Source organism: Pleuronectes platessa, chromosome 1, assembly GCF_947347685.1.
Source record: "Pleuronectes platessa chromosome 1, fPlePla1.1, whole genome shotgun sequence".
In the NCBI taxonomy this organism is placed as follows: Eukaryota; Metazoa; Chordata; class Actinopteri; order Pleuronectiformes; family Pleuronectidae; genus Pleuronectes; species Pleuronectes platessa.
In genome coordinates this window covers 21,228,285-21,360,699 of record NC_070626.1, presented here as the reverse complement: position 1 = coordinate 21,360,699, position 132,415 = coordinate 21,228,285, and the positions used below count along the sequence as shown (strand labels likewise).

Genomic DNA, 132,415 nt, shown 5'->3' with positions numbered 1-132,415 from the left:
CTGGTTTTGTCTAATTTGGACTCCATCGACTTTTTTCTGACAATGAATTAGGCTCTAGGGACGACGGCCAATACTTCTCCTGTTGTACACGTCCAATATCCGAGACAAGATTCAGTCGTCCATTCGCTGAACAGTGTTAAGTGTCCAACTAGTTTCTTTTATCACACGAGTCAAACGTTTCTCCACACAAAACCCACGCAACTACACATATAGAGTATAGGTCCAGACGACACTAACTTCTATTTACAGCTGTGTGCAAATGAAAGCAAATAAATTAAAAAGCCAATAGTTGTTCAATATGCTCCGCCTCTTTTGCCCTCCGGAATGTTAACCTGCGGGAAACCAAGGCTTGATATAACGGAAAATAAAACGTAAAAAACGTAAGGCCCCAAAATCATTTCCCGACAGATTTTATCATCCCGACAGAGAATCTGTTGATGGAGATTCACATATCGGTTCATCTTAGTTGAAAGTTAAACTAACCTATGTTGGCTCTCCTACAATGCAATATGCTAAAACCAATCGAAAGAGAAACTGAATGTTGTTTCCAAAAGCTGAAAAGTGAAATACTGTTGGCAGCCTGTAGAGAAGAATGTGAGTAACTTCAGTGGAGGCAAAACATGAAATGTAAAGCTGCATAAATAACAGTAACAGAGTTTGATGATGGGAAGGTAAACACACAGAGATACACACAGCCAATGATAGTCAAGCACAACTCCCCCACATTGTGATCTGAATGCAGATGGCATGGGGTTACTGAATAAGTGATGAGAGTGGCGAAATCAGACGACATTTCTTTTTTAACTACATCACTTCACAGAAATAGACCCGAGGAAAGAAAAAAGACCAAAGAAACAAATCAAGGAACTAAAGAGGTTTGAAATGAATGACAAAAAAACAAGGTGCGTGTGAGCGTGTTTCAGAGCAGCCGCGCTCAGCCTGGTTCTGCAGCCTGATGCTGTGGATCCACCTGCTCTGTGTTGTCCGCCTCGCCCCCGCTGCTGCATGTGCGACCCACCGTCACCAGCGGATCATAACAAACACAGTCCACCAGGCGAAAACACAGATAAACACGGTACGCACGCACATGCCCACGCACGGTGCGCGGCTGTGAAGAGAGCCACTGAGCTGTGCGCGCCCATTGGACGCCCGCCCGCCGAAGTGCGTGTGTGAGTGCGTGTGTGGACAGTTGTCTACGGCGCCGAGAGATGGAGGCAGCAGCCGACTTCCGCCAACAGCTGCTCGGCCACAACTTCACACGAGACCCGGGTGAATGAGGCAAAGAGGGGGGGGAAGCCTCACATGGCAGCGGAGCTCAGAGGCTAATGTCTCTGAAGCACTTCTCTCCACGCGAGGGGACCCGCCACCTTTGCCACTCCGCCCCGCGCACGCACCAAACACACGCTCTCTGCTCCCCCGCGCACAACGCGCGCACCTCCTCTTCCTCCATGTACTCACCACAGCTGTCTCTTGGTTGGGAGGCAGTCTTTGTTGGAGGCTGTCACTCCCATGGCCATCTGCATCACCGTGATGTATTTCTGGTACTTCATGTTGTTGGCCGCCGCCGCTGAAGGCGACTACACTTTGCTGCTTTCTACTTCTGGTAAACTGGCGCGCCACCGAAGCGGCACAGGTGTGCGTAAAGGTCCGTCACGGTCCCCCGGCATCCGCGGCATCCTCACCGTCAAAAGCGCCATTTCCACGTCCGGAGCACCGCTGACAGGGGAGACGCTCCCCGGAGATCTCAACGAGAGGTACCGCGCCGCCGCGACCCATGTCTGAGCTGACTCTCTAATCTCATTAGAGCTCAGAATAGATTGGCTAATCCATTCAATTTTAGTCAGGACCGGGTCATTGTTGTGGTTCGAGGACTCTCATCCCCCCCCCACGCCCGCCCCTCTCTCTCTCTCTCTCTCTCTCTGTTTTTTTTTTTTTTCTTTCTTTTATTTTTGTTCACTCCGCCTTTTCAGTGTATGGAGTACAAGAGTCAAAAAGAATAACAGGAGTCAGAGCTGGGATGGAGCGGCGGCGGCACCCAAACGTCCGCGAGGTAGGAAGGAAGAGTGCGCGTGTGTTCAAAGAGAGGAGAGAGAGAGATAGAGAGAGAGAGAGAGAGAGAGAGAGAGAGAGAGAGGAGTAGGGGAGTGATATGAGTGGTGGGGGAGGGTGGGAGGAAGAGGAGGAGAGAGGGAGCGATGTAATGGCTTAAGAGGGGGGAACCTCACCAATGCTGTGTGTATTCTCTGTGTTGTGAAATCTTAGGCAGAAGCGTCATTTTAGGTGAAAACGTTGGTTCATGAGGTGCAAGGTTTGTTATAATGAGGCAATTAATGAAATGAACCTGGAGTTGGGTGAAGAGGAGAAGGATGGAGGTGGATGGAGGAGGGCTGTGAGGAACAGAAGAACGAAACATGGTGAGAAAATGAAAGCCAACCGCCAAATAAAATAATGGATTCCAATGCTAGTCAACAGCGATGCTCGACAAACCTGAAGAAAGCCACAAAGTGTCAAAAGCAACTATATTATATTCTCATGAGAATATATATTTCCATACCAACTGATTGTCTGATTACTTGGAGTTTATGTACATGTTTAATTCGATGTATTCTGTGTTTCTATGCATTTAATTTGAATTATTTGCCAAACAAATTCAGCTCATCTCATCATTTCTGACACTGTTACTTGTATCTCATCATCTCATCAGTGGCTATCTTTATTTTACCAGGTTTATTTTTATGTGAAAGAGAAACGTGTACATTCTTAATTTTGTTGTTGTTCTGTTAGTAATATTATAACTAAATTAAAAATATTTTACAAGATGTTTGAGGTCATTTGGAAACTATGTCACACCTTGTCTTTCACCTAGTTTTTCCAAATATTAATTATCACGCTCACTAGATGTATTGTTCATGATTCAAAATGAATTACATTTGACAAATATTAAAGGATTTTCTTTATGGATATTGGCCTCAATTTCCTTGAGGATTAGTAAAAGGTATATTACATATTAGGTATATTCGATCATCTTATACATATTAGAAAGACTGTTGACTCCTTGAACCACTACTGACCTTGTCGCCTAAATGTCAATCTCCTTAAGAAGCCGCACACAAAGTCCTGATCTGCGGGTTTGACCAAGAGTCAACATGAGCTCATCAGCGGCTCAGTGAAACTGAGCTAGGTTAAGCTAATTAAAAACACGACTGAAAGGACAAAAGTAACAGTAGAGCCAATCATTAATTTATCTTGTTTATTGTATGTGTCATCTATATCTGTGTTTAATTATTTATCAATTGTATATGGTATAAATACATAAAAATGCTTACTAGCTTCCAGCAATTGACCAATGGTATGTGTACATAATTTAAGTTGATTGTCAGATTCTTAAACTTGCTCTCTGTCTGTTATTCTATTGTTTTCAGGTCTCTATGAAAACATGTTCATGTGCAATGTCTCTTCCTGACGATCCACAGAGTAATGTGAGGTTCAGGTTACCTTTACTCTACCTATGGAGGCTGATGGTTCACTGACACCCTGCAGATGCTAATCCATTCCCTGATTGATTCTGTATCAAATTTAAATTCCTAGTGAACACGAGTCTTTAGTGCGTCCTCAAGGACGAGGGGGAAATCAGGGAAGGGGAGTCCATGTGCAGAAGATCGAAGTGAAAGTGACTCCCTGTGTACTGGTATGTCTTCTTTAAGGCTGTACAGACCATAAAGACTGATCACAGATTCCATCCAGACCCAGTGGGCAGTACCATTAACCTTCGAAGAAGTTAGCAGTGAATCTGGATCGTGTCGCAGGTTTTGCACGATGACACTGCACAGAGAGGAAAGACAGCACACAACTGTCACTGTATTTACATATTTGTTCAGACTCATAAACAGAATGAAGGAAGGAAGAACTGCCGCGTATAAACCATTGTCCTCTTGAGATGGCCCATGCGCCGGAAAAAGTAAATCTAGATATAAACTCTAACAGGAATGAATAACACCACGACAAAAATTGCTGTGGAGAAAAGTCCGACAGCCAGTGGAAACGCAGGTAACTCCTGTTGGATGGTGCAAGGTGGGAAGCAGCTGGTGGGGAAGGTCAGTGGGAAACTGCTGTTATCAGCACTGCTTGATGTTGGCAGCAATGAAAACAACGCAAGTTTCACCAAAAAAGAAAAACCTCAACACAGCCCACCTCGCTCATTTCCTCCAACTCATCTGATGTGACTTTACAGTTCTTGGAGTTGGAAAGAGGATTAAGTAAACACACACAAAAAAAAAAAAAAAAAACACACACACATACACACACACACGCACACAAGCACACAAGCACACCAGTGGCCTGAAGGAGACAGAGGAGGGTGAGGTCACCACAGCAGTGACATGGTTTTAAGCCAGAAGGACAGTAGAGACTGTGAGTGACGCACAGTCCACAGCAGGCTGTCAAAAATCAACTGACCGGTTGTTCTGCAAGTCAGATTCGGGTTATTCTGACTGAAGCAAATGGCTTCAATATAAACTCAAATATTCAAAATAAATTCACGTTTAAAGTGCTCATGATTCTCTCATTGAGATACATGCTTGATGGCCACGAGCCAATATCTTCAGAATGCATTTTTTACACTGTACACATTTGTTTACTTAAACTGCAGCCAGAGTCTATTACATCATCTTTTAAATGGCTAACTCGCCCAAAAACCCAGCGGTGATATTACAGTGGGTTAGGAGGAGATGGAGAAGAACACTGGATTGGTTAAAGAGTGAGATTTCCCTCCGGAGCAGCAACCATCCAAATGTGTTGACACTCCCCCCCCCACACACACACACCATAAATTACACTATCCCCTGGCCCCTGGCCACGATTAATCACATGACCACAGCAGCCAGATTAAATCTGTAGCCTTGGACTGTTCTCCTGTCTCACTCTCGCTCTGCCTCTCTTTCATGTGCGAGGCACACAAAAACACAAACAAGCATATGCACAGCTCTAGCAGACACATGGACAACGTCACCAGAGCATGTAGTAGCATACACACAGATACACTCTGTCAGCATAGAAATTAGTCACAGAGTGGCTGGTTTGTGTCACCGTCCACCTGTTATCTGTCACTACTTGTACTATTGCCACCAGCCGTCCTCAACACCGACTGCAGGCTACAGCTTTCAGTCAGTGCAGCGGGGATGGATGTGGTTCACATCCTGTAACTCTACACTCCTCTGCAGAGCTTTCATTGCTCTCTGCCAGACGCACATCTCCACAGTAACACTGGCTCCGGGCTTGGCTAACGTGGCCCTGGCAGAACAGACTGTATGGCTTCAAATGCAAAAGCAAAATGAAGAAGAAGAAGCTTTTGACTCAGTTAAAAAATTATTCATTGACAAAAGAAGAAGCAACCTAACACGTTAATTGTTTAGGTAGATTTTTATAAAAATTTAACAAAGCTATTAACGTTTCAAGCTTCTGTAATGAATTTAAACCAATTGGTATGATTTGCGTCTCACCACTTTGATTTCTGTTCTGCAAAATTCTAAAATTAAATCTCAATGAAATGAAAAAACAGAGATTGCGTGCACACACATCTGTCATGCTGGATGTAGCTTACCTTTCACTTTGAATAAAGGCACAGAACCATTTCATTTACATGGCCGTGTTACTAAAATGTGACACTGAATTAAATAATATAAGCAGCACCGACGAGTCACTAAGGGGATCATCTTTTTTTAATTTGGATTGTAAATGGTGAGCTAAAATTAGATCTAAGATAGCACTGGGTCCATTTCCGAGCTGATTTAAAATGCAAGATTATCTAATAATGGCACAACACTGCTGGGGTACAATGTCGGGCTGTAAAAGGAAGTTATTAAAGCAGTTATTTAGATTCATATCACTGGTTTATACGACAGAGATGATGCAGCCAAAAACAGTTATATGAGGAAATGCAACAGGATGTATGTAGGTGGTCTGACTGGAGCTCATTTGCAGCACCTGTCCCTTGTACGGAGGGTCACATACAATATAGAGACAAGCACTGTAATGTAAAGTGGAAAAAGCAATAATTAACAGTAGCATCTGCACGATAAAAAGCCGCCTGTGACGTACGTGAGACTTGCCAGGGAGCAGTGATGTGATGGGAGAGCACATGCAGGCTGCTGCTGCTGCGGAGGATGCATGAAGCACATGAATCCAACCAAGGGTAATGCAATATGTAAATGAAACAGTTGCTGAAATGAGCTTGCCTGCTGTTGTTTCTACAGAGATGCATGTGAAATGCACAGCTCACGTGGGAGCACATACACACGCGACACAGTCGGTCTACTTCAGAATGCCTGCTTCTGTCACGGCTCCAAACCACAGGGAGGGACGAGGGCTAGAAACAGTTTTCTGTGGCAGCCGTAAAGCTCCAAAGCCCCGCCGATGTTAAGTAACAGGTGGATACTCTTCACTTTAGTAAAAAAAACTCTCTGCATCACACAGTTATGAGGTGGCGCCCGTAGGAGGTGAGGTGTTGGAGGTGGAAGGTAAACAGAGGGGGACGAATGCCACGAGCCCTGGATACTAAATGTGATTTATGACCCAGCTTCATGGGTGTAGGGATACGAGGAAAACAAGGATGGTTCCTCAGGAGGAGGGATGCATGTACACACATATACTGCCTTGACACTTGTAAAGGAAACGGAATCATCGTGATACCTGTGTGTGAGACCATATCATAGTATGTGTTGATAGACCATATAACGTGACAGTCAAGTGAAGCCTTGTGCCCCCTGTCTCCAGTCAGCAGAGTTTGACACCTGCTGCCTTCTCTCCTCCCGCCCTCCCACTGTCACCCTTTATTAACAGTCTGCCAGGTGGAGAATTTTTTTCTCTCCCAAGTGTAGACTCAGATTTGCTGAGGTAGGTGATGAACGGGGCACAGAGAGGTGTGGGAGGGAGCAGCTCTCCCTCCTGGTAAACAAGAAACACTTCACACGTGACACACAGCAGCAATATACACTGTTCACCACACTATAATACAAAAGACTTAAGTGCCAGGTGGGCTGATCTGTTGCTGACATCTGGAACGTGGATAATCCATCTTGGGTTAAGGGTACTATCTAATGGTTTGACAATTTGTTAATGTCATGTTGATGAGGGAGCAGAGGTGCTGGTGGCCAGATGTATTTAGCATTTCACAGTCGGGTGGCTTCCTCCCCTATTTCAAGTCCTAAATTCACTCTTTAAATCAACTTTCAGACATGTACTGAATTCCAGACATTTTCCTCAATGACAAAGAAGAGGTTAACTTAGAAGGACAAAAGGATTGGAGAGCTTTTGAAAGGTTAGTTGCTGGCTGATAGTTACAGTTTGACGCAGGGCCAGGCCAACAACAGATTAAAGACTTTACCTTGATGAATGTAGCATCGTGTTAAGGTCAATTTATAGCCGTTTTTTACGCAGGCACGCAAGACACGCAAGACACGCAACGTGCCTCTTGCGGCTTGCGTGCGTCCGCCAATTTTTCTAACTATACGACAAAGCTACGCGAGCCTCACGCAGCCCGCAAGGCTGTGATTGGTCTGCTGACTGCATCCTTTCCGGAGTCGCATTTCCAGTTTCATGCCCCATAATATCGGCAGACACCACGGAAGATTTAGAAGAAAGAATATGGACCAAATAGAACAAAGTTTGGCAGAAGAGATCCAAATGTATGACCACTTGTATAACCTGTAACTGACTGGCGGATTGTCCGCCAGAAAAAGGCTATGAGGAGCCGCAGTGGTGATGTAAATAAACAGTCGACAAAGAAGAAAGAAGGCATCTCTAAGGACGTCTTCGACGAAACACGTTACTCCGCCTAGTGTTCTGGCGGGGAATTGCTTTGCAACACGCGCAACCCTTGGGGAACCATAAACCAAAAAGAGTCGGTCGATGCAACTGCATAACCAGCCGCAGTCGCAGTACTGTAATTCGGCCTTTAGGCTTTGGTCCGCAGATGTTATCTCATATAGCACAACACAACAACCCAATAAAAGAAAAAGGCGGACGAACTACCACACCCCAGCACCACAAATGATGCGGTTGTCCAGCAAGGATCTCTCTCTCTCCCAGTCGTGTCCCCCAAGTTGGCAGCCAGGTTAATGGGCCCTTGGCTAACTTCAAAAGTAATTAACTCAGTGGCTGTGAGACTCTGTCTTCCGAGGCCACAACAGAGCACTCCACCTCTCATGGTTCCAAGGTCACACCTGTATTGTCAAACGCCCTGATCACTCCATCCAGACTCCCTCCTCCCCTGCAGTAAATGTAGAGACAGTCGAAATGCTGCTGGCAGTAAACTGGGGGCGCAGGCTGCAATATCTGGTTGACTGGAGAGAGTATGGACCTGAAGATAGTTCTTGGGTGACATTCTGGGATATTCTGAATCCATGATTCGGGATTTTCAACAATGCTATCCTGATCAGCCTGGGCTTCTGGGAGAAATCACTTCCCATGCACTTTATATCTCAAGTATACCTGCCCATTGCCTGTTGTAGCTGCAAAATCCAGGACCATCAGGGACTTTATTAGGGTGGGCGATAGGGCATCTGGGACAGCAAGAGCAGATTATGGCAAGTGGATTACCAGGAGAAGGGAAGGAGCAGTCCCCCTTTCTGTTGCTGGTAGAAGGAATGAAAGGAAAGTCTACCAGCTGCAGCATGATGCCACTTGACTCTTGGAAAATACAGAAGAACAAGACAGTTAGACAGAGATCAGTAATGGGTAAGCTGCCTTGGTCAGAACACCTTAGGTCAAGCTGGAAATACCCTCCAGTGATTTTAAACATCTGTGGAATGAGAAAACAGATGTTACAATCCATGGATTTTTGTTGGCATAGACCTATTCGATGGCCAGCTTTACATTTCCAGAGTTGTGCACACACACTTTGGAGCTGCTCAGTACAACCTCTATCTTCAGATAGTTATTGACATTGTTGTTAACTTGGTATAGTATTTACTGCGGTTAGAAATTAACACACACAGAGGCACAAGTATATTTTATTATTGTCTAAACTAATCATGCATGTCTCTGGCACTGTTTGCATATGGTACAGAGCTGTAGGTGCTGCCATGCAGCATTACATGTGCTTTGTTAGCTGTCGCTGTGTATCTTATCAAAGCGATAGCAGCGAGGAGTGAAAATAGTCTCACCATCAGTGTATACCTACAAATATGTGTAATGCGTAAGGCATATCTGCTGCTATATGACTGTGTAAAGATTACTGCTCAACAAATACCTTGTTGAAGACAAGTATTAGTGGTTCGACCTAGAGATGTTAGAGACCTAGAGATTTAAGCATCGTCAGAGTACTTCTTCAATCATATAAAACCTTGAGGTAAAGATGCTTTAGGATTTTTAAATAAAGAAAATGGAAAGCATTTTACATCTAATAACCATTTGCGTTTCAATGTCAAAATATCTGTATGAGTAAAAGCATAAATAATATTTAGTAGTAGTGCCCTGCAAGAGTCAAAAGTAAATGTTTCTCAAATGGAACTACACTTATATACAATATCCCCTTAAATAACCATCTCTCTGATTAACATGACCTAGATATTGTAGATTTTACAGTAGAAGAATAAATGTTCCAGGTGCTTTGTTTGAAATGGAGTCAAGACATAAAAGCAATGAGACATTTTGATCTGCGTAGGCTTCTATTAATAGAGTTCTGTCTCTGCTGCTAAAAGTGTAGGTGAAGGAAACTATTATTTTTATAGCTTGGATGGGAGAAACCAAACTGACTGGAGAGATGAGACAGTCCTGTGATAATACATTGGAAAGGAGTGTGCCAGTAAGTGCATGACAGAGTCCTCTGCCGTTTGCTACTGCTGCACTGTGTTGAATTTCTTACATAACAACGCATAAAATGCTAAACTTACGCACACCAACGTACAGGGACGACTGCGGTTCAGGAGGTTGAGGGTTTTGTCCACTATCCAGAATGTTCAGTGGTCTGAGCGCCGAGCTGTCCTTGGGCAAGACACTGAATCCCAAATTGCCCTTGCTGTTATGGCAGTGTGAGAGTGAAGTACGACAGAAAAAGCACGGCATATAGCAGCTTTGTATGAATGTGTGCGTACGAATGGGTGGATGTAAATTTAAGTGCTAAGTGCTTTAAGCGGTCATTAAGACTATAAAGCCTTATTTAAATGCATTCCATTTACCATTTACACCAAGTGGCCGGATATACCTACGGGCTTAGATATTGAAACTAAATTATAAGATGCATATTGGAGTGGGTGAGAAGGTGACTATATGCATAGGTGTGTAGGAGAGAGGGGGAGAGATTGTGCTGCACTGAGTCGATCTGCAGGCCCAAGGTCAAGGTCACAGCAGGCTTACTTCCCCGCCACAGGCAGAGGTAACCCGAACCAACAACTGCAGCACATGAGAGCACGCACAACCTCTAGCCAGGGTGTGAAATGAAATAGACTCGCCCTTGTGCTGGTGTTAAAAGAGATATGACAAGACATACGCACAGTTAAAGACACAAGCAAAAGAAATATTATGTCTTATGTCCCACAAGTAGATTTATTGTGGTAAGTATACAAATGTACTAAATGTGTTTAGGCGTTTGTTAAGTTAAGACTAACAAGTCAATAAGTTCATACTTTAAATTATCATTATACATTTGGTATACTATATTTGACATTGACATATACACACACATATACATATATTGTGTTGTTAAAGGGAAAATACCCAGAAAAAAGGGCTTAATGGCGACAAGAGATTGAAGAAAATATGTGAAAAAACTGAGATAAACCATATATAGCAATGTTGAAATCAACTCACTGACATGTGACATGTCTGTCTAGCGAGGAGGCTTTGGGATTTTGTCTTTCATACTATGCATCCTTTCTTGATATGATGGGCTGGCTGGTAAATTATTTTAAAGAATTTAACAAGCAGATTAATTCAGATCAACAGAGGGTATATTAACAAATAATTATTATTATTATGACAACTATCCATGGTTTTCTGCTGGAATAAGGTGTTTGTGGTGAGTTGCTGCCCCATGTAAAGGGGTTTAGGTATCTCGGGCCTTGTTCTCCAGAAAGATGAGGCGGGACATTGACTGGCAGAGTGAAGCGGCGTCAGCAGTTATGTGGACGACCGTTGTAATAAGGAAGGAGATGAGCTGAAAGGCAGAGCTTTACCAGTCAATCGACATGTATGTTCCGACATGAGGACCGGGTAATGGCGAAAGACTGAGTTTGCAGATTAAAGAAAAGAGTTTTCTCCAGAGAGTGTCTTATAGCTGAGCCCTAGAGAGATAAGGCGAGGAGCTTGGACATCCGGAGGGAGCTCAGAGTACAGTCGCTGCTCCTTTGTGTTGAAAGGAGCCAGTGGAAGTGGATCAGACAAGGACACCTTCTTTGGATGTTTTCAAGTCTAACTGGGAGGAGACCAACAATACAATAAATTGCTTGTATTTTTTCTCCAAGACATCCTCCTTCCTTAAGTGCACAAAATGTAAATTTGTTTAAAGTGCATTCATGTTATATGATGGATGGTAGCTATGGGGATGCTTCCAATTTGTATGACCTAAAAGAGTTCTTGTCACTGGACAACTCAACAGCTATGTGAAATGAAAGTGGATTATGTGAGGGTTAAAAATACTATGCTTTGATCACACAACACCATACCCATTTTATTTGCAATTAATAACCTTGAACACGGGCGCTCTGTGTGGGTTTTCTGCTCAAGCTTCCTCCCACTGTTTAGGTTTGTTTGGACCCCCACTTGACTGTAGGTGTGAATATGAGTGTGATTTGTTGTTTGTCTCTACATGTTGGCCCTGTGTTCGGCTGGAGACCTTTCCAGGGTTTAACCTGCCGCTCACCCAAAGTCATCTGGGGTTGGCTCCAGCCCCCTCGACCGTTAAAGGATAAGTGGTTTAGGTGGATGGATGGAACAAGGGTGGTGAAGTAGTTAGTGAGGCCGCCTCACAACCGAACCTGCTTGAACCCTGTTTTCTGTGTGGAGTTTGCAAATTCATGTGCCAGCGTGGCTTTCAGCTGGGAGGAATTACAATCTGTATGTCAGAGATATCTTCTAGAAAATGTAAATTTGTAATGTAGAAAAAGTGTTCCACTTATAATTTTGACTTTGACGTTGACAATCTACAAGCTGGAAGCCTGTAACTTTATTTTAACATGAACTTTGCATGAACCCAATAGTTAAAAGAGAGTGGCGGATACTCTCAATGTATAAAACTGAGAGATATTGAAGATTATGGGACAGTAAAGCCAAACATCGTCCTCCATGAAGAGCAGAGTTGCCAATGTTATGTCACTTATCTCCAGATGGCTCCAGAGCTTCCTAACCAGGTGTGTTATCTGCCACAACAGATATGTAAAGACTCAAGTATTCTACACTATCTCCCACAAGCTGTCACAGAAATCAGCTTTGTACGTTTTGAAATCCTTAAAACACATGTAGACCAGATTAGAAAATTCCGGAAAATATCACTGATCCACCACAACAAGCCAAGAGGCCAAAGTAGCTTCAACACCCGATTGATTCATCAATCGACCAAAAGTGACAATTATCAATGTCTGGAAACAGAAAGAAGTGGCTACACTAAGTGTCTGAGGTAGACTCATGGAGAAGGCACCCACCTGGCATGGACTCAAGAACGGAGCGAATATATCCCCAGAATTTAAACTACTCCTTCGCTGAGAAAAAGAGTTGAATCCATCATTTTAATAACCATTGCAGCCCTAACATTAATTAATGGTAAAAGGGTGAGAGTGCCAACAAAGCATTATCTTTACTGGAGGGAAGCCACGTCTTTATCATCACTGAGGTCACCAGCGCAAAGTTACAAGTTTTGAAGTGACAGATTAAAGATGAAATCATAAATGTCCCCAGGTAAATTAGTGGGTAATTTCAGTCGGGGATCTTGACGTTGGGGTGACTCACGTTCTGCGTTCCTGCCCCACAGTGACAAGCGGAGCAACAGTCAGAAACACAAACCAAATGGCGCTCCACTGTGCAAAAAACTCAACTCAGCCTGCTCCTATTGCCTCTTGGGGGAGATCTTCAACAGTAACACAAACTGGCACATTAGTCTCAACAGTTTAGAATTTGCCACAATATTGATAGCCACAGCCATTCTGCTGCATGGCGCTGGCAAGCAACAGAAAACCCATAAAATAAGCAACCTCATACAAACCAGAGCAAATCGTTAAACTGTTTGTTACAACATTCCTTAATTTAGGCTTTGGGCATTACTTCTACATGACATTATTAATGGTTGTCTATTCCTATTAGGTACAGTATTGATTTTAATGTCTCCTTAATGTGTGTAGCAATTCCACAATCCAAGACAGACAACTTCATTAAATGGCATGGCAGAAGACTATTACTGTAGAGGCAGTTTAGATGTGTTCTTTTTTTATTTCCTATACAGGAGGTTAGCCAAAAACGATTTAAATTTGAAAGACAGTGCCAAAATACAGATTGTGTGTGTGTGTCTGTGTATGTGTGAGTTTGTGTGTATTAATGTGTGTTATTACAGGATACTTGGGGCCTGTGTTTAGACAGGAGCATCCTGTGAAGGTAAAATAAGACGGAACAGTACTCCAGATCACAGCATGTCAGAGAACTAGAAAGAAGCCAGATGTCCCATAAGATTCTTTAGGTCGTTCCTGTCGGCTTTCTGTTTACGTTGTTTCATGATAAATTAAAGAAGCTGACGATGAAGTTTTGATTCTGTTTCAGTGATGATTTATGTAAACTTTGTTTACATGAAAACTTTTACACATTTAAGGGTCTATGGGTCAATATTAATAGTTACCATTCTCATGATACAGATACAGTTACTATGTAAACATCAATCACAGAGAACAGAGGGAGTTTTTAAAACTGGATATTCCAGGATAATTTCACAAATCTTCACATTTTCTGTGTCCAATAGAGACACAAAATACTTTTTTAAGTTAAGTATTTCTACTTCTCTTAAATATTTCTATTTAATGCAGTTTAGTGCTCTACATGAAAAGGACAATATATCAACTATATGGAGAAATCAAACTCAAATATAATTTATTTGATGTGTACATTTTAGTTTGGTCCATATCCCATACATTAACACGGAGGAGTCAGGATTTCTAACCTTTGCTGCAGCCTAACATTATTGGTACACTGTTCCACTAATCAACAGGAGGCAGTAAGTCAACAAAATGTGTTTCAAAGCACCAAAAAAGGCAGAGAAAAAGACAGTTTCAAGCTAGGAAACATAGATATAAACTAAGAACTATGCAAACTATCCATAAAAGTCAGCTTCACCAATGATTTAATTTATAGGATATGTGTCCATCACATTCTCAAGGATGCACACTGTGTTTTGATAAAAAAAATCATTGTTTTGTTAGAAGAAAACTCCATTGGGACCAGTGAAGTATACACACTGTTGTCTGCTGGGAAAAACTAACCGAGAAAGTTCGTTGAAATGTAGCTTCATTAAACAAGAGGCCGGACTGAAACAAGACGAAGATGATGACGGGAGAAAAGTAAAGACAGAAAAGAAGGTCAGGTCATTTGTCTACAAGGCTGGTGCTCAGTGGGGGGGGACAAGCCCAGGGAGCAGGCATTTCTCAATGATGCCATCCTCCCAACTCTGAAAGATGACTCACAGGGGACTGAAGTAACTAAGAGGGCAAATAACATTCACACATGGCGTGGCAGAGCAGCATGACGGCTCCTTGGTGAGACACTAACTTGGCTACAGTCACTCAAAACTTTGATTCTGTTGGCAGTTTCTGTCTCCCAGGTGTCCTCTGTTCAAGTAGATCTCTCACTGCGTTGCCCAACTGATACCTCTGTGCAGCCTTGCGTGAGCATAAACACGTGCATACATGTGCACGTGAATCACGCGAGTCTACAGTATGTGTTTGCCAAAGAGTGAGCCTGCTCCCCTTGAGGTAGGCCTGTGGAGCCTGTGACAATTTTTCCTCTCAACCTACCGTCAGATGCTGCTCAGCTGTTGCCTGCATGGTTTCTTAACGGTCTGGGGAGCAATGTACCCTCCTGTCCCTCCTCAGCACACCAACAGACCCCGGTGACCCAGGCAGGGTTAAAGGCCAGCTAGGAGCCTACAGCTAGGGCCACACCAGAACGGTCACTGTGGAAAAGTTTTCTCTTCACCTCTGATTCACTTTCACTCAGCTATGTAAGAGTTTAGAGCTGTTATTAGACATTTACACATTGAAATTCGGTTTAACTCTTTATGGGATTATTTAGATTAAGTATAGAAGGTGAGGAGTGTGTACAGTAGATCCCAATATTAAGGGGATCCTCTACAACAATAGTATTCATCCTCTTGGCCCCATGAATTTGAAAGCCGTCCATTCACCAGCTATTAAGATCACATCAAGACTTTAAATGTCCAGTGATTTAGGTGAAAGGAATCTATTAAAAATAATCCTAGTGATGTTTCACTGGTGTGTTGCATTGTTGTTTTCTTTACCTTAGAATGGGCCCCTTATATTTAAATCCTTACATATATAGGTATTTTTATTTACATCGGGAGCGGGTCCTCTTTGCGGGGGTCGCCATGGTTTTTACAGTAGCCCAGCTTGGACAAACTAAACATCTATTGAGATTTGCTGAAGACCACCACAGGTCTTGTTTCACGTTTGAGAGGGGAGGGTGAGGTGAAGGGTTTTCAGCTGCAACATGCAACTTCACCACTAGATGTCACTGAATTCTACACACTGAACCTTTAAGTAATTGACCAATCACTTCGTGGCTAAAAATCAGTCATATAAATACCTCTCCAATGACTTGATTCTCAGAGACATAAACAATGGAATGAAATCTCAGACTAAAGACACATTTATAATATGATCTGACAGGATATATCTCTGTGTTGCCTACAGTCCCAACCTCTTACATTCAGATGCTGCCGTCATTTGTATAACTACAGACATTGGTCGCACACATTTCCCTGGGTGCAGCCTCTTTGAATTCAACCCGCTGAACGTTGCTGTGTGAGAATGAAAACACTCCACATTTTCAGTTTAGCAGGGGACACTGCAGGCGAACTGTCTGTTTCACAGTTTAGAGACACAGGTGAGTGAAAGAGACATTACATCAAAGATGAGGCTGAGAATAAAACCCCATCCTGCGGTGGCCTTAATCCTTCAACACCTGCGATTTGAAGCACACTGCTTTGATGTTGTTGGCTCAGCGGGAGAGAGAGAGACTTGATTGGGAAAGAGAAAGAGAGGCAGAGGAACGGGGACATAACAGACTGCTCAGTTAACTCACAACAAAACTGAATGCAAGAGACAAATTGGATTGCAAATCAAGTCTTCTGTAACTCTTGAAAGATATAACCCCTGGAAGGTTTACTGCTCCATCTCGCTGACAAAGTACTATATGAGAATGCTGACTGGCTATCTTCTGGTGTCTGGAAGCAGTAAATATATGAATTCAAAGCCGACAACTCTTCATTTAGACACTGGCTGTTATTGACCCTGTCTGGAAACTCATCTGGACACTATTTAAAAGATGTAACTCCTTGTTCCAGAACTCCCTGTACAGGAAAATCATCCCACGCTGCTCATTATTGAAGCTTTTCGGTGAACATGTTTCATTAAAGATACCATACAGGAGTCAGTGAATCCTCTTGAATTTCACAGTGAATGTGGCTATCGCTAGAATATGAAGGAATACCTAATCTTACAGCTGTCCCAAGCTGTAAGATTAGGTATTCCTTTAGCTGTGTGAATACTAATGCATCCTGGGCCACATTGTGGGACTGCCTTCTTCTACAGTCTTCTCCAGTTTCAAAATATACTGAAAATAGTTCTACACTTCTCAGTGATTCCATTTATTTTTGGTGGCCAGCTACAATATCAACATTGACCGCTTCACAGGGGTATTGATATTTTCTTTTCCGGATTCAAATGGCTAAAATCTTATTTTCGTCCAGAGCTGTGTGCAGTGCATTGATTCAATCAGATCCTCTTTGCCCCACTCTGGCTGTCTCTCTCTTCTCTGTCTCTCGCACACACACAACAAACACACAATAGAGCCATCTGTCAAAGTAAGACTGGTTAAAAACAAAAACTGGTTTGCTCTTTGCAAAGTGAGATCCAACCTCGAGATACATATTGAGAATCCCAATTTTGACCTGATCACCCAAGACTCCCGTCGACGTCAGGTGAGAACAGAACAGAAAACAAACTGAACCTTCAGGAATTCCCAAACTATATCTCTGTATCAGGATTACAAAAAATCACACCACAGACTAAGGTGTGCATTAACATAATTAATATTTAACTATAACAGCTACACACCAGAGCTGAAACCATTACCTCATTGGCAAAAAAGACGAAAAGTACTAGTATCAGCCTCGCCAATGAAAATATTTGCTCTATGATACCAAATTTAGTAACTTTGGGTTGAAGATTATCGTTTGAACAACACCAGTCACATAAAGATGCCACTTTGGACCCTGGGTAATGTGTTGGGTATTTCTTGACTTTTTGTGACGTCTTATAAAGCAAACAATGTTAATTTAGTCCAGAAAATAATTGTGGAATGAGTTGAGAAAAAATACAAAAAAAAATACAATAGGCTACCACTCAATGGAACAGCATAACAAGGGACAGAGGGGAGATGGATGAGGCCAGGGCAGCCAGATCTGCCACCGCAGGACATTTTCTCTGTCGAGTAGGAGAGAAGCTGAAGGGACAAAAACAGCACAACAGCAAACACAGAGGGGAGAGATGAGGACAGATCCTGTCGTTTTTACATGACTAAGACACTGTGGATAGTTCCTGGATGTCAGAGGACACCAGAGACCTGAGTCAAATATAAGAGCAAGAGACCAGAAAAACAATTTGACTAAAAAGATGTCCTCTCAAAACACAGGGACCAAAGGAAATCATTTTATCACTAGTCCATCATTTTCTATCTTTTCAATTAATCAACTATTTCAGGACTCAATTTTAATCATGAACACAACAAATGTTTTTTGACGAATGAATTGATTCGTATATTATTTTTCAAGGTCCAATGTTGCATCTTCATTTTGCGCTCTTTTTGCGCTACAAGTAATTAAAAATGATATAATAAGAGACAATAAAGCAATAAGCCAATGTATAGGATTATATATTAAAGTAATCATTTAATATATATACTGTATTTGATGAAGAAATACATACATACATCCCAATACATTTTTCTATTGTTTTGGTGATAATTAGCACAATAATTATCAACAAGAAAGTGAAAGCTTTTCATTAATAGTTAAATGAATGTGCCAGGGGTGGGGGGGAAAACCAACACAAAATAAGATTCTTCATATTGTTATGAAAAGCAAGGAGGGATTTTTTCTACAGCGAAGGTCAGTCAACAGGAGATAGATGATTAATGTCTCCTGTCCCCCTGCTCGTATTAAGCCTCAGCACATGTATCACCAACCAGCTCCTCTTCCCAGCGCTTTGTTCTGAACCCAGCGTGTTCGTGGGGGGTTGGGTATAAGAAACAGGGTGTGGCTTCGCTGTTGTCATGGCAACAGAGTTATCACTGCTTTTGAACCCCCTCTACGAGTCGAGTGTGTGGTGTGTGTGGTGTGTGTGGTGTGTGTGTGGTGTGTGTGGTGTGAAGGAACTCGGTCACCAAACGCGAGGATGTGTAGGCGAGCGGCCCAATATATTACAAATCATCGTTAACCTACATGGAGTTCTCAGCCTGTGTGCGTGCTATGTCGATAGAATGCAAAGCAGAGCAGCTACACTCGAACTGGCAGCGTGGGTTTGCTCACTGGGTTTCCAAGCAGTTCTATATGTGCACACCCATAGCTGCCTGGTGTAAAGCCAGAGTGATGGGCTCCCTCTCAGAGTTCAAACAACCATAGCCCATCAGTTGAACCTGCAGCATCATTCCAATAGTGCTTCGCAGCAATATCTACTTTAATAGGCTGCCGCTGGTATAAAACACAAGGTTACAAAACATTACCGGGTCTCGTAAATAGGAGTCAGAGGGTTCTCTGCGTGTGACTGCGTGGTAGCAAAGAGCGCCTGACCTGCCGACAACCCCAGTGAGGAGGTTAGAGAACACAGAGCAAAGTGCTGATGCCAACGTACTGAAGAAGAGAGCTGTCAGAAATATGAGTGATTCTACAAGTCAGTGCACACCCGATCATCTTACTGTGTGTGAACTAATGAGCACAAGTGAAGCCTGATGATGTGAAACACATTTTATCAGCTTCTAATCAATAAGAAGATGAGTTAACAATTCAAATCCATTTCTGGTCCTTGGACATGAGTACATTTACATAATAATATGATAATTTTAGTTATTTTTACCGAATGTGGCTAATTAAATGCTGGGTAAACCTTTTATCCTATGAACTGAAAGCTTCATATGAAGATCTTTGAATAACACAGTAACAAGTTTACCTACAGAAAAAAACCTCGGGTCAAAACTTCTACAGGAAACAGAATACAGGATTCGACTTTACTTTTACTGTCTAAAACTGACCTAGTATAAGCCATACAATTGACTGTCTTTGTTTTCAACTGTATATGTAGTAAAATACTCCCACCTGGTGGTGACATGTTGAACATACTACAGAGACAAGCCAAGGTAACGTACACAAATGAGAAAGAAAGACAACAAATGCAAATGCTTGAAAATGATGTGAATCACATGCCAGGGTCCAGATCTCTACCTACCTAAACCTTCAGATTTTAGAAACTGGAATCCACAGTAGGACACATGCACAGAAGGGAAACCAGGTGCATCATTCCTACGACCTGGTGAGTAGAACAAGGCCCACAATATATTTCAGAACATTATCAATGTGTACATGAAAGGATTTTTTTTCAGTTTTTCAGTCTCTCCTCTGATTGGCTGTCGGCTTTCTGTGAGACACAAAGCCCAGCCAACCACAGAAAGGGAATTGTAATCTACTAAATTGGTGTGAAAAAGGTCACTGATAAATCCAAACGGAGATGGTCAGTCAGCCGATATGAGCTAAACAGACGGTTAAATCTAAAAAGCTCCAGCTGGATTTGGTGTGAAGCTCCACACCCGGGCCTCAGGCCTGGATCCACTGCAAACCCCTGGATCATCTGGAAGTCACAGCTGTACTGCAGCATCGAGGTGGAGCCCTGCTACCACTGCCTCCAGCTCACTCACCTCAGCTGCAAGAATCTCTGAGCGGACCCGGGGCAGTGCCAGTATGATTTGGGCTACGGGAGCATGCATGGCCACTGATCATCTGGGACATCAGGGAAGTGGGAGACTGGGAAACCAGGACAGCAAGAGTAGAAAATGGCAAATGGATGACCAGTAGAAGCAGCGGTCCACCCCTCCATTGTCAAGAAACCCTGTGGATGTTTGAATGGTTTGATTTGGGCTGCAGGGAAGAAACGATGAAATGCAAAGGAAAATCTACCAGCGGCAATGTGACAGTATTCAGCAAATGGAAAAAAGTAAGGTGGGACTATGTTTAGCCAGATTCGCTGATCAGGAGACAAAGCCATCAAGCAGCCCTATAACTGTGAGGGTGCAAGTTTGCAGCCACAATAACAGCGGACAAGTGTAAAGCAGCTAACCAAAAACAGCAAGATAAAAGTAATCCAATGATTAGCAGAAGGATGTAGCTTTAAAAAGATTAAACGGATTGTAGAGGAGGCCGGAAAGAAACAATGATAAGACTCCTAAATAGAGATCTAATGAAAATACCCTGTGCTGACGACATGGTTGAGGATGGTGACAGTTTCTTCACAACATCACAAAAGCTGTCCTGACAGCTAATTTGAAGGCAGTTTCAGAATATTAGCTTTGTGTATTTCTCGGCGAATTGAGCATTTTGATTAATATACCACATTGACCTGTTTTATATCTTACTTTCTACATTAAAGGACCTTGAATACATCCATGAATTCCACTTTTAAACAACCCTTCAATAAATTACACCTTTAGTGAAACTGAAAATCTTCTTGCATCTGTTAAACACGATTTCTTTATTTTACTTTTGAGAAGACAACATACCTTAACAAGAGCCTGGGCCTGGAGATAAACCGGTGTAGTTCAGGAGCAGTGATGTCAGTCAGCCGGATCAGCTCTACTTCACATTTGAGGAAGTCATACCAGAGAAACATATTGAAGAAAAACTAAATTTGTGTCACCCATAAAGTGAGATGTAGTAATACAGTAAATAAGACACACCTAAAAAAGATCCTTATCAGCATTATCTTGGTCAATGACACTTTCTAAAAATCAAAGAGCAAATAAAGAACCAAGAGGATCACAAACCTGGAGGAATCAGTGCCAACAAAACTAAACGTTACTTCTGTAAGTGCAGTTATGACTCAAACTGTGACAATTGGCTTTAAAACACCTGTCACGTGACGCAGCATCTAAACCTCTGTCCCCCCCCTTTGTAAATCTCAGGTGTGGTCCATCTTATGGGTCCCTCGTATGTTTGCACGGATTTGAACTTTACCGACAGTTTCAGGTTGTCTGTGAATGCATCACAGTGGTTTTAGCGCCACCACCAGTGACGGAAGCGGAACTTCATCCAGCAGAGTTCAGACTAAAGACAGAAACAAGATGATCTGGAGGAGTTGTTGTCTGAATGATCTGAGACACTGCGGCCATGTTTCTCAATAAGTCCGCCTGGTTCTCATGCAGTGTGCCGGACACACGTCACCACTACTGGAGTGAGTACCATCAACATGGAGAAGCTGGTTTGACCTAACCTGCTAATCACCTGACGATAATGTGACACATTCATCCATGTAGCTGGTTTGCAGCTAACAGCTACTTTATGGGCTGAAAACAATGAAAACTAAAGAAGAGCTAAATATATTTTACAGTGCTATTCCCAAGATGGGTTTATAACATACATTTTTTTTAAATATGCATCTGTGTGTCTGCAAAAAAGTGAATTCAACCAACAGTACAAACATACACTGATTATTGTAGTTCACTACACTGAAGTGCACTGTATTACAATTTGATTGATCAAAAACAACAAATCAATATTCATAAAATGCATGGGCACTTTTTATATAGCTATTATATAAACACAACACGTGAACTAAATATATTTTGTAGGATATATAAAAAACGCTTTCAAAATCACTTGAGAGAAGTAAATTGCCGTAATGGCTGACCTTAACAAAGATGGACGACACGTTACCACCTCCAGTCAGAGTCTGAGCAGTAGCTGTGGTTTTATGGTCCCGTCGACACTCCACCAATCATGAGTCAGGATGGATTTCAGAGGGAATAATTATACCACCACAAATCTAGTTTAGGATCTGTGACCCTACAAGGACGTTTGTTGACACACTTTGATTTGGTCGTCTCAGCTTCCTTTTATGGCCACAACATTTCTCTTGCAGCACTCGAGGGGGGAACCGTGGCCGGTTGGAGGACGGCAGATTATCTCTTCAGCGAGGATGCTACATGTCCAGATACTCTGAGGTGAATAGACAAAAACAAACAAAAATAAGCATATTCTAAAATCCCATTAAAGATATAACTTGAGTTTTGTTTTTTTAGGATATATGAAAGCAGAGATTACCTGTGGAACAAGGTGACCATTTTTCACAGCTTGTTTCTGTCGGCCTGTGAGAAGCGTCAGAGCGTTAAGTCCGTGTGCATCGGTCACTATGTGCTGCCTCCAGCCTCCGTGCAGGACGGTGAGGACCACCGTGTTTATTCATTTGGTGTAAACAAAGCTGGATTACCAACCGTCCACCCGTGGCCCCAGAGCTTCAGGGGTCTCAAAAGCTACAGCTCAGGCAGTTGAAGTTTTACTCAACTCTAATTCTGTCTAAGTAATAGGATTGCAAATGGAGAATATCAGCTTCAACAGGTCGTCCATCCTCAATCTTGTGACACTTGTGGATTTGTCGAGGTTCCCCTTCTAAAAAACCTTAATGTTTCTTTTTATTATTCAAACATTTTTCCTCAACAGCAATTTTTCTTAATTATCGATTGATTTTTCAGTTTATAAAATGTCATAAAAGAGTGAAAAATATCCATTGTTATTCCCCGAAGCAAAAGTTAACATATCAGATTAAATTGCTTACTGTCACGTAAAACAAGGAAACGAACAGGACGTCATGTTTTTGCTAAAGAGATATTGATTGGTTTTTGGTTGCCACGTGCAGTGAAGAGCAGGAGACCAACAACAAAATCTAGCTCTGTTACAAAGTTAATCTTTACTTTATAGTTCATTATACTTAATGGGTAGTTCCCATCTCTGAGGGCAGGTCCCACAATGAGATTCCAAGATATTTATGAGGTTGTATAAAACATCTACACAAACACAATTAATTTTTCTTCATTATAGTTTTTGTTTAATCTTTGATTTGAATTCATAGTTTAAAAAACTTGCTAGTTTTATGTAAGTAATCTAAAAACTATTCTGAGATATCACTCATAGACAGAATCAACTTGTGGAGGATGGGAAATAGTTGTTGCTTCACTTTAATGGATTAAGCCAAAAACAAAGGGAAACTAGTGAGTGATTCTATGAACTATAAATTCATACAATGTTTCTGTGGTTGTGATTTCAGAAGTGAGGAGCGTAGTGGGGAGGTTGATTTGGGAGTGTGAGGACGAGCAGCCAGGAACACAGGTAAATACACAGAGTAACTTTACACAGAGACAAATAAACAAGTTAACTCCTCAACTGGTTTCTGTTTTACAGGATTTTACACACGATGAGTCCAGTGAAGGAGAAGTCAGCAGAACCAAGTGTGTTTTCAACATAAATATTCAGAATAAGATCTCAATGAATAGTAAACTGTGCAGTGAACTAATGAATTCTCTAAAGGTCTTAAATCTTTGTACAGCTGTGACCCATCTGACACAGAGTCCTCAGAGAGTGAAGAGGCCCCCTGTGGTTATTTGCAGGATTATCCTGGTGTAAACACGCTTACAGGTGAAGCCTTTTAATATGTTACACGAGAAAAATATTTTTTTACAATTTTAAATTTTGCGTTGGAAGAGGTTATCTGGGTTTGTTAACATTTCACCCATTTTTTCTCTTCAATTATTCCCTGAAGGTTATGTAGGCATGGACGATCTGCAGAGATACTCAGGTGATCTGTGTGATTTCCATGCCGAGTGTTACAGTTGCTCCAAATGTTAAATAAAACATTCACTGAGAGGAAAGTGTGTTGAAGAGGATCAAGTACCTGTTGTGTTACTCTCAGCTGCAAGATGTAGAAAATGCTGTTGTGAATTATCTTCCTGCATAATACGCCTTGTTTAAACTGACTTGAATGTGACTTGTTAGATCTCATTTTGTAACTCAATCTATATCTTTTCATCATATCCGTCAATACAGTCCTTGATTTGTCATGTTCTGAAAAGGTAAATGTTACAAATGTTCTCCGTATTTGTTTTGAATGCAAAAATCTTTGAATTGTAGAAGTATTTCAATAAAAAAGTATAGAGGGCCAGAAATGGCAAGAAACTCAAAAACTGATTTGAGTAAACTGGATTTCAATTTTTTTTTATTTTACCAACAACAATCATAAATTTAAAATATTGGTTTGTATAGAGGGACCACATATGAAAGTATATCAGAGAGTAATTAATACAAATCCATAGTAACTGCTGTATAAGCTCTAATCATATATAAATGTATTTATCGCTGTTAAATATATCTATAATAAAGTATATGTTTTCAAAATATTTTTTTTAACTTTAAATTTAAACATGATATAATATGACATTTATTGTTTTGTATTGTTTAAAAGACAGCACAATTATAACATATATATACAAAATACATATAGACATAATATTTATTGCGTTATAGAGTATAACATTTAGTGTACATGCAATAGGTGTAAAAATAAAATAGCATAAAAGGAAATGATAAAATGAGCGTGTACCATGTCCAGCCTCTGGTGGTGGGTGTTTGTTTTACAAATCTCGCATTTTGTCAAAAGACACAGACTCAATGATAACTCATAATCATTAACAACAAAATGTAAACATGTTTATGAAAAAAGAACAGCAGCCGTGGAAGTAACACCACACGTCATGAGCGTAATTCCATTTCTTTCGATGGTACCTTCCATCCCCGCAGAGTGGACCGGTCCGCCGCGGTTTGACCAATCAGGAGCTTTGTTTTTGAGGCGGCCTCTCTTTCTGACAGGAAGTAGAGCAGAGATCTGTACTTTGAGACAGGAGCACGAGTCAGTCTTTGATTCAGGTTTGATTCCTCTGGTTCCTGTGGTTCCTCTGGTTTCTGTGGTTGATCCCAGTTGTTGAAATGGCTCAGGAGAATCTGTCGGTGGTGCTGCACGCGCAGGGAGACCTCAGACTGGTAACACACAGCCACAGACCTGGATCATTCATTCACATGTCAGTCACAACCTGTTGGAAGTTAATCTGATCTTTTTTTCCCTCTTATGCATTTTGTCAATTTCTCACAGGAAAAGCTTCCAATTCCAGAGCCAGGGCCTGATGGTACTTTTCTTTTTTTCAGGAGACAAAATGCACCTTGTTGATAGTTAAAGTTGTAATTTAAATTAAATAATGCATTTTTTTTATTTGTGCAAATGAACTTGCAATGCACAGGTGTCAATACTGTCATTTTTTCCATTTGGTCAGTTGTCCGCAGACTCAAAAAAAGTTAGATAGACATGCACTAAAAACTATCAATAATATTATATTCCTTGTATTTACCTGTTTTTATTCTATTTTAGACTTTCACTTGCTAGTTTGTTTACCTAATTTTTACTCTCTGCTGCTGTAACAAGTGAGGTCATTGAAAACTTATCTCATCCTAAAAAACAAAAGAATATCAATCTGTTTGAGTAGCTGAACAAATCAAGAATTCAAAGATATAGAAAATGATTGGTGGGGTCTGGGATCAGGCTCATCTGAAGTGACCCTGTGTGGACATGAGTCCTTATCACCGTGTCCCTGTCCCGCCTGTCCCCAGATGTCCTGCTCAAGATGCACTCTGTGGGAATCTGCGGGTCAGACGTTCACTACTGGCAGCACGGACGAATCGCGGACTACGTGGTCACCAAGCCGATGGTGCTGGGCCACGAGGCGTCAGGGCAGGTGGTGAAGGTCGGGTCGGCAGTCAAGCATCTTAAAGTGGGTAAGTTGTGTCTGTGTGTGTGTGTGTGTGTGTGTGTGTGTGTGTGTGTGTGTGTGTGTTGTGTGTGTGTGTGTGTGTGTGTGTGTGTCACAGCTGCCAGATAATAACGGCTGTCTGTTGTGTAATGTGCACTGCAGTAATCGTGTAGACAATTGTATAGAATTTTAAAAAGGTTGTATTCCTTTATTGACATAAAGTACACAGTGATGTGTGGAGCATGTGTCCTTATCGTGACTATAGTAAATAAAAGAATCCGTGGCACTGTGCAGATCTTGTTATGTTAGTGAAAACAAGTTCACTGTGAGCCACCCCGAGCTGAGGACACACATCCCCCTGCTCTGACCCTGACTTGTGTTTGTCCAGGGGACAGAGTGGCCATTGAGCCCGGCGTCCCCCGTGAGATGGACGAGTTCTGCAAAAACGGACGATACAACTTGTCTCCCACCATCTTCTTCTGTGCCACGCCCCCTGACCATGGGAACCTGTGCAGATTCTACAAGCACAGCGCCAACTTCTGCTACAAGTACTTTTTTTTTTTCAGGATTTCATGGTGTTGCACCAGATGTTACTTAACAACTGCCTGATCTCTGACGGCCAACTGACTCTCCTTTCCTCCTCTGCTGCCGTCTGTGTCTTTTCCTCTAGGCTGCCTGATAATGTGACCTATGAGGAGGGAGCTCTCATTGAACCTCTGTCTGTGGGGATCCACGCCTGCCGCAGGGCCGGCGTCACCCTCGGCAGCACCGTGCTCATCTGTGGTGCAGGTAAAATAATCCCACACGGTAAAACCAGTTAGCAACCGTCGTAGGAATATTCCTCTAACGTAATATTACACAGTGCATGTCAGGGCATGGAGCAGAATCCTATAAAAGAGCTGAGTGCTCTTTGTTTAAGTGACAAGTCGCTGCTTGAGAGAAATCTGATGTAACAGTCATTTTTGCTAAAACTGAGAATCATACTGACTTAACAAAAGTCAAGGGAAAAATCATGTGAACCTGGTGAACCTGAACACGGCTGGTCGGGGGGTTAATATTTAACAAGCCACCAGGGTGAAAACAAGCTAATGAACATTTTGTCACACGTGTAAAGGAATTAAATACAGACTTATAATGCACACAACTCACACAATATAATACAAAACATGATTGTACATCATCCCAAAACAACAAAAACAACAACAACAACAACAACAACAACAACAAAGCAATTGAATGATAAATAAACCTGAACAAACAGGTTTACAAAAACAATAATTCAAAAATAATTAAATTTACAATATCAGTTCATCTAGAAACAGAACTAAACACATGACAGGTAAAGCCCATTCAGTACCCATGAACTCCCCCCCACTTCATGTTATGTTGTTCTACACTGTTTTGGTTGGTCGTAATTATTTTCTCCAAACATCTAGTTCTGGATTTTAGCTAAAAATAAAGGATTATTTCCACTAAATTGTACAATGTAGGTTCAATTTGGCAGAATGACTCTTTTAACTCTTTTAACTGTATTGTGTTTTTTGTTTTTCTTCAGGGCCCATTGGGTTGGTCTGTTTACTTGTGGCCAAGGCGATGGGGGCCTCACAGGTCATCATCACTGGTAACACACACACACAGTTTATAAACACTTATCTTTAATGAAGTGACACAACATTCGGATTACGACTTCCTCTCTCTACAACTCTTCATTTCCCACGTTCAGATCTGTCCCCAGAACGTCTGACGATGGCCAAAGAGCTGGGGGCGGACTTCCAGGTGACAGTGAAGAGAGAGGACGAACCCAAGCAGCTCGCCAAGCGTGTGGAGGACATGCTCGGAGCTCCGCCTCACATCACTGTTGAGTGCAGTGGTGTGGAGAGCAGCATCCAGACGGCCATCTATGTGTGTGACGCTCACCTTTAGTGTTTACAGTTTGTTGTGTTCTTACTGTTAATTAAGTAACGATCGGAATTCTTTCTCCGCTGTCGATTTCAGTATCTGTAGATTCCTAAAATAATGAATTTTATTCTTTATAATATTTGTTTTTTTATTAGGCAACACGCTTGGGAGGCGTGGTGGTGCTGGTGGGTCTCGGCTCTGAGCTGGTCACTATTCCTCTGATCAATGCTGCTTTGAGAGAAGTGGACATCAGAGGAGTTTTCCGCTACTGCAACACGTGAGAAAAAAGTTGTAGTTGGTTTCACATCTTGTTCAAAGGAGGCAGGTCCAGTCACGTCTTTGACTGAAGCTCAACCATAGAGCTCAACCCATAAACTAATTAACTAGAAGTCTGCCAAGGCCCAACTGTCGCTTTTTATTCTGCCCAGTTCTGAAACTATTGAACATTGAAGCCTTATATGTTACCTGAAGAAAGCCTAACCATAATGAAATATTTCTTAAATCCACCAGATCTGGAGTTTTATTTTAATCTGCAACAAATTGTGGAAACTTTTTATCGAATACTAAATATCATTCCCATGATCTTTTTTCCTCAAGATCCAATCATTTCTCTCACCGGTAAACTGTATCGCTGTAATCTTCAAAAAAGGTCCGATCTCGCAATGTTAAGGAAATTGATAACAAATTCTGGATCTGCACAAAATTTTTAGTGGGATCTTTCTTGGCCCATGACACATCCTTCCATCAAACTAACCAACACACAGTCAGGGGTGAAACACAACGTCCTTGATAGAGATGAGGTCACAGGTAATGAACTGTTCCAGTAAAACGCTTGTCTCCCTGTGTCGCAGCTGGCCGATGGCGATCAACATGCTGGCGTCAGGTAAAGTGAACGTGAAGCCCCTGGTGACCCACCGCTTTCCCCTGGAGCAGGCAGCCCAGGCCTTTGAGACCACGCGTCAGGGGGTTGGGATAAAGGTCATGTTAAAGTGTGACCAGAACGACCAGAACCCCTGATCTGACCCCAGTGCAGCGGAAACACACGAGAGCGACTCAGCGTGACGAGCAGACAACTAGAAACTGGACATTGACCCCAAGAGAGATAATAGAGGTAGTTTAAAGAAACGCAAATAACAGAACTGACTGTTGTTTCACCTGCAGTTCGGACATAGAGTTAAATGGTACGAATAATAAACAACATTTTAATTTCTTTACATTGCTGCTAATTTTAGTTTGTTTACACAAAGTAATTAAACTTTTTAAAATAATGAATCTTAAATTTCAAAATGTGTTGTGGTTCTTTATAGATAGATAATTATACTTATATCAAGATGAGCGAGACTGCAGGACCTGCACTTCCTAGTTCTCAGCACTAGGGGGAACCAGAGTTTTAAAGTGAATAGCCAATTGTATCAATTCCTTGAACAGTATGTGATTATAATAATTGTCATGATTAACAGTTCTACCATTGGTATACAATGAATTCATGAGCTTAACTGTGCAGGAATCAGGACATGAGAAAATCCTGCTCAGATTCATGTTGGTCCAGCTGCAGCTTTGAAATACCACTTTAAATTTATTGACATTTTATTCATTTAATTAATAGATTTAATTAACATTTAATCACTGCACTCATGACCCGCTTCAGTTCAACATGATGTATTGGCAACATGCACTTTGCATAACCTGTTCATTACGCTGGTAAAATGGTTTCCAGTTGCTGTGAGCAGCTTTTATTTCCACATGTTCAAACTCTACTTGGAATTAGTCTGTGGTGTGAAACTGTGAAACACGTAGGAGCTCCAATAATTAAACATCCTGACAATTAAACCCAACTCAGAATCTAACTGAAAATAAATCTCACTAAAATGAAAGATAGAATATTTGTCAAATTTATGAGATTTCTGTTTCATACCAAATTAAAATCATGAGGTTAATTATTGGAGCAATTTTCTCTAAAGTTTGGCTGTACCTATTTAATTTTGATTCATCAGAACTATTCTATGCATGTATAACTTATGTTTTTTAATGGTGCCAGTGTTTAGATTCACTGCAGGATGGTTTGAATCCCAGTTTGCTGGGACATTGCATGTTCTGCTTGTTAGGTTAATTGGAGCCAGTAGGTGAGTGTGAGTGTGACTGGTTGTTTGTATGTTGGTCCTCTGAGCCAGTGCCAGCCTGACTTGTCTCCAGCTCTCACAGGACCAACAGTATATGGATCATGGCTGGATGTTGGCTGTTCACCTCTGTATTAACCAGACTAATTGTAAAGTAGGTTCACAGGACGACATCGTTTCTGTTAGAATCCAGTGGAATAAAAACCAGGCAGGTTCAGCTCAGTTTTTATTTTCTTGCCACAGTGACGTGATACAACTTTTTACGAGGCATGCACACAGAAAATGTTCAAATGGATCCACTTCACTACGATGCGTTGTGAAGCCGTGACTCTGCGGTGACGGCTTCTGTTTCCTTTCACAGTGTGTGATTCCCTCTCGCTCCCTCTCAAGACGGAAAGCCAACGTACAGGTGTGAGGACGTTTGCAGTGACTAAACCTGCTGTGTCGTTTTCTCTTTTTTTAACATGAGCACAACACCAGACACGTTTTCTCTTTATGTACAGACATTCTAATACTGCTTATGGCAATGGGACAGCTCGCACGACACAGTTACATTCACGATCCACTCACGGTCTCCATGAGCGTCAGTCAGGAACACGACAGATGAGCACACAGTAGAGAAAAAAAAAAGAAACGTCCTATTTTTCATTCGTGTGATGTGTTGATATATCCAAAGCATAACTAACGCGTGTTAATAGTTGTGTTGGGTTGCGTGTTATTTAAACGGTGTGTGAGTGTGTTTTGTACATGAGCTTTAGAAAAGACTTGAACTGTCACTCGGAGGTCGAACTTGTGTATTGCCGTAAAATGAAGGGAAATCAAATGGATATGGCGTTTCTCCCATTAACCCCTGCTGCAAGCATTGGTTTGATTCACGTGGACATTATATCAACTTACCAACATATTAAACACCAAAATAATCCCCCCCCCCCACTCCCTTTTCATGGCAACTGTAATGATATCCGGCGTTTTTATTTAATTGTGTCTTTGCCTTCATCAAGTACCGTGTCCTCTTTCAACAGCGAGATTCCATATTTACAAAGCAGCTGTGCCCCTCCCCAACCCTCTAGTCACAATATTAGCAAAATATGTATTTACATGAGAAATAAATAAATGGAGAAGAAAATGAAAGTATACAAGGTGTATAGTTTCAGTATCGTATTGCATTACGTGAATACAAAAAAAAAGAACTTGCTCGATAAGTCCATCCGTCCACACAGACACACACAAGAAAGCACAGAGAGGACAAATAAATTATATAAACAGTGTATATATGTATATACACACAAACACACACGCTGTTCTCTCCAGCTGGAAATATGGAAAAAAGGGTTTCATGTCAGTAAGATGGCTGCTGCATGTTAAGCACAGACAACGGAATGATGAAGAGTTGAAGTCATTAGCTCAACGAAAGAGAGAAATCAAAATAGGGAGAGAGGAATGGACGGGGAGTCGCCGTCCTGTCACTGGTCGGGATGGGAACCAATCACAGCCGACGTCCTGTGGGACGGTCCCTGGCTGGCGTTCATATGTACATGGGCGTCTCCTGGCCTGTCAGAAGTCTGAACATGGCCGCCGGCATCGTCTTCATGTGGATCTGAGAGTGACAGAAACAAAAGCACATCCGTAAACATTTAATCGACTTAATACTGCGTCTTTAAAGTGACTCTTAAACCCTAAAAGATCCTTTATGTTGTGTCTTAAAAAATTCAATATCACATATAATCCTGTGATTAAAAGTGTGCTTTATTTTGTGGTGTTGTTTCAGAGTCTAGTTTTTAATATCCTTATTTAGCACAGCTTAAATGTGAAATGTGTCAAATGAATGGACCATAAACAAAATATTAAATATAAAAATGTGTCTGTGACAATATTTGTATTCTAACCACACCGAGCTCCAGAGCGACAGAGTCAATCACAACTTTATCCACTCATGCACTAAATCTACCCGACATATTCTTTCATGTAGAGTTGGTGACAGGTTGAATTCTTCCACAACAGCAGCCACTTGCCTCCACACTGTTTTTCTGTCTTTGGCAGGGGGACATGTGACAGAGTGATGGACTATCTGCTCTTCCACTGAGTTGTGGGAACTTGTCACAGAGACAGAATACCTCCCCCCCAATCAAAAATGTCAAAATAAAATGCAGGCAGCTCAGACTGAGACATATTTGAACTTTTAGTGTCCAAACAAGTTGGATCCTTCAGCTCCTGTGAAGCTACTGAGCTGCAGATTTTATTAGACTTGACCTGCTGGTTAAAGCTCAACACTTCAGTTTGTAGGAATTCTGTTAGGAATGTGTCGTCTACGAAGCCAAAGTTTAAACAACTCATCAAAGCTATTGCAGTACAGTGGGTTTCTAACTCTTTAGCCATGATCATAGACTCACTGTGTATAGAGATGGACGATATGACAGCTCCCAATGTGAAGCCAAAGCTTTTTCAAAGATGGTGTCTGTCTTTTTAGTTAGTTCTTATCACACTGACATTTGTCTGTTTGGTTTTATTTAGTTATTTTATGCTTTAAAATACAAGGTGAAACTTCATGATTGACAGCTGAGACTGAGTCGTGATTGGTTGACCAATTCCAAGTCTAAAATATGTAATTTTATTTTGAATATTTTCAACAGATTTTTCTTTGCAACCCCCAGAAATGATCACATGACCCATGTAGGGGTCAGGACCCCAGGTTGACAATCCCTGTTTAAGTAAACTGGACTTCATGTGTACCATCTGTTGAATGCCCCTTTATATAAATACACAACCTGTGCACGCTCTTTTATTCAAAAAAGTCATTCCCTAACATAACAAAACAGCAATAAAAGTAACACACAGTTATTTGCTGTGCAATAGCATCACCAGGACAGAGCTGCCATCCGTGGAGGACCTCTACACCGAGCGATGTAGGAGGAAGGCCAACAGGATTATCAAAGACCCCCATCACCCGACCATGAACTGTTCTGCCTGCTGCCATCTGGCCCACAGGACCTCAGCATCCGGGCCTGCACCCCAAGGCCCATGGTACCTCAGCATCCGGGCCTGCACCACCAGGCCCATGGTACCTCAGCATCCGGGCCTGCACCACCAGGCCCATGGTACCTCAGCATCCGGGCCTGCACCACCAGGCCCGTGGTAACTCAGCATCCAGGCCTGAACCACCAGGCCCATGGTACCTCAGCATCCGGGCCTGCACCACCAGGCCCGTGGTAACTCAGCATCCGGGCCTGCACCACCAGGCCCATGGTACCTCAGCATCCAGGCCTGCACCACCAGGCTCAGAGACAGCTTCAACCCCCAGACCACAATACTTATTAACTCCTCCAATCTGCCATAAGACTGTCACTCCTCTAAACTCTGCACCTTGCAATATTTGCAGTATCAGTATTACTTATTTCATATCAGTATTCCTTTAATTCATTAATTCACTCTACTCAGTAGTAATATACTATATTTTAGTTAAAAAATGTATATTTAAGGTATATATTTTATAAGATTTTCGAGTCTTTATATTACAACCCTAACCCTATGTCTTATAAGTCATAAATCTTGAATGTTCTGTGTGAATCTGTGAGTGTGTGTGAGCATGTGTGTATTTGTATACATCAGTTCGAACCTCGCCGACGGAGTTGGAGAGGGCCTGGACAATCTTCTCATGTGCTGTGGCCACCACACTCTGCCCATTGATCTCAATGATCCTGTGACCCACACGGACGCCACCTCGCTCAGCGATTCCTCCTCGCATCAGACTGCATATCTGACGAGTGAAGCACACAAGTCCTCATGTTAGAAACATTTCTGCAAGAGTCATCAGATGCTAAATGAAAGCCTCTATGAGAGTCACATATCCACAGCAGTACGAGTATGACCCTCACAACAGAAGTTTTTATTTCAAAGTTTATATGGGATTAGAGAAGAACAATGGTCAATTTGATCCTTGCTGAAGATAAAGCAATCTTTTTTTTTTTTTTACAATGTATTAGGTGAGTAAATATTTTCTGGGTCAAAACAGTCATTTATCACTGACAATGTTTCTCCAACACACAGGAACTGAAATAATGAGCAGATTAATCTTTACTGAGACAGTTAACGTACACGTGTGCTGCACAGTTCCAATATAACATTTTATCCATTGGAACAAGATACAACCAAGCAGCCTATATTTATACCTTTATTAATTTCAGCATATCTTTTGTTAATTGTACTCACATCTAAGTGACCCACCTATTGGTGGTGGTGGTGAAAAAGATGTCGGATTCAAACTTACGATGCCGTTCTGGACGCTGAAGCCGAGCTGATATTTGAGATCTGGTCTCTTGATGAGGACGGTGGTGACAGGAGGGCAGCTCACAATGTTCATCTTCACCTGAACCTGGTTCTTTAAGCCCTTTAACACACAGAGCAGACATAACAAAACGTGTTAATTCTCATGTCGTTAATTGTCTGAGCAAAATCTGAAGATGTATTTCCCAGCTCCAGCTGCCTGGTGCAGCCTGAACAGTGTCTGTGTACCTTGATGATTCCCTGACAGGTGGCGAGTGGCAGCCCCACGAGGCTGGTGTTGTTGATGGACATGATCTGGTCTCCGATGCTGAGTTTGCCAGAGCGAGCCGCCGGCCCACCATTCATCATGTTGGCTAAGATAACTGTGGGCAGGATGGATCCCCAGCCGGACTCTACGATCACCACACCCAGGATCTCCCCTTTACTCTTCTCCAGCTGCAGCTGTGGAGCGGGAGCAAGTGGGGGGGGGGGGGGGGGGGGACAAACTCAGTCTTTATGAATCAGTCTATTTTTCATCAGGTATTTGCAGAGGACACATACAGAACTTCCATGGATCAGAGCAGAAATCTGATCATGATCAGGATATTTTATTAATATAGTAACACAACAGTAAACACCTTGTCCCCCTTTATCATTTATCAGAGTATAAGCTTTTTATGACTAAATATATGGTATTCTTTAATAGTTCATTAATATACAGTATTTCTCAACAGTTATTTCTCCCATAAAAACATATTTAATATTAATAAAACTGTGTTGTACTGTATTATCCCTCACACACAATGCTCAACTTATGGGTGTAGTTCTCTTGGGTGTAGTTGTAGTTGTTAACATAGATTAGAGTTCAATTTATCAATAAAAATGTGTGTTAGTCACTTAACAGTAGAGACTAATTATAATGTACATTTCCTCAGCAGCTGAATGAACAGTTTTGATCTCTCGTCTTAGTAAAACTATTTTCTGTCCAGGTTGAACGTGTGTTTATTTTAAGCATAAAGACTCAAAGATTGGTGGCGATTTGTGTCTAGCACTTTATTCCATCAGTATTGTATTTCACAGTCTTTTACACATCCAACCATTGGGCTAATGTAGAATAGATTTCCCTGCTTTTTGCTCCTCACACATGGAGCCTTGAATAATGAATTTATTCTCATCACAGTTGATTAGGAAGCGTTATTGCTCCAGGAAAGCCCAGTTTCCTCATCACTACAAATTGCTTGTGTGCCTGAAACGCAGCAGCAGCTGTTTGGTGGAGCTTCTCTGCTCGTACAGCAGAAACGGTGTCACGGTTCCTGACTCTCCTCAGACCTGCAGTGATGCTTCCAGTGCACAGTGTTAGGTAAAGAAGAAGCTAAATGGCAAACAGTAGATGTTACTGTACCATCCGCCTCTTAATCTGTCTCATTAGTTACTTTATACTTGTGTGTTTCCCTGAAGTGCCTGTAGCATGATTAGACGTTTTCCTGCACTGACACAAACATAAAAAACATCTGTAGACAAAACACACAGTCTTGATGAAAACGTGTTAGGGCCAATTAAAGAGGAAAATCTGAGATTGTGAGAATAACATTTAAATATAGCAACAATGCAGTTGTACTTTTACAAAAATAAAGTCATAATTTTGACAGAATTAAGTTTTTATGTTACGAGAAAAACATTAATTTTATAAGACTAAAGTTATATATTAAGAAAATAAAGTTAAATAGATCTTAATTTTCTAAATATAATTTTTTTGTGAATTTTAGGCTACACGTAATGTCAGAGGGTTTAAATTTAGGAATGAGATGCGTCTTGGTGTTTTTAATAACTTACTTTAAACCTAACAATAACTCAGGTTTCACAGATTACAAAATGTGTGATCTTTTGGCAGCACAATATCATAAGAATCCAGAAGGAGTGGAACTCTTATGAGCACAGTTCTATTACAGATCTTTCTTCAACATGGTCCCTAATACTCTGTCGTAACAAAGTGCTAATGTGTGTACTTTACTCTTCATATCGACCCACCTCTTTGCAGTTTTCGGAGTTGGAGAAGTGAATAAGGTCGTCGTTGTACATCTCCTGCGTGTTGATGATGTCACTGTACTCCTTCTGGCTCAGGTCCTCGGGGTTGATGCCATTGGCTCTCAGAAACTCTTGGTAAGCGACACTGAACGCCTGGCCGATGGACTGAGCGATGAGCTGGGCCTGGAGGAAAAGCAGGAATCATAAACGAGTTGGTGATCTTGTTTTGTTGGAGCCAAAGAAGGGAATACAACAACACAGGGGTGTAAAAAAGCATCTGATCGGACAACAGTCGCAGTGAGAGTGCACCAAGAATACGTTAAAACATATTATACATTGATTTTCCCTGTCAGTAGCTATTAGCTGGTAGAGAGGAGAGCAGCAGGAAAAACACAGAAAAGAGAAATCTACACAAAGTAAATTCTCTGAAGCACCTGCTGCACAAAGAGCTGTTCAACTGTTGAGTCAAAGTTCAGTGAATATATCACGTGTCCAACATTCACCACTGAACTACCATGGGCCACTAACAGTACAATACACATAACAAGTGAGAAGTCGATAAGATGAACACTTATCAGGATATGAAAGCCACATACAGACAAACACAGTTACTAGAATGATGAAAGATGACTGTTGTTAAGAAACACCCAGTTTATAAATGTTGACTGAACAGCACTGCTATGAAACATCCGAAGTAATTTAGCTTTTAAAAAAAAAGTTTGGAAAAAGTGGATTTCGTAAAACATGGACGTGTACAAAATTGTAACTGTGGGCTTATCCTGGCCGTGAGATAAATATAGATCAAGAGTTTAAAAATCTTGGTTTAACCTTATTTCCTGTTCAACTTAGTTCTATACTTGTTTAAAATCTCAGACAGAATTTGCAGACATTAATGCCCAAACTCTGGAAATCAATACCGACTGAATTTGGCAGAGCAGTTACAAAGTCAAACTTAGGCAAACTGTGCATGGAGCCAGAGGAGCTTCATTAACTGACACAGTCTATAAGTTGATAAATGAGCGGCTAACTGTTTCTATTATAATTGTAAGAAGTCTTTAAAACCTGGCAGTAAACTCTGATGAAGAGAGGATTGATTGGAGTCGGGTCTTTTTTTACTGACTGGCACAGACACTGAGTTGCTGGATCCTCTGGGCGACATTGTTAATGTTGCCAAGTCTTTGCAGGATCTGCTTCAACGAGCAGCAGCTCTGTGGTCAGAAAATAAATGAAAAATTGTCCAGCCAATTTAAAGCGTTTCCCATCAGTAGGTTGCTCTAACTGGTGATTTACGGTCGGATGTAGCAATTTTAGATTAAAAGAAGTAGCATTTGTAATAAAAAAAGCAGAAAAATAAAGATTTTTTAGGGGGGAATCAAATAAAACAATCGAATCACAGTTAAAACAAACTAGAATTATATATATAACCCTAACCCTGAAGACTCTACAGTCTGTGGATTGTGAGGTCACAGCAACTTTGACCTTTGACCACCAAAATCTATCCAAAAGTCCAGGTGAATGTTTGTGCCACGTATAATGAAATTCCCTTTGGGCATTCCAAATATAACAAGTTTAAAACATTGTACGGTCACCGGACCTTAACCTTTTGACCGTCAGTGAAAGTGTCATCTCTTTAGAGATTTCATCTAACAAATGCGACCTCTTATATAATGATACACAAATAACATTTTATAACAACATTTAGTCACATCACTGTACACTCGTCTGTGTCACCTCTCACCTGCTCCTAGTCCTGGAGATTTAAACATCTCCACGTCCCAACTTTCCCAACTTTCATAAACACGTTCACAGCTTTGTTACAACACTTGACTCACTTACATCCTCAGACTCGAAGACATGGCAAATCATCTTGTACTGTTTCTTTGCCTCAGGGGCCCCGGGCGTCGTTTCAATGCAGTCCTGTGAGGCCGTGCGCGGCATCCGGCGTCTCGCCATCAGGACCACGATGTTCCCAATATCAGCGATGTAGGATATAGTGCGGAGAGCGTTGTCCATCATGGTCTCCTGTGGACACAACAATCACAGAGTTACACACATCTGAGACAAAATCGACTGTCAAACATCAACATTATGGTTTTCATAACACTCTGAAGTTATTACAGTTTCAATTTGTGATATGAAAGTGAAATAATCATCTATGTACAATTAATTTTGACCTAATTGTTGGCCAAAAAAACTGAAACTGTGCTGGTGACTCACAATTTGTACATCTGAGATAACAAAATGGCGTATTAATGCATATTTCTACTATAAGGTTGTAAGTCTTATGTGGTACATTATGGGAACAAAACTATGGGGAATATCTTCTTTATTTCATATTAACAAAGTACTTGTTGCTGGTGTTTATTCTGGCAAACAGCAAACATCCTGTTTTGGTTAATATTTGAGAATAAAACACCAGTGTATATTTGCTGCCTCTTTTTGTAAGTCTTTTGAAAGTGTTGCTGGTAGAAAAACATAAAGACCTCAATTTGAACCTGTTGTATCATGTGATTACAGCTCAATAATACTCAGTAGACTGTTTATGCAGAAATAATGAGGATATCTCAGAATGGGTTTGGATATATGGAGTTTTTGTGTTGATGTTTTTGTTCACTCTGCCTAATAACTGTCTTGTGTCATAATGTAAATCTGACGAGGTATCGTAAACATGAAGCAGCAACTTCGAGAAGATACAGACTTTGAAGGAGAATCTGTTGGTTTGCTGAGAGGAAGCTGTATTTCTTCACCGCTGAAGATAGTATGCTGATTTTAATTTGAGTTGAGTTCACTTCATTAACTGTTTCTGCTGTTTTTATCGCATGAGCCTAATTAGTGTTGTTGTTCCAGCCCACAGTCGCAGTTGTTCTTATTATAAATCAATGTCAGAAAGCCCATGCAAGCTGCTTCGAGCTGTTTAATTGTGCAACAAAGGTGTTTCACTCAGAATCTCTCTTTGCCACGAGCGCCAGCACCAGTGGCAACCAGATGGAGGGGGGGGGGGGAGGAAGTCACTGCATTGCAGCACGTTGGTTTCTGCCAAACGGCTGCCCACACACACACGCACAGACACACACACGCACACACACAATCTGACACAGCAGCCAAGAAAGAAATAGTGCAATCATAATCTCACACATATACATTAAACAGTTAGTCTGACCACAAAGCTCGATTTGGGATCTCATGAACTACAAAGCTCTCACAGACATCTCTACTTCAATCAAAGACTCCACCTCCAATGAAGACTTGTTCTGCTGCTTTAAACACAAACAGCACTTTTTGGCATGAAAACTTTGACAATGATTCTTCTACAGCAGTTGAAGGAAGCTTTGTTCACAAAAAACTACAAACAAAGAACTAGCATGGCACTCTGTTGAGCAAACAACTCCACAAAAGTTGAATAATCATGATCTGCATCAATGCTTCAAAGAAAAGAAAAATCATGGATCCACACAAAAATTGTATCAGTTCTCCTGAAGCACAGCTCCCGTCCGTCGGCCAAGTTTGGTAGAAATTTAAGCAGTTTTAGCGTAAATCTGATAACAAACAAACCAACAAACAAACCAATGGGTTCTGTCTCGGGTCATGACCTATCCCTCAACACAATTTCATAGAAATGAGTTCAGTAGATTTAGCATAATCCTGCTGATCAACAAACAGACAAACCCTGACAATGGAAATTACAAAAATAATCTGACATTCATGAGGACCTTCACAGCCAAACTTCAATATGAAAAGTTTTTACTTGGTATGGCTTTAACACAACTGAAGAAGGTCAGATGTAATCCATTCTGGAATTGAGTAGAGGAGTGGCCATAATTTGGGTCTTTATACCAATTTTCATGTCTCAAAAAAACAAAGCATGGAGGAGCAGCTTGTGCTGCAGTCCAACAGCTTGCTCAGTGCCCGCTCTCTGAGTCGACCTGCATGCACAGATGTTTCTGCAACATTTTTTGGCTTTGCAGAATCTATTATTATCCTCGCTTAAAGGGAATTCTGAGAGTGATGTCATGAGATTAAAACTCATATAAATAAATAAGTAGAGTGGCTCTCAGTATGGTGCATACCTCTGCCAAGGCCCAACAGACTGCTTTGACTCTGCACCAAATCCATCGAGTTCTTTTGGACAAAGTTGTCAAACTAGTGGAGATACATATGAAATGTTTCTGCACCTAATCCACATCTCAACAACACACAGTTACAAGTTTGTAGCCATATTTGTTGAGGTCAGGCATCTGAACCAGCCCTCCCAAGAGACCATTTTTAAATCCAGACTTTTTTCTTGATTCTGCATCAAACTGCTCACACTCATCAATATCAGTCCCCAAATAATTCATCATCAACATACATGATTTATTCTCTGAGAATCCAATCTCGCAATGTTAAAAAAAGAGATACAATTCTAGATCCGGCCCTTAATCCACGGCTACAACCAAAATGTTATGACTTCATTCTTGGCCAATTTCCAATCCTTCTATTTAGTTTTGTTGAAATTGTTGAAATCTGTGAAGTCATCTTTGCGTAATACTGCTGACAAACAAACAAACAAACAAACAGGGGTGGAAACATAACCCTCCTAGATCTCCTCCTGCAGCTTGTGGAAAAAGACACAGAAACATGAAGGCCGTGTTTCCTCTGACACTCACCTGCGAGTCTGCGTTGAGGACTTTGATTCTCTGGGTGGAGATGAACAGATCGACCTCAGTGAGGGTTTGAGCGTCTCCATCTGTGTTCTGAACAAACAAACAAACAGACGACAGGTCAATTCCTCTGACTCCAAACATCTTTGTACCAAACTTGCTTTTTCATGTTAAACAGGGATTTGTAACTGCCTGAATGGTGCCGGGGTTAAATGTAGGAAGGACCTGGATTGAATAACCACAATGCATGCATGTGTAGTTTCAAGTGCTGCTGTGGGCGATGCTTGTTAGATGGACAGGTTAAGTCTAAAGGTGAGGTGGGGAAAAAAGGGCAGGAAACGAAAAAGTGTCTGGCAGTGGTCTTAGTTTACATTAACTGTCCTGGCACGAGGACGGGGGGGGGGGGGGGGAGCTGGCATACAAACAGGGAGCAGCTTTACACTCAGCCCTCACCAGCTGGCTGTGACACCAGCGAGAGCAACGCCACTTCAGCACAGAGCGAGGCTGTGCACATATTCCTCTCATCACTGCAGACTCTAATAAAATTATATTTTATTTCATTGAATAAAAACCGCCTGATGCATTTTAATGAGACGACGGTGCTTAACTGTTAATAAAACAAGTATAACTCAGATTAAGTATTTCATCTCATAAACTGGGTGCTATTGATTTGAGTCTGCACAGAAACCCGGGAATGAGCTGAGGTAACATGTGGTTTTATATCAGTGATTAGCAAATGGGCACAGGATTTGTGAGAAGTATCCATTAGTATTTATGATTGCAGCAGTGCTCCATATTCAGAATCCAACTCGTCTTATGGATTCGGTGTAAAACAGTGAACAGATTTTTTCTATCCAACGTGAGAAGAGAATCAGTCGTCTGTTTAACTGAAGCACCCAGAAGTCTTGAGGGAAGAAATTCAGTGATTCAGAGAGTGGATACTAAAATATGACGCTTATCACGGACATACTTGATTAAAGCCAAACTGATATAAAAGATATCCCATTTAAATAGAAGATAAAAAAGAAAAACTAAGTGAGACTACAGAATGTGACCAGAAGTACCATGCTCCACCATTTTTTCTTTTAAGCTCTCCTTAGTTTTTAATAACAGTAAGTCTTCGATAGTTTCAGTGAGAGTAGCAGAGGTCGTTCACATGTCATTCCTCTCTCCACTGCAGGATCACCAGTGGGATGAGAGGCAGGATATGACTGAGAATAACAATGAAACTTACTTTCTGCTGTAGCTGCTTTAAACTATGTTAATAACACAGAATCTCACATACATAATTCAACTTACTGCAGGGTGATGGCAATGTTTAAAGAAGTACTTGAAAATAGTGTTTATAGTGTTTTTGCAAACACATTCTAGTTGCAGCAGATGATGACATAAGCGTTGTATTGTGATAAGTGCTTTTCTCTTGTCTTAAATCAAGTTGTTTTTCTTTGGCCCTAAGGTGAAATGCATTTCTTTTTATATTCAGTATGTTTTGCTCTAAACCCAAACATGTTTCTGTTATCTTTTCTAGTGATCTCGGTAAATTCATAGTGTGAAATACAGGAATTGATTTCACATCAGATACAACTAATATATCAGAGCTTGGTTAGGTGGTTATTATTGAACAATACCTCATGTTTTGAACAGAAAATGTGTAGTTTTTACCGGTGACATAAATTTTTGCTCTCATGGAACCATTACACAGTGTTGCTGACTCCATACAAGTTATTCCCACAGATTATAGATCAGGTTAATTCACCATAATAACTAATAAACAAAACCAGAGAAATAACACAGACTGAAGAAGAGTTTTCAGCTGACCTTGTGTTCACATGAAAACAAACTTGAAATAAACGAGACAAAGATTTGTTGAACTCACTGCATGAACTCAGGAATGTGCAGGACACAGATGAGAAACACGCAACACAAACGCACACAGGCCGGATGCAATGAAATAGAAAAAGGTGAGAGTGGAGGGAAAGTGGCTTAAGGGTCTTCTTTTTGCTCTGTTTATTACACACCGCCTTTTTCTTGATTTTGGCAGCCTTCTGTACCCTCTGGCAGGCAGTAGGCAGCAGGCGGTGGGACGGGACAAGGTCAGCAGATACAGGAGCACAAAACACAGAAGGAGGAGGAGGAGGAGGAAGAGGAGGAGGAGGAGGAGGAGGAAATAAAGAAGGTAAATAAAAGAAGGTAAGACAGTAAAGCCTCAAACCAAACGGCAGGTGCTATCGCTGCTCTCTGGGAAAGAGAGAGGGACAGAAAGACATAGGAAAAGAGAGAGAGAGGTGGTTGGTGTGTGTGTGTGTGTGTGTACCTGTATATGCATGTGTGTGTGTTTTTGGAGGTAGCGTTTTGCACAGCCGTGTTGGTTATCAGATACAAATCAAAACAACAATTACAGAGGGTAGTAATTGCTTTTTCTCACTTTTAAATACAGCAAATGAAAAGCGTGCAGACATGGACTGACACAGTTCCTGTGTTCTTGATGTCTATAAAAAGCTCAAATATGAGATTCAAGAGGGTTTTTTAATGTTTTTTCTTTCTTTCTTTAATCGGTTTGACGTGTCAAGTGTCAATCTTTGTTGTCAGAACATTTACCCCAAAAAGAAGGACAGGGGGTTATACTCTTATTTCTAAAAGCTTCACTATGGGATAAGGCTTTGAAAGGTAGAATATATTTTGTTGTTATTTAAATTTTTCCTTCTTCAAAACTGCTTCACTATTTTTGCAATGTTTCTTCAACACATTTTGATCTTGGAAGAAACATCTGAAAGTTCAGAAATGTTGCAAGTTGAGTTTCAAGAGAAACTTTAGAGACTTTTATCTGCACTTGTATTGAGGTCTATTATTTCAGCGTCGAGTGTATGACACCCACATATCTAAGATTGCCCTGATATTTGTGAGCATTGCTCTGATCTGAAATTCCAAAATTGATGGTCGGAAAATAATTCCTGGAGGCAGGGGCATTTGTGCCTTATCTATTGTTGGCTCTTTGATGAAATACATTCCAATCACAAGGTTATTTGGGATTGACATTGTGGTTCTGTGGTTTGATCATCAGCCATAATGTTTTTACCATCCAAGTAGACTTACCAGAACATTGCAGGATATTTATTTATATATATTTAACCCCAGACATCCCAGCTCACGAGTCAATAATAAAGGTCAATAATTCAGGTTGTGTGTGTGGATCTATAGACACCATTACCCGGATAGAGAACAAATAAATAACCTTCACAGAGGCAGGGGACGGGGTAAAGCCCTGAGCGAGGATTCAAATTGGGTTCTTTTTTTTTTTTTGTCTAGACTGCATCAAAAGAAATTCAAGGCTGAGTCACTAATGGAGCTTGGATCAAAATGGAGCCAGTTTTACACAGTTAATTTTTTTTGATTAGTTCGTCAGGAAATCTTCTATTGGACTCGGCCCTGCAGCTGCTGGAACTAGATAAGCAATCTTTTTCGGGTTCTCTGAGCACTTGGACCAAAATCGGCAAATCTTTTATGTCAGGCTCAAGCTGAACTGTGGCGCCCTCTCTTCATCAGCCGTCAACTAAATTATCTTATTTGTGAACATGAGGCTGGATATCTGCCTGAGTCACTGTGCAAGAGCTGTTAGTCGAATTGGGGGGGAAATACAGCAGAGTAAACAGCCCAAAGGGGGGAAGTCTGTTTTTCGGGGTTTCACTTTGTAAAGTTTCCTCCTCCGTGACCGGCTCTAATGCAAAGACGGGCATCTGAGGCTTTCAGCTGCATCTACTGCTCTGCTGAGCAGCGGAGCAGGCGGGGGGAGGGTTAGACAGCAGGAACGAGTGAGTGTGTATGTGTGTGCGGAGTGAGCTGCATAAATATTACATCAAACAGAGAGCATCATGCCAAAAAGATCTGCATAAATAACCAATACTGGCTTGCTACAATTTATGTGGCAAACTTGTTCTTGCTCAGTTCAGCACTGCAGAGTCTGAGTGTCTCCCTGTACTTGTACACACGACTTATCGGGTTCCTGGTTGCTCTGCAAAAATAGACATGACTGCTGCACACTGCACACAGGGTTCATTGGATCTGTGAGCAGTCGACCGTTTCAATGTCAAAGACTAAACGTGCACTTATTTGATTTGTCCACCAGGAACAAATTGAGTAGACTGCGGTCGACTTCCTTTTCGGTGGACGCGTTCCAAGCAGAGGGAAACAGGAAAAGGGTGAAAGCAATCGTTTGTCATGGTTTTAATCCTGACAAGACTTTTCCAGGTAAGGCATGACAGAGAGGGAGGGAGGAAGAGTAAAACCAAACACAGATTGGACAGATGTGGACATGATGGACACCCTCACTAAGTGAAAAAGTTCTGAAATCAGCAAACACGCAGGAACATTATGATTCTGGTCTGTAACTTTCCCTGCTGTCCTTTTTTTGTTTTGTTTCAAAGAGATGTTTGATTTTATGTTACGAATGTTCAGAATGAATTTAGAAATGAATCGTTAACAAGACAGTCTTTCCCCTTTGTCAGTATCGGATAAAAAAAAACTACATAATGTGAATTTAAAGTCTTTCATGCCACATTCATGGTTACTATGCTGACCATGTGTACTTACTATTCCCAGCTCAATATTAAAACAAAACAAGTGCTGTTTAGTAGGACTGTAGGGAGGATGTTAGCATCAGACCCTGTTGTACTTTATTCTTTCAACCCATTCAACAATTTAAAGTCGAAAAAATATTAATATAATCGTATTGTTTTCAATCAGGAAATGTGCTTGACAACATTTAAAACTTTCACATTATTTCATGTTGTACATACCTCAGAGAAAGGAGTCAAAATAAGTATCTGATTTTGTATCTGTACTACATTTCTGCTGTTGTATCGGTCTACACACAAATGTATCTCCATCCCATTCCAGGAGATTTGCATCATTATATAAACTCTAGCAGGCATCAACCGCCCTCAGCCACACTTTGATATACTCATAGACTCATTTATGAGCCTGCATGACAACTAATGACGCTCAATCCTATAAGTAGAGTGGGACAAATTACAGTGAAGCCTGTCAAATTGAAAGATAGGACCGAGTGGTAGGACCAGGGAAGTATGAGGATGAGCCATAATCATCTGAGTCTGATTCTTAATTAAACATGCCTCAATGTTTATTTACTTAACACTACACAAACCTAAATGTGTCTGAATTAGAGCCAACCAAAGACAGATCTCTTCACCAAAGAGACAAACAACAGTTCATTGAAACTGGCCTCCATTTACTTTTCACTCCATACTTCTGAACTAATAGTTCAGACATCATGTGTCCGTCTTTATTTCTATACCCTTTTAAATCCCGACCTATCCCACGAGACAGCTGTTGGCTTCTTTACAAGTTTCTGCAGGATGTGAACTTTTCTAAAACTAGTCCACGACACAGGAGGTCATTCAATATTTAACAATACCAGCCAGGCTTGTGTTCACATGATCAAGAGATACAAGAGTAAATGTTTGGATAGAAACTGTGCAACCAAACAGGCTTATGCAAAGTCCGGTAAGCGTCTGGACCCAATCTATATCCTGGACTTTGTGTCTGAAATGCAAAAACGTGTTAAAACTCTCTCCAGAAACAAGGAGTTATTGAGTTTCCCCGAGGCTGGACACAAGCAGGGACAGTGATAAACAAAACAATCAAGCTCAACAAAAATATTATGAGTCAAGCTCCTCTAAGCTGCACTGCACCCATCCGCAGTATCTCTCTGAGACTGCACGGAGGACATCATCATCACAACATTATTAGAGAACAGCAGGGATCAACAAGGGAAATATGAGGTTCACATGTCAGCGGCCCCATTATCCTCCCGGCTGTGTCAGACACATGCCCCGTGGCCTAATCTGGATAAGTTCTTCAGCTGCACTAAGAGGCCACGCATGCCTTGTATATGAACAGGATTTCAAACAGCCCGATGTCCATTTCAATTTTATTCGAAGCAATCAGGACCCGGTTTAAAAATAGCTATTGATCCTGCTTTTCACAGTATGTTTGAGCATGAGAGATGTATTCATTCGCTGTGTGACAAATAGGGTCACACATGCAGTAATAGCCATGTAAAGCTGCTTGACAGGTTTTCTGTGTGGATTTCAATTATAAATTGGTGAATAAAATAAATCGGGTCAGTTGCCGGAAAAAAAAACTACGTCACAGATCTTTGACTATAGCACATATCATTGACTGTTGATTGAAAACGTTTTGTGATTCTTCTTTTACTCTCACTGTTCACCATCACTAAAGTTTGATACAAGAGGTATTTTGTCATTTTTGCCACCAGGAACAAGCTAAATGTAGCAGTGAGTGCTAACTAATAAAAGCCTTTGTAATAGTATGTGGTGGCACATTGCCGCAATCTTATCAATGTTTCCGCTGGTATCATCTCCACATACAGGTTCAGGTCAAAGAATTAATAAAAAAAAATTAATCCAGACAACCAGCGCTTTGGCAACTTGACCCTTTATATGGTATAAGTCACATTTGCCTGTTTAGTGCAGTTTCGTTGTTGTTTAGTTTTTGAAGGACGCAATGGCAACAGGTGGACTGTCACTGGAAAATAACCAGCCTTTATATATTTATTAATTTATCCATATTATTATTAAGTTTTTGTTTACGTCTATGGACAGAGAGAAAACATGAGTAAGGGATGGAAGATAGAGCTCAGAGAGGAACAGGGGGGGAGGCGGCAAGGAGAGAAGGAGAGGAGAGCGCAGAGGAAAGACAGAAAGATGGGAAAACAATTGTGATGGGACCCGAGTGGCCTGATAAAACAAGATTCAAGCCGTACTTGCAACATACTACAAATGTTAAGTTTGCAAAATTTCTGTTCTATTAGCCATTAGCCAATAGATCAAAACTGAACTGTAATCTCTGGACCTAAATTCAAGGGGTAGGCTGCATCACTGTGTTACTGACTGGTCAAACAAAACTGGGGTAAACCATTCACTTGTGCATTAAGAGCATTAGTTATCAGTACCATGAGTGTTCAGAGGTAACAGAGTCTGGTTGACTTCCAAACTTGAAAAATCTGTTCAAACACAAGTCAAATGTATAACACAAACCACAACAGGTCGACTCTGTTGTTGTTGCCGTCTTCATTTTTGATTTTCTATTACCTGAATAATTGTCCAAATGTTCACAGCTGTTCGGACTGAATCAGTGTTGCACAAGGGGACTTGCAAGTAGTTCCAGCAATTAATGGACCAGAGTAGAAACAGTGGGAAACTGAAAGTCAATTTTGCATGATCCTGTTTGCTTTTCTACCTGGTTCTGAAGAACAGCGTCAGATCAGGAAAATACAACCAGTCCAATCAGAGAAAACCACAAAACAGTTTGAAGCACATTGATCCTGTTGTGCTTTGATGTGTTAGTTTGATGTAATAAATTAATAACAAGGAGGGTAAAAAACTGCACACTGTTTCCACATAGACAATCTACTGGCTGTATCAGGGTTATTTTTTTCTCCTGTAGAACAAAGTTTTGTTTATCTAGTTCATGCTCTTTGTTCTCTCCTCACTGCTCCCTCTCCCACCTTCATTTCCAAACTCTCGACCCTGCCTTTTCTCTTTTGTTCAATATCTCACTCTTTTTTTGAAACTATTCAAACGCCAAGAACATAACTTTGTTTCTGATGTTAATTAAGTACAAGAAATGTACACCTTTCATCCCAACATTTGTACTAGTGAGACCCATTACCTCCTTGTGTTATGAATGAAGCAGCTGCAGTGTCTGAGTCAGCAACATTGGGCCCAGCAGACTCCATCCCTACCTTAACTAATTTAAAGTCTCCTTCCTGAACAAGAAACTGTTGTGCAGCAGCTAAATATAGTTTCTGGTTTCTCTTGAGCAAATGAAAGTAAAGGTCCTGGGTTCCTTGGAAGGTTTTCGTACCCTGGGAAAGACTGTGGAGTGGAAACAGCTACTAAATCCCCCTGAAGGTTATATTGCCTCCTAGATTAGATCTGTATCCCTCATCCAGGGGAGAACAGCAGCAGAACTGAAAAAGACACGGCCTGCTGATCATGGAATGGTTTTCTTCTCTGCATGTTTGAGTCGGCGTGCCGTGATGTGAGTGGGTTTGTTTTTCAGTACCTTGACCCTGCTGACAGCCTCCTGCGCTTGCATCATGCGTATGTTCTTGGACGGGTTCCTCTCAGACAGCAGCTGAGTGGAGCCCAGGTAGTTAGCAGCAAAGATAATTCCATCAATCAGGTCTTCTGGCTCACACGGTCCTGGGACTAGGCCAGAGGCAGAGGAGATGGTGGTTAGCGATGGAGACAAGGGGGAAGAGAGAGAGTGTGGTGAGACTGAAAGGGTCGGCTGTGCGAAGGGGTGAGGAGTATTATTTATAATCACTCCAGTCGACGTGCAGTGTGGAGAAATAGAGCCAAACACTGTTTCTCTGGAGATGGAGAGATGATGATGACAGGCTGGGTTGGACTGAGCGACAAGATGGCCACAGGCTGTGAGCTAATGGAGGTGCAGAGCTGTGGGGAGGCCGGGCTGAGATTAATCTGCCTCTGTGATATGAAGATATGGACTCTCAGACGCCCACTCAGGGGGCAGACAGGCAACTCAGCCCCTCACACATTATTAGAGCCAGAATCCGCCCAGAGGCAGCGAGAGAAAGCTGGAAGAGTTGTATCAGGCCTGCGATGTGCCAGACTGAGGCCTGAGCAATACTTGGAATAGTTCCACTCAATTCTAATATTTAGATTGTATCGTCGAGCAGATATGAAGAGAGATGAACTTACCGTCGACAAAGCTGGGGAACGATGCAGCCTTCTTCGTTGGCTGAAAGACAGAAACAGGATATGACAGATGCGAGTAGGTTATCAGTGAATTAAACATGACCGTGGAAGTATATCAGTAAAATAAACTCAAACCCTTCTATACAAATGAAATGTCTGGCTGGCATGCCTGTCCATCACTTGTTTAACAGAAGTCACCCTGCTACTACAAAAATAGTTGTTTTCAGACATTGGATCTGGACTTTCTCCACAGTTTGCCTTTCACACATGATCAACACAGCAGGAGGCTCTCTGCTCTGACGTGTTCACAACAGCAAACTCTCAGTGGTGGTGCAGTAGGCAGTGGTAGGTTGTAATTCAAATGTATTCTTATGCGGATATCATGTGATATTGTTTACAACACAACAACACCTGTGTCGGCTCATATCACCACAAACTCTCTTGATATGTTCATCAGAGCTTTTACTTGTATAACCCCATTTTTCATCCTAATTTCTCCTTTAGTATTTTTCACTTTTGCATCTGTCGCGTGTTAAAAGCGTCATCAACCCTCCAGTTGGTCGCTGTGAATCCAGTGAGGGATCTCCTGCTGTGTTCTCACATCAGCTCCTCACGACTTTCTTTGGACTTTGGGCTAGGCGGAGAAAGTCAGCACAAACTCTGCAGGGTCCCACTCAAACATCCGCGTCCTCCAGAGAAACTGTGGAGGATCTCTGGAATTCTGTGTATGTCTGAAAGCAGCTTAACTGTGTTGTTTAAATGACCTTGTCTCTCCATCATTGGCATCAATGTCATTTCAGCAGCAGGTTTGATTTGATTCTACTTGACTTGCAGAGATGCAAATCATCCCACCCTCACCTGGTTTCAAAGATTGATGACGCAAAGGGTATTTAGAAAATTCAGTCACGTACAGTGCGGCCAGGAAACCGGCTAAACTCTTGATCCCTGTAGAGAAACTCCCTTTGGGGCTTCTGCTTAGAATAGGCATCATAAATATTCAGAGTTTTCTATTTTCTTCTGCAGTGTCCTGCCCTGAATTCACACAGCTACATGCATTCCCACCTCAGTACTTCTTATGCTGCAGGAGATGGGTACATGGGTTACATTTCTCAAGGGGACTGCAAAAGTGGGTGTGGACAGGGTGCAAATCATTATTCATCCACTTCAATAACACTGGGATAAACTGTGGAGGGTGGAGGATTTAAAGGAGGCTACAGAGGCCACAGAGCGAGCTGTGAATAGTGAAACCAAGGGATTCAAACACCGGATCTGTAGGATGCTGCTCGCTATACATTCACAAAGTTTACACCACCACAAGGACAAACTAGTGTGGGTGGAGCCTCTGCAGGAGACGGCCACCGCAGACAGCCCTGTGAAAAATGGCTCTCATAAAACCTAGCCCGACACGCTACTAAATTACCAGGACGTTATCACACCATAAGCAGAGGACATGAGCTGATGTTGTAATTACACAATTACGCAGACATTCACACACACATGTACACAAACAGGCTCGCACACATACACAAAGCCGCTGTCTCTCGCTAATGTGTAAAAACACAACAGATCTAAAGGATGATGAAGGATTCGCTGCAGACAGAATACACAACGACATCTTACCTCTGGTACATTGTTGTTCTCCAGGGGGACGTTGAGGTCGGAGCGCTGCTGCTTTCTGGGTTGCTCTGCACCATTGCTCACCTGGCGGGTCAACACACAAGAGCAGGTGTGAGTGGATTTAAAAAAAAACACAAAAAAGGCATGCTCAACATTTCCTTCGTGTTTCTGCAGCTTGTAGCTTGGTTGGAGGAAAGGTCAAGAGACTCACACTTGGATGGCTTTGAATGTTTGTATGCTCAGACTTGTAGGTGCCTCTGGGCATGAAAACCAATATCTGTCTGCTTAGGCTCTGAAGTGGAGAACCAAGGGGGTTATGTTTTCACCTCACGCCATTTTCCCAGGGGATAATTAATGGATCTTGATGGGAAAAAGATCTGGCACATTTAGGGAAGTGATATTTATATTGTGTGAAATTTGGTGCAGCTTGGTTGAATTTAAGGGGACTGTTGGGCCTTGGCAGAGGGATGTGCTCTACTGAGTGCCAGGCTAATTTATTTTAATGATGGACAAATGATCATTACTGCTTTTGTTTTCGAGCCAACTAATGGTTTGTATATATTTAGCGTTTCTCTAGTCTTGAAGTCCACTTAAAGCACTTTACAGTACAGTTTGCCATTCAACCCTTTTCTATCATATGTCAGCATACACACACACACTGTCGGTTCAGCTGTCAGGAGCAATTTGGGGTTCCATATCTTGCCCAAGGACACGTTGGCACACGGAACGTTGCCACAGTCACTCCTCATTGTTTTTCTGAAGTTCCTTGAAATCTCTCAACCCTCTTCATTTATAATATACAGCAGTATGGGTTCTCTTGAACGTGAAATATGAGCACATTATAAATTCAAACCTCAATGCACTGGCTACCTGTGGATTTCAGAATTGATTTGAAAGGCTTTGTGTTTTTGTTATGATGACGAGAATTGATTTGTATGTTCAAAAGCTGGTTGAGCCCATGTTTGTTATTTTACTGACAGTGCCAATGGCATACTGTGTGTTCCTCAAATCTGAGCAAATAACAGAATACAATTATTTATTTTCACTATATTTTGTTCACCTCAAAAAAGTTATTCAATTTTGGAAACGTGATCCAAGTCTTACACAAACATAATCTCAGCTTTCCTGTTTACTCTCCTGGTAAGAAATAATATAAATATGTCATATTTTCGTTCTGCTCCAGCTTGTGGGCGGACATTTCTCTTCCAGCCTTTGCAGATAAACTAAAGATGTTTAATGATTCCTGTGCAGAAAAGCTGAAGGAGGTTTGTTTACCCAGCGATAAAAGTAAAATTACTTTTTCACAGAATACACAGAAAGTCCTCATTAATTGTTTTTCGCCAGCATTAGTGGCAGATTGAATAGCTCTGACAAGCGGACCGATTGTAGGAAAAAGGGATGTTAATGTTTTCATTTTTACAGTGTAGCCTGTTCTTGCTACATTTTAATCATATATGATAACCTTGCTCCAAAAAAAAACATACAAAACAACCGACACACGTACAGGTGTAAAAACATCACCTCCTTGGTGGAGGTAAGAAACTAAAAATAATCCATTAGCAGCTAAAGCCTTCTTTTAAAGATAAGCTGTTGTCGGGCACATGGACACGTTTTGTCTTTCACTCGTCCTTCAGCCGGCTCTTTCTCTTGTCTCTTCTCTCATCATATATGTATTAATATGTACAGTATGTCCGTCATATAATCCCACAGAGGGAGGATTACATTTATTCCCCTGGATATCCATTCTGCCGTCCACAACTCCTCATTAACATCCTCCTGCCAGTGAAAACCTCCTCCTCCTGGCAGAGACAAAGTGAAATTCAGAGGAACACGCTGTGCTGCTGTGCATGTGGATATGAAATTAATTATGACAAACATGACATCAGCCGCCTCCTTAGTAAAAAGAAATCGAAACATACAGTCCCCATCAGTTTTCATTGTGTTTGTTGATGAATTGTGCAAACAACCATTAAAGATGAGATTTGTGTTTTCTGTTGTTCGATGGGATGGAATGCTAAATGCTCTACAAAACTATTGTCATATGCAGAATCCCTAGTGATCCGTGAAGCCTTTAACACGCCTTCATCTGTAATAACAAATGTTCAACATGTAGAACTTCACCATCAATCAGTCAGCACTGCATGTATTTGAACTCATTAACATAATAGATGCATGGGAGCATCACTGAAAAGAACTGGCAGCTTCAATCAACATGTGTGTTCACAACAGGACAAAGTTAATGGGACACTTGATAAATTATGTAACATATGCTACTCCTCTGGTTAGCATCTTCAGCTAAAGGTAACACTGAGGCCACTGAGTTCACTCGCTGAACACCGTGATAAAATTTGATGGATTCAAAATAGAATTACATATTTCCGATGGGCTTAACACTGACACACGGGTGCAGCACAGTTTAAAATGAGATTAAAATCCGGTGTTATACTTTACTTTGCCCAAATATGTCCCAACAACACACTGTGCACCTTGATGACTTGCCTCTGTTTTGTTACTCTAATCCTTTGGCTTCACGGTTTGCAGCAGAGCTGATTCTAAATTCATCGTTGTCCCAGTTCGTTTGAGGTTCAAGTTGAAGTGGTGCGGAGAGAACATTTCATTGATAGTGAAGGACAAAACCCGAGAATCATTTGAGTGAGACTGGGAATCGTCTGAATCTGCAGTGTTCTTTCTTTCAGTTTAATCTAGTTACACGGAGTGACCCAGTTCTGTGTTAGGAATGAGGCACACACAGCGGATGTACATGCACATGTGCACATTGGGGAGCAGGTGTGTATCACCAGGATGCCCACAGGAGACCATCACTGTTCTCCTTTTACCATCTGACTTTTAGAAGATGGGGGAGCTCAGCATGTGTTTGAGTCTATCGTGGTGTTTGTAGAGTGAGTGTGTGTGTGAGCGTTCGTGTACGTGTGTGTGTGCAAATACACTCAACACACTGCATTCATGCAGTGAGAGGGAGAGAGACGAGGAGCAGGACATCTCAAGGTAACCTGGGGGAGGGGTGAGGCTCCAGCTATTCTCTGGATGGTAATGGCGAGCACGTCACCTGTAACTCATCTCCAGCTCCTCACCACGAAGAACCTTTAAACATCCCCGGGGCTACAGAGCAGTAAAATAACCTGATTATACAGAACATGCTCTAAATGGGCTCTGACCAGATTAACCTTGTTGTGTTACTATTATGATGTCATGTTCATTACATCTTCCCTCTGTTCATCTCAGAGCCTTTGTTTCCACTTTACCTACAGAGGAAAATTGAGTCAGACGAGTAATGATAGTAAGGACAAATACATTTTTGAATGAGAATTAATGCAGTAACTTAAATGTAACCCTTTTTGAAGGTAATGGTGAACATTTTTCTTTGTTATTGTTTGAATTAACTGCATGAGCTACATAATGGGTATTCCTTTGTATATTTAGAAATTTCCAGTGTGTTAGTTTCTTAGTTGATGCAGATACATTAACACAGTTTTTATACCTAACAGGAGAGCAATGGAGTCCATGCACACCTTGGCTAATAAGCGTCTTCATATATATTTTTTTATGTTGTACTGTAGGTTTTATATTTTTTATGTTATGATGGTTATAAATAACAGCAGTTTCAGTGATCTCCCTTTTCATTACACTAGAAAAAACGTTGCAATCTACTAAAGCAATTTCATTTGCAAACTCTCTGGCAAACATCACCTCTCATCTCACACTGGATTGAAAATGTAAACATGATTACAAAGTTGTTTTCGGTTATGAACTAAACAATGCAATCCAACCATAGTAAGTACAGTGCAGCGGCTGTGGCTGAGGGGTAGAGAATCCTCAGTCTTCCCCATCTGCATGCCGATGTGTCCTTGGGCAAGATACTGAATCCCTAAATGGCCCCCCAAAGATGTATAATGCACTAATTGTAAGTCGCTTTGGATGAAAGCATTTGCCAAATGACGTGTAATGTAATGCATACCTTCACCCAACACTCCCCTTATGAAACCGTGTTTAAATTAACTTAGTCCCGATTTTTTAATCTACTCTTCACTGCACACACTCGTAAATATCAGTCCCCAAAACATGCCAGAAGAATCATGAATCATTGTTTGAGAAATCAGCCAAAATGTTGAAAAGCCCCATCTCTCAATGTTAAAGAAAGTGAACAAAATGTATTCTGGATCTGCCCCCTGATCAAGATCTGAACAGAAACGTGATGAGTTCTTCCCTGACAGATACTGCATCTCATCTTAAGTTTTGTTGTAATCTGTGCTGTTGTTTTGCTAACTGCTTGATAACAAATCGTGGTGCTGCTGCCCTTATGTGATCTCAGATGCTTGTATGAAGATTAAAGCAACTATAATTGTATTTAAGTGAATGTGGACATTGTAAAATATCATCCATGTTTCACACACAGCTCACCTGCTCCTGAGCCCATCTCTGTCTGTCTTCAGGGGACCGTGGATGCGCCTTGATCGGCCTCTGGAGGTCAGGGTTGTTGTGGTGCATGGAGGGGAGATTCAGAGACTTGGGCCTGCTGTCGTGCCGGTGGTGAGCAGGTGGGTAGGGGGCCGGGTCAGGCTTGGCGAGAGAGTAGTCACTCGGCGCGGGGTCCTGCAGCAGCTCCTCTGGGCTTTGGTCGGTACCGCTGCTTAGACTTCCCATGCTCATACTCATCTTGATCTCAGCGACAATTTGGTCAATGTCCTCCTCTGCCTCCTCGCCCGTCTCCCGCTCTACCACCACCACTTTACGACCACGGTACGGAGAGACTCGCACTGAGTTCCCATTGTCCTCGGGGGCATAGTAGTCTCCGGTGTAGGCCCGTCCGTGTCTCTCCTCCTCGTCACCTTCCTCATCTTCCTCCTCATTAGGGAAGTACTCCTCGCTCTCTGCCTCCTCCTCCTCACCTTGGTTGTGCAGGGGGTCTTGCAGGGAGGGTTTGTGGTGGTGATGGTCCAGGATGGGTTCCGGCCTTCCGTTGTAGATCTGCTCATCCGGGTCTTGCTCCACCACTTCGCAGCGAACCTTCCCCTCTTCCTCAACCCACTCCTCCACCCTGTGCCTGTCTCGCCCAGCCCACTGCTCCTGCCTGACCTCGCCCTCCCCTCTCCACTCCTCCCTTGCATTTTCATCACCCTCTCTCCACTCTTCCCTAGCCTCCTCCTCCTCTTCTTGTCTCCACTCTTCCCTAGCCTCCTCCTCCTCTTCTTGTCTCCACTCTTCCCTAGCCTCCTCCTCCTCCTCTTCTTTCCACTCTTCCCTAACCTCTTCCTCCTCCTCTCTCCACTCTTCCCTCACTGTTCCCTCTGCCTCCTCATCTTCCACCCATTCTTCCTCTCTTACCTCTACCCCTCCCTCACCCTCTCCCTCCGCAGCCGAACCTTCCACAGCCTCCTGGCATTCGTCTGTGTGGGGTTCAATGGGCTGCGTGGTGCTGGCGCCGTCCCCCTGGCTGTGGCTCTCGCTTTGGTTGCAGTCACCCTGGTTGCTACAGTCCATCACACCCTCCAGGTAGCTGTCGTCCTCTGGGCAGTAGCGAATGTAGTAAGTCACACCCTCGTCTTCCTCTGCCAGTCCTGGAGTGTTTATGGTCACAAACAGACATGTTTCTTACTATCTCTGGGTCATCTCTGAATCATATTTGATTCTCCATTAATCTCAAACCACTTACTAACACTGGGAAGCATGGTTTTAAAGTTTGAAAACCATGCCTCATTAAAGACATGAAAGAAAGTGTATACGAAACATAGAAAAGCTCTTTTTGTTTTCCCAACATACTTATTGGGAGGCTTAATCGGAATCTAAATAATTAGTAGAATTGATGATGCAAAATAATAACTAGGAAAGATTTGTGCAATGCTTACAATAATGAAGCTGGTTGACGTCACACTCACCGTCATCATAGTCCTCCTCGTCATCTGAGGTGTTGTTGATATAGTCAGAGCTGGAGTCGTCATCCAGGCTGTCAGCTCCACCGTGGACGTCTGCCGGGTGATGGTCGTCTTTTTCATGTTCCTGCTCATGTTCTGGCGTAGAGTGTGTCACTGGCAGCGGATCCTCCCGTTCTGCGTCTGCTTGGGGGCTGTACCGCTTCACCTCCACCTCTGTGTCCACATTCACATCCACATTCACATTCACCTCCACCTCTGTGTCCACAGCCACATCCACCTCCACATCTGTGTCCACAGCCACATCCACCTCCACCTCTGAATGAATGCGACCCACGTCTTGAGTCTCGGCAGAGGAATAGTGTGCCTTGAAGGAGCGGGGGAGAGGTTTCGGATCACGCCGCACTTTGGGGTAGCGGACTGGGCGTTGTCGAGGGGGGAGGGGTTTCAGGTCACATGGCTCTGTAGGACGAGGGGCAGGACAGGACACAGGACCCGGAGCAGCCATACCGCTTCCTCCAATCGTCCCAGGCCTCTTCCTGTGAGCCATGATTGGCGCCTTACAGGCCATGCATTTTTATTGGTTTGATCCTGAGAAAGAGAAGGAGACAGGGGGGCACAGCTTTAGAGCAACATCAAATACAACTGTTAATCCACCCATGTAAACGCATTCAGAAGAGGCAGTGAAATAGAAGTGAGTAAAAAAAGGGCTAAAGCCAGAGAGCGTTCACGCTTTTAGGGGGAAAAGTACAACAGTGTGTTTCAACAGGAAAGTGATACCACCCCTCATCAAAATGGCAAATTCTGCATAAAGAAGATGTCCTTTATAGAACACAGAGTACATCCTTAAAAACACATTTACATTCTGCAAACCACTGCAACAAATTTTTGATTCTTAATGAACCAAGCTATTCCTGTAACTGAGCATGACAGGCTCTGGTTCACTTTATCCACAGTCAGAGAAATTCTCCTGTACCAACTTAGCACAACTTTGGCACAACGGTGTGCTGATATATTGCACCGGGATTAACATTTGAACGATGCACACAAAGAGAAGAGTCTTTCTAAGCATGCAAGCTTCACATAAACCTAAAGGGACACTGCAACCCAAAATAATCAATAGTTAAATCAAGGTCATCTTCACATGTGCACTGATACCAATGGGTTTGCAAATGATCAGCTCCATCAAGACTATTATTGATTCTCCAGTAGCTTGGCTAGTGAGAATGGTCACCATGGGAGACAATGATGGCCTCTCCAGTACGAGAGCGAGTTAAATAGGTGAGAAGACAGAAAACGTGTCTGTGGTTAGTGCAAAGACGAATGTATCTGATGAAATAAGTGAGTGAGGACATAAGTCGCTACATCTTCAGCTCTGAAATGTCATGACTAAATAGTTAAAAATGAAGGCCGGTCTTTTCCAGGACTTTTATGTTTAATAACAACTGTCTCTTAATAGTTGAGGGACAGCAGTCTTCTTATGGGGCGTAGATATACGATGTCTATATAAAGTAGTAGCTTCCTCTGAAGGCAGTCATTGGTTAAATTCAACATGGTTTCGGAATATTCACACACCAAAAAATCCATGTGAACCCAACATCTCAAGAAGGAATAAAAAAAGGCAGCAGGTAGCCAGGTTGGTGGCGTCATCACTTGTAAACGTAGTAGTAGCTTTTAATATGAGTCATTGCAAACAAGTATTAAACTTACTTTCCCCCATACAAAAATGAAAAAAACATGAAAAATTATACCAACAAGAGCACATTTCTCTTTGTATTGTAAGTTCAGAGGTTGTTTACTGTATATTACTTTCTGCTAGGTGTGCCCTTGGTGCCCAGTCATCCATTTTGTCCCTGTCCCAGCTCTGTTGTGCCACCTAGTTGCCATGAACAACTGTCCTCAGAGGGATCCTGTTGCTGCTTTCCCCCATTTTACTTCCCCATAATTAGATTTTCCATCACCAGTGATTACACTGCTTAATTAGCTCTGCACAACCTAGTACCGCACACATGCACACACGCACACACGCATACACTAACACACACAGACATACTCACCAACAAACATACACACACACAAACACACACACACACACACACACACACACACACACACACACACACACACACACACACACACACACACACACACACACACACACACACACACACACACACACACACACACACACACACACACACACACACACACACAGTAGCCAAGTCAGAGCACCAGTAGATGCACTGAGACAATAATTTAATTATAAACACTAATAAAAACACAGAGACACATGGGCACCTATGATCAATGCACCGGACAAAATATAGAAAAAGACACATCAGGACTGTCTGTCTTACCTCAGGTCCTGAGCTGGGATGTAGGATACAAAAGCACTGGGATCCACTGTAACAACGGCCCTACCTCCCTCCCCGTCATTGCTCCTCCCTTCCCCCACCAGCTGCTACCCAGCATGTGCTCCCTGACTCCACCCTCCTCCTTCCTCCAAATCATATTCCAGCATCCTCCTGCAGAGACCAAGCCCTGCCTCGTCCAATTCCCCCCCGAGCTGATGGTAAGGATGGGTAACTATGGGTAACCGCATCCCCTGGGAACTGATACCCTTTGACCCCCCCTTTGTTGGCTTCCATACATTCACAAGGCCATGTCTAGCCAGACAACAGGTGGCTCCAGTCATCTGAAGACAGCGGCTGCCGATGTTGAACTGTCAGAGAGTGAAGTAAGTGAGGGAAACTTTCCCTAGCAGAATCTGTTATATCTCCTTCTGCAGCACATTTCTCTGTATTTTCAGCTCAGTACGAGTGTTTTCTACTCGTCTTCGACAGGCAAAGCACCAGGGTGACACCAATTTGATCTGAGAGTTATTACAGTGACACTGAAACTTTTTGGTTTTGTCCACCTCTGCATTGGAATTTGCAGAGGTGGATAAAATGATGGCATTTAAACCCTCCAGCTCTGTTTACCTTTCCTCTCCTGCCCACTTTCTTCTTCCCTCTTCCTTCTTGGGTGTTGTTGTCCACATTTGGTCTGTTTGTGTCTGTGTGTGGTTTCCTCACCAGAGGCCAGTACTACAAAGAGAATTCAACATACCCTGATCTTAACCTAATTAGGCCAAGCGGTCACATGAAGCTGGTTATCCACTTGGTAAGACAACACAGGTTTGCCTCAGTAAGATCTGAGCTCCTGCACATGAATGGGGGGGTGTTTACGGCATGTGACCAATCGACGAGATGGACAAGTTTGATTGGCTGCGGAGCCGCATTTTTCCCATAAGAGGAGCAAACTGTTGTATCAGAGAGTACAAGGAGAACAAAAACATTATCCAGACTAAAAGAAGCACAGTTACAGCAGCTAGCTGCAGGAAGAACAGCTGGTAAAAAGTCTCTGATTGTGTGAATGTGTAAGGTACCCAGCCCCCTGGTGACATTAGGAAAAAAATTAAGTAAGTGGCCACGAAATAATAACGAATGGGAAAGATATGAATCGGTTCTTTACTAACATGGCCTGTCGAACTGTAGTGAAGAAGCATCTTGGATGAGAGATGAAAATGTTTTACCCAATCACATGATGTAGCCTCTATAATGAGCTTTAGTTTGACACACACTGTCTGCACTGACTCTGGGGACACTCTGTGGTGGCATTGTTTGCAATTACTAATCAATAAAAACACATGGACCTGTTCGAACGTGACTGTGCACATTTGGTATTTTGGTGAGAGGATGCACCTGGAAACAGGGAGAGATTGAGATGTACTGGACGTGTTAACCAGCCAGACATCGTTTGGTATTTCTCTCAACCTTCCTTTTAATGAGAATGTGCACGGCGCAGTGTCATTTTGGTGAAGACTGACTCAGCGAGTCTCAAAGACAGAACAATCATTATTTCTTTGCTCAATGTGATCCTCTAAGAATGGTGCTGACAAGTTGATGACAAGTCATTGATTGGTCAGTGAGTGGAGATTTTATGGGTTTATCTCTCATCTCCAACTTAACCTGTTAAATTTAACCTGGTTACCCTGGTGATTTACCCAGATGTAAGGTAAACAAGCTTCGTAGGACCGGAAACCCTGAACTAAAGCTATAGTTACCCAGATAACCGCAAATCCAGCCACCAGGGCCCTGGTTCCCCTTGTATCTCTTAGATTGGAAGCCTGCCTGCCTGACTAACTGTTTACATTCTTAGTCTTGTTACAAATGTTCTATTTAACATTTCAAAACACCTTGTGTCTCTGCTTTCTGGTGTCTGCACTTTGAGTCCAGCCTTTTTCTGAAACCTAACACAAAATCAGACGGTATTCTCTCCTACAGCATGCTCCTCCAAGATCTCTAATTGCACTTGGCCGCAGATGGTATTTTAAAAGACTGTGTCTGAGTGAGTCTCCCCCAGGCAGGTTGTTTCTCTCCCTACTGCTTAATGTACAGAGATACGCTCCAGGCTCATACGAACCTGAATAGAAATGGGGAGGCTAAAGAAAATGAGTGGCACAAAAAGAAATCAGAATCCAGCCGGACCAATCACTGTGTACCTCTTTCTATGTGCGCACACACACACACACACACACACACACACACACACACACACACACACACACACACACACACACACACACACACACACACACACACACACACACACACACACACACACACACACACACACACACACACACACACACACACACACACACAATATCTTTCTCCTGCACAATGCACGGAAATGTTGGAACTGATTCAGGCCATTACCTTCATCACTAAGAAAGGCTTCTCTCTCACACAAACACACACAGAGGCAGTACTAACAGCAGCACACCAACCGGTCTGCAGTATCTAAATTGTTTTAAGCTATAGCTGGGGACCACTTGTGCAGGTCTGTCGTCTCATGTATTCAGTGTGTGTGTGTGTGTGTGTGTGTGTGTGTGTGTGTTTGTGTCTGTGTGTGTTAAAGAACGGCTAAGGAGAGTGAAGGCAAGACGAGTCCAGAAACAGCAGATGGTTCGGTCAGAGTACTGGTCTTGGGAATACTAATGTTTCTGTGGAAGGTAGAGGAGGAGTGACGACAGCATGAAAGAACCGTGAAGAAAGAGGATCATCGGTCATACTCCTCTAACATAGTGGTTCTGCTTCAGTCTTCTTTACATGCAGTGAGACAGAAATGAGTGTCGCCATTGATTCCTTTGGCACAAGAACAAATAAATCCTATAAGGGTGTCAAAATCACTGAGGTCACCAACACTCCGATACGTGGAGGAGGGAAACAATGACATAGCAATGACCTATGACATATCTGATTTTTAATTAATTCAAATGATTCATCAAATTAATTTTTGTACTCATTTTTTTGACACCTTTGCTTGAGGCTCAGCTGTTTGCAATGAGGAGCGTCCATATGAGAGCTCTGTGGAGTAACAGTGTGAAGAGTGGGAGTGGAGTCAGAGGCTCACTGGAAAGGTTAAACATCGTGTTCTCTCTTGTTCCAGTTCATTTCAATGATGATACATCCTGTAGGCAAGAAGGCAGCTGCAGTCGCCACACTGTTAACTGCAGCGTTAAGTGGACCACTGGCTTTTCATTGTTACTGACCCGAGAGTGTCTCCCTCCATTTGGATCTATTTTCAGATTTGTTTCACCTGCAGTTGATTCTTCTGATGGTTCTACATTAATGAGAAATTCAAAGGATTCTGTCTGAATCACGGCTTGTGTTCCAGCCATGTCCATCCCATGTCGTCTCTTTCATTCCTTCTACTATGAAACGGAGACTTTCTTCTTTTATAATTGCCTTTTTAATACTTTTCCTAAAGTCGAGCCAGGTCATGGAGGGAGTTTGACATACAGTGCCTCATATATTTAAAATACAACTGCAGTCTACATAGTCCGAGGATAATGATAAAATAATAAATAAAAGTCAAAAAGATGAGACCGATCTGCTAAAGTTAAAAGCAGACAAACAGGGATGGAATATGGAGAGATCACTGTGAGAGAACGTGAGAATGAAGAGAAATAATCATTTCTACTTCATGTCTTTAGAAAATGAAGAACTGACTACCTGCTGCTACTGAGGAAATTGCTGTTTCATTTGAGGTGTGCTCTCACTCCCTCTCTCCCTATTTCTCTCTCTATAATTACAGTATATCTATTCCATATACTTCTGTTCTTCAGGGATGGACAAGGATGGAATGGAGAGTAATCACATCTAAACTCAGTTAGACCGCCCTCTTAGAACAAATTCAGATTCTCTAGGGTTGATATTATATACAGTATTGGGTTATAGGGTTATGGTCTAAGGCCTTGTCCACACTAGGCAGATATTTTTGAACCACTTGGTCTTAAAAAAAATTTCGTCCACATGACCTTAGCTGTACAAAATATCTCAGATCAGATGGAAACACAAAAAGTGGGCAGCAATAAAGTCTATGATTTGATTCAGCAAATACCAGAACATTGTGAGCATCGTTGTTGTTTGGTTTCTTGGAATCGCTCACAACACAAAGCAACAGCGGGCATTTGTGTAGTGAGCTTTCAAGTCATTGTTTCCCAAACGTCTTATTTTATATGTCCACGTTTACCCCAATAACCCCATCTGCCTCTATTACATGGCTCATTATGCTATAAATTCAGTTTTGTTTTATTTGTTGTGGGTAGTAGAAGGGGGCACTGTGTCAGCCAGAGTGTGGAAAATGTAAATGCAGGCATTAACTGTTTTGGTCAAGCTCTGCTGTATATATAACTGGGAAAGAAGAAATCCTTGGTCACTAATAACAACCCAGCCATCCTGTGTCCTGAGGTGGCTGCCACATTTCCTGATGTACCATACTAGTATTCTATTTTTCAGAGAACTGACAGAAAGGAACTGAGAGGCATATCCAAGCATGATAAGGAAAAAAGCAATTTCTGAGACATTGAGCATGTCTAAAAAATTCCATGATCCATGAAGTAATCGCTAGTTCACTCGCTCCTGTAAAGATTACATCTGTATAACTAATTAAACTACCCTCACCACGCTTCCACGCCATTAAACATACAGCGTATTGATAAATTGTGTAATAACCTGACCCATGCCGAGTTTATGTGGCTGGTAAATAAAAGAATAAAAGCCCCATCAGAGAGAGACCGAGCGAGAAAATGAGTTTCCTCTCAGCTGTCTCATTGAGATGCAGCGTTTGTTCTCACCACAGCCTCCCACTCGCTCCAGGACGACAACAAGGGTGCGACGCTGGAGACAGGAAGAGAGGCAGAGCAGGGACATGGTGAATTGCACGAGTGGCACAGGACCACAGAACGCTCCCCCCGCCATTCCTCCTGCCAGTGTCCATCTCGCCACTTCAAGCACAGCGCCACGGACACACCCTCCTCCTTCACCCTTGACTGTAACCATGGCAACCCTTTGTTTCCCAGCGCAGTCTCCCAGGGGAGGAACGTCTCAGCCAATCATCAAATCACCCCCAGTACAAAGCAAACGCACGCACGCTCGCACACATTATCTATTTATCTAGCCGTTTTGGAAACATAAGAAACAGCATCACTTTGGGTGTAAAGAGTAAATTTGCTCCTGCACAACAAATGAAGGCAGAATGGATCCAGCAGACGGACATTTTCTTCAATCCTTTGCTCAGAGCTTTACAAACACAAGCAACATACGAGCCTCCACACAGATTCACTGTGGTGTAAAACAGGATCCAAGACAAAGCTAAAGGGGAGACCTTCCCCAGATGGATAAAACACTCATTAAGGAAGAAATCAAAGAAATGTTTACTTTTGTATTCCTGCAAAAGTATTGACGTTCATGACAGCTGTACTCAGCTGTGTTTACTGCTAATTAGCAAATGTTGACATGCTAACACACCAGACCCAGATGGTGAACACGCTACCCGCTTCTCGTCATCGGATAAACCTCTGCACATTTGCATTAGGGTTACGAGCATGTTTGCATGTTTAACTTAGCATTTAGCTCAGAACAATGTTGTGTCTCTGTAAAGCCCGACAGCGCTGCTAGCATTGGCTTCAGACTCATACGACTCCCTAATGTCTATTTTGTTGTTGGTTCAGAGCACAGTATTTTACAAACGGTTGATTTACCATGTAGCCCTAAAAGAAGAGAAGTTTAATTTACACATACTTTAAAAATTCTACCTTTATTACACATTTGGCCGGAAAGTTGTATTGAACTGGTTATCGCATTGATCATTGTGATGAGGAATAAGTAAGAAGATACTTAGAAGGGCAATATGACAAGTCAATTCTTCTTGAAGGCCCCCTGGTGGCTGGCTGCAGGATAGGTCATAAACCCTGGCTCTTCAACGTTAGCAAATGGGACATGGACCAATTTATAAGCCAAAGTACACGTACAAATACATTTATTCTAAAAGATGGTTTCGTTCAAATTGAGAATTACAATTTTTAAAGTGTTCAAAGTGTCAGGTATTGAAAAACATTGAGGTGAATCAGTGCAACCACTGTAAAAAAGTTAATCTGGAGCCCTGATATCAGCTGAATAAAGGGCAGCAGGACTGTTAAGTTTGCCTTTTTAAAGCATGCTGCATGTGACCACTAGATAAAAAGAAAAGGAGAAAAGATCAACCAGGTTAACTCACGGTGCCAACACATTTCAGTTTGTGGGCTGTGAGCCTGCCAAGGTGGTCCAAGGGGTTAGGTTGGGCTACATTTGAAGAGGCAACATGAAACACTCTGTAAAGTTTACCTGGCGAAAAGCCCAGCGTGCAGAGAGCTAAACACAGCTAAATGTCCCCAGAGGGAGACCCATACTGGGACGATTTCATAGGCTTTAATTGAGGCAGACTACTGGGCTTGGTTACTGATGAGAATGAGTGAGACAGATAAAAAAACATTGCGTTTTTAGAATCTGTAAAAACCTTGAACTTGAGGTAAAACGGTATAAGCGGCTTAGATGTCACACTAACACCCGTTCATTGTTTGCACTGCTCCCAAAACATCAACATATGAGCAGCAGCAGGAAAGAAAATGTTTTGGGATTCAACAACAAATCCTCTCACACAGCTCTGGCTTAACCAGACTAGAGAGTGACAACACAATCAATAGATATTAATCCAATAGTCAAATAAAAAGGGGAGATAATACAGATTATGGAGATGGTGCTGATTAAAAGCCATATGGTGTGTCAATGTGTGTGTCAATGACCAGATACTTGGGGATGATGGTTCAGGTAAGTCTCCAGGAAATGAATACTAGTTTATAGATACTTGTTGATGACCTTTCTAACATGGTGATGACCTTTCTGATGCATAAACACAAATATTTCAGGACAAAGAGGTGACATTCACGTAGAAGATGAAGATGAATATGTTAATTTGGAAAGACCACCTCATTTGGGACCTGCTGGTGATAAGGGCCCATGCCAGTGTTCCTGAAAATCTCCAGATCCATTTTTTTTTCATGTCTGAGAAACAGCTTATGTAACAGAGCGATGGCAGCACGTACCATATCATCGAATCCAGTCAGTGGTGACCCTCAGAACCAATTAGACCAACCATAAGACTCATATAACACCCCAGAGCAGACTTTATACTACTGTCATGATTTTGGCACATCTGCAACACATCCAGGCTTATGTCTTGAGCATTAATAGGATTTTGTGGCCATTAGTTCCACTGAGTAAAACCACACAAATAAATGTCACCATATGACCAGTAGTAATTTCACGTTGTATGGACCCTGACAACCAGCCAGCCTCTAACCCATACTGCTGCATTCTTCCTGAACTGTCAATTACAGTGAGGCGAGATGAAGGTGAGAAACTGCTCCCTCGCCGACACAAAGCTCCACCTGATCCCTCAGTCAGACGTCTTTCACAGTCCTTTTGAACGACCCCTGACTGGAAACGGTCTCTCTCTCTCCTTTGGCCTCTAATCCTGGTTCTTTGTCAACGTTTAATCAACAGCGGTTATTTCTCAGCAGCCTTCACTCTCTTAACCTCTGTCTGATCCTTTATGCCAGAACAACGGCATGCGGCTAAAAAGAAATGCTGAGCCGAGTGACTTCTTGTTAAGGTGATATTGGATGATCGACAGTCTCCCTCATAATTGTATTTAGTTTGGACAATGCACCGCCGTGGTCACTCCATTCTCCAGTAGTTCGCTCAGATATCAGTTCTCCTCCTGCAATGCTGTCTCCCACGCCCACAGATTTCAGAGAAAAATGCTAATAATATTCATTGAATGTGGTGACGGTCGTTGTAACCAGTGATGGCGCGAAAACAGAGGGAGCAATATCGGGGGCCAGGAAATATCCCCTTATCTTGTTGAGAGACAGACGGGCTGTGTGGTAACGGCTGGGCCCACTAATGCAGTTTGGTGGCAGGCACATGAAACAACTTCTGGGTTCGATCAATCACCCGGCCCCTCAGGGAACAGAGGAGGGAAATATTCATCAGCGTTCGCACAAGTGCACAAACACACGCACACAAACAAACACACACACACCGTATTGCACATTCCATCAGCTCGAGCCGGTCTTTTTCCTCATCTATACATATTTGTTTAGGCTATACGTGCATATGCGAATTAAATGCCTTGAAAACAACAGAACAAAGTGTTGACTGTAGTTAACTGTGGATTGAAAACAATGCATGACGCTCCCATGTGTCTTCTGCTTTTCATCGTCTTTTCCTTCGCGGTGTTGATGTGATTTGCTCGTCCAACCAGCACACATCTGCTCCTCCTGAAACGGAGCGTGAGAGCAAGCATGCTGCAACGCTTTTGTGCGACTTTTTGTTTGGTCCCAGTATCACCGCTGGCCAGCTGACAGACTGAGGATTAATCCCACAGACAGCGGTTGCTCGGCCACACAGAGGAGCAGCACCGCTCCTGACAGGAACAAAAGACAGACCGACACAAAGACGCTCGTTTTTTTGATAATCGGTGCGCTCCCATGTAGCGCTGGCATTTCGCTTATCTGTGTGTGTGTGTGCATGTGTGTACTTGCGTCTCGGATCTGTACGACAGTGAGTGCGAGCTGACACATTGGCTTTAGCTTGTTGCACCTGACTGCCTGAGTGTGGCGTGGGCATGTGTGTGTGTCCTAAGTGTGGAAATTGTCACATCAATCCTCCTGAAGCAGTGGCAGGATCAGGAGAAGGGTGTCACACCTCCCAGCATCCTTTATGCTTTACTGACCCCAAGGGAAACACACAGAGTCGGGATGGAAGATTGAAATCTGCCGACCCTCTGAAGCACACACACACACAGGTTTGCACAGCTATCCATATAAGGACTTTGCATTGACTGCTATTCACCGGTTACAGCCAAACCAAAACCTTATCCCTAACCATAATAAACATGAGCAATTCTTGCCTTACCCAAACCTAACAACTATTCACAATTTGAAACTATAACATTTATTCCTTTGTGTTGCATAATCTACAAAGGTTAATTTTTTAGTGAATTTTACTTTTGAGAGAGACAGAAAAGCCTGTGAGTCTCTTCATATCAACTATAAAGCCATGCTAATGACGTTGGGGAATCTTTTCAGATGCGGAAGGTTGGAGAAAACAAGGAGACAGAAATCATGGCAGAAAGTGCAGTTTGACAGAAGAGGCAGGCCCCGCTATGTAATAATGTATGATTCAAAGCTATTTTAAGATTGGGGATTTGTTAAACCTAGATTTCATTGGGGAAATCTTACTAACATCGCTCGGTGGAAACCGTACGAAACAAGAACACAGTTGGAGCCTCTGTTTAGTAATGAGGCTGGCTTCGAATCAGGGTCATATCAAGACAAGGTGGGAGCACATTAATCTGTTCACATATGGCCTCACCACAACACTGGTTGTGCCCTGGTGGGCGTAAAAAAAAAAAAATAAATAAAAACATATGCTGGATTACAGACGTGATCACAGCTGTCTCTACGTAAATCTGTTTCCTTTTCTTTCTCGTTTCAAATCCCCAATGAGTCAAGAGAAAATGACTTGGGTAATATATTAAGATCAAATAGCTGTTAAGGAGACTAATGATCTTGTGTCATTTTATGATTAAAAACAAGACTCCCTTATATCCCTTGAGAAGACAAAGTCACAAAACGTTCACTTAGAATCTTTTGTAGATTTAGGGAGAATACGAGTTAAACTCGGTTGAAACCAAAAAAAAGGAACAAAGAAAAGAATAGACCCAAAATACAAGGTTCTGATGAGGCTATTTTATCGTCGTTGACTGGGAGACTGACTGTGGGCAACTGATGAGACCTGATAACATTAACTCTTGGGTTAGAACACAGACTCTAAATAAAAGATGGATGACGCGTGTCCACTTCTTCCCACTATCGAAAAATAAGGCAAAATATCCAAATAAAAAATGGTGCCTTCTTGCACATTTGGAGCCAGCACAGTAGCAATCTGGGGATGGGGCTGATAAACTCAACCGAAAAATCTTCAGTCTCAACTTAATCATAACGTTTCACCCTGTTTTTATAGCATTAAAGTAACGTATTAAAACCCAAACTTCCGGGATAAATGACGACTACATGTAAAAAACATAAATGTTATGATCTAAAATGACGGAACACCTCTTTGAGAAAAATGTATTTGAAGTGCACTATCAAAAACACTTTGACGTCTTTGTACCATGCAACTGCCTTAAGATGAATGTGTGCCTACCTGTAATTAGCCATAGAGCAGGCTCATGTGACATGCAAAATTCATTCAAACTTAAAAAGTTAAAAACTCACAATCATCATATACAGTTTATGGACTACAACTAGTCAACATTTTCTCAATTAGCTGATTACAGTAATAGTTAAGTGAACCAAATGTCAGAGAATAGTGAGATGAGTTCAAGGTGACATCTTTAAATGTCTTTCATTTTATGTTCACGTTTTGAGAAAACAAGCTGCGGATCCTCTCAAACGAGAAGCTGGAGCCGATGATTGTTTGGCATTTTGAGAAGCTGCAGCATCGTGCCAGGAAATAAAAAGGAGACTATACCGAACTGTTCTGTGTGTGCAAATGAATGTCCAGCTGTGTCACAGACTTAAAAGAAGCCAAATCATACATTTAACTGAAGTCACTGAACTACAGTAGTAACTCTATCCATAAAACTGTATTTATGGCTTTAACATTATAAAGAAACTAGCAAATCAGGAAAATGCATAAACCAGTGGCGGTGGAGTATAAAATTATAGACATACAAAGTAGAAATGCAAACTACACAGATTACAGAGACACACATCATAAAAAACACACCATAAATCTGGGCACTGCAGATGTCAGACTTCACACAGCAAGACATTATTTGCCAGCAGATTTTTTGATGGCTGTCACAATGAGACGTTAATGCTTTCATGCTCTCAAGTTTATGAAATGGATGAGACGACAAATGCAGCAACGGTTCATGACTAATTAAACTAAGTGCAGAAAAGAATTATTGACATAATTCGATGAGCTTTGCATCTGCCACTGCCCAGATTGCCTTCACTTAAATGGCAGAGAACCGAAGAGAGAGCAGCACAACCATTACATGTTTTCAGAGGATTTTCTCAAAAGGAAACCATCTGGAGCCTTTTTGTAAATCCAGAGTTATGTTCCATCAGTACGTTCTAATTGCCCATTGAGTGAACTGCCGTGCTTTTATTTATTCCATGGAAGGTCAGTTCGGAGGAGAAATAAATCAATGCCAAAGATGGCAGCTTGTAGATACATTGCCTCAGTCATTTCATTGTGGTGTGCTGATTACTAATTTCACTGTCCCTGGGGACGGAGCCAGGGATCATAAGAGACAGCAAGGACAGAGGAGGCTCGGACAGTGCTCGGCCGCGCAGGCTGGACAAACAGAGCTAACGGCTGCGCTGATCCCATGGCCACAGAAATCGGGATTATTGCAGCTCTCATTTGAATCCCCTTACATCACATCACTCTGTATCTGGTCTTTTTGCCTGGCTGTAAAACTGCACTGCGGACCTTTCCCCTATCTAGTTGCTACTTAAGTATCGTGGGTCAGTGCAGTTACCATGTGGATCATAATGCAGTCCTTCAGCAGGATGTTCACTTGTTGAGGCTTCAATCAGCATGTTGATAAAAAAACAGTGTCCCTCTTCAGTCTTCCCTATTTGACCCTAAGCCCTGAACTTTTTCTTATCTCAACTCAAAAGAGTCTTGAAGGAAAGAACAAGATAAAATTTAGGAAAAATGCACAATATTTATCAGTTATATCTTTAGCTAACAACCAGAAATTACTAAGGGGTAATGCAGAAAATCTAATTAATGGTAAATTCAAATGATGCTGTTTGTGAGGATACTTTTGTCTCATAAAATCAGGGAAAATGCATTGTTTACAGAGCGGTTGGTTTCATGAGCTTTTAGATATCCCACAGAAAACGTTGGTATGGTGCTGCATGGCGGTAGAGGAACACTAAGCAGGACTACCAGCTGAGCAGGGTGATGTCAGATTGCCTTGATGGAAACTATAAAATTTTAATTGCTTTTGTTCATAGCATTCTCAGGACCTCAAACATTTATGGCAACCTCCCACATTTTGTGCCTGTGGATTGGCATGCTATGATGCATGTACACAAACAATAAAACTGGATGTATACACTAAATACTGACCGACTGATATATTTGTTTAAATATTCATGGTGAGAAAAATGCAGAGGATTCCTCGCACAGTTAACAGCGACTCTCATGATGCATGTGACTAACTTCCCAGCAGGGTATCAACCTCCCCAGTGACTCTGGGTACACAGTTACTGCACACACTGTGGCTTTAGATGATTCATAACAAGTTCGGGGACCACCAGATTCTTTGTCCGTCCTTCCCTCTGCAAAGTATTTAATCGGAATAAGTGAAGCAGAGCAGCTGGCACAGTGAGCACACATCGCTGCACTGACACAAATTCAAAAGGCAGTTCTCCCCAAAACTAGTCTTGGGCTAAGTTCCCTGTATGAATTTATAACAACCATGACTTTCCCTGAAACACTATCAGTGACATGCAGATGGATGGGGACCTATTTTGAGGCTGATTAAGGACCCACTCAAGTGTGAGTGTGTTTGTGTGTGTGAGGCTCATGACAATAATCTGGTTCTGGAGTCAGAACTCCTTCAGACCCACAGTCTGAAACTCAGAACAAACAGCCCCGCCCTGTATCTCTTTAATCCCTCCACAGGGGATGACGTCAAAGTCGAAAGAAAACAGAGAATATACAGACAAAGGGAAATGGATGGAAGAAGTAGGTCAGTTATGGGTGATATTGAAATGGATAGAACCTTCGTGATGAGTGTCAGTTAGGGGAGGCACCTCACGATTCGATTCCGATTCAGAGGGCTATGATTTCATCAAGGACATTTTTATCAACACATGATTTAATATCTTGATCACTGTGTGAGAGATGCGCAAATGAACTAGCCCCACAATTTGTGCTTTAAAAAAGTATATTAGACCGTTACTGTTACTGAAATTTACAAAAGGAGGTTTTCAATTCAAAATCGGATTACAACAGTCAGTCTTTAACTGTGGTCAGTGCTCTCCACATTGAATTGACATCCATTCGGTTTAGACCTGTGTGCTGCATCTTCAGCCTTCATCCGGGCGGTCCCGCCTGGCAGCATCGAGATGCACTACTCCGCTGAACAACAAGAGGTTCTGCTCCTCCGCTCTTTTTCTAATTAATCACACTTAGAGCTGATCTTTATGTAAACCTGCTGAATTAATATTTGTGTTCCTGGATAAACAGGGCGTCGCTTGTTCTGCAACAGTGAAGTAAAATGAAACTCTGCGTTGTGTGATAATCTGCGGGAACAACTTCCCTCTTGTCTGCAGCCTGTGTTTCAGTGTGTGTGTGTGCGTGTGTCTGCCCTTCTCTGTCACTCACAAAAACTGAAAACCACATGCATTTAGTTATTAATCGATGGTGTTGGATCATAAATCCGGATAATTCCGGTCACTTTAACCCTGATGCCCTGCACGTCTTCTGTTTGTGTAGCAGATGAACTACATGCGCACGATGAGCATATATATGTTTAAAAATGCTGCCTCATAAACTCTAAAGTGAATCAAACAAATTAAAAAATAAAAGTCAGTACTGTTCAGGTCCTAATAACTTAGTGTCTGTGATTATTGTTAAGGTGTAAAGTGAGTGCAGGTCAGTGGAGGGAGGACACTCAGACCAGAGACAGGGTAAAAGATGAACAGACCTTTAATGTGTGTCTGTCCTGATCCAGAAGCAGCTGTGGTTATAATTTTGCAGCCGTGGAAAAGATGAATTGATAATTGATTATTTCCAAAAGCCGATTAATTTCCCCACCTCTCGTGTCAGCATGATACAGTCACTGTTATTTTCTCTCGCTCTAGGAGGATGACGCTGTACCAGGGTGGATGAATATTCTAGATGAAGTTTAATAAATGATGAGCAGAGGCAGCGTTGAGAAGCTCAAAACACGGTGCTCAACTGTTTCTGCATGCGGTACCTCCGCTCCTCTGCAATATGTCTTCACCCAAGTTCTCCCATGATGCTCTGCCTCCTCTATGCTCTCCCTCAGTTTCATCTCATCCTGTACTGGTGGCTCTAAAGATCAGCTTGACGTGGACAAGATATTTAACAATATTTCCCCCCACCAAGGGGATTACTTTTGTTTGTCAGGGGATGTGCATGCTCAAAAAAGTGACTCTCACATGCAACAGATTCTGAGTGACAGGTACACCGACTATCCTGAAAGACAATGGACTATAGCAAGCACGCAGCAAAATAGCTTCTGCGAATAGCACTGCACACGGCTTTACAATGCAGCAACGGAGCAAAACAGCAAGTTAAGATAAAAACAGATGTATTCATTATGAAACTGTAGCAAGACAATTTAGAATATGGCCGAACACAGTCAAGATAAATAAAGGGAAAGTAAAAACACCCATATCACCAAATTTGTGTTTTTCTGTTGGCCACTGCATCAATATAACAATGTTCAAGCTGTACGAGTCTGATATTTAGCCGAAAACAACAAACAAAATTTGCTAGCACTGTCGCTGGGACTGCCGTAACAGCATTACTTATGGAGATGTGTTCTGCTTTTTTAAATACTCTCACACATGGATAAAAAATAACAGAAACAAGCTTTGAATTCAGCCTTTCACACTGAAAAAGGTCTCCATGTTATCTTTATAAATCAACCTCTACAGAACAAAATCTCTCGACTCTTTTCTTCACCATTTTTCTCCATCCTTTTAGTCACACCCCCTCTCCTCATCTCCTCCCTCTGCTGTTTGTTTGTATCATAGAATGGCATGACTCAGTGGACAGCCAGGCACGTTAAGGATGTCTCTCGGGCCCAGAGGTTGCTGCATCTATGCCGGCTCAGTACCGAGCAGCAGGTCTGAGTTCAGCAGTGCGCAGAAACACACACATTAGGGAAGAAGTCATCCTGTCATTATTGTTCTGCAAGTTTGCCAAAGTTTTAACCGTCTCTACAGTTTGGGAGGACTAAAATCATTTTCTTGTGACACTGTAAGAATTCCTACCACAGTACTCAGTACACCATTATACTGTAATAATAGTGCACAGTGAAGCTAACTTACTGATATCCGTAGGTAGGAAGAGCTGCTCTTTTATTTGCTCCAGGCGATGACCTAAAGCACAAAAGGAAAGAGAGCGTCAAGCTGAGAATCAACTGACAACCCACAGTAAGACACACACAGGTCGGCATCAACACTGAGCTTTGAACTGTCCTCTGCCTGCATGTGCAGAAAGTACCAGTGGAGATGAGGTCAAACGCGACAGCAGTGAGAGATATGACAATCTCATATCTTCAGTGCAGGACGATGGAACTGCGATACCGTAACTCCGACCAGCTGCCACTGCTGCAGTGCAGGAGTACATAAATAGTGAAGATGATGTTGGATTGGAGATAGATTTATATAGATCCATCCACCGATTATCTATAACTCAAATCTCAAACTCAAAAACAGGCTAGGTACACCCTGGACAGGTTGCCAGGCCATAGGGCCGACATATAACTATTCACATTCAATTTAGAGTCTCCTATTAACCTCACCCCAATCTGCCTGTTAAAACCCATGCAGACATTAGGGGAACACGTACACTCCACACAGACCATTGCACCACAGCAATACCACAAACCATTTTATCACCTTGTCGCAGGGCTGTCCCTTTTTATTTGAAATTTGAAGATTCATTCCAATGTATGTCCCAGTGTGAATCGAGGTGTAATGACCTGTTCGAGTTCAAACTATACAGTCTACAAGGCATTAGACCGTCCGATGTGGTTTGTCTCGAGATCCAGCAGAGCGCACTAACTATCAAACCTCTTGAACTATTGGTAAAGTTAGTCAAAAGTGTTATTGTTTTTCAATCAAAAAGTCGGACAGTACCAATCAAAGCCTATGCGGACAATCACAACACCAAAGCATCTGAGAAGCAACATTCTCTGTCCTGCATTGTTTGAGACAAATGTGTGGCTACATGAGAGGGAGTGCCCTGCGATAACATTCCTACAGCAGAACCTTGTGACGGAGCTACATTAGCTCAGCTGTATTTTTCCAAACTGTCAGCAGGGCTTCACCATCTGCCACGAAGCCAAGACCACATGTCAGATATCATCCTCAAGGCCTGAGTCCTATTGTGACAGCCTCAAGGTTACTGTCCCGACTCAGCAGTTGGTTCAGATTGACCAGAAAACATACCAGCAGCAGCATAGTGTCAGTATGACGGCTCTTTCACTGCAGCCACTCGGGAATGTGTTGAGTGAAGTGGTACCTTCAGAAGGCAATATAAAAGTGTAAGATGTGTTGAAGATATCAACAGTGGCAGCTATTTACCAAATAACGGAATAGCTAATCCGCTGCGATTCCCATGAGATGACACAAAACCATATCAAGAGGTTTATACTTCATTATGCATGAATTACTGTTGAAAGTGACCGAATATCTTCAAAAACAGCTGGCTGTAAACGAAAACTCTAAACAACTTACATGTTATGGTCCTCAGCTGAGATGCATTGATTTATCTGGCCAAATGTTGGAGTCAGGGAATAAAGTGAGATACTAAATGAGCGGTTGAACTGCAAATGAACTACACTCACGCGCTCGTTCCTCCAGGGGAATACGAAGTTTGGCAGAAACATGAGAAAAGAAAAACATGAGCAATGCCTCGGTGTAATGAAAAAAGCCATCTAGGTGCTACTCCAGCAACTCCCTCTTATACATACAAAAATAAAATGCTATAAATGACTACTATACACTAGGGCTTTCACTTTATCCTTGAAGTTCATACATTCATTTGAACATAGGCGCATTAGACCATCTGAAGTAGTTTGCCTTATGATGCAGAAGAGGGCGATCACTGCCAGCTTGACCCATTGTATGCCCTCTTGAAGAGTTAAGTAAGTCTTTGTTTTGATATGAAAAAGGAGGATGCTAGCAAACAAAGCCGTTAAGCACAGATGGCAAAGTAACCAACAAAGGTAAAGCTGTTTCTCATCTTTGTTCCATGCAGCTGCTGTACCATACCATTCAATGACAACAAATCTACAGGCTCATCTGCAAAACAGGGCTGTTAGCAGCAGTAGAGGAGGCCCCACAGACGAAAGGAGTAACGTCAAGTGTTCAACCTGACTGCGTGCACAGGAGGGAACGCTCAGATATATTTGAAAGGATTGCGTATCATGTCAAATTGGTACCAGTTTGATTTTTTTTTTAAATGCCCGCCCTATTGTGCATGTGCTTTTCCCCTCATTTTCAGTCATAACACATAGAACAAGACATGTATCTATTGGGTCATTATTAGCTAATAATGACCCAGTGATTTTCAGATACTGGGTGTGTCCCCACAAAGTGAAGAGATGTTTGTCCACAGAAGACGCATGAGAAACGCAACACAGAGAGAGGAGTGCATTAGGAGTGGTTATAATGGTAGAGCCTCTCTCATCTTACCACTGCTCTAGTTCACCATGACTCCCCTCCTACTTGCATACAGCCCTGAGGCTTGTATTGGTCCCACAGGTCCAACTCACACTGCAGCACACTGCAGCTAAACAGCGTTTGAGACAAAACACTCAGCAAATCACACTCACCACTAATCCAAAGGATACTCAAGACTGCTGTAATCTAGGAACTTTACACAATTGTATTGCCTTATTCCCAGCAGTGTGTTATCTTTGGAACTGTGAGATAAATAAAGCCAAACCATATTTGCTTCACGGTTTCGGTACTGAGAAACATTTAATTATTAACTGCTGGTATTGTTGTTTGTGTATATTTTCCTGGATTCAGTTGCCAAAGTCAAGATTCATTAGAGACAAGAGTTGTTATACTGCAGTGCAACAATCAACCATGAGCGTCCAACCGAGGAAAGTGCACATGGGCATGTGAATGAATACAAAACAGAGAATTTCACAGAGGAAAATGAACAAGTCAAGAAAATAATAAGTCAAAGGTCCATGGAATGATTATGAGACAACTCCACCACCTGTATATCTTCTCCCTGTGCTTATTCCAACCGCAAGATACATTGGTAATATATAGAAACACAAGTTTCTTAAATAATGAATAGGCTTGTTTAGCATTATTATCTGTTACAGTAGTAGTTCAGGCTTGACACTAAATATAATATATTGCAGAACACATAGTGTAGGTCAAAATTGTGGCTCCTTATAAATAAAGAAACCAACAATTTGCTTCTATGCAGAAGTAAACTTTATGATTTCCCTCTGTAAAGTGTCATATTTACCTGGGCCAAAGCAATAGCGGATTAATGCTTTGATCTGTGAATATAAAAATAATCAGAAAACTAAAATAATGTAATAATTTGCTCGAGCCCTGGAGTGACATATTCATATTTCTCTTTGACCAAGAATGCAAAATATGAAATGTACAGTAATTTTCTCTCTCTCTCTCTCTCTCTCTCTCTCTCTCTCTCTCTCTCTCTCTCTCTCTCTCTCTCTCTCTCTCTCTCTCTCTCTCTCTCTCTCTCTCTCTCTCTCTCTCTCTCTCAAAGATAATGACAATCTGAAACAGTCAACTGAGTCGCATTTCATCTCGAACCTGATTATCAACAAATTATTGTGTGACTAATCACTTAATTGACAAATCACAACCCAAACGTTTAGAGACTGTTCTACTACGAGTCTTAAAACACAATTTAGAATTGAACTAAAAATCATTTTTGATGGCCCTGTCTATTATTTATGAATCAGTCAATTGTTAATTTGGTCTATTAACTAAGACTAATAAAGAGTAGTGTCAGGTATTATTGGATTTCAGTCCTATGTGATAATATATGATGGAACAGCACGTTGATGAGAAAAATCAGCATACCTCAATACTGTGTACACTCATGTCAGGACAAAACAAACACATAAAAAACTAGCTGACCTATGGACAACACACCTGTATGAATGCCGACAACTCATCTCATCAAAGCCAATCTTCAGCAGGAAATCTATCCCCATTGATCTCAAACTTCTCTCCCTTGTCTCACATGACAGACAAGGGCGCACAGTTCCCTGCTCACTCTAAAACCTTGCATAAGCTGTTCCCCGACATTTAACACTGCGTCAACATTTTACAAGGTTGCTCACTGCCCTGCTGACGTGACGTCCTGTCCCAGAGCAATAACTGAGCAACAGCTAAGCTCTATATGTGCTTGTGGTGTGCGGAACAACTAAAGAAGGGAGAGTGGCTTCCTCTGATATTTAGTAATGAGCCCAAAGGGAACAACCCCTGATGGAAACGTAAACAACAAGTAAAACCCACAACAAAAACAAAACATAAAGATGGAAACTGCTTTCAATAACATGTTGATTGACAACTCTTTAAATAAACAAGCTACCATTACACAACACTGCTGCTTTTAGAGGTGTTTACCAAACATTCTGTGTCATTACCGAACGGTTTGTGAACTGACGTTTTAAAGCCTATAACCACATGTGGAGATGGTTATGGTAAGGTGAGCCTGATGAGCTATCTCATGAATATGTTTACTAACAATATAAATCAGGTGTCAGGGACTTCCACATGGGCCATTTGTATACAGTCCATCAAGTTCACAGTGTTCCTTAGACGTGGCTGCAATCATCTATGCTGTCAATCAACATACTTGTCTAGCTGTAGAAATAATGGCCCAGAAGCTGGTGCAGAATTCTGCCTGATTCCCAATGATGCTCGCTCATTGTGGAAAAATTTTGTGTTTCTCTAAAGATTTTAAGATCTTGACCTTATTATGTTGTGATTCGGCTCTTAAAATTGAAATGAATTGAATCCCTTTTATTTTTGTTAATTCATCTTTTTGCCATGGATTCTTGTGAAGCACTTGGCAACCTAGTTTAGATAAGTGCTATTCAAATGAAGTAATTTTTTATCACAGCATGATGCATTTTATATGGAGGAACATTTACCTTTGCATCTCAAAGAAAAACACAGTTTCTTCCAATAGCAGCCATCTGTCCGTGCTGAAAAAAGAAAAACTCATGAATTTGTCTGTGCTGCCCAACAAAGGCAGGAGCAGCAGGTGAAGCTCTCTGCACATCTAAATGCTAATGCCATGCTACTCTTCAAACAAATGTGGTACCTAATAAGCAGGTCTGGTGAATGCATCTAAGGTCTAAGTAATGAGATAAGTGACAGCATACAGAGGGAGCAGAGTCGTCTTATGACACACGGCACAGCAGGAGGGAAGGTAAAATGGGTTTATTAAGGTCATGAACACACTAGAGTAAGTGGACACACTCACATAACCTGAAAACTAACAATGCTTACTTTTAGCCAAGGTTAGCTCTAATTAAACGACATGTTTTCAAATCAGAGCCTTAACATGGTCGGTAACGATATCTGCCTCTATTGTCTGCATACATTTTAAAATCCTTATTCTTCTCCAAATTGAAGGCCATTACCATTTGCTGTATGCTGCCTGAGAACTGCATGAAAACATATTAGCACATGATGAAGACATGCTGAGAGCAAGGGAAGCCAAATGGATGATGAACAGCTGAGTAAATGCAGTATAGAAAAGTTGTCCAATACCGCTCTAGTTTAGTGGTCTTGACTGTATCATTATGATTTAATTGTGTTCATGTTCTTGCACTCTGAACATATTGTAGCACAAAATTCAATAGATTTGGATTCCATTTTGGATCAAGTCCCACACTGACAAGATGTTCATCCCTAAGCTCCGAAGCTAAATAATCTTTCAAATATTTTAATCCCTTCTTGCTCATGAGGTTTAGAATAGTGAAGTAACAAGGGTTGGATACCAGATATAATACTCCATCCTACCAACTGATTCAGGTTCAACTTAACTGTGCCAAATGTTGGTACCTGTGAGCACATCTGGGCAAAAGGGTAAGAGAGCAAAAGAGAGCGAGAGCATGAGTTATGTAAATCCATACTCCAGGTCAATGGGAGGACAGAGGAGGAGACTGATGAGGCTCCGAAGGAAAACTGGGCAATGTTGGAGAAGTGAGACATCACTATCTTCGGGTAATTAGCTGGTTGGATTAAGTTGTTGCTGGAGATAATTGGCCTTTTTCACTATCTTGCTTTGAATTAGCTTAAAATTTCTATCAGCACTAGTCAACACTAATAGTACAAGAGTGCCCTTAATAGAATAGCAATTTACAGTAAGCAAATGTTACAGAGCTAGTGAAGTACCGAAAAAAAGAATGGTACCCAATACCGAACTAGTTCAAACCCTAGTACCTACAATTGCAGCGTTTTTTTCATCATGTCAAATTGATCAGATCAGCCTTATCAGATATATCAACGAGGATAGAAGTCAGACAGAACCAGTCATTACTGTTTCACTGCTTCTTATTCTCTAAGTCTTTCTCCCTGAATGTTGTCGAGGAGTGATTATTTTGCATCACCCATGATTAATGCAGCTGAGAAAGGGTTTCTCTTTTTACAGAGCACTGCGAGAGAAGCGTTTCTTTGGTTCTTTATTACTTTCTCTCGCTTTCTTTTTCACCATTTTGCTTTCCTCCCAATTTGATCTGATTAAACCAAAGAGTGTGAAACTGATTTGGACTAATTTGATTGCCAATAAAGGGAGGTGTGCTCACATCACCTCATTGGATCCAAGGGACACAACTACACTTGGGAAAATTGAACTGCAGTTTCAACTACTTACAACTCACACAACACATGGGGAGATTATGTTTGTTCACTTGACATTGTTGTTAATGAGGGCAACTTCAGCAAGCATACTGAGTATGGTTTGAATGAACTTCCACTAGGGGTACGTTATGTTAAACCATCATGCTGAGGCAGACTAGGAAAAGAAAAGTGGTTCTTGCTTTCAGCTGGTTCAGACTGCAAGCCACGTCCCAAAAATATATTCAGTTTGAAATGAAAACCTGATAACAGGTCCAGATAGAGCTCACTGTAAATATAGTACAGGGATTGCCAGTAGATATCATCTGTGGATACTGAAACTCTCTGAAACAGCATATGATTCTGCTCGCTTCAGCATCATCTTTATGCCAAGAGACACATTTCAGTTGTGTTTTATAATCTACAGACACATTATATGTTTTTAAAAGGGTTTCAAATCTCAACATTGGGGTGAGCCGATAAACCAAAGATTAGGACGCATACCATGATGGTGCATAAGCCCTGAGAAGCAGGTCCCTTGTCGACTCCCTGCTGGTCGGACCATTTAGTTCTCGTCATTTCCCGCACTCCCTCACCCTGACCCGATAACCAAAATGGTTGGGGCACATTTGGCTTAAACAGGATTGACAGTAAAATCTTAAAAAGCACTTATACGGTTGTCATGATAGTAGGTGTCACATGTGTTAGGACACACATAACATAGACCCACAATGTCCTGTTGTAGGCTAAGAATTTAAAAAGCTCATCATCGGAACAAGGTTCCTCATCTCTGACCAAATGTTCTTTCAGCTTATTGACATATATGTATAACCTACACTGGGTTTTTACTATGACTTTATAGTGCATGTACAGGATCCACTTTCTACATTAATACCATGCATTTAATTAAATGGTTAAGAACTGATTTAGTCAAGTTAATACTTGACTAAATCAGTTCGGTGTCATTTTGAACACAGAAAAAAGTGCACATAACACCTGCTTTGGGCCAGAAACATCTCTCACAAATCTTTCCATGCCTCAACTAGCTACACTATTGATGACATAGCATTACAGGTCACTAATGTGTTGAACAAAGTCGAGAAAGCAAAGAAAGGTGTTTCAGGAACTCTGGAGACTGACTTTTCAGACAATAAAGAGTTTACAGCAAAGAGAGACAGTGAGATAGGAACGATAATAAAAATGGCACAGAGGATAATTTATCCATATAGCATTGATACAGTAGCTGAAGCATCCTGGGTTTTTTATCTACTCTGACAAAAAAAACAATGCATCTACGGTTCAAAGACTGGCACACATTTAAAGAACCGTCACAAAGGATGAAAAGACCAAATCTTGAAACAGCGCGCCCTTAACCACGCCTGACTGATCCTCAGGATGTGACCTGGATTTCTACAAGTCTACTTTACCTGTTACTAAAGATAATAACAGGTCATATCACTGAGCTAAGAGTCAACACCTCATGGAGAATAACGCTCGACCTCTCAAAAACCGACCAAGCCAAGAGATCATAGAAGCAAGTAAATGAAAACTACAGGCAGTAGATTTGCTCCAGATCAAGTGTGGAGAGATTTTTTTAGAGCACAGCAGAGGCAGAGACAAAGATCACACTTTCAAGGAAAACACAAATCGAACACGACACCACTGTCAAAATAACCGGAGAAGAACTAATATGGCTGTCATATTAATGTGTGTAATACTAGAAGTGGCATGAGCTGGACAACAAGGGATGACACATATCCTGCAAAGATATTCATGCTTATAGACAGTTTAGTAACTGGTATATAACATGGCATTTTTTTATGGTTGTGGAGAATTTTAAATCCAAAAGCTCAACTTTGTTGATGGGACGTGAATATTTATTTAGAGCAGCATCAACTGGATGGATGGTAAGTCATTTCATCATTTAGTCATTTAGTTGACTAAAACACTTTTGTGACGAACAGTTAAGTGTTAGTGAACAATAGACTCACAGAAAAAAGTCAAAGAATAACATCTGTTTGGAAGCAAATAGCCAAAGAATAAAGTCATTACAATGCAAACAGAGCAGCCAGCAGATAGTCAATAGAGGACAATCACTGAGTCTCTCTTCAGATATTTTAGATCACAGTGCTATTTCAAATTAGCTTGAAAATTATAAAGGTCGATAGAAAAGAAAGAATAGACAGATTCTGTATATTTTCCACCAGCAAAGCTGGGCTGAAAAAATGTCCTCTTACTGATGACCACTTACTTGAAACGTTAAAAGTTACTCAGTTAAAATTAGTGTATGAAAATCTATGCATGTGATTCGTATACATCTTATTTTCAAATGTTGCTGCTCAGTGTTTTGGAAATCAAAGCAGCATAGAGACTGTAGTGACGATGCCATCTGGACATTTATCCTCTACAGAGGGTGAATAATGCTGCGGTGAGAGGTCAAGATAATTTGGTCTGTTATGGTCAAATTATTGAGTCATAAATTATTGCAGCATCGTGACCAGGAGCCATGACACACTTCTCTCAGCTGCCTAGCCAATCACAATTTGCCATTTCCTTATGCATCAGCATTTGGAAAGATAGAGCTTGGCGTTTACGTCCAGGCAAATTAATGCAAACAAACATGGCGCCCAGAGTGGTGTGTATGATGCAGGCTGTGAGTCCAAAAAGGGCTGAAACAATCAAAAAGTTGGATGACTCCCAACAAACGCAAAATTATTTTGCACAAGGAATAATTATCTATGTAAAGAAGGTTGTTGTTTTCCTTGATATTTGTTTGTTTGTCTGTGTTTCTGTCAGCAAGATCACTCAAAAGCTATTAAATAAAAACCGGAGGGGTGGTGCATGTCCAAATCCATTAAATGTTAAAGTGGATTCTGATTAAGAATCCGGGATGTTTTCACACTTTCTTTAACATGGCGAGATAAGTAATAAGCCTTGCCAGATTTATGCAGTCTTCTAGTTAACTTACTATCAAAGAAAAAATGCCACACATGCGGTTGTACTTGAACATCTTTAGGGATTACGAGTGTACGTTAGATGAAACAAGCTTCTTGGTCTCTGAAAAGGCTGATAGAAGTAAAGAATTAAATAAATGATTGTACCTAATTGATAAGACATATGTTTAACATGTACAGTTAATTAATTCCTTTTTTGGGTGGACATGCAGTCTTTTTCTGTCAGGCGAACTAAAGACTTTAACTTAAAAGGTAAAGAATTATGTTAAAATAAATTAATTTCCAGTGGATTAACCTGCAACAAGCTTTAAGGTGTAAAACACTGTAATCCCTCTGTTTGCTAGTTACCACAGCGACTGTGTGGTTTACAGCTCTTAAAGTCCACACGCTCAATCCTGTGATAGACAGAAATGTCCTTGCCTCAATTGCTCATTCACAAGGCAATTCTAAAGAACCGCGATTGCACGTAATAACACTGCAGAAACACTTACCTTGAAAAAGCCTACTCATAAATCATCATTGCAGTTGCCTTTTTAACAATATTGCTGCATGCAAATCCAACACCCACCCTGTAGCTTCATCTGTAGGTTTATCATCTAGGAATCATGTTTTTGCCAGAGGGCACGATAGAGTGTTATTCTCCCTCCGCCCACACTATGATGTTTTATACAGCAGAGACAATGTTAATGTACGACACGTGAAATCCATAGTGTACAGAGTAAAGCTTTTAAGAAGATATTACACATGATATTATGCAACAGATAACTGATTTCCCTGCAGCAAGGCCATGTGTGCTGCCACAGAGAGACACACTCATTCCTGCTAAAGAGATATTGTTGTTTGATCAGACCTGGTTTTTAGATTGATTGCCCTGATATGATAATGGTTTTATCACACATTTCCAAATAGTTATTATCCTTCATAAATTGTGCAGCAGGGCTCGAGGCAGTTGCCCTATTTTGTTTCCCCCATCAGAGACCGATTTAGCATCCTCTGGCTGCAGCAGGAGTAAGAGCCCACGCAGCAGACTGTAAGGAGTGTGTTTGTCCTTCAGTGCAGGTGCTCCTCAGAAAAGCTGTCCCTGGCTACAGAGACGGAGAGACGCAACAGGGCTGTAACAGAGATAGATGCACAGGAGGACAATGTGGAAAAAGAGACGACAGACCAACACAAAACCACAGGAGGAGCAGGATAATGATGAAAACTAAGCTTCTCCTCTTTTCACCACAGCAACGCAGGTCAACATGTTGTGTGCATCCTCCAAGGCCTTATAGATTTCCATCATGGCTCTCCGGGGGCCCCTCACCTTCTCTAAGAGCCATACATTACTCTCCTCTATCCGCCCTCATCCTCCATAGTCCTGGTCGTCACTCTCCTCCTCAACTGCACCACAGCTTTGGTTTCCCTGCTCCTTCCGTCCTATCTCTAAACTGTTTGCTTGTATTCTCAGAATCCTGCAATCCAAATATTTACTTCTAGATTCATTTTGGTGGAATACTTAAATATATCTAGATATCACTGAGCTAATGATTCAACCAATCATGTTGTATGAAAATATCCATCAAAGAGGCTATGTTTACACCAACAATTAACCATTTATGGTCATTTTGTTATTTTGCCAGAGAATAATGAATGGATCATGATGAAAAACAATTGGACATATTAAGGGAACGTCTGACATCTATGACAGTGTCAGATTTGATGCAGCTTGAGCAAAAGATGATATATTCCTGAGCCAACCAATCATGTTTTATCATTTGAAATAGAGCTGAATGTTGAATGGAAGTCATAAAGATCTAAATCCTACTGTATCATCAATAAGGTTTCCTGGATGCATGTAAACATGTGGTGTATAGTCTTCCCACTGTGGACTGCATCAACTACAGGGACCACACACTCAGTGCTACAAGGAAAAAACAAACACAACACGACTTCGGAAAAGCCCGGAGACATATCACATCACAAGTGGACAGTGGCTGAACGAGGAGCATTCTGCATGACTGGGCGAGGGCAAGGGGCAGATGGTTAGGATGGAACGTTGCATGAGGCAAAGCAGAGGCTGCAGAGCCATGTCCCCAGCTCCATTTGAACAATGAACAGCCAGACACTGCGCCTGTCAGCAACTGCCCTCCCCGGTGGCTGGTGCTGGCTCAGAGTGGTACACAGCAGGCAAGGCGCTGAAGGGAAGCAATACAACAACAACCACAACAAAAATACAGACAAACGGACAAATCCTCCACCAAGTGTGTAGGATTCAGAATAAATTTCACTGAGGACCAACGCAACTTCAATCCTTACAGTAGATGCTGCATGCTGGGGTGGAGTGAGCCAGTGTTCAACTTCAGATTTGATAGATTGGCACCATGGGAGAAATGAAAATGAATGTGTCATTAAATTAGACAAGTGTATGTTACAGGGATGAATAATAAAGACAGGAGCAGATATCAGAGTGGGAAAGGCCTGACAAATAACTCAAAGCAGCTGCAGATGAAGGTGTCAACGATGCAGGGATCGTACTATTGAGGACGTGTACAAATTGATGACCTTCCCCATCGGATGAGACACTAAAGGCCTGTGGTTAACAGAAGTACAATCGATACATTCAGGCGTAGACCGGGGCCGTGCAGGGATGAATCACAGCGGGTTCGATGTGTGAGGTGTGAACACACTTCCACAGCCGGCGTCCAGTCTCTTAGACGCCGCTCAACCCGAACCCCACTCCACAACCGAGAGATGCGTTTGTTTTTATCGGTCAGAGCACACTTGCTAGCACTGACGCCCAGGCTACACATCCACAGGCTGCGGGGAGATCAGCATCCATCCACCGCTCCTCCTCCTCCTCCTCCTTCTCCTCCTCATCTCGAGAGGAGAGACGCTGAACGATGAGCTTCCTCTTCGTGACATATTTTCTTAAACACAGCAGGGTCTTACCTGAGGAATTGCATGCGCCGAGCGAGTCACCTCCTGTCCGGACGAGTGAGGGATGGTGGCGCTGGCCGCTCTCGCATCACTCGCTGTGTGTCGGTCCGAGTGAGGAGCGTCACGTTACAGAGGCACGGCGGCTGGCAGCGGCGCCCCGGAACATGGATAACAGCACCGAGCGAGCCCACTGCAGTCGTCTGCTGCCCCCGAGAGTTAGCACCGCCCGCCCCGAGAGCCAGCTACCCCCGCCCGGGCAGCTCCACCCGCCACATAGACGTCACCACAGAAACATCAACACAAACGAAAACCCGATGTGTTCGACATTAATTGACGCCATATTGACATGTACGTGTATTAAAGCTAATTTGATTTCAATTGTTTCAAATGTGGTATAAGTTTGTATATGTTAGCTTCAGGATCAGCTGACAGCTTCCTAGTGATAAGTTATCCTACTGGACGACGCGTTTCCATTTCCTACTACTCTCCAGAAACGAAGCTAAAATATCCCGGATGCTAACGCTGCCATGTTGCGCATTTCAGAGCCTCACTGCGCAGTAGTTGATACACGCCCTCGACCAATCAGGAGTCAGTCCCAGCCGCGAGTCGTGACGTTTCACTCCATTCTCACAGGATCAAATAACAGACATTTGAACACATGACATAACCAAATAAACGTCCTTAATTAACTGAAGCCATCTTATAGAATTTGTGCAACGTGTACAGAAACCACTGACTTCGAGGAGCCAGGAGTTATGACGAAGAGGATTCTTTGCCTGCCGTTAATTTCAGTAAGAAAGTAAATAAAACCTTAATTTCCTGTGGCGAGACCAATCGCAGCAATGCTTCCATGAAAATGCGACATTTTCTCTAACCGTGCCCTTGTACAGCAGCCACCAGGTAGCATCATGATGTTTTGCTTTTACTTTTAGGCTACAGTCACATTGTCTATCTTTATATACAGTCTTAAGTTGGCCCCCAGTTGCAGGACTGTCATGTAAATTTGTATAAATGTATAAACTCAGGTCACAGAGGTGGCCACCAAAACAATGATTCAAAAATCAAAACTAAAACCTATTGCTGTCCCAACAACATGGTCAGAAGACTCTTCCAACCATGTGGGTGAAATTGTATCTGCAGCAGTACAAAGAGATTTAGAAACCATTGAATATTATCATCATATACATTTTTAGGAAAAGTGTGACAGTCTTACAATAAAGCCAAGCTAGTAAAATGTGGAAAAAAAAGGATCAGTGCATTCGATTTAGTGTCATCTAGTGGTAAAGTAGCATATTACATCCAACTGAATACCCTTCGAGTCACCTTCCCCTTCCAAGAATATGAAACCCCTGACCCTTCAGGTAGAGCCAGTGTTGGATTTTTCCATTATGGACCTGAGTATAAACATGTCAGTCACAATGGAAGATAGATATAAAGGGCTCATTCTAAGAGGTAATAAAAAGACAATAAACAATCATCCTCAAGGGATTTTACACGGCTGTACAAAATTATTAATGTTATGTGCCATTTACGTTGACAGAATCCCCTAAATACTACAAACTAGAGCCTTGAAACACCTAAAAAGAATATTGCCTTTACAGAATTTCTGTCTCAGATGTCAGCTGGAGGCTAGCACTGCCACCGAGTGGCCATGTCTCAACATTACAGCAGAGAAATCCACTAATGTGACAAGATTCCAGACTTGATCAGTTTTTATGACATTATTTTACAAACAAATAATTTGTTCTAACTTATATGACATATGATCTAACTATCAAATATGATCAAATACAGAGTATTATTATTAAAGTGTACAATTTCGAAGATTAGTAAAAACATCACCAGGATTATTTTAGTTTCAATTCCTGCCAACAGATCCCTTTCACCTAAATCTTACACTCTGAACCATTAAGCCATCACTTACAATATAATCTCCTGTGTGCATCATCATTTAGAGAAAGGGGGAGTAGAGGGCACTCTGCAGACACATGCCTACTGATGGGAATGAAGGGGGCCAGTGGACAGGGAACAGAAAAGTAGGGCTTGGAATCTCAGGGCAATAACCTGAGCACTGAGCAGGGGCACCGCAGAAGACCTCAAGCAGATGGCCTGAGGGCTGGAGATCCAATAAGCAGGAGACCCTGGGTGTCCGACCGAAGGGCAGGACCTCAGGAGAGCAAACCTCCAGGCTGAACAGACCTGCCATGCTGCTTGAGTGGATGACCCAGAGACCAAACGGACAGGTTGAGCCACTTGGGAGGGCACCGGCAAAGGCAGGGTCACTCCGAACGCAGAGCGAGGCCATTGATGAAGATTGAACTCTCTGGAGGATGTGCAGGTGGTTGAGTGCACTGACTGGTGAGGCAAGCAGGATAATGAACAGGAACTCTGCAGCAAAGACAGAGCCCCTGGAGAGGTTGGACAAAAGCATCACTGAAACAAAACCTGACAGCTGGCGATGGGGATGGACATCTGGGAATTGGCACCAGAAGAGTCATATGCCTTTTGCTCACATTGGCTTCTTACTTGCCTCTTGACCATCAAGGCCTGACTGATGGAGCACTGCTGAGATGGTAGTCCGTCTCCAGTGACTCTGTTTAGACAGACCAACAACTCTAAGACTAGTCCTGGTGGTTCCAAACCTATTCTTTTTTTTATAATTAGAGGCCAATGTGCTCCTGGGAACACAGTAAAGCTCAAAAATTAGTTTTACACCGTTATCCTGATCTATGCATCATCATCATTTTCTTTTGCAGAGGTCTGAAGTGAGTTCCTTGGATCTCATCATATGTTATTTTGTCCAGACAAGCAGTGTGACTAATCTACACAAGTGTGTGTCTTTCTGAACCAAATCCGATCAATACAATTTTCCACAAGCATCGACAAATAGACTACTAGAAAAATCTAAAGGATATTAAGTGAAGGCTATTTTATTCTCGCTTTTTTGTTGTGGTTTATTGAGTACGAATTTAAGGGTATAATTAGGGATTGATAAATTAATCTCCAACACAGAAAATAGGGGAAAAGTGAAGGGGTGTGGATTCTTTCCGAAGGGACTAAAAGAAGACATCCATCAGATTGAGGCGAAACATGTGCAGCAAATCAAAGCAGCGTAATAAAGGTTTCTGAATGGGTCACTGCATCCATATTTCATAAATCCTGTCCTTCAGTCCCATACAATCCTTTCATTCCTTCATTTTAATAAGTCCTACACTGCCAAAAAAAATCCCCGGTTACTGAGGTTTGTTATTCTGACGCTCTTCTTTCATTTTGTGTAATGATGGCAAGCTTTAGCCCCCGGTGATCTCTGGTCTGTTTCACATTAAAAAAAAATGTAATGAAAGAAATAAGCCTGGGAGGATAATTAATACTTGTAGCTTTCCCAGACAAACCACTAAAACATTTGATCTTGCTAAAACTAGACACGATTTTGGTGATTCAGTGCAAACCTCTTGATTGGGACATTCAAAATCAAATTTCGCTGAACAAAAGGGTATTATATAAAACGGAAGAGTTTCAAACCCTAACGGTTTACATCACTATCACAACATTTAAAATAATTTTAAGTGGAATAACATGTAATATCATAATCTTGCAATAACCACAGTGGAACTTCCCTGCTTACTTCACTACCTGCTTACTACTTCCTCCTGAGGCTCAGACAACAGAGGCTACATTGGAAGCTAGCTCACCTTGCCCACTTCCGCCTGAACAAAATGACCTTGCTGGCCACATGGTTGAGTCTTCATCCTTTGCAATTATGACTTTGTATATGACCTTGTGCTTGTCTTGTTTTGATGGTTGGATTGAAAACAGATGTGATTTGTATTTTGAATATTGTGCTGATGGGTCAGTGATTTGCCTTCATCGGTGCATTAGTTCATCCATGTTTCATTGAGCAATTTTGAACATGTCTTGGCCGTTATTTAACCCACTGAAAGGCCTCTTCCCACACCCGCACTAAAACTGCTCTTTGTGGAGCTGTGATGTTGTAGCAGCTCTCTGAACCTTTAAAAGTGTTTTTTCATTTGATTAGAGATTTTTTTTTTTACTTTATGTGAAATGCTTCTTTTGCATGATTTATCTTTTATTTCATTGCAGGTCAGATGTAGATTTTATATCCCACATGCTCCTCAACTACAAACAGATTGGTGACCCAGATTAATTACCTCCATTAAGGAGTGTATGTTTACATCTGCATGTGTTTGTTAGCACAGTTGGAAAAAAAAAAATGGAAATAAAAAGAGGGTAGGACACGACTAAGGAAGAGCCAATAAAATGTTGGTGTGGATTCAGATCAGGAGGTGGATCAAGGATGTATTTTTTCCCCTTTCTAAATACTTTAATACTATTTTCAAGGACTTGTGGAACAATACAGCACTTAACTAAAAGGGTTGCATTTCACTGAACCAAGATGATCGTCTGAGTCGCCTTTTTACTGCTGAAAAATGTATGCTGTTATGTGTTTTTCAAAGAGGAGGAGATTCGATAGGTCTGCATAGCATCTCAATACATCAATATTTGAAAGTGGTTTTCTACATGAGGCAGGTGGTCCATCTCTCTTTTTCTTGCTGTGACATTGACCATCTATGAAGAGGCTATAAAATGCTGCTCATTTGTCACACAAATGCAGAGGATGGTGGAGGATCATGGAGGATAGAACCTTGTCCGGGCACTTAAGATGGTGATGAAAGACTGTATGAATAGCATTATATTGACCATCTACGCTATACCACAGTGATACGTGCGTACATTGACTCATATTTGTTGCTCATCTGTTGTATCATTCTTGTGCATGTCTCAATGCCTTTAAATATGCTGGAAATATACAGCACATTATTCCCAAGGTGGAGGTGCTCAGCTGTGTTGCTTCGTTGCTCATTACAATAATGATAATGGTGTTGATTGGAATATAATGGCTCTTAAAATACCTGGAGTTTGGTGAGAAGCTCTCAACATCCCGGAATCTTAACCAGCCTTTGTTGAGAAATTACACAATATAGTAAAAACTGCTGGAGGACTAAAGCGTGGCTGCAGTTGGGCTGATGAATGTGTTGTTTTGAGTTCAGAGAAGACTGTGTGACAGGCTAATAAATATTCATCACAGAGATAGTGGTAGAAAAAAGAGGGCGTGAGGAAGAGAGCTGATGCAATGTGAAGTATGGAGTTGGAAAAAGCTGTCTGTGTCGAATGTCTCAAGGATGAATGCTCTGTGAATACAATAGATTAAGAAGATTCCTCTCGTGCCACAAAGCAGAACCAGCAGGGCTGTAACAGAGGACTATCTGCCCTGCACGAAAATCACACAAGATGTCAGAAGGGCTGTCACGAGAGAGGTGTCAGACAGCGATCTGTGGGAGAACAAAGGAACTAGTGTCAAAATGAGACCCAACACAGCAGAGTACGAAACTGATGAACAGATGTTACCCAAGATACAGATGTGCCTTATCGAAAAACACATGTCAAGCATGTTTCTATGGACTTTTCTTCTGAAAAAAGATGGATAGAATCCATTTTCCAGACGTGCAGTAGAATCATTAAGTATAGATACAACATAATAAATAAATTAAGATTTCGATGCAGTACAATCATGTGAGTGATCAGCTGACCATTACAAGCTTAAAAGCTTGATCTTTTTCTCTTTAATTGTAGAAAAGAGCTCCTATATATACGTCTTATTATTTACTACAGCTAAACATAATGCCTCTTTTTTTTTTTTAAATCCCCCACTGCCATTTTGAGACTCAATAGCAACAAAGGACGATCTTAAGAATCCACTGAGCTGAGCAGGCACCAAGAACATTTAGTTTTTCATTTCAGAGGTCAACTTTTACAAAATCATACATTTTTACTCCAGTTATCACACAGTATTTACATATTTTTCTGATTATGTATTCTGGGCAATGTATTGCACTGTTCCACATGCAAGTGAAAGACAAATGTCCATTAATGCCTGCATTACTAGCACAATAATTGCTTTAATCTTTAATATGGAACAGTACATTTTACTGCCAGTGAGACGCTAAATCCACGTTGTAAATTGTATTAATCAAAGATTATGGTCAATTCCATTAACGTAATCCAAGATCACCCTTTACTTTTAAAAAGTATCCCACTAAAACGACCATTAATGTCTTTTATAACAGCCCAAGATGAGAATGATCTCCTTCAGTTACATCCACATGACTGCCACTGATCGACACTCGCCACTAGAGACCGCCAGTGAGCCGTGTGAGACTCGTGGCTCTGGGCGAACGTGAACGGTGAGTAAATGATCCTGTGCACGGGCCTGTTGGTTGTAATGGCATGATGATGATGATGAGGATGATGATGATGAAAGCACGAGCTCTGCCCATGACACTGACACTAATGTAAAAGCTCGACAGAGTCTCAACACGTGAGCGAGAGATCCAGCGAAGCCCCAACAACTTCTGAAGGTTGTGCGTAAAAATGTGCGATTCTCACACGGATCCTATTGATTATTGATCTCACGGTGAAATCACAGCTATTGCAGTGAACGATACATAAGGGGGCGATTGTGACAAAGCATGAATTCGCATCGGTGCTGGCCACAGTACCAGATATGTCTTTATACTTGTGGTTTCACGTGCGCTCTTATTCTCAAAGAGGCGCTGCACAGTTCCATACTATAATCTATACACTCCTATAGACTGACGTGTATTGATTATTGGAATCATCTCTCTGTCACAATTAGTGTTTTTGATCGAATGCAGTGGCTACCAGCAGCTGGGAGCTGGATGCCATTGCGTTTTGGTTGTATACATTAGCGATACTGGCCTTTGTAGAGACGCGAATTACGCATGACAGCATCCTGATGTTGTTTCTGATGAAATGTGCTGCACGTCAGTGTGCGGTGTGGTGTGAGAGTGGCTGCAGAGCGTCCCCGAGCGGCTGAAGACCTCTGGTGAAATGGTCAACACCTCCGAGGGCGCACCGATCCCTCGCCTCAGCTGCGAGGAGACGACCTCCTACCGACTTACTTCACGTCACCCCGCCCGTCTGCCAGCCGTCTCCTCCCTAAAAGCTCCGCCGCGACCATCCCTTTGAGCGAGTCAGAGAGGGAGACACACTGAGGGAGGCAGAGGAGGGGGAAGAAAGTGAGAGAGACCAAATACATGCAGACTCTCAACATCACCTAGACTACCTGCTCCGGCACCAAACAAGGGGAGGAGGACGCACAAGTGCAGGCGCGTCCATGCGTGCCAGCCGAGCGAGACAATAAGCGCGCAACATTGGACCTCAGAAGAACTGGAATAAGAGTTTACGCGGAGAACTCTTTTGACAAGAGCACAGCTTGAAGCCTAAATGAGCGCAACACTGTAAGAAGAGTCATGCATCTCAACAGAGAAGAAGACAACAGCAAAGGTGAGGAAACAACCAGATTCCCGCGGGCATCCGTGTGGATGGATAGAGGCTCATTTCAACCCGGGCTCCCTGTGTAGTTCAAAGCTCTCGCGTTGGTTTGCCGGATGCCCTTGAGTGTGTCATGTTGATGTCAAGTGCTGATGCTGAGTGGGGGTCATTCCAGCGAGCCGATGGTGGTGGTGGTCCTGATGCTGATTGTATAATTCCTGTCTTTCACCATTTAAAACCGCACTGGATGGCAGCGAGGAGGTGTTGCATACACCCCTCCAAGGTGGCAGTGTGTAGTGACTGTGTGTCAGACAGCAGAGCAGCCGCCGGAGCACTTGTTGTACTCCGGGGTGGATTCACCGTGGACGCGTTTTCGCTCGAGGTGACCTGAGCGTGAACGCACAAGGTCATCCATCCATCGGTGGTGATGTCGGTGCTGTGAGCGTGCAGGCTGCCGTGGCTTTGTGTGGTGTTTGCACTGTTGTCTGTATAAATGAGATGTGTGAGTGTGTGTCCTCGGTTGTGGTCGGAGGGGAGAATTAGGGAGCAGACGGCGTGGTAATGACACGAACCCCCCACATCAGGATATACCGGGGGATAGCTTCTCATGCCTCTGCCAGCGCCATACATGGTGTGTCTTTACTCTCATTGTATGAACCGAGGTCGAGGTCACCGACTAACACCTGATGCTGAAGCGGATCTGCCCCTGAATGTCTGTAGACATGACGCAGCCAATGTCTTAATAAATGTGATTAAATATTCAGCAGCAGGACCTGACTTGTGTCCACCACACCCACATGAACTAAGTTACACACAATTCAAAAGACAGGGGAGGTGGACTAGATATGTAACATGACCATCATCTGCACTGTTTGACCTGCAGTCTTGGATTGTCTATAGCATGTAGTGTTCAAACATTCTTTTATTGTAAATATCAATGTAAAACAAGTGAGATATCAGTATTTTAAAGTTAAAATGGTAAGAACACTTCAGACATCTCTACGTAAACTCTTCTTTTATGAAAATACATTTTATTTTACGATGCTTTTCTAGACACCCGAGGACACCTTACAATATATCATAAACACATGAATGATTAAAGTAAAACCAAGGGTTGAAATCGTATTAGGATACACAAACCCCCATCAATACAACCAAAGAAAGGCTCAAAAGTAAAACCAAGAGACTGAGACACATTAAAAACCGATAAGTGAGGGATAGATGTTACGTGTGCTGGACTGATCGAAACAGATTGGTTGAGTTGTGATTTGAACGGTCCAATAGAGTCCAGCTGGGGTGGCAAGGACCTCACATATTCAGGCCGATAATGATGTGATACCGCTGCCAAGGGACCACAGCATTTCATTTTTTTTATGTGCAGCTGTCAAGTTTTATGGGCTGCTAATATCTTTGTTTTTAGCAGCTGTAGTACGTGCTGTTGTTCAGTGAGGAGTTCCCTCATGTGCCGAGTGGAGACCCACACACCGCATCGCCCCCTCATCCGAAATGTCCTGCGACCTCACTGCCAGACGTGTGGATTCACCGGGGACAAAAAGATGAGTCACAATCTGCAACTAGAAGTGATTTCACGATTACATGACAGGTGTGGCTGGGTGTGTGTGTTTGTGTGAGAGAGAGAGAGAGAGCGAGAGAGAGAGAGAGAGAGAGAGAGAGAGAGAGAGAGAGAGAGAGAGAGAGAGAGAGAGAGAGAGAAGGCCGTGGTTAAAAGGTGAAACATTACATCAGAGTCATCAGAGTCCAGCCCCACTGAAGAACACCACCTTATAAAGAAAAATTACATAATACTGGAAAAAAACATTGATATTTCAATACATTTATATGCGCTACTACTAATGATAATAATTGCACTAACAACTAGAGCCTGACCAATACATTTGTTCGTTTGGATGGAAACTAACGATACAAGCCTTTCCCAGAAACATTTGTAATGGTTTGCTGATATGAAAACTTTTATGATCCAGATTAAACGATGCAGAAAAGATGTGCACGTATTTGCTTATTTCAAGAATCCTTATATTTGGTTGGATTACTGTTTTCTTTATATTTTGACTTTTTTTATATTAAAATTTGCAGTTGAGCTGTAAAATATTGAGCCTCAATTACATACATTTTTGCATATATAGGCTATTTATACGTATATTTACATATATTTACGTATATACGTATCGGTTGGGCATTAATAACACTACCACTGATCAAATAAATCATCATCCTAATCATTTATGGACCGGCCAAACATCCAGCAAGCTATACCGCTCACTTGAACTCAATTCATTCATCCCTAGTGGAGAAAAATATAGCAACCACATTATGTATAAAATAAACATGATAAATATTTATAAGTACGAAATGTATCTAGTACACAGCTACAACTATAAGAGCAGATGTTGACATTTCCATGAATTATAAACGCAATGTAATTTAGAAATGACCATATTGTGGTAAACTCTACATCCATAAAACCAACTCATGATGACCTGAAACCTAAATAGTTAATATAGTAATATTTCCTGGTTGACAGTCTGAATTTCTTTAATGTTTTGTGAGCCTTGGCCTGTTCAAGACTTAAACTCTCTGCTGAAACAAATGTTTTTTTCATGCTTATGGGCTGTCTGCTGTGTCACAATGAATTGGATCAATACCCCAGATTCATTACCAAAAATGTTATAGCTCAGCCTCCGGCTTCAAGTGTCTTTATGCATTACCCTTCACAGCCGGTGCAGAAATAAGTTCAACAAGTTTTCCTGCAGAGACAATCTACTTCAGGATGAATACTTAAGGAAAGCATGACATTTTTCGTAATTTTTTACCAAGCCATCTGTAATTTATATTAAAAACAAAAGTTACTTTTAATCTCTGAGGATAAAGATTTATTGTGTTATCATTTATTCAGTGGGTGAAATCATTTGTTCTACTTGTTGCCCGAGAGACCACGAATGAGCTGTAGTTTCTTTTCCCATGATAAATTTAGAATATAAGTGAATAAATATGCCGCAGAAGTTATTTGTTATGTAGTCTGAAAAGTTTCACGTTTATTCATTACCATCAATTAGTATTTGTGTAAACTGTATTTTTGTGGGGCAGTGATAAGACTATTACGTCAAAACAAGAATAGTGATGCACCAAACTGGAGCTTCATCTAATGATTATTTTGATTATGATTTAATCTGTTCAATTGTTTGTTTTTTTCCAAGAAAATGGATGAAATGATAACAAATCCTGTTTTCTAAAGTACAAGGTGACATTTGCTCTAGAAAAAAATGTTAAAAGATGTGTAAAATGTTGAAACGCATCAAGTCATGAGAATAGAAATCTTGGAAGCAAACAATTTAGGCATTTTTTCTAGAAACAGCTAAACAATGTAGGTTATGTTTTTTGGAGAATCTAAATTACCAGATAATGTGAATATGAGAGAACAGTCTATATGCTTTAGCTCGGTAATGACGACCTGTGTAAAGTGGATCCTGCTTCTCAGGAAACATGATGAGGGAGAAACTCCAACCACTTGTCTCCTGTCTCAGTGGATTAGTGTAGCTTGGATATAAAATGTATTTGTAAAAATTTGTGGTTACTTTCCTTATTTTGGAATGTGTTTTTATTGATATTAAATGTATTATGTAATATATTAAAAAATTGGTATCAAGGTATCCGAAGTTGCCGGGTAGTGAACTTTAAAAAGAAGATAATGTAACAGTTGGCTGCTTCTCGTAGGGTAATTATTATTTATTAGAGAAAGTTAAGTACTTTTAACGTTGGTGTTAAAAATCAAAAGCATTCTGTGAAACATTTTGACAATGTCAATGAATGCCTTTATATTTTGTAATGCAACTTGTGTGGTTTCTGAACTGTTCATTTTCACAAATATGTAGCATCTATGGTGTAAGTATGAAATGAATAACCTGCAATCCACAGGTGGTTTTGTGTGTTTCTGCAGAAGAGCACAGACAATTGCGTCTCCAGAAAAGTTTGTGATGAATGAGAGGAGTGACTGCATCGTGGAGCAAAGGGAGCGATACAGTTCATAGTGCTGTAGTATTGTGTAGTTTGTGTCTCCAGGTCTTTGTGCAGCGTTGTTGTAATCTCTCCACAACAGACTAGGTGTAAATGTCAGGTGTCAAGTAGGCATCAGTGCAAGGTGCAACAGAGAATCATTATTAATCTGGCACATGAACTATCAGAAATAATTGCTTAATATTAGCAGCGTTCACATTCTGGGAAACATTTAATTAGTATTATGATTCAAATGTAATGGGATGGAATCTTATTACTAGTTTGAAACAAACTGCAGGAGAGAAGGAAGAGACAGAGCAGTAATTAATAGAGTCTGAACCGAAGGTATTTTTATTCCCTGTTTGACTCAGTGTTGGGAAGCAAGCCACTTGGATTTACAGACTCCAGGGAGCAGACGGTGAGGCCATGAAAAGGAAAAAGCTCTGCTCTGTTCTACTTAGCTGCACACATATTTACAACCAAAGAGTAGGATGATAGAGGATCACATCACAAATAGCTGAATAGAAAAGTCAGACAGAGGGGCGCAAATAAAATGACACAAATGTGTTACGGAGAAGGACAGAGATGGTTTTTATTTTCTTTTGTGTTGTGCACCGGCTTGGACAGATAAATTCCTGAGCGTTTCAGAAAACTGTCACATCGATTTCTCTTGTGATGTATGATCCGGATCAAAGTCATCGTCCAGCATGTGTAAATAAAAACATCCAACTCATCAAGATGTGAGATTAATCATACTTGTTTATTCAAGCTGTGGTTGTATTTGTAGACAAAGCTGCGATAGTTATGTCTTAAAAATATCTGGTTTCATTTATACCTCTTGAGGTTCTCTCAATTGCTTCATTTTCTGCTAAAATATATTCTTCCTACATTTATTTCTCACAAATGTGCCGTCAAAAGATAAAACCTGATCTGTATTAAAATCCCAGCTTTTAAATAAAGATGTGAAAAGATGGTGCACTGTGGAGAAATATTCACAGGAGGAACACTGTGTGTCATACTGCAAGATGACTGTTAAAATCTGGAGGTTATGTTTGGCCCATGACGAATGTGAAGTTTGTCCATTATAAGAAATCTATCCATCCTGTTTATCGTGGGTCGTAATGGGCTGGAGCCAATCCCCGCTGGAACTGGACGAGAAGATGGGGAACACCCTGAACAGGTCCTCAGCCTGTCATGTGGCTGACATATAGAGACACTCACATAAGAAATGACAAAGCTATGGACAGAAGAATAAAATCCCTGGCAAATTGGATCATATTCTCCCAGTGTTCTCCCAAGAGGAGCATCTGATGTCCCAACAAGCTGCCCGGAAAATAAGTTATATTTCAAAGATAAAGCGCTGTTGGTTTCCTATTGTTTCACAAGTGGAAGAGGTTGTGTAATGCAAAGGGACAATATCCACGACAATAAAGTTTCTTGAAAAGGGTCGGTGAAACAAAAAAAGCTCCATTTGCTTTATTGCAAGCACTTTTGAGACAGTCCCTTGTTCAGTTTGTCAGTTTGCAGCTAATAAAGTTTACTCTGAATTCTAGTCCTATATGTCCAGATGACATTATCTGTCCTTTACATTATATCCCCATCTGTTTACATCCACATCTTAAACCTGTTCAGGAAAATACATTGGGAGAGTTATTGAGCGTATGTGTAGGATTGTGCGTTGTGTTTGCATGTATATTAGATTTGTTGTGTGTTTAGACGTAGGCCCATGCTCTTACATAACTCTGCTACAGCAGCATGTCCGCAATAAAGACGGCATTCTACTTGTTCTCTGTGTTTGCTTTGCTGCCGTCTCTCCTCTCACTTGACCCCGGTTGCCATCTTGTCTGGGCTTTTACTTTGTGCCTCACAATTATTGATAAGTAGCAGCGTGTGAGGAGAACAGAGATGGTGCAGTAGATTTTGTAATCTGGATGAGGTTGCATGAAGAGAAGGAGCCCACCCCTGTATCAGCAGTGTGGGTTGAGAATGGTTTTGGCAGATATATAAGGGGGTAGGTAGAGAAATCCAGAAATAGATAATTGGAGACAGAGACAAAGAGCAAAAAGAGAGAGGCAGTGTAGATTTTGAGTGCATCTACATTATGTCTGTGAGTAGTGAGTTCTCTTGAGCAGGAAGTAAAACACAGAACGAGACATGCACTGTGCCTCTTGTTCAGTGAACTCATTGAAGCAATGCTGGTCTTCACACACGGCACACAGAAACAATCTAGAGCTTAAAAACAGAGGAAAGAAGGACGGCAACAAAGAGCTCAATGTGTCCTGTTTTTGATCCAGGTTACGGCTCTTGAGGATAATGCTTTTCTGTTTGCTAATAACAATATATTTAAGTCTCACTCCAGAAGCTTATTTAACCACCTAAAACTCCTCTTTATTCCTCAAAATAAAATATTCCAAAGCTCCGTTGTTATAAAATCTCCCTCATGGCCTCAAAAATGGCTCTGCTATAACTTTACACCTTCCTTTCTTTCATGTCTGGGATATATGAATATGACTCTATAGGCCCGCCCCTGCTCCCAGTCTCCCCACCTTCACAGCCACCTGCAGTTGAGGAGCCTTTCTACAGATACTTGGCTCCACCCACAAGTTTTCAGGATTGGTTTCTTAGGTTTGTGACATCACAAACCTTGGCTGCCTGAATCCGTTGTCTTCAGACGGTCATTTTTTTATGGCAACTTAATGGGGGAGCTACTCAGCCAGTGGTTCTACTCTCACTCAAACTATTTATTTTATCATATTTAAGGCACAGGGGGGGGATGTGTTTACAGGTTTAAACACTTGATTTTCACTAGAGCGGGACTTTAAACCTCCTGTTCTGGACATTCTCCCAAAATTTTCAGGAACGCCAATGTCAGAATCGGTTGCTCCTGACCACTCTTACTGCTAGCCCCTAAGTTAAACCCAGGAGAATGTCTGAGTGAACCCAATGCGAGATTACAGCAGGATTTGTCTGGAGAATTCACTTTGAGCGAGCGGGACGCATAAATGATGTTTCTGACACAAGACGGAAAAAAACCTGGAAAACAATACAAATATCTCAGGATGAAGAAGAGGAATCATAAACGAAGAAGACGCAGATGTAGTTGTCAACTTGGAAAGACACGAGAATCAAGAGCTTTTGGGGATGACAACAGAATTTAGACATCATTACCTATTTATGTGAACCCACCTTTTTTCAGACTTCGGAAAATCCACCAAGATACTCTTTATATTACTGTTACTTTTACTGCAATTTGGTTGAGTTATTCTGGGGTGACCAGCTCCCTCTGCACTCTGTCTCTAGCTCCTGGCCTGGGGACGGTGTTGACCACCTCGTGTCACAGGTTGTTTACCAGCTTTTTCTTTTCACCCGTTCGCTGTGAGCCTCACGAGGAGCGTGTGAAGGGATCTGTGTGGCTGCTGGAGGGCTTTGTCACTTTAACGGAAACATGTTGTTTTGGGGCACGAGCAGAAACAAAGGATGGTATACGGTTCTCCCTGGGAGGACAGCTTGTTGTGTGCAGACATGTGAGTTATCACCTCCAGATCCTCTCCCCCAGCTCAGAACAGGTGCCCCGAGCAGAAGGGCTCATTGTGTGGAAACAAAAAATATCCTAACTGCCATTTGTTACCCTCATTACAGCAGACATCGCATTTTTTAACAGCTGATTGAACAATGAGGCATATTGGATAAGGACCGGCCCTCTGATTGACATGTCCCGTTGATCTCTTAGCTACCAATAGGAAAAATCCACAAACTTAAGTCCTGATTACTTCATTTTGGTTCTTCAGTAGGATTGGAGGAAAAGATATATTTTTGGGGACTCCTGCCTCAAACCACAGCAGTCTCATGTGACGCTGAGAGGCTCTCCGGATGAGTAAGGCAGAGGGCTATTTGTGGTTTGTTGTCCTGCCCAGGATGTTGGCTTGACAGAGGGAGCACTGTCGCATTAAGAGTAGGAGTGCCCCTTGGCTCTGCCTGTTTTATTGAACAGGACACTAAGATTAATTCGGTGGTATAGCTTGCTGGATGTTTGGCTAAGAGGATGGATGACTGATGGATGCATCACACCGATCAAGAAATGATCCAGATAAATATATATTTGCACCCCACCTGGACTGAGTGAGGCGAACGGGATATTATGGGAGCAGATATCAGCGGTCTAGCCAGGAGCAGATGGTGAGACAGAGCTACGCACAGACAGCATCTTCCTGCCAATACAGGGCCGACAGAGAATGGAGTCAGCGTGTACATGCACAAAGACGTACAAACACTCTTGGCCTTACAAAAGCTGTCAGTGATCTCACAGACTGCGTTGCTGTCACAGTCACGCCCACAGCCTTTCATTTCCTCTAAGCTCCTTCTTCTATTTCCCCTTCTTTTCAACTCTCTGTTACTCGATCAACCTTCAACTCCTTCCACCAACTCCCTCCATCCACCCTCCACTTTTTTTCCTTATTGTTTCATCTGGGATGTCGTGATAACGCATTGGAATACTAACGAACCCTGATGCCTATAACATGATACCCTGCGCTTCCATTTGATCCAGTTTGGGATTCTAGTTCCCAGCAAAAACATTCACGGTTGCCTGGTAAATTATTCATTACAGGTAGCAGAGAGGCAATATAATTAAATAAGCCCATGCAAAGAAGCTCTCAGGGACTATTAAATGTAGCACAAATGTTTAGTTCGGAGATAATTAGGTTTTACTTTGTGTGATGCACATCAGAAATCCTAACCTGAGCGTCACCAAGAGGGCAGAGCCGGAATCAGCCGGTGTCCAGGTAGCTTGTCTTTAGGCCTGGGAGTCCTGGGGGGCTGGTTGTACTCAGGGTTTGAGAACCCTGCAGAGAGAGCAGTTGAGTATACATGCTGAAGAGGCTTAGTATATGCTGTATAGTGTAGGAGAAGTACACTCCTCAGTTGAAATACCAACCTTTCTGCCAAATTTGTCTTAAACTACTCACCAGAATTGGTTTCTGTTAAATCCGGGGTGAGGAACAGGTCACACAGTTGCAGGACAATGTTTGATTAGCTGTGCAGTACGACGGTATCGAGAATCAGACTGAATCACATCATCATCTCAATCACTCTCCAGTGTTTGCTGTTTGATCTGGCTTTCAGCTGCAGGGGTCAATAAATTATTCCACACTAATATGGCAAATACAGCGGGGTGTTATACTGTTCGATATTATACAGTACATTTGTAGGTCTTAAAGCTGCTTCGATGGTTGTTATTATCAGTTAATTGATTGCTTGTCTTCTGAATAATTGATCCATTATTTTATTTATAGAATGTACGAAATAGTGAGAGGTGATCACATGTGATGTCCTTTAAATTGCTGGTTTTGTCAAAACTCAAAATGACTCAATTTATAATGATAGAAATCAGAGCAAAGCTGCAAATCCTATTTTGGAAGCTTTATCCAGTTTGAGCCACAGCAGCATGGCTAAGTGGTCGGTATATCAGCTCACTGCTGGTACAGAATTGGCAACTGCTCACTTGCTAACACGCTAAACTGGGTTGGTGAGCATGATATACCTGCTTGAGATCATTCAATGTATGTAAAGATGGACGACATGACAGCTCCCCCAAAGCATCTGGATTGGCCCCTGTTTGCTGGCTGCAAATTAAGTCATTAACTCTGCCTCCCCCATGTTAACGGATGGGACATGGACCAAACTAACAGTCGAAGTACATGTAAAATGTAATTTTCCCCCAAAGATGTTTTCTGACATTATAGGTAGTTCTTATAACACTGATATGATTTGGTTTTTATAAGTTATTCGGGGTGAAAAGTCATGATGGATAACTGCCGTTGAAATGCAAATGGTTGACCCTGTGTATCGGTAAGAACTCAATACTGAAGGTTCATCCCCTGATCACCACTGTGCAGACTCTAGCTCCCAATGTGCAGGATGGCGGTGTTTGTATCAGGGATATTTAGGCTTCATTTCTGGATAGTGGGAGGAAGGGGAGATGCTCTGTTCATCTTTAAACACAATTAATGCTTAAGATAAGCATGTTGAGTGAATGTTACTGTGAGAAATATGTTAGCCTGCTGGTTTAGCTTATATGCCAAAGCACTGCTACGCCTACTGTGTCATTGAGTTGCTCACATGGCTGTAGGTTGTCTGTTCGCTTAACGAGTGACTTGCCAATTAATCAATAGATGAATTGTCTCACTCTAGTGAAGCTATCGTTTTGCCCTGTTTGCCCTCTCCGGCTCATCCCTGCCATCAGACACTCAGCTGAAGAGGCTGAAGAATACAAAAACCTCCCGTCCTCGCTGGTTCAGACAGAAGCACAATGTCTGACCTGATAATCCACACTCCGCAGTGTCTGAGAATTGGAGCTACTTGTCTCGTCAACCTTCAGCTGCCAGTTCCTCTCTGCTCTGACGCACGCCAACCCTGACTCCTGCTTCACCCCACTGATGGAAGCAGCGGTCTAGGTTGCTGGATGAGGTAGCTCGCCTCGCGGAGAGTCCTCGAGCATGATGTCTGCCGCGGCCTCCAGGCTCTTGGTCACTGTGCGGCCGGCGTGTCCGTCTCAGGGCCGTCCAGCAGCAGCTGAACATGTGCAGCAGCGCTCTCCTCCCGAGGCGCCGAGGGCACGGGGGGGTGACTCAGCCTCGCTCCTGAAGAACAGACCGGACGGGCTGTTACAGAGGGGGAGAATTATTTTAAGATAATTCGGAGTAGGTTAAACAGAAATTTACTTTTCTCGTATATTTGCTTCTCTATTGTTAAGAACATTGCTCTTTTTTCACAATACCTGTCTTACAACTGTCTACAAATATAGACTTTATTCTCTCCTTCTCTTACTCATCATTTATCTGCTCTCCTTTGAGCTGTTTTAAGACATGAAATATTCCGTTTGCACATGAAAAATACAGCATGAGGTCGTCAGAGTCAAACACATTCACTATATTAGATAAATGTCCAGAGTGTTCAGGAGGCAGGACATTAAAACTTTAACAAGTATGCTGCTGGAATAATGTGTTTTTGATAATGGCACACGGACACTGGCGTCAGTTCTTATCCCCTAAAGCTCTTGAATCAAACTGTTCCTGATTTGTGACCGTCACTATTTAGCAACTGCGTTAACATGCCCACTTGATGTCAATTCCAATACTCACCTGCAGTATTCTCACACTCGCTTGGACATTCTCCAAACATTTTTAGTCGGAGGGCGGCTGGGAAAACTCCTGCATTCCCATATACATCTCCTCCAGAAGAGTCTTGAGTTCAGAGCATGTCTTAAAGCAGCACCGGAGGATGATTCTTATCGTGTGTAGCTTGTTGGCCAGTCAGGAGATATATATCAAATTCAAACAGTTATATTAAGCATGTATAGTATATGAAGTGCTTTTAAAAGCCAGGCGTGACCCCGCACATGCTCCCGGTACAAACCATTACAGCTAAACGCCCCCCACCACCTGCACACTGATGGTTGTAATTGCCTCGCTCTCATTACCAGCAATCTATATGTTCTCTCCCCTGAGGAACGAGATTGAGGAATGTAAGTGTGTGTTTGTTTACAATTTGGCATAATGGAGGGCCCAATCACTTTTGTAAATGAGGGTGCACATGCATACGCCAATGACGTGTGACAACCTCCACAATCAATGTTTGTATCATATCAAGCTGATGTTTTCCTGCACCAAAGTCACCTGTGCGCCTCTCTCCTTCCGTTTCCCTCCCCCTGCTTTTAATGCATTGTGTATATTTACCCTGTGTGTCCTGATCCATCAAAATGTTTTGCTAATTCTTGAATAATAGTGATGGAAAGTGTCCACTAATGGAGAGGGAGGGAGAGGGGGGACGGAGGGCAATGATGACGCTCCTTTGAGAGTTTTTGAGAAAGGAGACCAGTCGAAGCAGAAGTGAATTTGAGATTAAGAAACATGGGGATATATCTGCATTCATCTGGAATGTAAATGTCAAACTCCAATTGCCACATTAGGCCCTCGGCACAATTCCAGCCCTCAAGCAGATTTTTTATATTACAAATCCTAATGTCCGCTGCAACGTCCTGCATCTACATATCCCCCCAAAAACCTTCATGTCCACAAGCTTGTACGTCGGAACAACAGTCAAGCGCACTTATTAGTCAGTCAAAATCAGTTTCAAACCTAAATGTAGAAAAGGAGTTTTTCAGGAGGTGGCTGGTTCTTTTTTTTGTTGTCACGAGTCAACCTGCCTACATTTTAATGTTCTGTGTTTGAAATACTATGGCATATGTTGACCAGCGTTTTTTTAACATTAAACGTGGACTCGTGTGCCAGTGATTTGCATGTACGTGTAAGTCAAAACATGCATGTCTGTAGATTTCCCTTAAACTAGATGCCAAATGTTAGATATCTTGATATGTTAGACTCAGTGCAACGAAATGAAGCTGTTTGTCCTTTGAAAGGATTCGGTGTCGGCTTGCAGATACAATGAGCAAAAAGGAATCATGCTGCGCTCTCTCTTCTCGTGTCATTTTCCACTATTTTAGATTTGCTCATTTGATTCTTCAACTTTTTGGGAGGAATGCTTTTTTTTAGATTTCACATCTTTGTATGAATCATCATTTATTTACAGGATGTATTTCAATGAAAAGAAGAAACACTGGGTCGAAAGCCTTGAGTGAATACAGGCCTTAATTGGTTGTGATTCTTTAACACGGCCCATTTAGTGATCGAGATTGACATTTTAATGTAGAGAAGGAAGATATAGAAGAAAAGACCCAGCTGAGACCCTAAATATGCATCAGTCTACAGTATGCTATACAGCAGCCAGCCACCAGGGGCCAATCAAGACATTTTGGCTTCATTTTAGGGAGCTATCATCACTACACGCAGGTGATTGTGAATCAATTTTACCTGCTTTGGTGCAAATGAAAGTGACGACGGGTTCAATGGAGGCAAAAGCACAAAAGGGAATGTTTTTACATGTGAGGGCCACAGACATGTTGCTCTCTCCTTTTCCTTCCTGACTGATCTTCTCCAGTTTTGTGTTCTGCTTGTGTCCTTGTCACTACTGGTAGCATGAGGTGGTACCTGCAGCCCAATCAGGTGGCAGAAACAGTCCAGCTCCTCCACATCCATGCATGCAGACACAAGAAAGTTTGCTGTATCTCCCTGCAAAGTCTCAAGAGCACGGAGGAGATACAAGGAGGGCAAGAGGAAAAGTTAGAGGTTGAGTGTTCTCCCTCTGGAAACCATCCATCCATTATGTATTGTGCTTATCCTTTAAGGGTCGCAGGGGAGCCAATCCCAACTGACATTGGACGAGAGGGCGGGGTACACTCTACATGGCTTCCAGCGAATCACAGCGAGACAAACAACCATTCACATTCATATTCAAACCAACAGTCCATTAGAGTCTCCGATCAACTTAATCCTCCCACAGTTCACAGTACCTGGAGAAAACCCACACAGACACAGGGGAACACATGCAAACTCAACTAAGAGAGAACCCGGTCGAACACCAGCTCACCGCCTGACCATCTGACCATCTGGAAACAATGAAAACCTTTCAATTTGAAGGCAATTCTTCCAATAGTTGTAAAGGTATATCCATGTGGACCCTCTGGACCTGACTAACAGACTGACCAGCAAATGTCACGAGCCTGAGTAAAACAAAACCTGTGAAAGTAGTGTTGGCGAAGGAGGGACAGAGAGGCAGACACAGTGAGATTTATGGGGAGGTACAGTGAAGGTGACATGAAAGGGGTTCGCCCGGTCACTTGTTTGGATTGATTGGTTTGCTGAAGGTTCGAGAGTTACAGGAGAGGAAACTAGACAGCTGGCTACAGGGCCAGTCCGTGTTTATTTATAAGTAAATGCTTTGAATAATTTAGAGGAGCCATCAAGAGACCACGTAGGCTTTCCCGAGTTGGATAAACAGGATACAAAAACAAATCCAGAATTGTCATGGTGCTATCATGTCATCGGCAGAAAGGTGCACCTGAGAGAGGAGCAGCTGTGTTTGTTTATTAACACTGGAAAAATATTCAATATCTCTGACAGAAAACATATTGATTATGAAGAATAACTCGGATACATCATTAGATTAAATGATCTACTTAAAACTATACGAGGCAAAAAGTCATTCATTTTGCCATCTCTCCACTCATCAGTTTCCCCTCCTTTCTTTCCTCCCTGTGTCTCTTGGTGTCACACTATCCATGCTCACCACAGTGTGTGCAGTGTTTGATCCTTGTGATGTTGTCCAAGATCGCTGTGGCACTGGGGCCAGGAATTATGAAACAATGGCACGCTGCATGGATCAGACAGCAGACACACAGAGGCAGAGAGAATTGGCAAAAAATAGCACACGAGAAAGGATGAGTGTGACAGAAAGTGTGTGTGTGTGTGTGTTTGTGTGTGTGTGTGTGTATGTGTGTCTGGGCTTCTGTGAGAGGGACAGAGATCAGGGAGCTGGATATTATTGTAGAAAGAGAGCAGCCTGTGTATAGAAACTACTGTATAAGACTGAAGCCCCTTTTCCACAGGTCAAAAAAGCTGCTAACACCCGTCTGGCTTTTTGTCTACATTGCGAATGGCTACAACCGACATTCACTCCCGAGTCAAATGACTCTTCAGGGCACAGGTTTTTATTTACTCCTAGTGTGATCGACAGTGATGGAAACATGGCACCTGGGTGAATATGCTTTTTATTTTTATTTTGGGATTCCAGATGCTGACACTGCACCTTTTACAGCCTGACATTATGTCATGTATCAAACTTTAAGGTGTTGGCACGTAGATATCCATGGATGTTTGTGTTCTTATTGATCTGTGGAACAACGTGCAACAGTCCTTTATTTTTCTTCGTATCGTGTAAGATGCGGCACGTGTTGGTTTCCAAGGGGTTTTGACGATTACTCACCTTAGGGGAAATCTTTTTTTCTGGGTTTACCCACATTTAAAAGTCCTCCATATACCTACAAAATTTGGAGTGAGAAGCATTCGAGATGGACACAAGTCAAATGAGCTTCTGGTTGTCGTCTCTTTTGGCTAAACTGTATTAAATCCACAGCAGGTGGATGAACAGACATTAAACAAACAAAAAAACTGAAAACTGCAGATTCCACATTGATATACAGTGGATTCAATTTAGTATGAGACACACAGACGTCTATATTCAGTACTTTGTTTTCTTGTGTCCTCTCTTCCCCGGAACAAGTTTCAATTTCTGTCCAATCAGTCGTCCAGATTCACTTGATCAAAGCTCTGATGCACTTTATAATTTATTTTGGTTTCACAGACTCAGACACATTGTTTGCCTTTCCTCTGTGATTCACTGAAAACTGTACATTAGTTGACAGAGTGAACAGTATATTGTGGAGCCTGTGTTATACATCTGCCCTCTCTGCTGTGGATTGAAAAACGTATAGAGTATTCAGGATTCAATGCTTTGGTGGATTAACTTTAAAACTGAATGGACGGCACAAGATAAGAGGAAATAAAAAAGAGAAGAAGTTCTTTTTCAGTTAAAGGTGATCGCACATGTACTCTTTGACCCTCTGGCACAAAGAGGCTTTACATAATAATAAAAAAACATCTTTTAAAAATGCTCCTGACCATTATGTAATTTTGAAAGAACCAATTAAATCCCATGAAAATCAAGTTTTTAACCCTGTAGATATTCTTTTACAAGATGTACAAATGAGTGAAATAAGCAGAAAACGTCACAGCTAAATATTTCCACCTTGGAACTGCAGTGTACCGATGGCAATCTCGAAAAAACTGGTTCAGACTGACGAGGTCTCGCACACCACATAGGGAACCAATATAATTTTATTATAATGAGCTAAATTTAACATTAGCATAGTTTGTCTCTTATCATCTCAGTTGGTGTAATTGGTTTCTCAGCCACATTGTGTACATGCAGGAGCCTATCTACATATTTATACAACTTAATAAGCTACTAAGATGATAATAATTTCGCCATTTACAGCTTCATTAAACCCTCGTCAACCAACAATTAGATTTTTTTTTTTACTACTCAGGTCAATATTTATCTTCTCCTCCCTCAAATCTTTCACCACTCCATCTCTCCGTCCCGCTGTCTCTTCTCTTTACTCGCTCTCTCTTTATCCCCCACTATCTCTCACGGCTCTTTGGTGAGTCACCTTGCATGTCTGAGTAATTATACGCACCCAAAGGGACACACATGCACAACAATGCCGACATAAACAAAATCAGTAAACAACATGTATTCAAAGTGATGGGATAAAAAAAAAAAGTATTCAACTCACCAAGCAAAGCTGTATGCCTGAGAAACCTGCTTTAAAACAGACATTTGACAATAAATAGGATTTTGAATATAATCCTGTGATATGAATGATTTAACAGTATTTATTTTAGAGAGGGATCAGAATGTCACAGCGTAGCAGAGTATTTGAGGCATCATCCTGCAAAACACCTCATGAGACTGAAAACGGCTATATTAAAAATGCATGGTGAGGAAGTGTTATTTAATTTACTAGTCAGACAATAAGATTTGATCCAGGGAGGTTTGAGTCCTACATACATGCATGTTCTTCCTTGGACACTTAAAACAATTATACTGAAGGTGTTGGGCTGAACAGAACATAGTGGGAGGATGGGTAGTATAGGAGCCAGGTCAAAATGTGTTTGTGCTCCTCTCCAGTACTCTGTGTACCCCATGATACTATAGATAACAGCACAGTTCCCCAAATCAGCCTCTGCCAACAGTTCCTTTAAGTTCAATAAAGCTGCACCAAATTCACTCATTAAAAGATTAAAAACCAATAAACATACAGACGGGGCTGAAAACATAACATCCCTGACAGAGGTAATGATTCTTCTTCTTTATCTTGTATCTCTTTAACTGAAGTTTTTGTTCCACAATTGGATTATCACAACAATAACAGATGCACCTTTATCTTCCTTTATGTCCCACATCGGTGCCATTTTGTGTCCATATGGAGCTAATCCATTTCCTGATTCCTCCCAGCCACAGCTTTAAAGAACACAGAAAATCGTAGCTAATATCCAGCATCTCCATGCGCTTAATGGCGAGGCCCATTAGGTTACCACTGCCATGGCCCCTGGCTGTTGCAAAGGAGAGCTCAGTGAGAAGATCTCGACTTCTCTTATGAATTAGATATGACATATTAGAGACTGTGTTGAATTAATCATGGCGAGGGATTTAAGCTCAATTTCCATTTTTAAAAATGGTTTACCTTTAATAATTATTTACAGGGTGCAAAAGGGCCACGGTTTAACAGAGCCAAATTCTGATGACCCAATCAAGATCAGACTCTCTTCTACCTAACGTCTCCCATCGCCAGGCATCTTCTTTCATGATGTTATCAAGCAGCTTCGCCCGTAATCACAATCTCCTCCATTTACCTTTAATGCTATTTTAACAAATCCCATATTGTCCTATGTTATATCAGCCTGATCCAGAAGAAGCTTCAGAGTAGGCAGCAACAAAGGAAGTTGGTACAATGCAGCCTATACTTTTATTTTTTATAAGATCAGAGAAAACCATGTAATTTACTTACCGACCTAATTAAGAATAGGGACAGAATAAGGAAAATGTAACTATAAATTCACTCCTGCCATCCCCCAGTAAAGAACTGCCATCGCTATGACACATACAACATTTTATAATTACACTTCTGCAACAAATGAGGTCAGCGTGGCTGCGCTGGGAGATGAGTTATCAGCAGGTCTCCCTCCCTGCAGCCCTCCTCCTCCTCCTCTGGTTAACCAGGTTGTAGCTTCCTGACAAAGAACCAATCAGCGGCCCAGTCAGCCGGGCGGCTCTCCACACACACACTTAACGCACAGCAGTAATTCTCATCCCGCGTCTGAAATATTTATATTTTTTACTGTCTTCAGTCACGAGTGTCTGGCTCTCAGATGTAAAAATTCATGTACTGTGAAACTTCCATTTTGGAACGAAATTTGTATTCTCCTGATGCAGCGGAGGGAATGAGGGAGTCTGTTCAGATGCAGCCACACGCTCAGGAAAAAAAACAAAACATATTTGCAGATCAAAACAAAAGGAAAACACAGCTTTAGGTAAATGTATCGTTGAAAATATTTTACACAGTTTTTATAGATCTATTGCTAAAGTAGGTTTTCTACATCAGTGAAGGTCTCAAATTGTTTGTGTCCATGGTGGGAGGGGTCGGCTGCAGTCAGACCTGCACGAGAGGCATACAGGTCTAGGAGGGATGGAGGTTTGCAGCTGATCAACATCTCTGTAGAGCAAATGATCCGCTGCCCCGAAAACTACAGACAGTACATGTTGAAGGGGGAACAGACACAGGAGGAAAGACACGTAACATTCACTGGTGCTGCCTCAAGTAGCAATGAAGCACGATGGTGTATATTTCAACTTAAACCTGAGGAAAGATTTGGCAAAGAAGAAGACAGAGATGCCTGTGTGAAAACTCTTCATCACAGATCACACTCTGCTCATGTTGCCTCCACTAATCAGATCACCGTGAGTTAAAAATTCATAAGTTCCAATCTTAAACTGAGGGAACCTTGATCATAGTGAGGGATGAATGTGGTTTGACATGCAGGGCGTCTTCTCCTCCATAGAAAAGCAATGGATCGTGTTGGCAGATCACATGTAGAGGACATCTCTGTGATGTCGCCTGTTCCTCTCGTGAAATAGAGTCATCCTTGCTTGTTAATATCTGGTTATTAGAATGAATGCTGGAGGGAGATGCGTTCAAACACCTCAGACAGGCTGCTTCCACAGGGCTCACGCTGACAAACTCATTCACACTCTCATTCAAGCAGGTCAAAGATAAATGATTAATACCATATTGGTTCAAATTGTCCTTATGCAGAGACGTTCAAAGTGGGAGGCGGGTTCCTCCCCGGGGGGGCTCAGTGAATAGAAGTTAAAAAAAAGCTAATAATGGTTATTAGATTGTCTATGGGATTTAAAAATTGCTCAACAAATGTGGTCAACTTTATTAAATGTATATGATCTCTAGACTCATCTACAGTACTGCAGACATTTTCCCTTTGTTTTTAAAACTGTCCACACAGCGTTAGTTTTTACAAAATATCTCCGTCCAAAAGAAAACACGACACGTACTGCCGGGCCAGTAGGTGGCGATGAGGTCGACATCAGCAATTTTTTTGCATATAGACACCTTTAAAACACTGTTTGTTTGTGGACGGGAGGCTCAAACGAGAGGAAAAGGTTTGTTTTGCAAAATATCTGTATGAGTGTGGAGAGGGCCTCAGCTCATTTAGCTTTATTGCTGGAAAAGCCTGGAATAAATGATGTGTGTGGGTGTGCGTGTGTGTGTGTGTGTTTGGTCGTGTGCAATATGAAGGGGTGTTTATCACAGAAAATTATAGGAAAGTACAGAAGTTAATTATTCAAACACAGCTCCAGTCTAGAGAAACTATGTGTTACTTTCCACAGAGAAAACCAGGAGCAGATACATTACTGATGGTTGGCCGGACAAATTACATGCTGTCGCCGTGATTAATTAGAGGTAACCACCCAGTGACCGATTTCTCCCAAACTTCAGTGTTGATGAAAATGAGTTCCTGTTAAAGCATCTGGAGATGAAATGAAAATGTGCCTCAGTGCACGAGCTTAAGAAATAAATTGCAGTTCTAAACAACTGTGAATGCTTAAGCAATTTACACACACTTTATTGATATAAACGTTAGTATCAGACAATTTATTTTAGACTACATATGTAGGTATATATTTATAAAACACCTCGGTTTTTGCAGTTTTAATCAAAATGCTCAAGTTTAAGGAACAATTTAAAAAACTGAAAATTACTGTAACATATCATAAAATACAATATATTCTTGGTGCAATTAAAGTACTGAAACCTGGAGGGTAATGAAAACTATTCCTACACTCCCACTTTTCCATCACTTAGAAATCCTTTACAGAAGCTGTGATAGCACTAACTGGATGCTGGGTTCAAACGATAGAAGACCAGCACAGTCTCTAGAGTTAAACCTCATTGAGCTGAGCTATTTGTCATAATACAGCATCACCATCTGTCTTTTAAGGCCAGCCTCTAATTCAGGATCAGAAAATATTATGTGGTAAATTTCATTATTATTTACAGCAAAAAAAGAAAGAAAACAGCATTCAGTCACAGTTATGCTGCTTAAACCGTTCAAGGGATTAGGGATTAGACAAGATTAAGTAACTCAACAAGGCTCCCACATTCAGAGGGTACGTCTCGGGTAACAAGTGAACATCCAGTGAAGAGAAGTGAAATCCAGTTGGTTTGCGAGCAGAGAAGCGGAGTGGGCAAGAAGAGGCGAGGAAGGTGGACTGAGGCCATGAACAGAGGCATCTCCACGGATATTAGATTTGCACTCCGGTGAAGTCTGTGAAGTTTCCAAGATTGTAAGCAGTCATGGTATTTCTGCCTGGACTGGAAACACCCACTGATATCTAAAAATACAGTAGGTTGGCAGTAGCACTATAAAGCATATCTAACCTTGGAACCTCTCACAGCTTTAGAGAGTCGTCTTCATGGCACAGATCTGATACTGGATGTAATGAAGCCTTTTCTGTATAGGCTGAGTACCTGCAGAGAAATCAGACTCGCGTTTCAGACAAAAATGGGCTGAAGGGTGAGTGGAGAGGAGAGTAATGTATTGTGGTCGGGTTCCATCACTAACTCTTCAGTGATTTAGGCTTTCAAGCAACGGACCTCGTACCTTTCTGTCCCACTGATAAGGTGGAATTGCTTTCAGCAAACTGCACCTACACTATTATAATTCTGTCCAAAGACCAAAACCAAACATTTCCAGAGTCAACACCACTGCTCTGTAGACAGCAACGGGGAAAAGGTCTGGCTGACACACACAAAACAGAATAAATGTATGCTGATGGTAACTATAGACTACAAATAAATATGGACAAAGCATCACCACCTCCTCCCACCATCCAGAACTCAAAGTGCAGGATACGAAGGCTGCCATCTTGCACTTTTGGAGCAGAGGCTGTGCAGGAGCCATCGGGAGACCCTGCGGTAGAAAGGTCCCGCCCATACACACGCTTGACCAATCATGAGTCAGTCTCAGCTGTTAAGAATGAAGTTTCACCCTGTTTTTATAGCATTAAATAAGGAATTAAAACTAAATGTACTGGAAAAGTGAGGCCTTCTACTTTCATTGGTGTGATAACAACTACCTAAAATGACAGAAAACCTCTTTGAGAAAAACTTTAGAGGAGAGCGGGGTAATGTGAGACATTTTTTACATTTGCTCCCCTCTAGGCGAGCTAAAATGATATATCAGTAAAATGTACACATTTCCCATTAATCCAGGATGTTTCCTAGCAATTGAAATGATCAGAATGTCTTCAGGACAAAGGGCAGTAAAAATATATATATTTTTTCTTTATGAATCTTTTGAGGGTTGTCTTGTCAATATTTCTATCCCTTCCAGCTATTCTTAAGGACTTCTTTCCTTGCATGACCTCAGCGGCTGCAGTCTCCATCTCTGCGAGGGGTGTTTGGCCCCAGGTTGTCTTCCTGGTGTATAGTTTCTTGGCATGATGGCTTTTCTACAATGTTTATGACATTAAAAATAAAACATATTTAATGTAATATAACACTAAAATATGTTTAAGACTAAACTTAACTTGTGCAGCATTTGTCTCACTTTACCCCACAGTCACTGTTTTAGAAAAAACAACATCTCTTAGCAATTCAGGCTAATCTTCAGCTAGCATCAATCACATGGTTTTATATGTTGGAAGTTCACCAACATGTATGATATAAGTTTTTCTACCTGATTCAATTTGTTTTGACACAACAGTTGATTAAGTTCAAAGCAAGAAAATGTACTTTTACATGGGGGGTGTCTCACATTACCCGATGTCTCACATTAACCCGCTCTCCCCTACCTGTACTCTGACCTTTTAGTTTGGACCATGTCCCACCAGCCTATGATTTCATCTATTAGGTCATAAAACCCCACCTCCTCCATGTTAGTGGATGGGACATGAACCATAAAAAGTCAAAGTCGAAGTACTCTTTTTCTCGAAAGATGGTTTTTGCCACTTCAGGTAGTTCTTGACACACTGATGGGTGTTCAAGTTCATATTTTTCTTCTCTGCAATTGTCGGTAAAATATAGAACAATTAAAGGAGGGGTCGATAAGATGATAAACCAAAAAACTGTCCTTGTCATACATAGAAATATTTCAGTTGTAGTAAAAATGTAGTTAAATTCATAATTTCCCTGAAGATGTCACATAGTTATAGATCTTTCATCTGGTGACACCATCAAGACAACCCCCCCCCCCCCCCCCCCCCCGACCAGCTTCTAGGTCCACAGCAAGGTATCTCTGAAATGAATGAATATAAATTCTGTTACGTCACTGTGGATCATCATCATCCACTGACGGGTAACCTTAATGTCGTAGGTGACCTGCAGCACTTCCATCAAAATCAAATCACTTTCACTTTTTGACAGATGTCAGAATGTCACGGACAAACAGCTATAAAACTGACTCAACACGTTTGTACTCAGCAGAGGAGAAATTCTTTTTTTTTATTCTCACAGGACAAACTTTGCATTGTTAGCCTCACTTGTGGTCGACACTCTTTAATGACATGAAGTTCAGAATAACCTCGGTCGAATGTGGTGGGACCCCACTGCTGTGGCTACAAAAGCACAAGATGGCAGCTGTTTGGAACTGGGAAATTCACGTCGTCCATCTTTACTTACAGTCTTTTGTAGAGAGACAAGTCTATGGTCGGTGCTTTAGTTTAATGGACGGGTCCATAAATCACAGGATTTTCACAAAGCAGATTTCTGTTTCTCATTTCAACCCCATGGTCAGTAGCAATATAATTGTTACCATGACGACTAAGGACAAAGACCAAATTATATAGAGGTGTGTTATAAGTTCTAGAACCAAAGTTATGATTTCTGAGCTGGGCACTATTAACGTAATTGACCTAATTTGACATAAACCTGGGTGATTTGTCCTCCTCTTCATGAGTTGGCTGGGTTTTCTTATTCACATGCTGCTCCCCTTTCAAATTATTTAAAGCTCTGACAGCCTCTTCCCTTCACAGCCTCACTGACTGCACACTGGCAGTGAGGCTGTGAGGGCTCTGAGTAAACAGCCACGTGAGTGCGTTGTCACATCACAACATCAGGTCTGTATTAATAGATGTTTTGGGATCTCGGTCGCATTTGAAGACTTTATCTTTATTCGCCTCTTTTATAGACTTGTTTGCTTATGTAAATATCTTTGTATATAAATCTGCACGGCGTTGGTTCTGCTTTTGTGGTCGGTTGTATTCACTGATTTTCTTTTCAAACCGAACCAATTAACACATCAAATATATTATGTGGCATGGGACATGGGATACAGGGAATAGAAACAAGGTTAGAATAAAGCTATACGATGTGGAAAAATAAACATTTACTCACTCTAAAGATAATCAGTAGTTATTTAATAGATGGAGAACTAAAGAGATCAAATCTAACTGGCAGATGTGGAGGATATTGTGTGTCAAGGCTCTGTGGTGTTGTGAGTTGATATTTGTTCTCATATGTGCAGAAATCTCATGGTCCTTTAATGGAGGAGACTTGATTCATGCTTTGAGACTGGACTCACACAGATGTGCCGGAGGCTTCAAACAAAACGCCTTTTCTTTGATAGGAGTGATGTCATGCGTTGCCAAACTCCATTGTGGTTCTGTTTAGTCTCGTTGCTCGTGCTGCACGCAAACAGAAAGAAGTTGTGCAGAGCTCAACTTTCCATATGGCAAAGGAGGCACCTGCCAATCACATCGACTGAGGAGGCCTGAGGCAGCTGGTGAACGTGTTTAGTGTTCATCTAGTTATGGAATTTTGCATTGATTGCAAGAAAGCCGGCTATGTTGTGTGTCCCGAGCATGACACAATGACTGATGTTAACGCATAAATGTGAGTCCAGCGTCAGGCCGCTGGTACAGTGATCACCTTCCATTCTGTGACTTTGAACTTTCTCCCTGAACTAAACGATTACTGTCTGTTTCACTGCGAGAAAACTTTTAGACAGAGAGGATCATCCAGAACAAACAGGCCTGTGCAGGATGGGATGTCTGATTTTAAGGATCAGTCTCATCAGAATATTTGAAGAACTGGGCTGGACCACAATTTATGGAGGAGTTTATCAAAGCTCCCATTCACACCTCCAGCATTTAATACTGTCCCTTAGTTTCACCCTGTTAAACCTAGACTGGGAATTAACCCTCGTGATTGGTTGATTCTGCACCAACCTTGATCTTATTTTCCGAGGCATTTTCTTTATAGTTCTTAAAGATGTTGCTCCACTCTGAGAATGAAAGGCTGAGGTCAGCTTCCCACAGACTTCAGATTAGAGCTATTGATATTGGGAGTTTGTAGGTAGCAGGGAGTAAATTGTTGAGGCTTAATGTCCTTTTTTAACCACAAAAGGAGTTGGAGCTGGAAAGGAACTGAAGGTTTGGGGCGTATGGGGGTGAAGGAGAACTGGGCATGGGGCTGCCCAGGAGCAGACACCTGTGGATAAAGTGCATAGTGCCAAAGACATTATAAAACAGCAACAAATAAAAAATACCCTGGTCAGTCTGGCCCATCAGCCTTTGTACTTTATGTGAATTAAGCCTCGGGAATTTGTCATTCCAGACAAATGTGTCACAAGGCTTATCAAAAAGTTTGAAATATTTAAGTAGAATTGTAGCTGGAGGCTTAGGGAGAATTGTCGGGGCACAGGTCATTTTCAAAACATTGACTTTCCCCTTAAGTAATAAGAAGGCACCATCTTTCAATATCTACTTCAGATTGATTGAGCAAAGGCTCAACTTTCACCTTTATTGGGTCGGCTGATCCGGAGGGGATAGCAACAACAAGCTGTTTGAAGCCATTGTTCAGTCAGGACAAGTTTCCTCTGTGGAACATGGTCTTGAGGCAGTGGGAGGTGAAGAGGAGAGCCCCTGATCTCGGACAGTTAACTTTGTAAAATGGGAGGAGAGTCCATCTACTCTCCTGATGGAGCCAGTCTAATGGTCGTAGCCAGAGGTTCCAGTGCCAGCCCGTCTTCCCCATCTCAAACCAGTGTGCGACCAGATCATTAGTTAGCAATATTTAACATAATGAATTTATCAATAAAACTAAATGACTCCAGGGCCCAGGAAATAGATATATCCACCCAACCCTGTCAAATGGTTTTCCTGCCTTTACTGAAATGGCTGCTTCAGGGTAATGATCATTACATAATTATAACTACACCACCATCAGCCAAGCAGTGAGATAGGCCTGCGGTTTTAATAATCTGTTGGATTTTTTAACATTGCCTAACATTTGGGAACTGCCTCCATCAGGGAGGAGATTTGTCTCTGTCTATGTCTATAAAATTAATTGAGGCAGCTCCCTAGTAAAACATGTAAAGCTTGGCCCTAAACTGTCTAGATCTGGAGCGTTTACAGGTGGCAGGTTTCTCCACAAGCTCCTCTGCAGTAATGGGTGCACCAAATGAATCCTGCTGTTCCGCTTTGTTCGGGCTGATAAGGAAGGATCTTTACTTGTTGGCCCATTTGCCTGAATCAGGAGCATAGAACTCAGGATAAAAAATGTAACTCAAATTGTCAATGGGCCTCCCTCGATCTCTAATTGCTGGGATGGCACTCATTGTCACTCTCTTTGTTTTATTTATGCAATCAGCATTCTTCCTGCTTCAAATTTGAATGGCATTGCATTTTAAGGGTGTCATAGTTAAGATGAAAAGATGATAACAAATGCAAACAGACGGGGAACTGTAATGCCTGAATGTCTGTGTCCTCATCTGGATTCATCTTTCTCAAACAACAGCTCTGTCTCTGAAATGCCTGCTGGCTCGCCTCCAAGTGGCTTTTAACCAAAGAGAACTTGCGAGCAGGGGAGTGCAGTAAAAATGCTAAAAGCAATATGAAATGTCAATAGGTGAGTCACCTTTAAAAAAAAATGTTGTCTATCTCTGGTGTCTATTAAAAACTAAACAGTGCCACAGAAATCCTCTTTGGAGATTAAATATTGAAAGCCTGTTGATTTGTTTGAGATCCAAGTATTGAGCGATGTTATTTCTTAAATAGAAAATCACCTTGTATGTGAATAAATTTCAAAGCCTGACAAACCCCAAAGTGCTTTGGTTTAACCGAGTGGATCAATATGCAGCTTTTGACAGAAGGAAATTAATAAGATATTTTTTATCTTAATCAGTCGACAATGCACTAATTTGTCATCATTATTATCATTTTGATTCTCTGGAAAATATGTTGATTTGTCACTTTCATACACTGACCGTGAAAGTGTGTGCATCACAAAACTCCCCAAACCCACAGTATCACCACATTGCACGAGAATGACAAAGAGCTTGTGGTGCAATTATTCATTATCCGCATCAATGCATTGATTATGAATTTGGTTTATTCACCTCCAGTAATCAGCTAAAAAGGAAATGAGATGAATGATTCTCACTTCGGCAGCAGGAGGTGTAAAACGCTTGAATGAAACCATTGTTGAATTTTAAAGGAACAAGCCAGCGATTGAGAAGTGTGAAATGTGAGGCCTTCATATTCAGACGGTGCACAACTTACCCTGTGGAAACTGCTGTTTAAGTCAAATGTAGGAGCTTTGTTGAATATGAGAAAATCCTCCAAATGATGTCATTGGGGTTTTATCGCCTTGGGCTTGGAGACTTTGAATTCTTAACAAAAACCCTGCAGCGTGCTCTTTGAAAATTGTGGAAGTTTGCCCTAGAAGGAATCGCTAATAAATCTTGTTTCTGCTGCTTTGATTTTGAGAATCTGACCACGATATCTCTTCTGTGAGGGGAGACATGCACATAAGGTTCCTGGTCACTGCAGTTCAATCGCCTTGAACCCTGAAGTGACCACAACACCTGGTCCCCCCGGAAAATCCTTTGAAAAAAAACACTATAACTTCTGATGCTGCATTTCACAAACAAGCAACAAAAACAGCAACAAAAAAAATGACCAGGATTTGCCTGTGTAGAGTCTCCATCTTTATCGAGACAGGTAAGTTCGGTATATTGAGTGAGACACCTTTCACAGAGTAAAGTCACAAAGTGCCTTACATAAATAAAATTATTTAATAAAACCATAAAATAAAAAAATAAAAACTAGAAGGGCGCTTGTAGAGTGCCTACCTCTGCCAAAGCCAACCTCTTATATTGAGAAAAAAAAAAGGGAAAGCAATTCCTGGATCCGCTCCAACATGGAATGTGTTCTCTGTTGGGTCGAGCCTCAGCCCTCCTCAAAGTTTCATGGAAATCGGTTTTTGAGAAGTCCTACAGAAAGACAGGCAGACAGTACTGAAAACAAAGCCTCCAGAAAGGAAGATGCAGCAGAAGGACAATCAAATGTAAAATGCAATAACCAGGAAAACAACACTTCTTTTTTGTTTTTAAGATGAAGAAACTTTGCTGTTCATCTAAATGGCCTCTTTGGTTCTAATGGAAAGTGAGCTGGCAGCAGGCTTTTATTCCAATTTGGCATTTTGTTTATTGTTTTATCAATACCAGATATAGTCAGTGTTTACAGTCATGTTTCATTGAGGCTACACCGTTGAAATAGCTTTAAAATTTCACTGTCAACTAAAACTACTCTTGCATCGAATCTCCATGAATCTAAAAGCGTCTCTGTTAAGTTCAAGATTGATTCCTCTTTACGTCGCCTCATAAAACTTCTCTGATGGAAATGTTTTCCACTCTTCTGGCTCCAGTGCCATAAACCTTTGCTTGGTATAATTCAGGTTGTGAGCCATTGAGTGGGTCTGGCTTTGCTGTTGTTGATTATACAAATGAGTTCCTGCATGTTGAGATATAATAGAAGGTCCCGATTGTTGCTTTGCAAAACGTGTGTTATAGGACTCTGATTTCCCCATTCAAAGGATGTGTCCACCTTTTTTTTCACTCTTTGTTTGTTTGTACAAAAGCTTTGTTTACTCCTCTTGACCTCAAGCCGCCTCTCGGCAGCGAGCACATCATTGCATTTCTCGTTGATGCGGTCACTGTCTAAAAGGGATTAACCATGACAGCCATAAGAACACTGAATCAGCAGAAAAACATTGGTTAGTCCAGTTCTTGTCTCTGATCCCGACCTTGAAGCTGTGCCGTGTCGAATCATGGAGTTATCCTGATGCCGAGGGTGACGAGGGCGTCCCGGGCGCTTGTTAACGGGTGATAGCTGGAGCCTCCGATGACAGAGCAGCTCCTCCAAGAGCAAGACCTTTGTTTGTCACACAGACACAACACAATCTGAGTGATGATTTCACTGGTCCTGAGGCTGTGTGGGGTCCGACCCCCTCACCAGCACATCCATAATGACACACACGTCCACGTCCAAGTCTGTCCTCCCCAAAATAAGACCCCATACCACAGACTGTAGAAGGAGGGAGGACATGCCAGCTGCCCAAAAAGGAAAAGCCAAAGTGTCTTGATTGCCCCCTGGTGGCTGGCTGCACTAAAGCCTGCCTCCTCCATGTTAGTGGATGGTACGAGGACCAAACTAAAGATCTAAGTATGCATCAAATGAACTTTTTTGAAAAGTGGTTTAATTTAAGGTAGCATTTATGCCTGTTGATGTGTCACATTTCAGGTAACTTTGCTTGTCGCTCAACTAGGTTCGGCCCCATCCCCATATTCAGAGGATAAATTATATTGATAATGTATCTGAGACATCTACAGACATTCAGGGGCCCAGAGGGTGATTCCTGTTTAGTTACTTTGGTGGTTGCCAGACATTTTCTATTGCACCAAGCGGTAAAGATGATTGATAGGCTTTTTTTATATTTCCCCAAATGTAACCAATTTTTATTATTATTTTTATTGTTAATCATTGTAACCAGGGCAACAGACGTCCAGTACACCTGCCACAGATGGGACACTATTTCAGGACACACTTCTAGGACTAATGACCTGTGTGGCTTTTCAGGTTGGAAAGCGTGTTACCCTGAACTCTCTCTCTCTCTCTCACACACACACACACACACACACACACACACACACACACACACACACACACACACACACACACACACACACACATAGTGCTCCTGACAGCCCCCCGTTTTCTGCACAGCTGTTTCCAACTTGCATCTGTCTTTGTGTATGAGTCACACTGTAGATTTATCGGTATCTCTCCTCAGTGAGCAGGAGAGGTCACTGAAAAAAAAAAAAAACATCAGGAGACTCGGAGCCACACAGGTTGAGATGAGAGGGGCAGTGACAGAGCCACCTAGTACCCCCCCCCCCCCCCCCCAAAGAGACAGTCAGACACAGGGGTCAGGGGAGGTGTGTCCATATGGACGTCTCTGTCAAAGCCACTCAGCTCGGCCGTCCATCATAGCGCTGTGGGGCAGGGTAAACACTGTTCACAGCTTTAAGTGCCAGTAATGAAGTCATAAAACGCTTCACACAGAGACCCTCAAGTCAGGACACTGCTAGAATCAGCGACTGCCGCCATCAGTTGTTGATCATTGTAGGACTGAGCTGAGGAGGCCTCCGCTGCATGTCTACACGAGGTGACCGGACCTCTGTGCTTTCTTCGGGGGCAACATGTTCCAGCTTGCTCTCATTAAGCTGTACACGTGGCAGATCAAATGTGTAATGTGTGTTATTGGTCCATTTAAGCTAATTGTAGATCACTATCAGCTCACGGCGCCAGGAAGTGACAAGACATTGCAGTGCAGAAAACCCCCAAAGCCCAAGTTTTGGCACAGTTCATAAATAAAAACTTCCATTTGTTTATCCTCCTCCAACGACAATATCATTTAGAACGTTTTGGGCTTTAATTAATCAGGAAGAACCTTCCAATGGAGCATTGGAAAATAGTTGTGGAGCATCTGAACCAAAATCTATTCATCAAAAGTCTATTAAAATCAGTACAATTACTCATGGAGGCTGAGTTTTTCTTATCAGGCTGTTATCAAAAAGAGCACGATATGAGGAAGAAGGAAAGAACAGATCTCTGTGGACTGACTTTGTTACAGGGAAAGCAGATGATGGCAGTACAGAGTGTTATCTGCTTTTATATCCTTTTCTATGAAAGAAAAACATGGTTTCTTAAAAGAATATAGGCTCCCTTTAGTAATTATCTTGAACAAGAACACATGGAAGGTTTATGAGATCGGTGGAGTGAATATGGAGATGACTGATGGGCTCCTGCAGGGAGCAAAGTGCAGGCCGAGCAGCTTAAAGTACTTTGTACTGTGCTTTAATGTGTGTACTTATGAATGTATTTTCTCTATTTTGTATTTAAGAAATACATTTAACAAAGTGTATTCAAATTTATAGCTGCAGACTTGATGAATATTGCAAGATCCATTTTAATCACTAACATTTATAATAGCAGATTTATTACCAACTTCTGCTGCCGACTTATTAGACATTTAGAAACCTCCTTTTCTTATTAATGGTGTATAAGTGACCTATAAAACATTTGGAAACTATTCATTTACAACGGATTACACAATATGTAACAATTCTTCATTATATATTTCGTTGACGTGCGTACTTAGATTAATCCGAAAGTGCCAAAAATATAAAGTTGTTCAGACTCGATGATCTACATGCATATGTGTATTTTTTCATCATTTGAAGATCTTGAAATCCTTCAGAACAGATCGACCGGACAGCCTGTCTGACACTCCTCAAGTTCTTCTTCAACATTCTTTGATACATTAGTAGATATACACAGTAAATGTCATGCATTTGTCTGGTTTATAGGTTTCATGATGTAGTGTGTGATACTTCCGTCAGTGGTGTGTGTGTGTGTGTGTGTGTGTGTGTGTGTGTGTGTGTGTGTGTGTGTGTGTTCGTGTGTGTGTGTGCGTGTGTGTGTGTGTATGTGTGTGTGTGGCTTGTTTTTCCCACCTCCCTGTTGTTTTTGTGTGATTAGGCTGACAGTCGGTGAGCACGGTTTGAAAATGCCAGTCACATTGCTCCTGGGCACACGTTGGTAAGTATTCTACTGAGCAGCTGTTGCTACGTTACCGCTGGGGGGAGAAAGCTGTAGGTGGCTGACAAGAAGTTGAGTTAAACTTCGAGAGGAGCCTGTTTTTCTTAAAGCCCTTTTCAGCCTGAATGCATTTAACCTGACAGGTTCTCTTAGACAAGCAGTGAGTTTAGGACTCCAGAGTGATGTTGGGAAACAGGTAGACGTAGAATACAGCTAAGTGGTTCTCAGATAAGTTGGGCATTGGTCTGGACTGAAATCTATAAACAGCTATTGAATGGGTCAGACATCGAGCAGCAGGGAATAGAGCCTCAGAGCCAGAAGGTTCTGGGTTCGAACCCGACTGCTGCCTTAGGTCTACATGTGTGGATTCTGCACGTTCAGCATGTTTTGTGCAGGTACTGCGGCTTCCACCCACAGCCCAACAACACACAGGTTTGTCAGCTGGCCTTGGCTCCATTTAAATCCTTTAAATACACGGGTACAATTGTGTTTTAACCACTGAACTTCCCTCACAGATTTGTCTCTGAAGTGTCTAAACAGGATGACTTGTTGGAGGGATATCGTTCTCAGGTTGATCTTTTGACCACGTTTTGACCTCTCGTAACTCGTAATGGTTCGTCTGTAGCTGTGTGTGCTAGAGAGCAAGAAGAGAGGGTTGGGATTGAGGCGCTGCTCAGTAATATTTACAGTCGAGTTTTAAGTTCGCTGTGGGTGCAGCAGTGGGTAAGTGTCTGAGGATGTGGCCTGATTTCTAGTCTGTTTTTTGAATTATTTTTACCTCCAACATGAAATGCTCCTGGGTGTCAAATCTTCAACACACAGTATATGTTTACAGTATGTTTGTAGCAGAGTGACACGTGTGTGGTCTTGTGTGTCTATCTGTCTTGGTGTCTGTGAGAAATAAGGGAAGATACACAAGTAGACGGATCAGATAAGAACTGGACAGACAGCGGAAGAGCTGAGATGGAAGACTGATCTTATCTCTGCAGTGATGTTACACTGAGGAGATTAGAGTTTGAATCCTGGCTCAGGTCCACAGCTCTGAAAATTAAGGGCACTGGGACGATATTGGGAAAGGAACATTATACAATATACTTTGGAGAAAAAATGTCTGTTTTATTCCCAGACATTTTAAATTACACTTGGGAAAGTTGTCGAGTGGCTGTGTTGAAACAAAATCTTACTTTTCGAAAAAATACATTTGTATGCAGCAGGATCGCAGTTAATTGAACGCTCTTTTGTGACGATGACCAGTGGTCTGCCTGCTCCATCTGCTCCTCGGGATGATTGACAGCACATGTATGTGACTATGTGCAGTGATCCTCCTCCAAAGAAAAAAAAGAGAGAAGATGAAATCATTTTTATTCGAAGGCAGAAAAACACTAGACCAGATTTCACATTCAGGACGTGAGCGCACTGCAGGCAGACCGGCTGGATCCTGTATAAACTTTATCCCTCTTTTTCATTTCGCTGCCTCGACTGTTCCCACATTAAGCGTCTGTCACCCCAGTCAGTTTTCAGCCTCTGAAGTGTGGTGTTGTTGGTTCTTCGGGGCTTGTTAACCCAAACACTTAAAGGTTTTCCACAGCAGATGACAACTGAAACTCAATTTCAAAGTATTTGCAGATTTTATTTACATATTATCATGAGCTATTTAAAGTTATAATAATAATTGTATTTGTAACCTCACAAAGTCTTTTAACATTCACTTCGTGTAAAGCCTCGAATTTAGTTTCTTGTCACTGCAAAATCTCTAGAGCGCCCCCAGGGAATCTCTTCAAATTTGGCCTCAAGGATGAACTGACTCAATCGTGGTGGTCAAAGGTCAAAGGTTTAAGTTATGTCATGCCAAAGTGTCTTGATCGCCATCAGGTGGCTGCCTGCAGTATATGTCCTAAATCTCGCCTCGTAAGTGGATAGAACATGGACCTTAAAAAAACTCAATGATTCAAAGTAGATCTTTCTCAAAGATGATTTATGACATTTGACGTCGTTGTCATTTTTGTTCATATACACTATAAGTTAGGCATTAATTAGTTTTTTTTTATCTAATAGCAATGTGGTTAAACATTATGATTGACAGCTGAGACTGTGTTATCAACGGGACCTTGCTACCGTGGCTCCACCCCCCCATTAGCTACTGCGCAGACTATCGCTCCAAAGACACAAAATGGCTGCTTTTGTACTTTTGGCTTCAGTTTTTGACAGTGGGAAGAAGAAGCGACATGTCGTCCGTCTTTACATACAATCTATGGTGATTTCTTTTTACCCACAGTCCTCTTGAGGTGGAGCTGGTGATGTGACAGCCCGTCTCTACAAACAGTTCGTTAGTCCTGCGGTGGAAATCCGGTCCCGAGCTGTGACCACGTTTAGAAGATGTTTGTTGGAGCATGTGGAGCCTCACAGAGAATATTTGTTCCCACAACAACAGTGGGCCCTTCCAGATAAAGCATGTTGTTGGCCTGGAGGCAGAGCAGAGGCTTTCCTGTTAGGCAAATTCTCTCCACACCAGAGATTCAAACTTGGCTCTGTGAATTCTGTTGCAGTGAAATTTATACAGTCCTATCTGCCAGTCTGCCGGCCCTCTCTCCACACCACACTGCAAAAGGATTTATATGGTAAATGCATTTTCTGAGATATATATTTGGCTCAGATGTATTGTATACACAGATCTGCTTTTAGGAGAGGACAGGTCGGGCAAATATTTGCCTCTGGTTGCCACTAGAGAATAACAATGTCCTTATAATAAATGTGTTTATTCTTAACTTTGGTTTTGTTTGGAGACTTTTTGCTGCTGTTTCACAGTCAGGTGCTGATGTGCTCTGGCCTTTTCACACGTTGAAATGTTTCCACAGTTCACACTCTTATTTGATATTTGAAATATGAGCATTCACTCATTACATTACAATCCTAGAAAGCTGAGTCTAAATGACTTGGATGTAATTAATAAAAAAATGAATCAACTCAAAGTTATCATCACAAAATGTTTAACTTTGACTTAATATAGAGAACCAGGTTAATTTGTATTCATTACATCCATTCAAACTTAATCCAAAATTAAAAAAAAGTTTTCTTTCCTTACATGATGTAAATATTCTGCCCAGTTGAACCTGGGATGTTTTTGGCTGTCTCTGGACGCAGATTCTGTCAAATGAAGTGGAAACTATCCGTTGATATAATTATTCACCGTATTCTAGACATGGCCTGAATCACCTTTTTAAATTTAGCACGGTCACATGACCTTCCCTTGTTTTACAAGCTCACAAGGGTGTGAAGTAAAAACAATGACTTTTGGGAAACTGCGAGTCACTAACGATATTCTGATTGTATCAAGCTGGAGCAGCATTTTTCTTCTGGTCCGCATTCAGAGCATTCTATGAAATAGGTCAGGACCTATACCGTCAAGAAATGAAGACTTCAGAGACTCCAGCTCCTGAGCTGGGACACAGCGAGAGACTGCTGAGAGTGTAAATTGGAGGCAGAAAGAGGAAAGGGAACTGGAAATGTTTTGACAGTAATGTATGTTATTAATCTAATCCTGGCTTCTTTGTTTCAGTCTGTCCAGTTTAGAGGAAATTCAGGAAAAAGGACTCGCGCCACTGGTTTTCAAAATCAAGCCTCGTCTGGGCAAAACAAAAGTTGTCCTTTGATATTTATTGGATTTTTAAGGAAATAATATAAACTGTATGGTAGCTTTTTTATGTAGAATTTGCCCCTAACAAGATAAACTTAGTGTTCAGTTGCCTCATCAATTACTCCTAGACCCTTAAAAATTTGGGAATTTAAGTAGGAGATGCTGTTAAATCGTCTGATTATTATTATCGGGTTTTCTAGAGCACCAGCTAATACTCTTACTTTAAAAACACAGAAACTTTTTGTGGAAGTTTTTCCGAGTGCATCTGGGAGAAAGGCTCATGGGACTTCTCTCCTTCATTGCTAATGATAAGCTCAAGCTCAGGCAAGTAGGTTGCAACGCGCCAACTTACAAGTCTGTGTTTTTTTAAGGGGTTGGAGACACTGAAGGCAGTGTCTCTACCGGGCTACAGGGAATTGTACTCACACGAGCTGCGAGAGCAGAAGAGCCGACCAGAATGTACAAACACAAACAGATTCATGAACCACAACAAAAAACGATATTTATTTGGTGCTGGATGCAGTCGAGGTGCTACAAATTTAAATTTAACAAACTGGAGCAGGATTTTGTGGAAAATATGTGTGAAAATAGGGATGAAAAGGGTTTGTTTGGTTTAAAAAAAATGACTTTTACATTTTTTGGTGTCAAACTGCACTGAGAATTAGTTTCATAATTAAAAAGAGGATGCCTCCAGTATTGTATTCATAGCATCGGGGTCAAATTGTTTCACTCACAGCTGTGGCGACAATGCTGTTGTTTTTCACATCTTATTGTAAATGCAGCTGATTCCAGCTCCGCATTTGCATGAAAGTACAGATGAGATGCTTGGTTATATAATTTGATTTTGCTGTAGGGAAGAGCTGTTCACACTGAATGTGCTATATACCCAAAAGAAAAATAAAAAGTTATGAGTTTAAAATGTCTTTATTTCCTTCATCATAACATTAAGTGATGTTTTCTCAGAGAATAATAATAGATATGCTGTAAGCAAAGTATCAATGTTAACGTTTACACACATGACTGGATTTCCGAATCGCACTCAAATTGTGTCGTTAAAGGTTCAGCTTGTAGAATTAAATGACATCTAGTGGTGAAGTTGTTTGTTGCAACTGAATACCCCTCAGCTTACTACTGTAAAAAACATGGCGGCCTCTGTAGAGAGGACCCACTCCTCATGTAAATTTAAAGTGTTTAAATTTACAGGACGCAACTAGGGCGAAGAAAACATCAATTCATACAATTTAGATTAAACACACGAATGAAAAGATCGTCAGGATTATTGCATATTGAATTTTTGCCAATAGGTCCCTTTCACCTAAATCGTACACACTGAACCTTTCAGTGACTTTAAAATTATATTTTCATAAAATGTGTGATTATAACTACTATTATTTCATCCGGATTATAGTTTTCATATTACCTAGAGCTGAGTGTATATCAGTGTATATACATTGATGCTGACAAAAATCTTTAGGTTTTGGGATCAATAACAAAGTAATGAGGAGCATTTTCAAGACCTCAAAATATGTTTTTTTAAAACCCTGTTTTATATAAATAATTTAACGTCAGTCTGTTGATACTTTACAGCTTCCCTGCCCTGTTCGCTCCAAGCTCATATGTTCGAACTGAAGACATGAATGTTTAAACAGCCCATGAAAACACAGTTTCTTAAAGAAACTGTAGTTTTTAACAAAGCATTACTCAACAGGAACAATAGTAAATGAGTTGGAGGCTTTATTCAGTGAACCTGGTGAGTAGTTACAGCATCAGTCGCTGCGTTCATTGTAATTAAGAAACTTGTGAACAATGGGGCTCATTAATGGGTTTTTAATAGTTTGGGATTGTTTCAGAGGAAGAAAAGCTAATTTACGCTGCCTCTACAAAAGAACATATCTGTTTCAAACGATTAAATAATAATTCACTGCTCACATGCTTCCATGTGTCCTTTACGTTGACAATAAATCCACTAGAGGGCAGCGTAGGGTTGAGAGTTTCTGTTCACAGTGGAAATGGTGAAGGTGGGAGAGGTTGTGATAATGTACTTCTCAGGAAAGGGGCAAAAGCAGTTCTTATCTTACATAGTCCAATTTACGAACTATATGTGACTCCTCCATAATATCTGCTATATGGTTGAAATTACTTCCTTGTGTCCTATGGCCGTCTCACTGTTGGCTACACTGCCCCCTAGGATTTCCAGTGGTACTGATCGTTTACGTCTGTTTTCGTACATATCCCCAAGTTTTCAGAAGGCTAGGGTTAGGGTTTCAGTATACGCATGTAATGCTGGAGTATCTTAGCCTCAAGCTGAATCCCGTCATGAGTTGTTATTGGAATCAATTATTGACGATATGTTGACAGTAATAAAATATATATTATCAACATTATTATCCCTTCCTGGCTGCTACAGCAATAAAACCTTTAATGGATTGTGAAATGATTGAAACTGCCTAAACAAACATAAAGTAAATAAATGGTTAACGGTCTTTATTTATATATTTATATCAGTATTTATATAGAGCTTTTCTTGTCTTGATGACCACTCAAAGCGCTTTACAGTGCACTTTACTGCCACATAATGACTTTAAATTGCGAATTATATTGCAGTATTGTAACATGATGAATTATGATGTGCAAGTACATAAATCATTTATGAAGGAGGAAAACAAGTGACTTTTATAATCACACTTCTTCTGATGATGCAGTGTGATTGTAAAAGTCACTTGTTTTCCTCTCCATGTTTCCTGTGTCTGCTCGCACTATATTTCAAGCAGGATTTTTTAGTCTGTCATAAAAATCCCTCACTTTACGAGGGTTTTTTAACGGATCCCCAAGAATCCATCTTTGATCCCCTATCTCCTCAGCATCTCTGTTTGAGTCATAATGATTCCTCTGCTCTGTCCCCTCACCCGTAGCCTGCTGTGTCGCAACCTCTGGATCCCCCTCATTACGGACAACGGATCACTGTTCTTACACAAACCCGTTTTGATGGCTCTGCCTGCAGACTGTTAGGACGTTTTGCTCGGATAAACACACCTGCCAGTCAAGTGAATTAGGTTATGACTCCGTCATGGTGTGTGTAGTACTTCGGCCCTTTGAGACGGCAAGCAGCGGCATGTGTGTGCTGAAACCAAACACATGGCGCTTTGCGTTCGGCCACTGTAGC

General features: G+C 41.7%; 3 protein-coding genes across 3 annotated transcripts; 2 read left to right on the top strand and 1 right to left on the bottom strand.

The window, feature by feature from the left end:
* The first annotated feature begins 21,570 nt into the window (after positions 1-21,570).
* terb2 (telomere repeat binding bouquet formation protein 2) lies at positions 21,571-24,285 on the top strand. The gene is made up of 7 exons (XM_053425995.1): positions 21,571-21,704; positions 22,392-22,473; positions 22,552-22,691; positions 23,574-23,635; positions 23,708-23,754; positions 23,853-23,941; positions 24,066-24,285. The coding sequence occupies exons 1-7, from the start codon at positions 21,641-21,643 to the stop codon at positions 24,149-24,151; spliced, it is 570 nt and encodes a 189-aa protein (XP_053281970.1). The 5' UTR covers positions 21,571-21,640; the 3' UTR covers positions 24,152-24,285.
* An 886-nt stretch (positions 24,286-25,171) lies between these two features.
* On the top strand, positions 25,172-29,936 carry sord (sorbitol dehydrogenase). Its single transcript, XM_053425994.1, has 9 exons — positions 25,172-25,339; positions 25,449-25,482; positions 25,961-26,125; positions 26,489-26,648; positions 26,771-26,889; positions 27,656-27,721; positions 27,824-28,002; positions 28,155-28,276; positions 28,851-29,936. The coding sequence occupies exons 1-9, from the start codon at positions 25,286-25,288 to the stop codon at positions 29,014-29,016; spliced, it is 1,065 nt and encodes a 354-aa protein (XP_053281969.1). The 5' UTR covers positions 25,172-25,285; the 3' UTR covers positions 29,017-29,936.
* Positions 29,937-30,340: 404 nt separating this feature from the next.
* apba2b (amyloid beta (A4) precursor protein-binding, family A, member 2b) lies at positions 30,341-87,359 on the bottom strand. Its single transcript, XM_053425996.1, has 14 exons — positions 87,270-87,359; positions 74,857-74,907; positions 57,318-57,902; positions 55,843-56,999; positions 51,427-51,507; positions 49,810-49,849; positions 49,148-49,293; positions 41,048-41,134; positions 38,238-38,423; positions 36,405-36,584; positions 34,626-34,838; positions 34,381-34,500; positions 33,730-33,870; positions 30,341-31,713 (listed from the first exon to the last, which is right to left on the bottom strand). Exons 3-14 carry the CDS (start codon positions 57,880-57,882, stop codon positions 31,642-31,644), a joined length of 2,988 nt encoding a protein of 995 aa, XP_053281971.1. The 5' UTR covers positions 57,883-57,902; positions 74,857-74,907; positions 87,270-87,359; the 3' UTR covers positions 30,341-31,641.
* Between the last annotated feature and the right edge of the window lie 45,056 nt (positions 87,360-132,415).

Excerpts from the sequence above, each read along its gene's own strand:
- sord (XM_053425994.1), top strand. The coding sequence starts at position 25,286 with ATGGCTCAGGAGAATCTGTCGGTGGTGCTGCACGCGCAGGGAGACCTC. Across the intron at positions 25,340-25,448 it reads CGCAGGGAGACCTCAGACTG|GAAAAGCTTCCAATTCCAGA; the intron begins GTAACACACAGC and ends AATTTCTCACAG. Across the intron at positions 28,003-28,154 it reads GCATCCAGACGGCCATCTAT|GCAACACGCTTGGGAGGCGT; the intron begins GTGTGTGACGCT and ends TTTTTTTATTAG.
- terb2 (XM_053425995.1), top strand. The coding sequence starts at position 21,641 with ATGTTTCTCAATAAGTCCGCCTGGTTCTCATGCAGTGTGCCGGACACA. Across the intron at positions 21,705-22,391 it reads CACACGTCACCACTACTGGA|CACTCGAGGGGGGAACCGTG; the intron begins GTGAGTACCATC and ends TTTCTCTTGCAG. Across the intron at positions 23,636-23,707 it reads ACGAGCAGCCAGGAACACAG|GATTTTACACACGATGAGTC; the intron begins GTAAATACACAG and ends TCTGTTTTACAG.
- apba2b (XM_053425996.1), bottom strand. The coding sequence starts at position 57,882 with ATGGCCTGTAAGGCGCCAATCATGGCTCACAGGAAGAGGCCTGGGACG. Across the intron at positions 36,585-38,237 it reads ATGTCTTCGAGTCTGAGGAT|GCCCAGCTCATCGCTCAGTC; the intron begins GTAAGTGAGTCA and ends CTTTTCCTCCAG. Across the intron at positions 34,501-34,625 it reads CCTGTCAGGGAATCATCAAG|GGCTTAAAGAACCAGGTTCA; the intron begins GTACACAGACAC and ends TGTGTGTTAAAG.